Source organism: Tenrec ecaudatus, chromosome 3, assembly GCF_050624435.1.
Source record: "Tenrec ecaudatus isolate mTenEca1 chromosome 3, mTenEca1.hap1, whole genome shotgun sequence".
In the NCBI taxonomy this organism is placed as follows: domain Eukaryota; kingdom Metazoa; phylum Chordata; class Mammalia; order Afrosoricida; family Tenrecidae; genus Tenrec; species Tenrec ecaudatus.
Window position 1 is genome coordinate 70164083 of NC_134532.1, and position 144179 is coordinate 70308261.

At 42.9% G+C, this 144179-nt stretch overlaps 1 protein-coding gene across 3 annotated transcripts; it reads right to left on the reverse strand.

The window, feature by feature from the left end:
* Positions 1 to 3882: 3882 nt before the first annotated feature.
* Positions 3883 to 62260, reverse strand: SMAD1 (SMAD family member 1). Of its 3 annotated transcripts, none has more exons than XM_075543733.1 (7): positions 62157 to 62260; positions 32101 to 32673; positions 23694 to 23951; positions 20352 to 20468; positions 11612 to 11833; positions 9043 to 9299; positions 3883 to 5280 (listed from the first exon to the last, which is right to left on the reverse strand). In XM_075543733.1, the coding sequence occupies exons 2-7, from the start codon at positions 32498 to 32500 to the stop codon at positions 5137 to 5139; spliced, it is 1398 nt and encodes a 465-aa protein (XP_075399848.1). In that variant the 5' UTR covers positions 32501 to 32673; positions 62157 to 62260; the 3' UTR covers positions 3883 to 5136. The 3 variants fall into 3 exon arrangements, with proteins under 3 accessions (XP_075399848.1, XP_075399847.1, XP_075399849.1); XM_075543732.1 differs by lacking the exon at positions 62157 to 62260 and adding an exon at positions 61904 to 62051; XM_075543734.1 differs by lacking the exon at positions 62157 to 62260 and adding an exon at positions 61025 to 61152.
* Positions 62261 to 144179: the final 81919 nt, after the last annotated feature.

Sequence of the window (144179 nt, forward strand, 5' to 3'; positions counted from 1 at the left end):
GAATCAGCTGACAGAGTTTTAACTGTTCACGTCAGTTTTCTCCCTTCGGTCTTCTATCCTCATCCCTCTAATCCAGTTTAGTACCCACTTTTCTCCCACCACTCAACTGTGCAGAGATAACAGGCAGCTTATTTCCTCTGTAGTTCCCATAAATGTATCTCGGGCTCCCACTGTCATCCATAGCCTTCTGCAAACTGGGTTCTCACAATTTAGACTCTGATACTGATCCCTCCTCTGACTTTGGACTATCTGATTTACAACCTTTCGGTGGCTGATGGTGTGCTGCTTTTCTTGTTAGCTTCAAGGAGCCCTGGTGGCATAGTGGGCTGCTACACATTGGGCTGCTAATCACAAGGGCAGCATTTTGAACCCACAGATTTACAGCCTGTGGTAGTTACATCATCTGGTGTCAACTTGAGACTATTAAGAGTAAAGGGGTGGGGTTTAGCCTGCCAAGAAGGTCACAGTTTGATGACCTTATTTGGAGGTGCTATGGAGATAAATGACTCACTGTTGGCAAGACACAAAAGACTCTCTACTTCGTCTTCCTGTTGACAAGACACATGGAGCTACACTGATGGAGTCAGAGCCCTGGAGCTGGAGGAGCCATGTGGAGACCCCTGCCAGCGCTGAGATGCTTCCACTGCCACTGAATTCACAAGACTTTGCACCCACTCGCCTGTAATCTTCCTACACTCAGCATCATCGTATGGTTGCATGAATCTGAAGAGGAATTAATAGACTGGTATTGGACGTACGGGCTAATATTGGACTTATGGTCTTGGTCTGGACTGGGCTGTTTTCTCAATATATAATTACTCTTTGATATAAATTTCTCTTATACACATATAAGTCTCCCTAGATTTGTTTCTCTAGTCTACTCGGACTAACACACAGCCTCTAAAACCCACAGGGGCAATCCTACCTTATTCATAGAGTTGTTATTAGCTGGGAATTGACTTGATGCCAGAAAGCTTGGAAGTTCTTTTTTAAAAAAAAGTATTAAAATCGATTTTTAAAAATTATTCTTGGACTTTAAATGTACCATCAAACACTTTGGACATAAAACTTAAACAACCATAATTGTTTTTTGGCAAAATGAAGATATAAAATCCTATGCATGATTATTAGGTTGTGAGCCTTTTTTTCCTAATCATTTTATTGGGGGCTTGTACAGCTCTTATCACAATCCATACAAACACACATCCATTGTGTCAAGCGTATTTGTACATGTTACCATCATCATTTTCAAAATATTTTCTAAGAGCCCTTGGTATCAGCTCATTTTTGCCCTTCCCCATGCCCCTCCCTCATGAACCCTTGATAATTTATACTTTTCCCCCATATCTTACACTGACCTGTGTCCCTTCACCCATTTTTATTTTATCCATCCCCCTAGGAGGGGGTTATATATGGAAGTTAAGTTCTTATTAGCGTCTAATGTGAATGCTTCACCAAAGTTTCCTCTCCTGGACTCTGGCTATTTGACCAGAGTGATCAAACATTTTCAGAACAAAACTGCCAGGGGAAGAGCCCACTCCTTAATGTGGCACACCCAAGATCCTAAATGACTTGACCCCTTCCTTCCTCTCCATTCTACCTACAGCTTCCCAATTGGTCTGTACTCCACCTATCCTGAATGATTGGCTGGTCCCTAGTGTGCTGGGAACCCATCCTTTATGGACTTGGCTGCCTCTGCTGAGAAGACAGTTCCTCCTATCTTCCCTTGCTCACAGTTTCTAGTTAGCACATCAAGGCTTGCATAGGCACTCTCCCTTCTAAGATTTCTCCTCTTACTCTTCAGCCTGGGGATATACATGTCTCTTGTGCGCTTTCCCGTTTGGTTGCCTGCCTTTTCCACTTGAGTGAAGGGTCCAAGATTTATTCACTTTGCTCACCGACCACAGTGATTGCCACAGGATGGGTACCCGGTAATTGCTTAACAAAGGGAAGATTCGGTTAGAATTGAAGTCCCTAAAGCATGGACCCTGTCTCATGACAACAGTGTGAGCCATAGTTTCACTGGCTGGTTTTTTAAGAAGTAAATCAACAGATCTTCCTTCCTAGTCCATCTTAGTCTGGAAGCTCCACTGAATTATATTTTCCATCATGGCAACACATACATACTCCGTTGATGGACAGGCAGTGGTGGGCGGATGCGCTTGAAGCGCATTGGGTCTAGAACAGTAGTTTTCAACCTGTGTGGGTTATGACCCCTTTGGAGGTTGAATGACCCTTTCACAGGGGCTGCCCGATTCATAACAGTAGCAGAATTACAGTGATGAAATAGCAATGAAAATAATTTTATGGTTGGGAGGTCACATGAGGAACTGTATTAAAGGGTTGCGGCATTAAGAAGATTGAGAACCACTGGTCTAGAACCTTAGTCTCCTGCATGGAAGGCAAGGATTCCACCACCGAGCCACCACTGCCTCCTGGTTCTATGCTATGGCTGTGTACCACCTGGTCAATTCCAACTCATCTCAGCCCTACAAGATAGTCGAACTTCCCTATAGGGCATCCTAGGTAGCCATCTTAATTTGTGAGACAGCTGCTGAGATATAACTGCGACCTTTCAGCTAAAAGCCCACTGAGTGTAGATGTCATGACCAGTAAGTCAAGGGTAAACTAAATGACTTAGCAGGGATTTTCAGGGTTTTGTTTTTATCTCATACCTAGTAGTAGGATGCAGTCAGTTCCCACCAGTTCAGCAGAACGGATACCGATACTTTTTTATTGAGTTTAGTGAACTGGTTGTTAACATAGGACTTGTTAAGTTGGGCGGCTGGCCACCCAATATGGAAATCACAATGTTATATTTCTTACTCTTTAACGTCCATCTGACAACAGCATATTTTAAGGACCCATAGTAATGTTCATTCCATCCATACATATAAAAAATTAGAGCTATGCTTGTACTAGTTATTTAATAAAACTCATTATTAAATACTACATTTTTAACAAACATATAACAGGAGGAAACAAAAAGTGCCAAACCACCAGGGTGGCACGCTGTCATTTCCTTCAGCTTTGTTATGCAACAAGTTCCCAGGGTGCATTATGCAATTCTTAAACGTGTTCATAGAGACCAAAATACTGTCAGAGCAGTTGCTGTAACTTGAGCAGAAGCAGAAAGGGCTATCTCAAATATGAACATTGTATGTTCAGATAGGTCAATGGTTTCTAATTCATCCAGCACAATGACTATTGGCTAATTGGCCTACCTCTATAGGTGAGATCCGACTCCTACAGTGAAAGATAGTTAAGGATAAATCACACAGCCCACGATGCTCATATAACAGAGAAGGAGATCGCAAGTGAGGAAGCCAATCGAGAAGCAATTCGAAATTTATCTTCAATAACAGTTTTGTTGTTTTTTGGGGGTCAGGTATAGAATGTTTTTTTCATTAATATTTTAAAACTTTTATATCAATCTACTTTGTGTATCTCTCTTACTGTTCTTATTTAAGTATCAACTGTATGAAATAAGTGACCTTTTGATATATCTTTTCTGTACTTACAATGGTCATTAGGGCATCGAGCGGGTTAAATTACTTGAATCCCATCCCTGCTCATAAATACTCAATTTCCTTTCATGAACATGGGATTATTTTGAGTAAAAGGACAAGGTTTCTCCCTTTATTAAGCTAATGGCCTCATCTATTGACCTCTCAATGTATTGGACACACATACTACCGGAATTATTAGAATTCACAAGGAATTGCCATTAGAATTAGTACCCTCTTACAATGTAGTATGTATGAATCTAGCTTGCTGTATGCGGGGTGGCAAAGAATATTGGGGAAAAATAACTCTAAAAAAAATAACAAATCTTACTAATGCTAAAATCTAACATTATGTCAAGAAAGGAAACAACAGAGTTTTAATCAAAGTATGCAATACGGTCCGGTTTATTTAAAATTTCCAGTAGAGAAAACCCATGAGTTTTGGAATAAAAGTACTCAGTGTTCGAGAGCATGAGTGAATATAAAAGATTAGCAGAAGAAAAAGAAAACCAAACATAGTACAAAAAATGTTTAAGTCTAATGGGTTTAAACAGGGATGTTCTTTAAAATCTCACAAAGATTTAAGAATAACTAGGTTTGGCAAATAATTCACTTGAAAATTAATAAACCGCATAAAACTGCTTATTAAATTTAGACACTCCATATAATTGGTATTGAAACAGATAGGAAATCCACTTGAGAATAGCACAGAAATTACCCATTTGATCTCACAGTTATATGAACTAATCAGCTGCGTAACTGCTTTTGAGGAGATGGAATAGAAGACAGCAGGGACGAAAATGAAAAGGTACGATAGAAACTCCAATAAACAAACACAGCAAAATTCAGGCATCAGTTTGTTTCTTTAAAGCAACAAACTGAAATTTACAGTATATTTTACATTTTCAGTTGCCGCTTTCCCTCTCCCCCAACCCCCAGATACTCCTAGGTCCTCTACCGCTAATCAACTCGTAACTTCCAAGCACTCTGTGCATACATACTGAGCAAAGAGCATATGCCTAACAGTATTTTGACAGCAGTATGATCAGCATACAATTTTAGAAAGTTTACTACATAGATCAAGATTAACCTTTAAAAAAATCAACAAATTAACAAATAATCAAAAACCAATACTAAACAAATGCTTTAAAAATATTACGAAAACCCATGGCAAAAGACTCAACATGGGCTCCGCACCTGATAAAAACACACTTCAGAAAGTCTGACTGCGATATGAACCCTAACCTCTGCCACACGATGGCCTCATCGTGCCGAACACCAAAGAATCTCTTAGGATAGTTTTTCCAATAGACAGATTTGTCTCTGGCTTAGCCATCTTTCTAAACTATACACAAAGTCCTGCTAAAAGTCGGTATTTTAATTGATTTTACAATAGAATGTTATAATGTAAACTAAACAGGTTCTTGATATCAACAGTATGCTACCAAGAGGTTTTTTTCTGTTTTTTTTTTCATTTTAAAAAATCTCTTGAATTTTGGAATCCAACAGTTGGTCGTGAGGTCAAGTATAATCAAGGTTCCTTCGATAGTTCTTAATCATGTCTGACTCATCCATCCTTCAAGTACATGCAAGGCTCAAAAGTCTTCAAGAGGCAGAAGCCTGGGGCCATTTAAGACACAGAAGAGATGGGATTATGAGGCGAACCCATCTGAGTAAGAACTTTATCCAGCCACTGTAGGGGTCCGTGGAGGTGTATCTCAATCCAGCAGGGGGTGCTAGTGACATCCTGACGGTGGTATTCTGCTCCCCAGCCCTAGAAGGAACACAGCGAAGGTCACTTAACAGTGTTGTTTAACAGCGGTTAACCTGAAGTAAAAATAATTCACACGTGAGGCTGATTAAGGTTATGCTCCCATTACTCAAGAAAACTTGCAGGTGCGTGCTGACGTACACACGCATGGCGTAGTGGGCACATTTAAGCGGTGAGTGCTCATCGAAGTCCTACTATGGATTCCAGACTACAAACTCCGGGATCTTGCGCAAACAAAGTTGCAAAATACATTATAAGGTTGTTTTAATAAGGAAACTTTGAACTTTCATTTTCACTGTCCATCCTATTAAATATGATAGCGACTATTCCACTGAATTGATAACATCTTTACTTCATAACCCAAAGGTGTGCAAATCATGTATTCTACCTTTCTGAGTCTGGATGTTATAAGATAATTCACTGTGATGTTATTTATTTTTCCCAAAAGGTTATTACTAAATTCTCATTTTATCATTGAGAAAACAAGGGGAAAATTCGGTTCCTTCCCTAAGGAAGGTCCTAGAAATGCAGAGCTCTTGATCTACAAATCTCTAAGCAAAATTGGCAGCACATTAAATATCCACAAAGCTACTATGGATCTATAACCATTGCCTAGAATCAGTGGACCACATAATTCATTTCCTCAAAGGGGTATTTTGCCAGGCATCTTGAGAATACTGAAGTAGGACATGAACGTTGCACAGAAGAAAATCATTATGAACCAGAGAGAAGTGATTTCGTTACTGCAAAGGATCAACCACTCACTGCCATGGAAGACATGGAATGTGAAGCTAACAAGCCTTTCTTTGGGAGGCACATCAGAAAAGATTGGGTTTGACAGATTCCCGATACCTACCTACTCTAATGCAAAGGTATTCAACTATGTGGATCATAACACACTATGGCTAGCCTTCGGAAGAATGGGCATTCTGTGCTCCTGCAGAACTTCTACATTGATCAAGAGGGAGTTGTGCTAACAGAACAGGGAAAGAATGCTAAATGGTTTAACATCAGGAAAGGTGTGCATCAGGGGTGTACCTTCCCACCAGGCTTATTTAATTTGTATGCTGAGCAAAGAATTATAGAAGCTGGATTATATAAAGAAGAATGTGACATCAAGATGGGAGGAAGACTTATTAAAAACCTAAAAGATATATTTGACTGAATCTTGCTTGCTGAAAGGAAGATGACTTGAAGCATTTGCTGATGAAGAACAAGGATTGCAGGCTTCATTGTGGATAAGTCAATGCAAAGAAAACAAACATCCTCACAACTGGACCAATCGGTAACACCACGATAAATGGAGAACAGACTGAAGTTGTAGAGGATTTCATCTTGCTTCAATCCACAATCAATGCTCAGGGAAGCAGCAGTCAAGAGAGTGAACAGACACAATGCAGTAGGTAACTCTGCGGCACAACACAACACCTCTTTTAATAGTGTTTAGTGTTGAAAAGCAAGGATATTACTGTGAGGACCAACATATGCCTTACCCAAGTCATGGTCTTTTCAATTGCCTCATATGCATGTGAAAGTTGGACAGTAAGTAATTAAATTAAATAAGGAAGACTGAAGAAAATCGATGCATTTGAACTATTGTGTTGAAGTCCAAATATCATGGACTGCCAAAAAAGCAAAGAGCTCTGTTTCGGAAGAAGTACAGTCACATGCTCCCTGGAGACAAACATGGTGACACTTGGTCTCATGTGCTGTAGATATGTTATCTGTCGAGACCAATCCAGGGAGAAGGACATCATGCTTGGTAAAGTGGAGGGGCAGCAAAAAAAATAAGATGTTCAATGAGATGAATTAACACAGGACTGCAACAATGGGCTCATGTACATAACACAAGTGTGAGGAAGGGCCAGGACTGGAAGGGGGTTCGTTCTGTTGTGCATAAGGTTGTCACAGTCAGGACCAACTCAACGGTGCCTAGTACTACCACCACTTGAACAGCTTCACAAAATATTTCTAAATATCAGAACTTCCAGGGGAAAGCTGTGATATAGGAACAATGCATGGACATATATATAAATCAGAAGGCTGATTTAATTGAAAGGCTTGTTTATGTCCATTTTCCTCTGCTAGACAGTCAATTCTCTGGGGGCAGTGATCAGATCTATTTGTCTGTGAGCTCCAGTGGTTATACGTTGGGCTACTAACCACAAGGTTAGCAGTTTGAAACCACCAGCCACTCCTCGGGAGAAAGATGAGGCTTTCTACTCCCGTAGAGTTATCAATCTTGGAAACCCCACAGGGGCAGTTCTACTCTGTCCTTATAGGGTCACTATGAGTTGGCATCGACTCAATAGCAGCGACACTCAGGACAGTGGTTGGCACCAATACTTGTTCAGATGCACTGATGTGGATTTCTCATATATGCGAGAACCAATTGTCAGGTGTAAATAATTCACAAAAATCATCAGTCCAAAAATTTTCACCCTAACAACAGAGCCAGATTGGATCCTCACTCACTCACTGCCATGGAGTTGATGTTCCAGGCAAGTCACTGCCTTTATTTAAACATTCATTTTAGCCAAATGTTTAGTCAAATATTAAGTTTGAATATTTGAATAATGAGTGAAAAGGGTCTGTATAGTCTTATAGGGACACAGTGTGCGAGTCAACCTCTTCAAAGGGTTGCCTTTAATACTCAACAATCACAGCAAAGCAAAAAAGGAATCCACCACCAACAGTCAATTCTGACTCATAGCGACCCGTAGAAAGAACAAGAGCGCTGCTCCCAGGCTTTCTGAGACTATGCACCCTTACAGGCGCAAACTGCCTCATCTTTCTCCTGCCGAGACTGGTGGGTTTGAACCACTGACCTTAAAGGTAGTAGCGCAACAATTAATCTATGATACCACCAGAGCTCTTTATGATTCAAAGAAACATGGAGGAAGTCATCTTCAGGGCAGGATACCTTTAACTTGAAGGATGATGAACAAAGTAAGGTTCCAAAATTACCTTGAGTAATACACACATCATAAAACAGGTTTAAAACAAGTTAGGTGAGCTTCTAGAGCGAACATAAAAGCCGACTGCCTCGCCTACACATATAATTAAATTTGTCTCTCAAAGTAACAGAGAATGAATACCTTATTTTTGAGCATTCAGAGAGAAATCAGTCAGTTTAATACTAGAATAAGTAACTTATTCATCCTATCTTTTCAGATATTTAAACATTTATTTTATATTCCAGTGACTTGTAAAATATTTTATTTCTTAGAGGTAGATGAGGCAGCAAAAAGATCAATTATTATGGTCAATGTCTTTAACCTTTTCCTTTTCCAAATAGTACAATATAATTTTTGGGCAAGGGCTTTATTAACTTTTGGGTTTTAATAAAATCATGAGGTTTACAGGAAGAGCTTAAAAAGAACCTGGCCAATCAAAAACAATTTCCTGAATGATGGGCTTGCATTTTTACATAAAAGCCACTTGCTTGTTCTTGAAACAAAAACAACCAGAAACGAGAAGTGTGTCGACTGAACTGATCTCAGGAGACAAGTGTGTGTTTAAAGGGTGAATGTTCAGTACGTAACAGATTACAGCACTGCCCAATAGCTAAGCTCGCACTAACAAAACAAGAAGAGGCTACTGAAGGCTGCTTCTCCCGATGGTTAACAACGATCGTTTCCATATAATTGCCATTTTCGTTATGAGTTTAAAAACAGTTCTATGACACAGTCAAGAGAACCCCTGTTTAACTACGGGGGCGGAGCTGACGCACGCCGAAGCGCAGCTGGAGGCCAGAGCCCCTACCTTCACAAAGCTCATGCGGATCGTGCACATCTTGGTGAGCTCGTAGACGGTCTCAAAGCCATGGTTCACCGACTGTGCCAGGAGCTGGGCAAATTCCTGGTTGTTGAAAATCTTCAGACTGCACCCGCTAGGGATCTTGCACACGGTAGTGGGATGGAATCCATGGTGGTAGTTGCAGTTCCGACTTTGCACAAAGATGCTACTGTCACTGAGGCACTCGGCGTACACCTCTCCACCGACGTAATACAGGTGGACGCCTGGGGGAAGAGAGAGCACACGGCGGAGTCAGTGGCAGCTCGAGGAAAAGCACCTGCGCGTTTCCGTACAGAGATAGACCTTCCCACGGATTTCAACTTTCGTAGTTAGGTAAGTAGACACTCTCTACATCCTGCACGCCTTAGAAACCTCAGCTGCATTTGTATTAGCTCATAGGATGTCTCAACACCAATGTGCATGCTTAGCAGGTCTCCAGGAAATCACTTCACAAAAGCCCCTTAATAATGAATAACGAAGTCCGGCAGCTTCATTCTGATGAGAGGTTAATGCTCTCGTTTGCCACGAACTGAAATCGCTCCCATTTCATAGAGGGGAGGAGGAAAAAGGCACAATGCAACCAGGGACATAATTATGGCATCCTTAGGGAGTCGTCACTCAAGCTCTGCTGCTTTTGTTCTGCAGTTTAGGAGTTTGAGAAAGCTGAGTTCGGGGAGAGTGGGAGGATGGAGCGACGCAGACACACTAGAGAGCCACAGGTGGAGGAAGGACTGCTGAGAGCTGTAAGAAACCAAGTCTGATTTAAAAAAAGAAACCAGAAAAATAATTCGTAGTGTGAAACCTGATCTCACTGAACTACCACCTGCTCCAAACTTCTTCCTGTGAGATCTAGAATACTAGAAGTGTAGGAAATTGATCTGATCCAGTCTTTAAAAACAGGAAAGAAGGGGGAACAACAAGAACAACAACCGACCCAGCATCTTCCCAAAGCCCACACCAGTAAGGGGATTATTTTACAGAGGCCATCCAGTACAGCCACGTCCCTTGCGGCTTTAGTGACCCACCTCACAAGTAAAAGTAACTCTAGCATCGTTCGGTCAATTCCGAAACGACTGTCTTTATACAAAGCGCGGTGGGCTACGTTGACATGTGTGTGGGATGCCGAGACTTCAGTGACACCACTAGCGAGCACAAAGTGGTACAAGTCCATTTTTCTGTCTGCTGGAGAGAAACCAGGCCTTCCCTCCCTCATTATAAAGAAATGACGCATGTTCACGTTGAAAAATCCGAGCAAGTAAAACCATATACAAAGAAACAGAACTTAGTCTCACTCCTTGCACAACCTAGAGGCAATAATTGTTAACAGCTTGACACCCTGTATTCAGTCTTACGTATCATTAAAACTTCCCTGCACGTTATTAAACTGTCTGCTTGGCTGTACCAACGTCTTGATTTATTTAAGGATTCTCCCGCTACCGAGCTATTTCTGCTATTATACCAATGCCACGGTAAAGTCTTTGGCCACTTTTTGCTACCTCCCTGAGGAGATATTCCTGCAAATTAAATGATTGGATGGAAGGCTTTTGATACGCTTTTCACCAAATGGCTTTGCAGAAAGCGTGAATCCGTTTCCACCCTCCCTGGCAACAGCAGATGACTCGGTGGCCTTCTCACTTCCCCTGTGACAGTACTGAGGATGAACAAAAACAAAAGCTTCTAATTTATAGGTAACAAAACAGTATCATGGTTTTGCCTTTCCATTTTCATGGTTACTCATGAGGCTGCATATGCTCGTATGTAAATTAGCCATCTGTATTTCTCTTGTAAAGCCGCCGTTCCACATTCCTCTCCCACTTTTCCCACTAAAACCAGTTGCTGTCAGGCTGCTTCTGATTCACGATAACCTCTACAGGCAAGGTGACTGAAAATACCCTGACCTGGGCCATGGGGGACCATGCTCCTCCAAGTGACATCTTTGCTATTATCTCTGTAGAAGAGGTGTTGTGCAGCAGATCTGCCCAGTGCAATGCATCCTATCGTTTGACTGCTGCTTCCAAGAGTACGGATTGTGAATCCAAGGAAAATGAGTAATCAGACCAGCTAAAAGGAGTTCAGGAGAGTTGTTTGTGAACCCAAACTCCTCCCACCACTCCCAGCCCCATTAACTTACACTTAGAGATTACATTCTGAAGTCATTTTGCATTCATTCTTGTTTTTCTTTATACTGAGTTATGCCCCTCACTTGAAACAGAATTTGATGTCTTTGTTGTAGCTTTCTCTCAAGTGTTCTAGAACATCCTTTAACAGGTATTTCAGTCTAGCACAAAATACATAATAGTAGCCTAGCCCCTTCTGAAAAGCAAATCACTATTTCAGCAAGTTTCTCTCAGTATTATGAGAGCTAGTAGAAAAACCACACAAATCATTAACTGGAACATGAAGAACTTCCTGATCATAAAACTGGAAAAAGAATATTTATAAACTGTAGCAACTGAACAGAGGAATAATTAAGTCTAATCACATGGGGAAGGGACTCAGCAAATTCAAATTAAAAAAGCTCCAAGGGAAAGCTCACCTTTTCCAATATGCCGCCTCGTGTTTTCAATAGTGGAATTCCGGTTAACATTGGATAGCAGCCCAAGACAGAAACGGTTCTTGTTGTTGGAAGGATCAGTGAATCCGTCCACCAGCACGCTTGTGGAGGAGGCATGGAACGCTTCACCCACACGGTTGTTGAGCTCATAGTAGACAATGGAGCACCAGTGTTTGGGTTCCTCATAAGCAACTGCCTGAACATCTGTCAAGAAAGAGAGAGAGAAAGAAAGAAAGGGGGCGGAAAGCTCAATCTGCTGAAAAGCTGGCTCAGGATCATGGATGTAATGAAGATATGAAAAATCAATTGCTAATATAATATATAAAATTTACATATGATGTCTGCAGCAGGTGCTCATTAACAAAGTATGGCATTCCCCTGTAGCTGGACGTTATTCTGATTACTGTTAGATAACTACAGTAGCTGAGCCAACCGGCCAACAGTACTTGGTGAACATTCAGTGTTAAGGGGCTTGCTCTGTAACAGTCGAAAATGAAAGTTATCCTCCCACAGATCCTGACGCACTATTTAGAGAGCCGCAACAAGTGGCAAGTGAAAAAACGAAGGGGACGAGGACTAGAGAGGATAACAAATATCTGAAATGTGCTGGCATAAAAAGGCCTGCTGCGTTGTTAAGTGCTGGCAAGTCCACTCCAGCTTACAGACTCTCAGTGTAGGAAAGTGAAACGAGGATCCGTCCTGTGCCACCCTCCCAGCTGCTGCTGTGTTGGAGCCGACTGCTGCAGCCACTGTGCCGATCCATCTTGTTGAGGGCCTTCCTGTCTTGTGGACTCTCTATCAAGCATACTGTACCACTTCTCCAGGGACTACTGCCTGCTGATGACTTGTCCAACGTATGAGACAGTCTCCCCATCCTCACGAGTAAGTAGCTGTACTTCTTCCAACCCACACTGGTTTGTCTGGCTGGTGGTTCACAGTATAGTCACATTCTTCACCAACATAATGAAGACGCATCCGTTCTTTTGGGTCTTCCTTATTCTTGTACAAATTTTGCATGCATATGCTACAGATAAGAATATGATGGCGTGGGTCAAGTGCACATTAGTCCTCAAGGCGACAGCTGTGCTGCTAAGCACTTTCAAGAGGTCTTTTGCAGCAGAACTGCCGTGATCATGGGATCACGAGTTGATGCCATTTGACTTGAGTGATTTGCTTCCACAGCAGTGTGGATCCAAGTAAAATGGAATCTTTAACAACTTCGATCTTCTCTCTGTTGATCCGGATGTTATATATTGGACCAGCTGTCAAGATTTTTGTTTGTTTTATATTGAGTTGTAATCCATACCAAAGGTCTTTGATGTTCATCAGTACGCGCTTCGAGTCCTTTTGGCTTTCAGCGAGCAAGGTTGTGCCATCTGATTATTGCAGATACTTAATGTGCCTTTCTCCAATCTCGATATTGTATCTTCATGTGGTCCAGCTTCTTGGATTACTGGCTTAGCATACAGGCTGGAAAAGTATGGTGAAAGGATACCAACAACCTTGACTCACATCCTTCCTGGTTTTAAACCACGCAGATTCATCAATCATTTCTGCATTCTGCCGATGGGCACAAGGATGGATCTCTTCCAGTTGGCTGGCTGGGTAGTTGTTTTCCAAAATGTCTACATGACTGCTTCCAGTGGTATGCTTGTTGAATTATCTCAATTGGTATTTCATCAATTCATGGACACTAGTTTTTCGTGAATGCCTTCAGTAGAGCATGATGGTCAACCCCACCTCCCATCCCACCTTTTTCTTTTTTGTTTTGTACAGCGACTCTGTATTTCTTCCATTTTCGTCTGATGCTTCTTGCATCTTCCTCCCCCCACCCCCACCCTCAGAATCCTTTAACAGTAGTCATCTAAGTGAGGTGTAGGCTAAGTCCACATGGAAAAAGCACACCAGCCTGTTTGACCAAGGATTGTAAATAATAAAAACCCTAATCCAAAGGGGGGAATGGTATCACAGCTTAAATGGTGAACACCCAGTTTGTATAAGGCTATGGATGACCGTGGAAGCCCAAAATCCACCTGCAGATCCCCCCGGGGATTGAGTCCAGTGAATTCCCTTTGATGCCAGTCCAGGGATGTGAACAGCCTTGTTATCAGAGGGAGTACTGTAAAGTCAATTATGGAGAAGCAGGTAAGTTGAAATGCAATATCCTATCATTTGATCTCCCTTTTGACCCATTTTAAAGTTGCTTCAATTTTTAATATTTTCTGTCTTATCTTTAAGGCTTTTGCTGTGTTTTGTCTAGTTCTTGTACAATTTTATGAGATTGTGTTGGGCTTTGTCTGATTTTCTGTATATGAAATACAGAATAGGAATATCATACCATAGAGACAGTAACTGGATTGATCATTGCCTAGAGACACAGCAGGGGAGGACGGGGGGAAATGGGGGAGCTAATGAGTATGAAAAGATAATGTTCTGAAATTGATTCTGGTAATGACTGCAAGAGTTTTAATTTGACTGAAAAATTAAATAGTACGATATGTGACACATATGTCAAACTACCGTATATACTCGTGTACAAGCCGAGTTTTTCAGCACAATTTTTATGCCGTTTTGTGGTTAAAATTAGGTGCCTTGGATGATATCCGCGTTGGCTTATACTCGAGTAGATATGGTATTTTTTTAAACACCCACTCTGACAGAGTGGACATCTCTTTCTACACACACACATAGACACCATAACTATTGCTGCTTGGGGGGTTGAATTTTGTAATTGTTTTTAGCTAGAAAAAGTATTGAGTATGTTTTCCCCTTTTGTTATAATACCTTTCATTATAATACTCTTGTCTTTTGGAGCTCTGTGGCAGTTACATACTCTCCTGTCAACTTGAGTGAAGGGGTGGGGTCTAGCCTGTCAATCAGGTAATAGCCAATGAGGCCTCTGTGTGGGCATGTCCTTCTCCTGAGGATTCTGGGAACTTGGGTCTTCCTCCCTGTAGGCAGGACACACTCTCTGCTTCACATTCCTGTTGACAAGCCACATGGAGACACACTGATGGAGCCAGAGCCCTGGAGCTGGAGGAGCCACATGGAGGTCCACGCCAACACTGAGATGCTTCCACCACCACTGGATCTACAAGATTTTCCACCCACTGGCCTGTGATCTTCCTGCATTCGGCATTATTGCATGGTTGTGTGAATCTAAAGAGGAATTTATGGGCTAGGATCAGACATGTGGGGTAATATCAGACTTATGGACTTGATGTGGACTGGGTGGGGATAGTTTCAATATACTCTTTGATATAAAGTTATTTCCTCTACATATGTGACTCTCCCTGGATTTGATTCTCTAGTCTACCAGGACTACTACAAGCTCCCTTTGAAACACACTGTGCAGCTCTTGTACTGCACCATGCCTCTGCTCACTTCAGCTACTGAACTTCCAGAGCCAGCGTTGGCGTCTTCTAACATACACTTTTCTTACTTTCCTATCTTTTTAATGACTTTTCCCTTTCTTCATGTGTGATGCCCTTGATGAGAACATGTCTGGTCTTAGGTCATTAGTGTCCAATGTTCCAGATATATTCATGAGAAAGTCTCTAAATTCAGGTGTGATACACTGAAGGCCATATATATATATATATATATATATATATATATATATATATATATTTATTTATTTATTTATTTACTTTAGAGGACCTGATGCAAGGGGCTTAAGTGGAGAGCAAATGCCTTGAGAATGATTGGGGCAGGGAATGTATGGATGTGCTTTATACAATTGATGTATGTATATGTATGGATGGTGATAAGAGTTGTATGAGTCCCTAATAAAATATAAAAAAAGAAAAGAGGAGAAAAAAATGATTAGGGCAAAGACTGTACAGATGTGCTTTATACAATTGATGTATGTATATGTATGAACCCCAATAAATTGTTAAAAAAAAAAGAACTGTAAAAGCCCCAATAAAATGATTTGTTAAAAAAAATATTTACTTTAAAAAATCATTTTATTTGGGGGCTCTTACAACAATCCATACATCCATTGTGTCAAACACATGTATATATATGTTGCCATCATCCTTTTCAAAATATTTTCTTTTTATTTGAGCCCTTGGTATCAGCTCCTCATTGTTTTCTCTCCTTCCCTCCCGAACCTTTGATCAATTAGAAATGATCATTTTCATCTCTTACACTATCCGCTGTCTCCCTTCATCCACGTACATCTGTTATCTGTCACCCTGGGGGAGAGGGTGGTTTATATCTTGATCATTTCGATAGGTCCCCCTTTCTCCCCCACCTTCCCCCTACCCTCAGGGTATCACTACTCCCATTGTTCCTGAGGGGTTTATCTGTCCTGGATTCCATGTGTCCAGACCTCTTCTGTACTAGAGTACGTGCTCTGGTCTAGCCAGATTTGTAGGCTAGAACTGGGTTCATGACAGTGGGGGGAGAACGGGGAGAGAAGCATTAAAGACCTAGAGGAATGTTATATGTTTCATCAGTGCTACTCACCCACACACGAGTACCCGGCGTGAAGACTGTCACCCATGCTACCCATGCTTCAAGACAACATTTCATTGATTTGCAATTAGAAACAAATTATTTCACAATATATAATATTTCAGAGGGAAGGGGGAGCAGGGAGGGAGGGGGATAAATGAGGAGCTGGCATTAAGGGCTCAAGTAGAAAGCAAATGTTTTGAGAATGAGGATGGCAACAAATGTACAAATGTGCTTGACACAATGTATGGATTGTGATAAGAGTTGTATGAGCCCCCAATAAAATGTTTTAAGAAAAAATGTACCAATTATGAAAAATAAATAAAACTTTAAAAATATTTCACAACATATAATTACATACTGGTTTTTTGATTAATCACTATGCTTTCATTATGTTCAATTTGTAACAATGAAAATCCATCCTGCATATCCTGTCACTTAATCAGTGTTGTCCTGCTATTCATTTGGCCTTCACTAGCCAATTACTACAGAAGTAGACTGCCAGGTCTTCCCCCGCCTGCGTCTGTAAGCTCTGCGGAAACCTGTCCACCACAGGTGACCCTGATGATAAGGGAACTACCTACCAGTGGCCCAGTTTCCTGCAGCACAGCACCATGTAAACCACCAGTTTGGCAAGCTGACAGATTTGAGGTAAAGTATCAGTATGGTTATGCTTGTTCAAAGAAATGAGAATCAGTTTCTAATTATTGATAAGAAATGACTTTGCTTCACATCTCGTTGCCAATAACGAGCACAGCTACAGCTCTGCTCCGGTGCTGAACCTCCGGAAGAAATCCTGCCAGCTGGCCATTTTTACAGAATGAATCATATCTCTCTCATCCAGATTTCATGCTAACTTCCTTATATTTGCTTTAAGTCATGCAGAGCAGGTGTGTTTTGTCTCTCTATTCCCAGAATGGGCCAACAATGGAAATTACCCAACTTTACTGACAGGATGCAGCTTGTTAAGTCAAATCTCTTAAGACCAACAAATCTCCAAACAGAACATGCTTCTAAACATTTGCAAACTAAAAGGTTTTAAAGATAAGTTCCTTCTGTACTAAAACTTCTTAGACCAGTGCTTTAGATTCCAGGAATACAGCCTATTGTATACTCATTATGCCAATATGTAACGTGCTGAGGTTTATAAAGTCTTAGGTGCATTATCATAAACATTTGTTAGAAAATGAAAGGAAATCCACATCAGAAGCATGGATTGAAACTGTAAAAGGACAATTTCCACTACGTTCTGGAACCAACTCTACAAATATTAAAAAGCACTTAGCTTTTAAATTCAGTAAATAAAATAAGTAAAATGATCATTTAAAAAATACACATCCATTAGTTGATCTATACAAATGAGCTGAAAACACATACAATTTCTGTTTCTTAAACACCGCTCTCATCCAAAAGTATATTTTAAAGAACAAAATTTTGGTGATTTACAGCTCCCCAATCTTGAAGAACCCTACAACATTAATAATAAAACATTCTTAATAAATATCAAAAAAGTTCTGGTGGTACTGTGAGGTAAGTGTAGGACTGCTCATTTTAAAGGTTCAAACTCATCATTTACTCCTTGGGAGAAAGATGAGGCTGTCTGGTCCCATAAATGTTCACAAAGCCCTGGAAACACTATAAAGCATCACTGGGAGTTGGAATCAACATAATAGCAATGGGTTTTAATCAACCACCAGAATTGTTCAAAACAGTATTCAGTTAGGACAGGGCTGATGCAACCGTGCAGGTGTGGGCATGCGTGAGAAAGACCAGAATTACTTCGTGGGCCATAAGGTCTCCACTGTAATTATTCAACTCTGCTCCTGTAACAGGAAAGCAGATATAGATAATATATAAATAAATAAACATGCCTGCGTTCCATTAGCACTTTACTTCCAGAAAAAGGCAGCAGGTTGTTTGATTAGTGAGCTGCAGTTTGCTGAATGCTATCTGGGAAAATCACCAAAGGTTTAAAACAAAAATAAGGTTCATGCTATGCCCTCTTTTGTTACACTCATCCCCAAATGCAAATTCCAAAGATGTGTGAGATAGAGATTATTTTCCTCAACCAAAATCTTATTTCTTTTATTGCTGACCCTTAAGTATAAGTTTGAGAGGATGTTCTAGAAATGATCAGGAAAAAAAGTATAAAGCCAATTTAAAAAAAAGAAAAAATACCGCCTTTACTATGTAGTGATTGATCAAGTATTAAAGATATGGCCTGGGTATGAGATATAGCTCATTCCCTGAAAGAGAAAATAGAAGGAGAGAAATCCCCCAGACCACACCAGTGTAGGTTGTGGAAGATATTTTACAGGTAAAAAAGGTGTGCAATCTATTTTACTTCATTGCTAACCTAATAAAGGTTCGTTGAGTTCATGAGCAAATTTTAAGTACTGAAAATATGCAAGCAGCTAGTCTCTGAGTGACCCCAACTCATCAAAGTCAAAGTCACTGCCCATGAGTTGCGTGTGACTGACGGTGACCCTAGAGGGCAGCGAAAAACTGCCCCTGTGGGTTTGTAAGACTGACCGTGAGATCAGCCATCAGGGCTCCTTTGGGCAAGAGAAAAATCTATGGAGTCAATTCTGACTCACAATGACCCATTAGTGGGGCAGGGTATACCTGCCCCGACGAGTTTCCGAGACTTTAACTCTTTATGAAGCAGAAAGCGCCCCATCTTTCTCCCTCGGACCTGGCTGGTAGTTTTGAACTGCTGACTATGCAATTGCAGCCCAATGCATAACCACGTTGCCACCAAGGGCTCCTTCCCACTGGTAGCATTCCTATATAGGGTTTTCCGGGCTGTAGATAGCCTCACATCTTTCTCCTGTGAATAGGCTGGTGGGTTTGAACTGCCAAACTTGGGGTTAGCAATCCAACCTGACAGTATCACCAGGGCTCCGTACAAGCAACTACAGCAAAAAATAAAGTCTCTTTTACAAGGTAGGTGTCAAAACGTTCATGGAAAATTGGAATGAAAAGTAATGGAATTTTTTCCATGAACTTTTTGAAGCCTGTGTTCTTTAATTAAAATATGCTAAGAATGAAATAAGATACGCCTAGGAGTCTCTGGTTGGCCAAAACCATTGTTAACACTCAGTCACTGTCCGAATGGCTGGTCGTCTGGGAGCACCTAAACACGTCTTAGAAAAGTCTGATGATGATCTACTGCTGGTAAGTCACAGCCATTGAAACCCTGTGAAGCTCAGTTCTACTCTGACCCATCGGGGTGGCCAGGGTCTCAGAATGACTCCTCCATGGCCACTCGTCTACTGGTTTAAGTAATCAAATCACAGTTTAACTTCAGTTTCCAAACACTGCATACAAACTGAATGGTGCAGGCCACACATAAAGCACATCACACTGAAGTCTTTTCCTCATGGGAGGTTAATTTGGTCAGGGCACCATACAGATGCTCAGGGGTCTCCCAGACGTGTTTATCTTATTATCTGTTCACTTAAACCTACCCGACTCTCCACTGCAGCCTGGAAAGAATGTCCGCCCTTCAGTCATGTCCAAGGAAACTGTGACGCGGGGAACAAAGACCCACCACCATCGGACGTGGAAAGGCGCGTGCAGCCCTGCTTACACACTCTCTAAGAACAGAAACACCGCGTGCTTCAAATCCTTTCTGGCACCAAGACTGTAGTTATATGCCACGGAGTTGATTCTGACTACTAGCAACCCTCTTTGATCAAATACAACGGTCAAATAGGGTCTCCTCGGCTGTACTCTTTATGGCAGCAGGTCCTGAGGTCTTTTCCCTCGTGGAGCCACTGGTGAATTTGAACCACGGACCTTTGAGTTGGCAGCTGAGGGCTTAAGCCATTGTGCAACAAAGTTAGAAAGAAATACAGCACGGAAGAAACCAGTATCATTAGTTGGTTCTAGCTGCAGATAGACAAGTCAAGAAATAAATTAGATTTCTAAAAATCTGAAAAAGAATCCCTTGAGAAAACCCAATTCTGGAAATCACAAGTAAAAACTCAACTTCAGTATTACGATGCTCATTATGTCTCAGCATCAATTTAAAATTGCCAGGTAGCAATGATCTACACAGATAACTGTGCAACCCCTACTAAGTCCATTTTGTGTTCCTTAAAAAAAAAAAGACTTATTTGATGTCCAAAAATAATTCTATTGAGATTTTATCACTGTGCTATACCTTTCTCAAACAGCTACTTTTACAAAGCTTAATAAAAATCTGTGGGAGAAACCGCATTTGGCCTGCAAACCTTTAGATAAGTGGCAATTTTACCTCCTCTGTTGATTTCTGAGGGCAGCGAAGGTGCCATCATATTTGTGTCCATCGGCTGTGAGCCATCCTGGGCCATGGGGTCTTCAGGAGGTAGGTAAGCAGGTGGGGGTGTATCAGCTATAAAGTTTAAAAAGAACATGATTCCTTAGTTTGTGGTTCAAATACATGCATAAATATATTCTTTCTGTGCTGAAATTCTTGGGAGATAAATCTAGTTATGATTTCAACCTCCCTGTCAGAAGATTAAAAGCACCCTAGTGGGGTACTGAATTATGCATTGGGCTGCTGACCTCAAAGTCAGCAGTTCTTACTCAGCAGCCCCTCTGTGGAGAGAGATGAAGCTGCCGGCTCCCATAAAGGTGTACAGGCTCAGAAACCCCATGTGGGGTAGCTATGAGTCGGAAGTGACTCCGAAACAATGAGGGTTTAAGTGTTGAGTGAGGTAGTGGGTGATGTGCTGGGCTGTTAACCTCAATGTTGGCAGATCGTACCCCAGTCACTCTGTGAGACAAAGATGAAGCTGCCCGCTCCCTGAGATGTACAGTCTCAGAAACCTTAACCAGCTGATACACTCTGCTTACATACAGGTGTGCTGTCAGTTGAAATTGACTCAATGATACTGGGTTTAGGTCAGAAAATCAAGAAGCCCTGGGGATGCAGTGTGTGTGGTTAAGTGTCCGGCTGCTAACCAAAAGATCTGAAGTTCAAAGCGAACAGCTGGTCCACAGGAGGACGAGGCAGTGCGCTTCCTTAGAGATTTACAGCCTGAGACAATGGGGCAGTTCTACTCTGTCTTATGTAGCCATTTCATGTTGGACTCCAAGCAACAGCAGTGAGTTTGGCTTTGGTTGGTCAGGAAACTGGTTACTACAGATATTCGACTTAACACACAATTTCTGAAAATAACTACTATCCCAAAATCTTAGACTATTTTTAGTGAAAATTCAGTGGGAGGAAAAGTACTGCATGCCAGTTTCAGAAGTTGTCTGCCTATCAAATTGTGTTTATTTGAAAATCCGAACTGCATATAAAAACAATTACATGCACAAATGTGCTTGACACAATGGATGGATGTATGGATTGTGATAAGAGCTATATGAGCCTCAACAAAATGATTTTAAAAAATTACATGCATTCCACTTTAGATAACCTGTGAATTTTACAGACGTCTTCAGAGAAGAAGTCTTGCATTAAACTTTGGCTCTTAGGACTCTAGCCCGTTTTAGTATCGCCTAGTCATTTTCCATGAATCAAGCAACCTGTTTCAAATACCTTTCTTCTCATCTACTTTATCACTAGTATTAGAACTCTTTGTAACAGAACAATAAGGAAATACAGCAGTTTATCATAAACATCTATTTTCAGACCCCCCCCCCCAACCCCCCGCACAGCACATCGTCAAACTGGCAAGTGACAGCACATCTAGCATTTACGACCAAGGCTTAGGAACAACTCTTTACCTCAGGGAATCATGAGCAACTGGGATAAGTACTCTAGACAAAGTGTGCTCCTGAAGTACAGTTGAAAATGAAACGAAAACGATCATAGTTTCATTTAATAGTACTGAAAATGTTCCTCGTTGGTAAAAATATATGTATGACTCTTGAATAACTTTTAAATTGTTGTGTGGGGCAGAATGAGCTCTTCTATTTTGAAAGTTTGCCGAGCCCTGCACTAGACTATGCAGAGTCACTGCTGGATGCACATAACTGAGTGCTGCCTCTGCTCTCCTCTGGGATTCCCTGACTCTCGGCTGCATCATCACCCAGTAACTCCCACCAGCCAGCTGCCAACAAAGGCCCTGCTAACAAGCAATGACTCAAAGCACTGTGCCTGGACTCGAGGGGCCTGATCTGGATGCCTTTTTCACCCTTTCCCCAGCTGCTTTGAACTCCGCTCCTTCCCTGCAGCTGAATGCTGACTCTGATTTCCCTCCAGCCAGGAAAGAAGACAAAGAGCCTCCTCTGAGACCACATCGAATGGACTTCTGCAAAACAGCTGGTGGAAGTGTCATAGGCAATTGTATAAGCACCACTGCGAGGGAGCGGTAATTATGGGCCCCAGTCTACACTTCCCCTGAGAGGCTCCTCCGACTCCTCACAACTTTCTCCTTTCCATACTTCCTATACTTAGCCTCCAACTTAATCACTGACAGCTAGGAACACCAAGTATAAATTCAAGTGATACAATTTCCCTTTCTGCGAGCCCCCACCCCTACCCCACTGTTGGGACCACCCTGGTAGGTTCATCAGAACTAAACTTCTCACCACTAGCCTACCCATCAGGTCTCCAGTAGGTCTGGGAGACAGTGGCGTAAGTAGAAAATATCTACAGGTAGGATGGCATTAAACTATTATCAGTCTCGTCCTAAAGAGTGCTGTATTGAAAAATATATAATACATTGCAGAATAAACAGGCTCAAAGTAAAAGGAAGGAGTGAATCAATCAATACATACGAGCAAGTAAGATCAAGCCTGGACCACTTGTCAAGTTCTCCAGACACATCAGCACCAGGGCTCAATTCTAATTTACTTAAAGCATTTCAAGTGGCCCAACAGATATGCTGACCCAATCTTTTTCCCTTGAAGTACTAACAGAGATGAAGCCTCTATCGTTGTTCACAGTAACCTTCTTGAGGTTTCCTGTCAAGCAATTTGGCACTAATTTTTCCTTCCTTTCTGAGTTGCTTGTTACCCTATAACATGAGAAATCCAATGTTCTAAATTAATCATTTATTTTGCTAAACACTGTACCATCAGTTAAATCTTTTTAAGACAGAGGAACACTGTTTTTGTCTTTGCTAAATTAAACAAGCAAATGGTTTCCAGTGCCTGCCTCTGTTACAACTGCTTTGATGTTGAAGTATATGCTTCTTGGGATTACGTCACCAGTTAAATGAATTTAAGTATGGGGAGTGTGATCCCTCAGGAAGTTAGTTTTCTGAGGTTGCACTCACAACCTGTTTTCTTCTGTGTATGAAAAAGGTGCTCATTAAAGTAGTGTATCTCAGAAGCACAAAGGTGAGCAGCAGCATGCTACTTCTGTCTTCGGCGCTTTTATCAAAAGCAGAAACCCATTCTGTCATCCCCAGAAGGATGGCAGCTGCTTCCAAGCCTTTAAAATCCAGGGAAAACAGCTTATTCAAGCAACTGTGCCTGACAAATAAAACATGACGTCTGCCTACTTGGCTACAGTCTTCTTTGCTCAAATGACACAGTGTGGGAGCACTAGCGCCTGGGTCACACTCAGGAGCCAGGAAGATCTGTACATTCCAGGTGGCCCCCACACCCCCAACTTCCAGAGCAGATCTAATCACAGCACTCTGCCCAACATTCCACCCACCTGGCATCTGGAAAGGGCTTCCGGGGTCTGAGCTGGTGGGCGAGTGGGGGTAAGTGCTATTACTGCTCCCAGGAGAGTTGGGGTAACTGCTGTTGGGCGAGTGAGGAAACGGATGGCTGTTAGGCTGCTGGAAAGAATCCGGAAAAGTGGCATTGAGTGGCATGTGAGGCTCATTTTGTCCTATGTTTCGGAACTGAGCCAAGAGGCTGTGCTGAGGGTTATATTCACTGTGTCTTGGAACCAGCACTGGAGGGAGAACTGGAAGACAGAAGAAAAAAAACAGAGAAAAATATGAGAATGATAAGTCTTTAATTATGTACAATTAAGGTGAAACAATCTGTGACAACAATTTGTCTGCCTTACTTAGAATTCAAAAGCAGCATTTTACCCTCTGTAGCAAATACTCTCTCTTTAGAATTATCAATGACATAGGCCTGTGATATGCCACTTTGATAAACTGCCTCAGGAAAAGCTTACAAAACACATGCTTTTTGGTTAAAAATATTAACATGCCCCCTGTTCTTAATTTTTTTTCATTCACTAAGAATAAACTAAAGTTCATGATATAAATCACCCACTGATGATTCCAGCTTGCAGCTCTGGCCAATATGAGCTAATGATACTGACTGGCTAGTCTAAGAAGAAATCAAAGTGAGTGCTCCTTGGAAGTAAGGATGGAGCCACCAGCTTGCTTACTTTGGTCCAGACAGACCAGTCACCGGAGAAGGACATCATGTTTGGTAAAGCAAAGGGTCAGCAACAAGGAAGGAAGCCCTCCAGGAGAAGTGACATCATCGCCACAACAGCAGCCCCCACACATCACAGACCATGGTGCCGGCGCAGATCCGGCGCCCTTTCCTTGTGCTGTGATAAGGCTCCAGGAGTCGGAGCCGACGTGACAGCACCTAGCGACAGCACCTAGCGACAGCATTTACTGAATGACATGAATTATTCACCACCATACGTTTTAAATGGACACATTAACACTTTAGAACAAAGGAAAATGCAGTTAATAAAGCTGAGGAGGTAAATGCAGCAAGCAGCATAAGATTCAAATGCCAATGAGGAAAGTTCATCAGACAAGACAGGGTGTTCTGTAGGACACAATTTATGGTGTGTCCTAGTGGTCATGCTTTCTGAAAACGTTTTCTCTCTTTTTTTGTTGAAACCCTTTCTCTATGGATTGTAATGTTTATTACTTCTCACAACCTGCTGGGCCAAAGACAAAACTGGTCTCAAAGAGTCCGATGAGATCTCAGGCTTTCTTAGCAATCTGTTGAGCTAGGACACAAACACTCATAAGGTGTTGCTAAGAACTCTCTGCCTTAGGAACCTAAGGCGTTAATGGTCGCTATGGCATCCGTCTCCAGAAAACCTGACCAGAGAGATAATGCTCGCAGAAGGCAGCCCCACCCAGGGCTCCAGCTTGAGCATCTATCTCACTGGGTTTACCGGAATGACCTTCCCAGTGACCCGGGTCCTTGGAACCCCACTCCTTAAACGGCATGAGGGGGAAGGAGGGTGGAGAGGGCGAGGAAGAGTTAAACTCTGGTATTGTTTGTTGACAGAATGTTTTCCCAAATACATAATACTTAGTGGTACTCAGAATTAAGTAGAATTTTGAGAGGTTTTCAGGGAATCTATCCGTAATTTATACCATTTCTATGGGAAAATGTGTTCCTAACACTTACTTTAGATTATCACTTATCCATGAGGTGAGAACTGCTTTTCTTTCTTTAAAAGTTTGTTCGGAGGACAGTACACATTTCTATATGCTCTTTCTTAAATTTCTAATCCTCTGTCAATAAGATCTGTTGGTTTCCCTGCCAGTTGGTCCTTTAGAAAGAAACCTTTTTAGTATAGTTAGTGTATTTTTTTTTTTAGCACAGTGATGGCATCTAGCCAAACCAACTCAAGGTATAATTTCTCCTACTTTTCAGTAGTCATCCGCGGTGCAATCTTACTCTATTTGTTGAAGAAAAAACCGTCACAAAACATTTCCCCTCCTCCGATAAAACTCTACATTCCAAAATACACACATGCTATGAAATAGTCCAAACCCCTTTAATGTCTTATCTAATGATTTTCTTTTCTTTTAGCTGCTACAGCTTTAGTGACCACTTCCCACCGGCCATTGCGAGGGCGAAAGGCGAGGTGTCTAGTCCTGCGATGATGAGTTAGCCTCAGAAACTTCCAGTCCCACCCTGTCCTACTAGGGTTGCTGTGAGTTGGCATTGGCTTGATAGCAGTGAGTTTGCATTTTTGTTCCCAGCGGTGGCCTTTAATAGTCATCTAGACACAGCCTCAATTCTCATTATTATCCTTTAAGGAAGACAAATGCCTCACCTTAAGCACTGTCCCACAAAAGCAGCAATTTTTTCCAAGCGATCTCCCACATCTCCTTAAACCTTCTGCAGGATCCCCGCCCCCATATGCACAGAATCTACGACTAGAGCTGCTGGTTGGTTGGTTTTAACAGCTCCTGCTTCCAATGCCCCGACTTAAGAGCGGCCCTGTAAGACAGTGCAGAACTGCCCCACGGGGTGGGCTTCCCAGGCTGTCATCTTTATGGGAGAAGATTGCCACGTCTTTCTCCAGTGGCGCAGCTGATGGGCTTGAATCACAGACCTCTCAGTGCGCAGGTGAGCAGCTACCCACTGAGCTACCGGGTCTTTTCCTCCAAAGACCACACCTGGCGAATAACCACAAGAAAGGAGGGGAGCATGTTGCAAGCAATCACACCAATTCCCTGATTCAACCGACCATGGGTTTGTAATGAGGCATCAGCCATGAGAGGATGGTGGAAGCTATCCGTAAATGAAATTAAGTACTAAGTGGCTTTTACTAGGCAAACACAGCGTGTTCCATGTGTGGGACTCAATTGGACCTGATGGGCAGACACAGCAGCTGTGAAGGGAATCCTAGGACTCTCACGACTGCGTGAGATCTTAGCTTTTAAGGCAAGCTGCGTGCAGGGCAGAGAAACATGCTAAATCTGAGATGGTGGAGAGGGTAAGTAATCTCTTCAAGGTTAATGGCATGCCAGCTGGTGAATCCTCATGATTTGTCATGCAACCCTTACACTGAAGAAGAGTCTCAGAACCTTCCTCACAGTATTTTAAATGGCAGTAGACTATAGCTGAATCCATGAGCGGTGGCATTTGACCTCTGCTTGCGTGCTTTACTGGTGGTGCAGGGTTGACAGGGAGGAGGGTGTGAGATAAAATTAATGAACATCGATGGAATATTGCATTAGACACTGACCACAAGGCAGGCACCAGGCCAGGCACTGCAGGCAGATTAGTGGACAGGACATTGTCCCTGCCCATGTAGAGGGTACCAACCTTTCACAACAAGAATCTGCCTTAGAGCTGAGGAGAGCCTCAGCAGTCAGATAGTGCATGCAACCTCACACAGCTGCTGCTAGGCTGGAGGGATGGGATTACAGCAGGATCTAATTAAACGGAACTTGATTCATTCTGCTGCATCCAGTGTCTGGCTTATGATAGGCTCTTAGTGTTTGGGGGGTTTTTTTCTTTCAAATAATGTATGTTTTTGAATTGCATTATTATTCCTGAACTGTTTTTAATATATGTGCACTGATGTAGCCACTTGCTTTCCAAGTGCAGTCCTCAGATTCCCTGTGTCTGAATAAGAGAGGTGTTTAAAAAGGCAGACTTTTGTATTTCCTCTTAGACATAAGAAAGCAGGAACAAGGCCAGGAAATCTGTTTAAGAAAGCTCCCCAGGTAATTCTTCTGTGTCTGTAAGTTTGAAAACTACTGATGTAACATATAGAGATGCAAGGAGTCACCCAAAACCAGGACACAAAGGGCAGCTTGAATTGTCCAGAAACCAAAGCCTAAGATTCTGAGTGAGTGCAGGCTCAGAGAAGGAAGACATCAGAAACCAAGCCAAACCCACTGCCGTGGAGTGGATATTCCAACACACAGTGATCCCACTGGACCAAGGAGTCCAGGTCTTCTGACCCTAGATTCTCCACCATGTTTCGATCTTGCTACTGGTCTACTGGATTAGTAACATTTTCCTACTCTACTGTAAGTCTTCTTACCAAGTGATTTAAACCCTTTCTATAAACGTACACATACAGATACATGTACGGGTAATCCCCAGGTTACAAACGTCCCATGTACAGACAACTACTTGCCCTTTAATCAGGACTTCAAATTAATCTGAACTGGTTATGCCATGGATGATGTGGCAAAACAGGAACAGATCTGAATTTTTAAAGTTTGAGTGATTCACCAAGATAAACAGAGGAGGGAAATTCAGGTTGAAGCCCTAGAAATGGAAGACATGGAAAAGGCAGGATGACATCGCCCTTTCAAGAGCCTCTGTGTGAGGCTGGATTGTTGGCAAGACCAAACAGAACCACACACACTTAAAAGCAGAATGACTGTCTGCCATCTTTGAGTAGGGCAGCTCTGTTTGGGCTCAGAATTTTCTATCTAAATTTGTCTTCACTGTGAAATGATTGGACCAGTGCCTACTCACAACTTACTCATCACAATCACCATCCTTGATTCCCACCATGCCCCGCCCCCACTTCTTTACATCACCGAAAATGCGTCACGACTATTCTTGCACAGACCAAGACCAACCCCACTGTCATCAGGAGATCTGGACTCACTGCAACTCTCTAAATCAGAGCAGAACAGGTTCTTCAGTTTCTGGGACTGTCAGTCTTTATGGGATCCTCGTTTTTCTCCAGGGGAGCAGCTCATGGTTAGAACCATTGATCCCTGCAGTTCTCGGCCCAATGTTTACTCTTTGAGCCACCAGGGCTAGGGTTCCTTCATGAACGAAAATTAAAGCAAAGGCTCCTGTTTCAACTGACCCACAGATTTTGAAAGACGTAAGAATGGTTCTCATTTGTAACCCAGTATGTGTATATATGTACAAATACACAAAGGTCAATAAAAAGTTCTGCTATAAGAGTTTCAGTTCCTATGTGCACTGGCTGATTTTTCACGGAACATGGCTTTTCAATTGAGGGAAACCAGATTCACATGCAGCTTGAAGAATATGACAGAACCCCTCTTTACCCCCTTGACCCAGCTTCCCAGAGGGTAACATCTCGCACAACTTTAGTGAAACGTCACAACACTGACCAAGGTACAATCAGGTTGCAAAGCATTTCCGTCACAAGGATTTTTGGTGTTGCGTTGCCAAGTCTCTTCTGCCCTCATTCCTTGCGGACCCCTGGAAACCACTATTCTGATCTCCATTGCTAGAATTCCAAGACTTTCTTTTTAAGGTAAATTTTATTTCCCAAGCCATGAATGACACGGTGACAGAGGCAGCCCCGTTGTCACGCTCACAATGCAGACAACAGGTGACGAGGATCTGGGGCACATTTTAATCTTAGACAGCTGGCAGCCATTATGCTGACAATGGAAGCACCTGGAAATGGGCTCCAGGTTGTCACTTTACAGATCAAAATGGAAATCTCAGAGTTTCAAGATCAGGTTTAATAGGGCCTTTCAAGTTGATTAAGTTCAAAGTGACGAAGATAATTGTCAAGAACCATGTGAAAAAGAAAATAAATACGACCAGATGGCAGGCAGTCTCTATCCAGGCACTTTAATCGCAGCAGATAGCAGCTGAATGAGTGGTCGCTTCCATACCACCCTTAGAGGACTTGCAGCACCAAAGTCAGCATTTGCTCTTGCAAAGAAGTAAGAGCCTACGTTTAATTCAGCCACGAATAAGTAGCCTTGGCTATGAAGACCAATGAGAGTCCAAGCAAACAGTCCACCTGTGACATCATCGGCAGGGTCATAGTCTTCGGGAGCTACATGAACTTTGTCTCTCTTGCCTGTAGCTGTCTAGACATTTGCATTAAAAGAAATTACTGACAGCATTTCCTCCTCTCCCAAGATGCACTTCTCAGGACTGGTCAAGGTAGCACCTTTCCAGATACAGGAAGTTCCTTCACTCACACATACACCACACTGATGGGTAACTATAAAGAAAATAAGTTGCTGCGATAGGTTCCTATAACTTTGCGGTTTTCTCGACTGACACTTTTAGACACTGTAGCACAATAAATGGCATAGGGTAAGGAAAAATTACAGTTCTTAGACCCAGAAAAAACTATTTGTTATCAAAGAAACACAAAAAGGTGGTAAACAAAATATTACAGAACTTGCAGTAGACCAAATAACCAAGCATTCCTTTCTCCCCACTGTGTTCCCATTCCCTTAAAGGCCTTATCAAATTTTATGGGAGTACTGATCTGACTGAACAGCAGCAGAAACAGAAATTCCAGGATGCGCAGGTCATTTTGCATGTATCAGAACTTGCAAAATTGAAAGTGCTGAATTATTTAAAACATTAATTTGTTGTTAAACATCTCCTTCCTTTCAGTAAGACTTCAATTAGTCAGTGGGACTTGATAAGACTTTAGACTAAAGCTGTTATTCTCAAACTGTAGCTAGCTAGTCTGGAACCACCTGGAGGGCTTGTAAGAGCAGATTCCTGGGCTCCACTCCCAGTTGTAAATTCAGGAGCTGGGTAAAAAGGATTCTCGAATCTGCACTTCTGAGCGTTCCAAGGTGATATCAAGTGACTACACTTTGAAAAAATACTATTTTCTGTCCCTCAAGGCTACTCCTAATTCTTGCTAATTTTTTCTCCAAAGATGTTGCAACTTCAGCAGCAAAGAACAATTTTGGTAGATGTTGTTTTTAATTAATGATTGCTGAATTGCTCTTTGAAATGCTAGATCTGAGGTAGATAGTAACGTGGTGGGGTGCCAATAAAAGCCCAGGAGAGGTTACTCCCCAGCGTTTGACAAATAATTCTGAAATGTGTAAACTAGAAATCTCAAAACACTAATGTTAAAGGAAAATAGAAATGCTAAGTTGTTAGATGTATACTCTAATACCATGACATAACATTTACAAATATAAAAACAGTATCACATTATGTCAGAGAAACATCAAATTCAGAGCACTGGTTACTGACAGCAAGGCCTTCAAAGAGGCATAAATCAGGTTTCAGCTTTATGTTTTCCGTTTCAATCTTGTACTTATTGTGTCATTCCTGGCTTTAACTTTTTTTTTCTTATTCTACAAAAAGGGGGAATGTGTTTTATTTGCAGACCACACTATTACATGACCTAGTTCATTAGCTCCCACCCACCAATCCAATAGCTGTATCAGCACCCACCTGAAATACTTGCTGAATATACAAATTACCAGTTTCTATTACGAACTTATAATTTCTGAGAGGTATCCATGTGATACAAACACCGACCCAAAAAGCTACCTGGGTCTCAAAGCAAAGCAAACTCACTGCCTCTGAGTCGATGCTGGCTCATAGCAACCCTGTAAGACAGTAGAAGTAACTGTCAATGGGAGTAGAAAGTCCCATCTTTTTTCTGAAGAGCAGCTCGTGGTTTTGAACTGCCGACTATGCAGATCACAGCCCAATGTGTGACCACTGTGCCACCAGGGCTGCATATATCTAGGTAACCTACTATTAATAGCCATTAACTTATTGACAGAATTGGTCCCAATCTGATATTGGCATATTTAAATGCTTAATGTCAGATGGCCTGATCACTGCCCCACTGATCAACGGTCCGGAATTTGGGTTCTAATTCGAGGGCAAATCATAAGATGTCAAAATATGCCCTTTACTCTCATCCCCTCAAAAAGGGTCATGAATGTGAAAATGAGGAATATTTTATAAAGTAACAGTATCCATTAATTCTATAGAAATGATTCCTACATATCCTCCACAAGGATTATGTCACAGTAAATTCTCCTGGAGATGGGAAAGGATGCTGCTTGTCAGGATCTAGTGGGATAAGCCACTGACAGCTGTCCTCACAATGTACCCCCTGCTTCTTCGTTTCCCACTCTTTACCTGTTTCTGGCGACTGCTGTCTTCAGAATGGAGACAATCTCTTAAAAGTTGCGTGGTAATGGCAATGTTCATAGCTTTGCTCCCAGGTAATGACACCAAGTTGAGCTGTTACCACGTGTAAATCATTGAAGGGCACCTGACGAACATGACTACAACTCCTAATATTTTAAAAAGGAGCCCTGCTGGTTTAGTGGGTAGGCTACCCAATGAACTTCTCACCGCAAGGTCAGCAGTTCGAACCCATTAGTCACTCTGTGGGAGAGATGAGGATTTCTACTCCTGTAAAGATTTAAAATCCCAGAAACCAAAAGGGGCCATTCTACTCTGTCTTGTGGGGCTGCTATCATGCAGAATCAACTCGTTGGCAATGTGTTGGTGCGTCCGTGTGTCCGTGTGTGTATGTGTATGTGTGTTAGTTTTTACAACTAACATCCTAAAAAGGGGATTATGTAGTATTTTTAAACACAGGAACCTGGCACACCCACACCATCTGCTATTCAAGATTCACTTACCAGGGCTTTCCACTCTCTTGTAGTGGTAGGGGTTGATGCAGACTTCCTTCTGCTTGGAACCAAAAGGAAACTCACAGCATTCCAGCGGCTTCAGTTCGTGATGGCTCTGAAGGTCGGGCCAGCGCCACACTCGGCAGTATATGACATGGGGCAGTCCCTTCCGGTGGGACACCTGCAGCCTGCCATCCAGAGAGCGCGGAATGGTGACACAGTTACTTGGTTGTCCCGGGCAGCTCAAGGCCTTTTCCAGCTCCTCCATGGCCCCTTTCTTTTTCTTCAGCTTCTTCACCAGAGCATCCACAGCTTTCTCTGCCCATTTTTCTTCTTCGTCACCCTGTTTCCACCCCAGGAGCCTCTTCACAGCTGGACTTGTGAAGGAAAACAAACTTGTCACATTCATGACTGCTCTTTTTGTACGCTCCTCAGAGGTGGCAAACAAAGGCGCTCCCAGTGCAAAAAAACACAACAAAACAGAAGAGGCTTCACTCTAGTCGGGGATTTTTTGTGAGTTTAGAGGTCCTGAAAAGTGGAAATTTCCAATCCAAATGTCTCAAAATAACCCAGAGACAGAACCTAGAAGAGAAAAGAAAAAAAATGTTTTTTAAAAAAATCATCTGTACCACATACCTCTATTTATTCAGCAATTACTACATACCAGGCATTATTTTAAGTGCTTTTTCATATCCTGGCAAATCTGTTGCAAAAGACTTCTTTAAAGTGGACAAAAGCAAGTATTTCACTTTGGGGACAAAAGTGTACCCAACTCAAGCCATGGTATTTTCAATTACCTCATATGCATGTGAAAGTCTGACATTGAATAAAACAGACTGAAGAAGAACCGATGCATTTGAACTATGGTGTTGGGGAAGAACACTGAAAGTCCTGTGGCCTTCCAGCGAAACCAACAGCTCTGTCTCTGAAGAAGTCCAGTCAGCGTGCTCCTGGACGAGAGCATCATGCTTGGGGACGCAGGGTAGTGACACAGGAAGGCCTTCACCAGAATACACCATGGCTGCAGCAACGGGGTCGCAAAGAACAACTGCAAACACGGCACAAGAGCAGGTAGTGTTTGTTCTGTTGTTCATAGTCGCTGTCGGTTTGCAACTGACTGGACAACAATAGTCACAATTCAGTGAGGAAATATATTTCTACTTATATGCTCATATGTCATTTTTTCTACTCTGAAATGGCTTCCACACATTTTATACAATGATTTTCAAGGGTTAGCGTCTATAACGATCACTTGTGCTGTTTTAAGCTCTACCACTGAAGTTTGTTAAATAAGGCGTGTATGTGAGGGTGAGGAAAAGATCCACTATTCCAGACCTCTGTGTTTAATGTTTACAACTGACATTCACCCAACAAAGCTGTGCTGCGTGCCCACAAAGAACCTGGCACACTGCAAGACACAGGATACAGAATCAGCACGTTGGAGGGACTACAATCTGATAGAAGAACAAATAAGTGACTTGCTTTAAGCAAACTGGCTTCCCTGCCTTCAAACTCGGGAGGACTGTCTTGAAGTGTCCTGCACCATCTCTAGGAGAAGAAATGCTAAGGCTGTACCAATGTTGACCACGAGCCTCTAGAGCAGTTCTCAACCTTCCTAATGCTGCAGCCCTTTATGGTGAACCCCAACCATAAAATTATTTTCGTTGCTACTTCGTAACTCTAATTTTGCTACTCTTATGAAATCGAGGGACCCCTGTGAAAGGGTTGTTAACCCCCAAAAGGGCCGCAACCCACAGGTTGAGAACTGCTGCTCTAGAGGAATAAGAGGAGACTTAGGCACTGAGCATTTGCTCACGATTACCTGTGATATAAGCCATCAGTAGGTTTAAGCAATAGGATATAGAAGCAGCAAATAAAGCAAATCGATTCTAGGAGTTTGGGAGTTCTCCCACAACTTTAAAGGATGAGCAGTCTTTTGTGAAACAGCAAAGGTAACATTTTGAGTGTCCATTACATGATAAGCACTGTTCTAAGCACTTCCAGAGTCCTCCTGATTGAAGGGAGTCCACTTGACAACAAGTATACAGATAAGGACAATTAGTAAGAAAGGTTATATAACCTGTCCAAGATTACATACACAGCTAAAGTGGCACAGCTAGGACTTGAATCCAGGCTGTCTGGCTCTAGATCCTGTACTTTTTTTACTTTGCTAATGAGCTAGTTCTAATACACATAGAGAAGTGGGATAGTTACATAATCTGTTGTCAGTTTGAGACTTAAGAGTGAAGGTGTGGAGTTTTGCTGTCAACCAGGTTGCAGCTTGATGACCTCATTTGGAGGTGCTAAAGAGATGAACAGGTTGTTGGAGGAAGGACGCACTCACTCACTGCAAGACACTCCTGAGAAGACACAGGAGCTACGCTAGAAACCTGGTGCTGAAGGAGCCACGTGGAGACCCCTGCCAGCACTGAGATGCTTAACATGCCACTGGATCCACAAGACTTTTTACTCACTGGTCTGTGATATTCCTGCATTTGGCATCATTGCATGTGTTGCATGAGTCTGAAGAGGAATTTATAGATTGGCATTGGACATATGGGCTATTATCGGACTTATAGACTTGATCTGGACTGGGCTGGGCTGTTTTCTCAATATTCAATTGCTCTTGTATATAAAGCTCTTTCTCATACACATATAAGTCTCCCTAGATTTGCTTCTCTGGCCTAACACAAGTAGGGATGCTAGGATTCAAATTGGTTAGAGACAATGCTGTTAATTACTGTCTAAACAATTCCCAGTCATAGCTAGTACACTTGTGCAGAGTAGAAGTACTCTGCAGTTTTCAAGGCCATGACTTTTTGGAAACTGTCTGACTGGTCTTGAGGGGCCTCGGGGCGGGCAGGCTCCAACTGCCAATACAAGGCTGAGACGAAGGGCAGGGCAAGGCTGTGCAGGGCCAACGATGCATCCTACCATGGATAGCTGGAAGTCTTAAATCAGAGCATCTACGTGATCTAATCCGTGTTTCAGAAAGGCAACACGGTAGTACTCTCAATAAAACACAGGAAGAAGTCTCCTTAAAGGAAGCAAAAAACAACAACTGGTTCTAAACACTGCAGGAGCCAGTGGGGTGGTGGATGGTGTCTTCACATCCTTCTGGAAACTAGAGCAGCAAGATGACAAACCCAGTACCACACACACAGATAAACTAAAATGCCAGCTAACAACTGCATTATACCTACCCCCTTTACAAAAACAAGTCAAGTCAAATAAGTAGCCTAGCTCACATCAGGAGCACAATCGGGCGCAAATGAGCCCATGATACCATGGCCTTGGCAAGGCAACCATTTTTTTCCTGCCCCTTTTTTGTACTTCCTGCCTTAGTTTATGTCCAAAGTTAAGTGTCCTTTATCAGTTTAAAGTGCAAAATAAAAACATGAGTCAGCAAACAGAGATTTCCTTCCCACGTCTCCAAATACAAACATTTCACACTAACAAAGGGGCGGGGGGAATGTTTTCTCATCTAGAAATTTACTCTAACGAAATATTCTGAACTGAAAAGTGAGAAAAGGTTATGCACAAGACTTTTCATTAGAGCATTATTTAAGGGGAAAAAATCATCTAACCATAGAAAAATGTGTAAGTAATCTGTATCACTCAGGAAGTATTATTGAGAGCTTATAAACCATATTCATAGACCATGTAATAACTTGGTAAAAAATCTTAACAACAAAATTGCACATATAACATGAGTAACTGTACAGGAAGTGTAGCAAAGTGGTAATGGTGGCTGGGAAGGCTGAGGAGCTATCTCCTTTTACTTTCAAATCTCATTTAATAAAAAACTACTAACTCTTCATTTTATATCTTTTAAAGTCTCTGTCTGTGGTAGAATCCTCACCACCCATGCCAGAGCCCCCCTGCTGTTCAATTCCTGAACACTGTGTCTCATGTGTACCCACTGTCTCTCTGCCAATGAAGTCTGGCCTATTGATATACTGACAGGCTTCAGGGGAACTTCCAGACCAAGACAGATTAGAAGGAAGGTCTGAAGATCTATGTCAGAAACATCAGTCAATGAGAATCCCGTGGCTCACCACGGGAGACAGGGAAGGTGCAGGATTGGCCGTGGTTCAGGCATGTGTGCATGGAGTCATCATGCAGCTAACAACAACAAGCAGATATTTGCTGTTAAGATTACTAATGTCGCATCAACTCATGAACAAAAGTCACAGAGAAACGAACTCCACATTAGTGTCAGGATGGTCTTAGAGTGTGATCCATTTTTGGAAGTATTAAAAATGTAGTTTCAAAGTTCCAAATTGAGACCATTTCCAGATTTTCATCCACAGGAAAGATTTTTATTAGAGCTATTGTTATTGTCATTAAACAAACAAAAACTCATTGTCGTAGTCAATTCTGACTCATAGCAACCTTAGGGACCAGGGCTATCGGACAGGGTAGAACTGCCCCTGTGGGTTTCTGAGACTGTAACTCTTTATGGGAGTAGAAAGCCTCATCTTTCTCCTGAGGCTCAGTTGGTGGTTGTGATTTTGAAGTGCTGACAAAGTGTAACCATCATGCCACCAGGTGCCATTAAGTTGATTCAAGTCTGCTCTGACACATAGGATTCTATGTGCGCAGAATGAAATACTGCCTAATTTGCACCATCTTCATAATTGCTGTACTTGAGCCCACCGTTGCAGCTATTGTTCTATCCATCTGGTTGAGTTCTTCCACTTTTTTGCTGCCCTTCTACTTTACCAAGCATGATACCCTTTTCCAGGGACCAATCTCTCCTGGTAATATGTCCATAATACTAAGAAAATGTCTCACCATCCTTGATTCTAAGGGCATTCTGATTATCCTCCCTTCAAGACAGATTGGTTTGTTCTGCCAGTGTGTGGTGCTCTCCATATGCTTTGCCCTCATCTAGTGTAGACCCATGTAATTATCCAACCCTGTGAATAAACTATGACATTCACTATCTTACAGACTCTAGATTCCCCCGGGAACTTAAAAAATAATTATATATGAAGATACAACTAAAAAAGGGGGGATGGGGAGGTGATGTCGAATGTCACAAATCAAGTACCTATATTGAAAAAGTGAGAGGAGGGTAAACAATAGCCCAAAGCCTTGTATACCAGTTTTAGACTAGAGGCAGTTTTCTGATTCTTTCTCACTGCCATCAAACTCAGTGGACTAGATAAAATAAATAATCTCATTAAATGCTGAAGGAATAATTATTCAATGAAATACACATACAACCTTAAGAGGGAAGGGGGAAAAAAAGACTCAGTACCTTAAAAACAAACAAAAACTGATGGGAGATATTCTATTTTTGAACAAACAACCCAATTTCCCCACTTCTTGTTCTTATGCGCATTACTCTGAATTAACTCCAACAGTAACAAATCAATGCATAAAAATCCAAAGAATTAAGAAACAAAGCATAAGTATTGATTAACTTCACTTTTAAACTGTTTAACAGCTGGCTCAGTTATTCAAGATAAAAGAGGCAGCTTCACAAAAATTACCTTTCTAAAAGTTTGATCATTTTGTAGAATCAAGTATTTCTGAACAAATAAATTAACTTTGCAGATACTTCCTGATTTACACTACCCACCAGCTTTCTTTCATAAAACCAGTGGACTGATCCCACCTTACTATTAACATGTCCATTGGGGCTTCGGTGAGATCACAGGTAAACCATAGTTTCCACACTGCTGTATTTTTAAGTACATAAAAATCATTTCATCATATTTCTTGTGAGCTAATGCCATGGAGAAAGAAATCATCTCAGAAAAATGTATTAAATCATCTCTGACAATGCTAATTAATTAGTATTATGAAAAGAAAGATGTTTATCCTGCCAACCTATTTTAGAAAGGATTCAAAACCTATTGAGATCAATTCTTGCATCCTCTAAATGCTTTGCTAATTTATACTATAAGAACAATGTTTAAATGAAAATGCCAAGGAACCCCTGCCATATAATTCCCATTACTCCCCAATGGGTCTTTTAAAAGCCTGTTTGATTTCACGGAGGCACTCAAACCAACTGTGAACCTAACAGAGATAATAACTGTTGAAACAGATCATGACTAAGAGGTAAAATGGACATCCTAAAAACCCTGGACATCCATAGGAACCATAGAAATATAGACTAGACACTTGGCTTTCAAAAGTGCTTACTAATGCTTTACAAAGGCGAAGGTCACGGAGAAAATTATTACAAGCATTTAATATGCCAGTAAATGCTTCAAAACATGAAGAGCAGTTCATCATGGAGCCAAGAACTGCAATGAGCTTTGTTGGTTAGAATTAGATGGAGAAAATTCACACACTTCCCCAGCTAAGTTTTAGTAATAATCAGCAGGCCTCCATAAAATTATAGACTACCCAATGAACCAAATGCTTCTAAGAAATGAATTGCAAATTTCATGATAAAAAGCTAAAAGGCCTGTGGAGCAGCAGGGGACCAGCAAACAATCTACACGAGAGACTGGGTGGACAGGAGGCTGAAGGAAAGGTGCTCCACATGCACATGTCCACAGAGAAGCAACCGGTGGCACAGCAGCCATGGAAAAGAGAACTGAAGACAGGTAGAGGCAGTATTCTGGAACAACTGGGACACAACTAGAAGTGGTACCAACTCTCAAGAGTTCCTAATAAAAAATATAAAGATTATATAGGATAGCTCCTAAAGGAAAATGGTAAATCCTTTTACTTTTACAGGTAGACAGGGGAAAAGACAAGTTAAAATTTCCTGTACAAGTACAATGAACATAAAAACAGAGATGAACTTTCTCTATTTCAGTCTCAGAAAATACTCTGAAGTACCAATCTGCGATTTCATTTCAACAAATAATCCACCCAAAAGCTTCCTTTGGCCTAACCTCTTAGTTTGGCTTTGTGATCATTAGTTAGTCTCAGTTTTCAACATCTCAATCTTAAATGGGTCAAATATAACTAAGTGAAACTCGACATTCACCGAAATGAGAAGGAAAAAAAAAACCCTCAAACACTCTTTAGAACATGGGTTCCCAAACTTACTTGGCCTGCTTACTGCTCCTTTTTCAGGAAAAATCCAAAAAATTACTCATTGTTCCCTTGGCAATGAAACATCTTTGTACTGTGGCGCATAATCTAAGATAAAGTATCAGTATCTGGTTTGGTAGCCCCATTTGGGGAGGGGGCTGTTTATGGCCCAGTTTGGGAAACACTGTTCTAAAACAAAAAAAAAAAACAAAATAAAGAGAAGCGGATTAAAATCTCTCCCTTTCCATCTCTTTTACAAAACCTAAAGTATTTTTAAAACTACTTAATCCACTAGAAAACTGAGCTAAAATGGATTCAATTGAAACTTCAGGGGAAAAAAATGTACTTAAACAAAATTCCTATCCTAGAAAGCCATTTGCAGATCCATGGGGGCCCACAGAGGAATTCTGCAGGCCTTAGTTCAGAACAGCAGGGAAGCCCTACTGTCACAAACACCTAGAAGTCAGAGTTACCTAACTGAGCCTCCCTCACTCATCCCGGTCTTCCTTACTGTTAAACATCTCCCAACTTTCGAAATATGCAACTGACTATGCATAAAAGCAAAGCACCAAAATTAAAGAGTAAATAGACAATAGCAAGCTAGTCGTTGTTTCATTAAAATCATTTTTTTACCAGCTTAATTTTCCAAATCTGGAGTAATTGAGGGGTGGAGATGGGAGAAAGGTCAAGCTCTCCAAAGCCTATTTGTAGTGCACTAGTGCATGGCCTGCCTTTGAAGCACAGGCACAACCAGCCCATCTTTCACTTCTCAGGTGTGACTTCAGAGACGTGCCAGCAGGAGTCTGTGTGGTCTGCCAGGAGTGTTAAATGAGCAGGAACCCCAGGACTCAGAGAAAAGGAATGATGATAGGGACTTGGTTTTCCAGCTTACCATTTAGTACTTACACATTCACTACAAGCTATGACATGCCAGCCAAACAGTTTCAAAAGTAGCATCCCTTTGAGAAGAAGCTAGGAATTGATAGAGGTCTCCATTACTGAAGTATCTACAGATGTAACTATGCTTTATGTATTTTAAAACACAAAACAATTTACTGCGATCTAGGCAATTCTGTCTCATAGTGACCCTATGGGGTTCTAAGACTATAAGTCTTTATGGGAGTAGAAATCCTCCTGTTTCTCCCAAGGAATGACTGGCTGGTGGTTTCAAACTGTTGACCTTGTGGATAGCAGCCCAATGAGTAACCACTATGCCACAACACTTTTATGCTGCTCAAATCTTCACTGCTAAAGAAAACTCGCAAAGACATGCATCCATTCTTGTTCTGCTCCACATACACAAGTCTTCCCATCATGACCAACGGTTACAGGGCAATGTGTTCTTAAGTCATTGAGATTCCCAATACAACAGCAGCTTTCACTTCTATTTCTGCCTCATTAAATGATGGATCATTTAGTTAAGTAGAATGAAGACATTTAAAAGCCATCTCATTCTCTCTCCAACTTTAACAAATGGGTTTATTTCTTCATCTCCCCATCATTCCCTCTAAGTCTCACAACATTCCTTAATCTCACTGACTCCTGGTTCTTACAATTCAGGTTTGTGATGGGGAAATATGACAGCCTTTGAAGATGGCAAGCGGGTACTAATCAGCTCAGGATTATAAAGTCCATCTGCGTTCACCTCAACGCAAAATGTGTGCTGCAGCTCAAACACAGGAAAGACTGAAGACCAGAGGAATTGAACTTTATTGGTTTGAAGAGGACAGAGTATTCAGTAGCTGTGTCAGAGGGAAAGGGTTTTAAAAAGGAGCATGTTCTGAGTCATTTTATCCTAGAACAGTCTTTTTTCTACAGATTGCAAGAAATGAGAACTCTGGTAAATTTCCCAGGGGCCATTTATGAATGGCTCAGCCTTAACAAATGAGAACAGCTCTAAATTGACCTAGCACTATGCTGTTTTGTATAAACGTGGTTTCATTGACTCCTCTTGGTAATCCTTTAAGATAATATCAGCTCAGTTTTATTAAGAAACTTGAATCTAAAAAAAGGAAAAAAAGAAAGCAACATGAATCTCAGGGGTTAAATATATTTTGAGGCTATACTCTAGTAAGTAGTACATTCACATCCGCGTCCAGTATAGACATGCTAAGTCCATTAACTAGCTGGAAAGAATAATTCAAACATAAAATTCACCATTGAAAATGGAATAGGTTTCACAGGAGGAAACTATCCCTTTATTTGAAAACCCCAAAACAAACAACCCTGTGGTAGTTCATTTTGAGGAACATACTGCCGCTCTTCTCCCCCATCTCACAGGTGCTGTTTCTGGCAACAAACACGCACATCTGTACGGGTAAGATGACATACACAAAGGCAGGACCAGGACCGCCGCCCTAGCCCTCTCTCTATATTTAGATCCTTCAGAGCACCTCTTAATTGCATAATTTAATCAGGACCCTCTAGAAGGGAAACACATCCATATTCATCACAGGCATCAAAGGAAACATCTTTACAAGTTATATCCTTTTACAAACCAACATATGGTCTCACGCCACTCTCCCAATTGTTGAACTCCTCCTCTGGGAAGAGCATGGAATTTTATTTCTTTTTATCACTTAAAAAAATCACTTCCCTCCTAATTCAGTAAAACTGGGTGGAGGCCACTTCCTCCACAGGTGAGAGAAATAAAACTTGTTGATTTGTCATTGTCAGGAATTTTAAAGTTAACCATTTATTTCATGTATTTCCAAAATGGGAACACTAAACCCCAACTGAGAAAGCAGGGCACATTTTCCAGATTTTTCAAATAAAATCTCTTTTTTTTTCCTTAGGGGGGGAGGGCAGGAGGGTTTAAAAAAGAGAGGGAGGAGCCATTTTAAGATATTCAAGAACCTTTACCTTGATATAAAAGACAGGTGGATGTGCGCCACTTAGCAGCTGTACACTTTTAACACAATCACCTCTCTGAGCCTCGATTTGATCTTCGAAAACAATTCAGACCACTACCTATGGCCCGAGTTTTTATTAGGATTCTATGTGAACATGCAAAACTGATTTAAAAAACTGTAAAATGCTACAAAAAAACAAGATGTTACTAGCAATGCAACATCACTAATTAGAAAAGCAATTGTAATACTTTGTGTGCACACACAACAAAGAAATTTAACTTCTAACGACTTCAATCGAGACAAAAGAAAAGCTGAAAACCTCTGCAGTCATTCAATTCATCCAACAAAGACATATAAGGTGTCAAGACACTATTGTAAGCACCTGGGATACAGCATTAAACAAAAAGTTAAACAACACCCAGACCCTTTGTCTCTCTGAGCCCCCGTTCTCATTGTCAGGGAAAGCCTCACTGAAGAAGGCCCGGAACCCTGGGGGTGTCTGAGGTAGTACATCCCAAGCAGAGGGAACAGCAAGTACAGAGGCTGTGAGGCAAGACTGCACCTGGAATGTCCAAGGAGCAGCAGAGTCCAATGTATCTGGAATGGACTGAGCGATGGCCAAGTGAGGTCAGGGCAGTGGTGGGTCAGACATTTAGGGAGTGCAGTTCTTAAGCTAAACTGAGATAGGCATCACTGGGCAGTCTGAGCAGCTTGGAGTGTAGTAGGACTACTGGGACACTGGCTTGAGCCTACACAGAAAGGGTCTAATGATGGGGGCAGGGGTGGGGAGAGGGCAGAAGAGCGAGGGATGGATGGCACTGTTGTGGCATGAGATGATAAAGGTTTGGGTCAGGTGGCAGGAGTAGTCAGATTCTGCATATATCCAGAAGATACAGCCATGTGCAAATGCTGTAAAATTTTATTGCATATGCAAGTTAAGAAAATAATTAACTAGCCATAAAGTTAGATACTCTGTTTCGTTTTTGAAAGTGCCCTATCATGGGCCTGTGGGATTGAATACCATTGTTTCAAAATTTTTAAACAAGGTGGTGGTGGGGGGGGTTGGCAAAACAGTCAGTACCTCAAAATTAACTGAGATGTCTTGAACACCTATAACAGTTATCACAGTGCCTAGGGATGCTGGCTTTAAAAAAAAACAAAAACCACTATACTTACGTACATACAACAAACTTACAGTATGCCATAGGTCATTTTTCCTGAAGAAATCCATTCATTAAGTATTTTACTTTGTGTCAGGCCAATAGTTATGAATCCTGTTATACACTCAATTTACTGTGGCACTTTATTAAAAACTCTATGTCACAACTATTGAGCAAGATCCCCCCAGGGCAGGGTGCAGGAATTAGTGCTCGTTGTTAGACGTATGATTTTGTACTGGACACTGGGAACACAAGGCATACAGAAACTGTCCATACCTCAAGTGACTCAGTAGAAAGAATTAAAAAGATAGCTGTCGTAAGAGCTATTAAACAGAAGCTAGACTAAACAAGCAGGTTTGTATTGTTCCTCAAAGTTCTAAGATCCTCAGTGAAAGTCCTACATTTATGACTCTTTATCCCAACGTTATCAAGTTGTATGAGATATACTATTAGTATAATGACAGACATTCCAAAAAGTGGTGAAAGAATAAACAAAAGTAGAATTAGGCAGGACCTAATTTCCAAATCCCTTTATTTAAAAAGAAACTGGTATTAGGAACAGTGTCTTGTTATTTTGTGCTCAGGGGTCCTGGTGGTGCAGAGGTTAAGGAAGTCAATTGCTAACTCAAAGGCTGGTAGTTCAAACCCACCAATTGCTTCATGAGAGAGTAAGTAGTCTGGGAAACCCCATGGGGAGGTTACAATCTGTACTATAGAGTCACTATGGGTAAGAAATCAACTCCAAGGCAAGGAATTTGGTTTGAGGATAGTGTGTCCGTACTAATTATATTACTTCAGCGCAAAAAAAAAGCCTGACCTGCACAATTCTCCACTCCACCAACAGTGCTGGGCACACAGTAGGAACACACAAGACACTTGCAGAATCATTACACAAAAGGCCTCCTTTTCTCAGAGGCCTCCTTGAATACATCTCAACATTTCAGTAATACAATTTAACAAGACAAAATTTTCAGTGTTTAAAGCAAATAAGTGCTGTAAACAGTTATTATGCCAACCATTTGAATGGTAATCAAGTTAATTTTGTTTATATTTAACAAACATTTAAAACCAATCAAACATTCACTCAAGCTTGAGCAAGCTAGGGAGAAGTCCTGAGTACATAAACATGAACACAGGGAAAATAAAGAGGTTGTTATTAATTATGCCAGACTGCAAAGCCAGCAACGGGCAAAAAAAGCAAAACAGGAAGCTGTAAGAAATGAGATGGCAAGCTACGTGCGCCCCTGAGCTTTTGTACAAAATAAGGGCATAATTTCCAAAGCACCACCTATAGCATCATTAACATTCGCGTTCATAAAAAGCGACTGTCTTTGGTAAAATGAAGACTGATTTTCTCATCACCCATTTTCCCCTCTCAAACGAGGATTTAAACATTTGAGGAGTGGGTCTAACCACTGCCTCGCCTTGGGGAAAGCCTTATGGAGAGAGACGCAGAGATGGGGATCCACTGCTGCTGAGTCGATTCTGGTTCACAGCCACCTTATACAGCAGTGGTTCTCAACCTTCCTCATGCCGTGACTCTTTGATACAGTTCCTCATGTCGTGACGACCCCCAAACATAAAATTATTTTCATTGTTACTTCATAAATGTAATTTTGCTACTGTTATGAATCATAATGTAAATATCCGATATGCAGGATGTATTTTCATTAGTACAAATTGAACACAATGAAAGCATCGTGATTAACCACAAAACTATATGTAATTATATAGTGAAATATTTATTTCTAATTAGAAAAAAATGAAATTTTGTCTTGAAGCATGGTGTAGCATGGGTAACAGTCTCACGCAGGGTACTCGTATGTGGGCATATCTGCATGTGGGCAGACCTGCCTGGAGACGGATAGAGGAGCGATGTTTTAGTTCCTACGGCCCTCAGAAAAGTGTTTTCTGATGGTCTTAGGCGATCCCTGTGAAAGGGTCATTGGACCTGGACCGCACAGGTTGAGAACCGCTGTTCTACAAGGTTTGGGAGACTGTAGATCTTCACAAGAGCACATGGTATGGGTTTGCGCTGGCAGCCCAACACATAACCCACAGTACCACCGGGCTTCGTGAAGATGAGGAGGGATGGTCAAAGGCCCACAGAGGAGGTTTGAAAGTCTTGGGTTAGTGTTTTGTTTGTTTTGCCAAAACTAAAACATCTGCATATCATTTAAAAGGAAATAGTGAAGAGATGCTGACAAATCCTGATCCTGTCTAGTGGCAAGGCAAGGTCCCACTTAATACTGAGGTATGGCTGAAGGTAATTCAGTTCTACAAGATGCTGCCAATAAGGAAGTCTGTATGTGAGGCCTATGAAAAACCTTTACCAAACGATGATGATTAACTCTTATCCTTAAAAGAAAATCTGGATGTCTAAATGCTGGTGTCCAACTTATTAGTGTTTGGTTTATTTTACCTTTCTAAGAGTCAAGTTTTATGTCGATAATCAAAACCATCTTCCAAGACCAGAACTATATCTCTTATAAACTGTTGGCTGCCACCAAGCAGGCTCTAACTCTTAGTGGCTTTATGAAAGACAGAACGAAATGTGGCCTGGTCCTGAAGTCTCTTTATGATGACTGCTATGTCTGAGTTTATTGTTGTTGCCATTAGGAATACAGTAGATTAATGTCACTATAAAATCTAATACTGTAACTCAGGAGAGAAAGGCCCTTTTTAATGAGCTTTGGGTGGTGCTGTCAAGGAAACATCAGGCAAGTTCAAACCCATTAGCCGCTGTGGAAGAAAGCTGAAGCTCTCCACTCCTGTAAAGGTTTAGTCTCAGAAACTCTAAAAAGAGTTGCTGCGAATCAGAATCCTGTTGCTGGCTATGGGTTACTGTTTTCTCCTTAGAATACTGGAATCTTCAATAACAATGGTGTCAATCGATATTTACCAAGCATGGCCGCTTGGTCAGAAATTGTACAGCCAAGCCCTTCAAGGGCAATGAACATCTCACATTCACTCAAAAATTACATCAGAGGGCTAGATTGGGTAAAATCATGAAAATAGGAGAAAGAAGGTTGCCTCTCATAACTCCAGTTTATCTGAGGGGTATATTAAGCTGTTTCTCTAGAGAAGCAAAACCAGTGAGGCATATAGACAGGAGAAATGTGTATCAAGAAAATGATTCATACAGTTGTGATGGTGGGCAAGCCCTGAAAAGTCCCAATCTCCTGATGCGTACAGCTTTGGAAACCGACAAACCCAAGACTGGTAGGACAATCACGGGCTGATGACTGGGAAGGTAGATGAATCCAAAGTGGACAGGCTGATGACAGGTGAGGTGACAAGCCGCTGATGGCTCCTGGGATCGGCAGGTGAATATAGCGAGCTGCGACTCAAGTCCAGAGAACCAGAGATCAATGAACCAGATGCAAGATCCAGAGTTGCAAGACAGAAAGAAGCTCTCTCTGCAGCGCCTACTTAGTAGGACATAGGCCACACCCCAAGGAGCCATCATCAGGGCCTCGACCTGAGGAAGATGGTAGCATTCCAGCCCAATGTTTACAACCATTTGCCTGCTCACAGCAGATCCTATAATGGAGTTGGTTGCATTGTTGGGTCACATCAAACCAAACCAAACCAAACACACTGCCATCTAGTCAATTTCAACTCATCGTAATCCTACAGGGCAGAATAGAACTGCGCCCATGGGTTTTCAAGACTGTTTATCTTAATGGGAGCAAACACCTCATTTTCTCCTGTGGATCAGCTGGTGGGTTCAAACTGCTGACCTGGTGGTTAGCAGCCCAATGTGTAACTAACTCACTACTCTACCAGAGATCCTTTCATGGGAGATTACCAGGCCTTAACTGCCAAACCAGAGGATCCTGTCAAGCCAAGCTGACACAAAACCTAGCACAAGGGGGCTTCAAAAAGACCAGGGGAAAGTTGAATTAAATGATAATCAATATTTCCCTCAAATTTTTGAATCTCCCTCTTTATAACTCAATATAATTTTATAACTACCTCAATATAACTCTAGCTTCTTTTATGGGGCTGGGAAGTTTTCATCTCCCTTTCCTTCTATGAGAAAAGCCATTTTCCCCGAGTAAACAATCCACACCAAGTAGCACAGGAAGTGAAAGAGAAGGCACTATACCACTCTAGCAGAGTGTGTCGTGCAGAACACAGCATCTCACTGAGCCTAGCACACTAAGCAAGACAATGGTTCTCTAGTTGCCTCTGACTCCTAAAGACACTAGAGGGCAGGTAGAAGAAACACACACAGGCTTTCTGTCTGTGAAACAGCCTGCCAGTTTTCATTATTCATACAGCCTTGCACTCTTACCAGATAAGTTCTTTAAAATGCCTACAATGGAATTGCAAGTCCAAAGATGCTTTTTCTGTGCCATGGAGGAAAGCAATTTTGAAGTCAGGACTAATCGCCATTTTTAAACAGTGCTCGTGTGGACACAACTCCACGTCGGTAGAGCTTTGCAGAGTTTCCAGGACAAACGCCCCATGTGAAACAGTTGTTAGAAGGACCAAGTGTTTAAAGGAAGGCCAGGAAGACCTCAAAGATGAGCAAAGGGACGGAAAACAGCCCCCCTGGAGGAATGAAGAGACTGTGGCCGAAATGCAGAAACTGCTGACACGCCGGGCATTTGCCGTGGGTGTGAGGCTAGTGACGCTGAGATCATGCTGGGTCTTTTCCATTGTAAGTGCACTTCTGGGCTTTGGAAGCTCCTGACTTGATGGGTGCCAGCACAACTGCACAAAGATCAGCTGCCTGAGCTGCTATCTCTACCATCAGCAAGACTGACCCAAACGATACTGTGGAACGATTCATCACTGAGGGTGCATCTTGGATTTATCAACGACTCAGAAAGCAACATTCAAATGACTATAACCCTGGCTTCTGAGGGGATCTCCTGGGCCCTTAACTTTAAGGCAAAGAAGTCATCTCGCACGGTTGTGGGGACAGGTTTTCTGTTTTGTTTTGGATGCCAAAAGGCCATCCAGATAGGTTTTCTTAAAGGACACAGGACGATCCTAAAGGCTTAATCAGAAAAATGGAAATTGCCATAGTAAAAAAAAAAAAAAGGCCCAAGAATGTCATGTCAAGGACTCCCCGGTCCATCACCCCCATTCCCACAGTGTACCTGCTCACTCTTCAAGGATAGCATGAGACATCTGTCAGGAAACCTTAACCCATCCACCCTGCAGACCTTATCTTGCTCAATTAGGAATCTTTTTGTTCCTAAACCTCAAAGGAAAAATTTTAACAAACAAGATATGAATGTCTAGAGGCTGCCCCAAAGGCCAGGAATGTTGCACCAAGGAATCTTTTCCCAATCACAATGTACCTGCTCATTTTTCAAGAGTTGCAAGGTCTGTCTGTTCCATGAAGACTACAATTGGGAAACCTTACCCCATCCACCCTACACCCCTAATACTGCTCCATCAGAAATCTTTTTGATCAAAACACTCAAAGAATATTTAGAAAGCACAAGATTTGCGTCTCTCGAGGCTGTCCTGACTGCAACTTTGATGTGGTATAAATCAAAGCGTGCAGAATGTCATGGGGAAGGGATCGAGAGATGGAACCACCACCTTCAGAAGTATATAGATAGACCTACACGGGGGACATATCAAGAAACAATAGCTTCACATTTTGTCATATTTAGTTACAAATAATTTTGATGATGTGTTTTAATCCTTTGTTTTCCTCTTACTTTTGTACCAGCAGTGTCACCCAATTCACTCACTGCTATTGAGTTGGTTCCAACTCTTAGCAACCCTAATGAACAGAGTAGAACCATCCTTGTGAGTTTCCAAGACTGTAACTCTTCACAGGACGGGATTAGAAAGTCTCATCTTTCTCCGGCAAAGAAACTGGTGGTTTTGAACTGCTGACCATGCGGTTAGCAACCCAACAAATAAACCACTACATCACCAGGGCTCATAACAGCAGTGTACATGTGCTTTCCAAACTCTTACTAATAAATCACTATGTGTTACCATTTAATCTGAACGTGGAAAGGGAAAAAAAGGGTGTCAACCTTAGGTTTACATTTCTAGATTACTAATGAAGCAGAACATTTACTGTGTGTTAGTAGCCTGAGTTTCAGTTGTTTGGGAATTGTCAGTTTGGGTCCTTTTGTCTATTTTTCTATGGCGTGGTGGCCCTTATTGATTTTTTTCTTGCGTAGAACAAAAACTTGTTACAAATCTGTCATCTATCTCTCAAATTGGGTTGTGAGTGTTGGGTTACAGAATGCACAAAGTCAATTCTATTATATTGTCCTTGATGTAATTCATTAAAGCCATGTGCAGAAAAGTTCTGTGATCGGGCTGTGTACAGCACCATCTCTTGAAATAGCATAAACCAATCTTCCACTTCCTTTACAACACTGTGTCAATTATCTACACCACAGTCTTTCTCCTCTGACAAATACAATGAAAGTCAAAAGGCACTGTTACCATGGTTCCAGTTCACACATGTCACACAAGTTTACAAAATGTGTCTATGCATATCTCTGTGATCAGTGGACGGCTGCAGAGAAATTCTCTCGATAATATACTTGTCTTAGTCTCATTAAAGTGCATTCAAATAAATACAGTTCGGTGAAAAAAAACCAAAAACAAACAAACAGTGGCTCTCAGAGGGATCTGCTAGGCCAGTTAAATTCCAGGCAGAGATGTCAGCTCAGATGAGAGCAACTGTTCCATGGGACTCCAAAGGGATGATGTTGGTGGGTTTTCGGAAGGACACAGGGTAAGCACAATGGCTTACCAGCACTAAGTTTTAAAAATTGAAAACTGCACTGATGAGAAAAAGACCAGGAAAGTAGCATCAAGGAATCTGTCTGTCTCCAGGATGTCAAAACTGCCATTTTTAAGTGGTGTGACTCCAAGAACACCAGATCCTTCAGGGACGGTTAGAGATGCAAACACCGTCCTCAGGTGAGAAACAACATCTTGTTGTGCAGAGTTGCTGAGTCTGAACCAAATGGAGGGCACCTACCAAGGTGAGTTTGTAGCAAACTTGTTGACTTACCTTTCCATTACTTTAACTACCCCAACAAATAAACAAAAACACTTTTTAAAACACTGATGTATGCTACTGCACTAGAGAATAAATCTAGTTTATTTTTAAAAGCTCTTGGGAATTTAAGTAATTGTTTAAACTCTTACCGGACATGCTTTTCTTAGTTCAATTACTATACTTTTATGAAAAAATCTTTATCTAGAATTACAAGGAAGGGCTCATCTACCAATTCTTAAACTTGATACTTCAGTATTCTTAATATTGATACCAGTATTCTTATTAACTCTTCTCAGTTCATTTCGTTCACTGGGTTCCTTGTAACCTGTGACTCTGTATCTAAATAGAATTAACATTTTTACTCTAAAACTACATTGATTTTGTGGAATAGCTAGCAATTTCCAAATCCTTGTGATGTGTCAAGTCCTACGCTAAGCCCTTTATAGAGTCCACATTGCACTGAATACAAGATATACTATTCCCTTCTCCCCTTGAATTTTAACACCTCTGAAATAAGGAAGTCTTACAATCAATAGTGTCCGTTTTGAATTTTTTTCATGTAATAACATGTTAAGTTAAAGCATTTTATATTAGATGAAATAACAAAAGTATAATTCCTTTCTGATTATATTATCAGGGTGGTTTTTTTTTAATTAAACCAAACTCACTGCCATCAAGTCAATGCTGACTCATAGCAACCCCTAGGGGTTTATGAGACTGCAACTGTTTACCAGAGTAGAAAACCACCAGCTGCTCCATGGGAGGCAGGCGGGGGGCTTTCTGTTCCCCCAAACATTAAACTCAGTGGGGCAATGCTCCCTTGTCCTACAGGGTTGCTGAGTTGGAATCCACTCAGTGGCAATGAGTTGTTGAAGACTGACACTATTTACCAGGAATTGAGTAGACAGCAGTGAGTAAGTATTTTACAGAAGAGAATTTTGAGATACAAAGTTAGTTTTCCCAAGTTATAAAGGGAGTTAAGTATAGGGACAAGTCTGAGCCTAAGTTGCTTAGCCCATTTGCTATCAATAGGCCAGAATCAACCATTCCCTCCAAGCTTACAACTAGGCCACAAAATTACACTGCTTTTGTTATTACCTGATGTAGAGTTGGCTGGACTCATAGCAGCCCAATGGACAACAGAACAAAACCCTGCTCAGCCCTCTGCCATCCTTACAATTGTTCTACCTGAACCTAACCGCAAGGTCACAGTTTAAATCTATCAGCTGCTGAGCGCTCCCCAAAAATCTCGCAAACCCAAAAGGGCAGGTCTAATCTGCCCTTTACAAGGTGCTATGATTTGGAATCAACTTGAAGGCAGTGAGTTTGGTTTGGAGTTCATTGTTGCAGCCACTGCCCTAATTGCAGGGGTTCTCCTTTATTACTTTCTACTTTACCAAGCACAATGTTCTTCTCCAGGGACTGGTCTCTTCTGATAATATGTCCAAAGCACTTAAGACAAAGGCTCAACGTTCCCAATTCTAAATAGCGTTCTGGCTATATTTTCTCTGAGAGTAACAAGTACCTAATAATTTCATATAGCACACTTCACCTCCGGGTTGTTAACATCTATAAACCAAACTCACTGCCACAGAGTCTACTCTAATTCATAGTAACCCCATGGGACAGAGTACAACTGCCCCTGTGGGTTTCTGACACTCTAACTTTTTATGGGAGTAGAAAGCCTCAGGTTTCTCCCAAAAGGCTGGTGGTTTTGAACTGCTGACCTTGTGGCTTAGTAGCTCAACCCATAACCTACTATTCCACCAGTGCCACAATTCCTTTGAATTCTACAGATGCTCCCTGGCATACAATCTACAGTGGTTCCCCCAAATTTCTCCATCATTCTTAAGCTTCTAAGACCACTCACTGATGATCTTATCCCATCTCACCACTCCCCGCACAACCCAGTGAAGGTACCTGCCTGCTAAGATTACTGGGGAAATCAGCATAAGCTACTAGTAGCTCTGCCACCTACTTTCCTCTCTACCTTTGACCCCATTCAGCTTCCCTGTCAGACAATGCTCCCTCGGTATTATGGTTAATATTTTGTCACCTGTACTGCAGGTCAATAACTCGATTATCTTTAATTGTGCCCTCTCCAGTATCTTGTTTTCCTCAACCTTGAAATATGAAGGTCTCACCTCTCCTGAAAGATAAGGGAGTGTAGAGTCTACTTCTCATTGCTTTAGATGTGCTTCATTCCATAAAGAGTCAAAGGCTTGTTTTCATATTTTTTAAAAAATATTCTATTTGACGAAGAGCTAAATATACGGTACCTTTCAGCTGGACTTAATAAACTGTCTCTTCACTGCAATGCAATTCTTATTTTTTAGGAATGGCATTATTAATCTTCTACCCAGGCTTTAAAAACAATGAATAAGCTCCAAATTCTCTCTCTTGTTACCCTCTAGTCAAATAATCACTAAGTCTTCAGTTTCTCTTTCTTTCGGATGGGTACAAACCACCAAACTGTCAGTGACCCAGTGTTTACACCCTTCCCTGCCCCCACTCCAGGGACTCTTGCTTATTTAAAAACCCCAAAACTTACTGCCCTTGAGTGGATTCAGGTTCAGGTTCATATTAACCCTACAGGAGAGTGAAGCCTTGCCCCAGAGTTTCCAAGGTAATATATAAATCTTTGCAGAAGCAGACCGATACCTCTCTCTCTGAGAGCAGTTGGTGGGTTCGAACTGCTGACCTCTGGGTAAACAGCTGGATGCTTAACCACTGCCATCTCCAGGGCTCCTTGCTTATTGTTAATACTACACCAAAATTATTCAGTAAGGGCACATTTAATATCCATTAAAGGACATGTTTTCTTTCAGTCCAAACAAAAGGTCCTGCATCTACCAAACTAAATAATGACTTAGTCTGCTCCTATATAGATTTACACACAGCCTTGGCCACACGAGGGGCAGTTCTACTCTGCCCTGTAGGGTCACTCTGAGTTTGAGTTGACTCAATGACAGTGCATTTGGGTTTTGAAACAGAAGAGGGGGAAAGCTATAAAGATATGAAATACTTTCACTTTCACAAGTATACCACAAAGAAACCACAAAAGATAGGCAGGGAGAGTAAAATAATGACTTAACTATACCCTAACAATCTGAGATTATAAAGGGAAAAAAAATCTAAAATACCAGAAAAAACCCTCCCAGCCAGCCACATTACCAACTAAGTGGACAGCACCACCCTCCCCGCAAGAAGAATTCGCTTCAGAGGACAGCACTGACCTGACGCTACAGCTCAAGAAGAGGGGAAGAGGGGCTGGTCTGGTCAGAGCACACAGGAGCCAATGAGGCAGAATGGGGGGGGAGGGGCGAGGGGGCGAGTGAAGCACATCCTGGCTCAAAAAGTCCTGAGGACAATGTTCCTGCTCAGAACAGTAATGCACAGAGATGACCACAAGGTCGGCTCCACCACAGGATACAGCGTTCCTCGTTGACCCATAGCACCATTGGGGGCAGCACTAGAGACACACAGTGGGAACTGTGCCCGCCATGAGCTCACCACGCCGAAGCCAGCCCCTGAAGCATGCAGCAGAGTGGCGGGGGAAGCAGAGAGTGGCGGGGGAAGCAGAGCAATGATGTCCCCAGGGATAGAGGAGGTGCCAGGGTATGGCACCGCATCAGACTTGACTGGAAAGCACCTGTGAAGGAAAACAAACAGACCCTGAACTATTCGTATGTTTATGTGTGTGTGTGTGTGTGTGTGTGTTGTTGTAGCTATTGTTTTACTTTCTCTTGGTGCTTCGTGGTACTCGATCTTGTGATGGTACATAGCGTGTCTACCTGGAAGGGATAGGCGGAGTAAGCAGGCCAGAAGAGAGAACAGCGGGATGACAGTTCCGGGGGCACATAGGGGTAGGGGTGGTGGTGGGTGGGGGAAAGAGGATGTTAACAAGCCCAGGGAATAACAAGTGATCCAAAATCAGTCTCAAGGAGAGTGTGGGAGGTCTGGCAGAGCTGAATCAAGGGCAATATAACCAAGAGAAATTCCTAAAACCCTAATGAAGGCAGAACATGATAGTGGGACAAGAGGAAGGTACAAAGAAACAGAGGAAAGAACCAGGAGGCAAAGCATAGTCATAGAGATTTAAATACAGACATAGAAAGATGTAAATATATTTATATATGACAAGGGGGGAAGAGATATCTATGTACATATATTTATAGGTTTAGTATTAAGGAAACAGATGGACAGTGGGCCCCTGCTCAAGTACTCCCTCAACACAAGAACACTTTGTTCTAACAATTTGGCAGTCTGAAATGCTCGCCTGCCCGGCACGATCGCTGATGACAATGGGTGCACAGGCAAATGTGGTGAAGAAAGCTGATGGTGCCCAGCTACCAAAAGATATAGCACCTGAAGTCACTAAAAATAATGGGTGAATAAGCAAATGTGGTGAAGAAAGCTGATAGTGCCCAGCTACCAAAAGACATAGCACCTTAAGTCTTAAAGACCTGAAGATAAACAAGCAGCCATCTAGCTGAGAGACAACGAAACCCACATAAAAGAAGCACACTGGCCTGTCCCGACTATATCACTGAGTACAATGTGGGTGCATAAGCAAAAGTTGTGAACAAAGCTGATGGTGCCCGGCTATCAAATGATACAGCATCAGGGGTCTTTAGGCTTGAAGACAATCAGGCGGCCATCTAACTAAGAAACAACAAAGCCCACAAGGAAGAAGCATACCAGACTACCCTGTTGCGAATGCTGAAGACAAAGCGGGTGCAAGGGCAAGTGCGGTGAATAAAGCTGATGGTGCCCAGTTGTCAAAATATAGAGAATCTGGGGTCCCATAGGCTGGAAGATAAACAAGGGGCCATCTAACTGAAAAACAACAAAGCCCACATGGAAAATGCACACCAGCCTGTGAGATGACAAGGCATCGAAGGGATCAGGTATCAGGCATCAAAGACAAAGAAAAAAATCGCACTGTGAATGAGGGGGAGTGCAGAGTGGGGACCCAGGCCCCATCTGGGGGAAATTGGACATCCCCTTACAGAAGGGTTGTGGGGAGGTGATGAACCAGTCAGTGTAGTGTAGCAACGATAAGGCATACAAATTTCCTCTAGTTCATGAATGGTTCCTCCCCCCCACTATCATGATCCCAATTCTACCTTACATAACTGGCTGGACCGGGAGATGTACACTGACACGGATAGGAACTGGAAATATGGGGAATCCAGGACAGATGAGCCCCTCAGGAACAGTGGTGAGAGTGTCGATATCGGGAAGGTGGAAGGAGGGTGAGGAAGAAACGGGAAACAGATGACAAGGTCTACATGTAACCTCCTCCCTGGAGGAGGGACAGCGGAGAACTGGCTGAGGAAGACGTCGGATGGTGTAAGGTATAATGAAATAATAATTATTTATAAATTATCAAGGGTTCAGGGGGAGGGGAAGCAGGGAGGGAGGAGAAAATGAGGAGCTGATGCCAGGGGCTCAGGTGGAGAGTGGGTGTTTTGAGAATGATGATGGCAGCACATGTACAAATGTGCTAGACACAAATGAAGTATGTCCGGGTTGTAAAAAGAGTTGTATGAGCCCCTAATAAAATGATTTTTAAAAAACCCAACCCTCCCTATCATCAAGTCAATCATGACTCTGTAGGACAGGGTAGAACTATCCCACTTGGGTTTCTGAGACTGTTAACTCTTTATGGGAGTAGAAAGCCCCAAGAAACACCTGGTGCTTTCAAACTGCCTCTTTCACCCAAGAAGGACCTGATGCTTTCAAACTGCTGACCTTGCAGTTAGCAGCCAATCTGCCACCATACAGGCACCCTAAAATGGAAAACTACAAATAAGCCTTTAAAACTAATGTTTATAAATGTAGTTTTTAAGATCAACCATGACATAAACCTCAAAAAAACAAACTCACTGCCATTGAGTAGATTCTGACTCAGTGCTACCCTCTAGCACAAGGTAGAACTGTCCCTGTGGATTCTTCCAACAGGGTTCCAACCATGACACAGTGAATATTGACTTACATCATGAGTTAAAAACACACATATGCACAGTAAACCTCTTTGGAGTTCATGTTTAAGCCTGGCTTGTTTCTTCAAAAAATTAGTTAAGAATCAGCAAGTAAAGGCTGTCTCCAACCTTAAAGGGCTTGAAGATTTTCAAAAGGGAGTCTTCTCTAAAGTGATTTTTAAAAATACTCCCCGTGGGGGAGGGTGGGGAAAAAAGAGGAGCTGATACCAAGGGCTTGGAGAAATAAAATGTTTTGGAACTGTTGATAGCAACATATGTACAAGTGTGCTTAATACAATTGAATGATGGACTGTTAAGAAGATTTGTAAGAGCCCTCCAATAAAATGATTAATAAAAATAATCTTCCCTAATGATTTCAGTTTTCAAGAAAAACTGCAAAAATGTTACTCTGTTCACCCACTGTATTTGCCAATCCAAAACCAAATTCCCTGCCAGGGAGCTGATGCGTGCTTATCGAGAGCCTGTAAGACAGAGTAGAGCTGCTCCTGTGGGTTTCTGAGTTGCGTGAGTAACAATTTACTCAAGTAGAAAGCCTCATCTTTCCCCCTCGGTAGTTTCGAACGGCTGACTTTGTGGTTAGCAGGCCAACATGTGACCAACTACCCTGCAGTTGCCATTATCTTCCTAAAATTCAGATGTATTCACTAAAGTACAACTGTTCATGAAAGTCTGGCTCTTCTCTTCTGAAAGTGAGTTTCTTTTACACACACACACACACACACACGTCCCACATAACCTGTAGGTCAGGCAGCAGTGGCTGAAAAGATACTCTATCTTACTGATGTCCACCAAGAGGAAGTTTCCATTTAAAATGTTAAGTACAGGCAGTGGTTAGGTTAAGAATGAGATCCAGTCCTAACCTTGTCTTCAAGAATGTGTGGGTCAGTCAGAACAGATCGGTAGTGTATTTAGCTTGACTTTCATGGAAGGAAAGGCTCGGTGCCTTTTGGCATTGGTTGAAAGCCGCATGCAAAGCAAGTGAAGATGAGATGAGCGCAGTGAAAACTTTGTTGCAAGCGAGGCTGTTTCTTTTCTCTCTCTCTCAAAAGGAAACAAACAAGTCTCAATATGACTCTGAAAAGAAAAATATGAGAGGTCTTCAAAAAGCTCAAAGAAAAATGGAATTTAGAGATCATGGACATTTACCATCAACTTTTGAAGCCACCTCATTATCTTTTTGCAGTTGTTAGACTTGTTACTAAACTCACACAACATATGGTAGAAAATGTCACTATCATGACGAAATATTCTTATCTCCTCCTTTCCCCAAATTATACTGCTCTGCTCAGACGAAAGCCTCAGGAATAGAGCCTAGACTGTAGGAAAAAACAAAACACATGAGCATTTTAGCACAGTAAGAGGGATCCTAGTTCTAGCTTTACTTCTTCTGATCACATCATGGACAACCTTGGGCCAGTTGGTTATCCTCTCTGGGCCTCAGGTTCATCTCATCCCATCTTCCTATGCACCAACTAGGTTGGAGAATCTCTAAAGCAGCATTTAGCGCTGTATGTCCATATTCTTGTAAAGGAAACTCCGAATCTTAATGTTTATGAAATCACTTGATATGTCCGTCCCTGAGAAAGAACGCTTCACCTGAAATACCATGCAATTTGGATATCATGTGCATACACACTCGGGTCACCGGGGCCAAGAAACATTTTGGAATAAAAAGACAGGAATGAAAAGAAGACGGAGGAGTCCCAGTGTCATCCGATTCTTAAACAGCCCCAACTTTAAAAAAACAACTTCTTTTAAAAACGATATTAAAGTACAGACATTCTTTTTTAAACCCTCAGAGAATTTACAATGAGCTATTCCTACATCTCAAGGTGTAGTGTTTAACTGCTCTGGCAAGTCGAATTTCAAAGAGATAAAATACACTGTTGAGGAAAGCACTAGTTAAACTAGCAGCTCAAGTCCTAACTACTACACCACCAGGACTCCAAAGAGAAGCACGAACAGAGGACAAATCTGTCCAAAAGTGTAAAAAGTAAAAGCAAAGTCATGTCTGTCACAATATAGTACAGCAGCCAAACACTGACTATTTGGTTATTGTAGACACAATCACTTAAAAAATACTGTTAAGAGGGAGGCTCTAGAGCCACACTGGCTTGCTTCTTTCCCAACGGGGATTATAGAGCCTCTTTACTCACTAGCTATGTAGCATGAGACAAGGCGCTGAATTGCTCTGGACTTAGTTTGCTCACCTGTAAAATGTGACAATATGGTCATTAGGGAAATTATGAGACATCTTGCATATCAAAAGCAATGTCTTACACACAGTAGACACCCAAAACTTAGCTCATTGTTTTTTCCTACTCAAAGCTCTAATCAAATTAGGACCCAAGAGACCAATGATATGTAACAGCCACAGAAATGTCAACCTCATCTGATCCATTAGCTTCAACTGTCACTTCTAAATGACTTTTAAAAATTATTTCAACAAAAGCAACTAATGATACAATTCACTGACTTGCCTTTCTCTTTGAGCCCACAAATTCATTAATAGAGCTAACAAGCAGAGAAGTAGATGACCGAGGAGTAGAAAGGGAGGGAGGGGGGCAACGGGCCTACACTGCAGCACTGCCCCAGAGAACCTTCTGCTGTGGTGGACATTTCTGCGTATATACACATATATACATACACATATATACACACCCCAACACACATACCCAGGCCGCTCCATATGGTAGCCACCAGTCCTATGTGGCTACTGAGCAAATAAAATGTGTCTAATACTGCTACTGCAAAAACCAAATGTTTATCTAGTATCAAATAATTTAAGTAGACACAAGCTAATGGCTACCTTATGGAGCAGTAGTCCTAAAAGATCCATAAAAACCAACTAATTGCCAAAAATTCAGGCAAAAAAGCAAGAGCTGCCTTTTCCCAAATTGTTCATGTTTAATTCCAACATCTTTGTTCTATGTGGAGACCAACTACTATTATTTGAAAAAGATAACATGTCAGCCGGTATGTCAAATTCAGTGAGAACTTGATGCTAATGAAAGGGCCATCGATAAGAAATACGCGAAATTTCAGGATTTTAGGAAGTCAGTGCGGCCAAGTTAAATTCAAGCTCACAGTTCAGAGTGGCCCCAATCCTTCCCTATCAGCACCCTCAAAGCATCTGTTTCTCGATCACCTAATAGAAAGACACTTAAACAGCGCAGACTGAACCGCTCTCTGCATTTACTCAGCCCCCACTCCTCAGAGACGCACAGTTCCATAAGCCTCCGCCTCTTTCAGCCTCACCAGTGTTCTTGGCCATGTAAGCCTTTCTACTACAAACAAAATTCACGTACCATCCATATCTGAAGGATAACGCCAGACTCCTGCTTAGCTGCCCCTGTAATATGGTTTAATTATGATGACTGAACTAATAGGCTGACATCATAGACTTTTACAGGCTGACCCCATGTCATCCTGATGTATCATTTTGCACCAGTTCAGTGCTGTAAATCAATTTAAGATCTCAAGCAGGTTGAAAAGGCTGGTAATGATGCTTTCTCTGCTGTCTCTTGAGACTCTACACTACACACAAGTTACATTATTTATAAAGCCTCGGCGATGCCTCCATTAGCCCTGAAAGACTACACAGATGAGATCTTTCATACACACACAACTTGGCCTTGATGACGTCGGCTGCTGCTGAAATACGCTCATCTAATCTGAATCAAGTTTATTCTCTCTCCAAACGACCAGATTATTCATTTTATCTTTAACCCCGAATTATCAGAGAGCATGATTACCAGCTGAAATTTCGTTTTTAACTAAGAAATATGTTTAGCAAAGTGAGTCTTGAATGTGGTGAGAAAAACATATTTTTCTTTTTAACTTCAATTCCAAAAGGTGCAAGACACTTAATAACATTTTTAGCTGTTTAAACTTGGCCATTTCTCATCAGCTTTCCAAGGGTATAAAACCGAAAGGTACCACAGAAGGAAAAACGGATTTGGTTACACACCCATGGTTGGAAGGGTCAAAACAGAACCAAGGGCAAACCCCTACCCTCAGAAACCTGACCCTGACTGGCTCCTCTGCAGCCCGAGCATCCTCCATCTCCAGAAAATCGCCTCTCAAACGTCTGGTTATAGTTTCCTAAGAATTACAGTATTACACAAATGGCATACCACCTGCACAGAAATATCACAGAGCTGCAAACGGGGAAGATAAAGAGGGTGGACCAACACATCCATCAAAACAGCATTATATAGGCCTTGATTCTTCATCAGAATAACTCAACACTGAAGCAAAAGGATGTGTACCAATGGAAAATTCTGGGCAGTGAACACCGGTTCTGCCTCAATTCTTCTTAAGTAGTGGTTCCAATACAGCTCACCAACCTCCAATAAAAGTTAAGAGTGGTAATTAAAAAGCACGACGAAGGGGGGAAAGAAAAAAAAAAAACAAACAGAGGCCGAGAACAGTTTTCTCATTGTGTTTCTGAAAGTGTGGGCATGTTACCCGAGAGAGACAATTAGAGCGAGAGATGTTCTAAATAGAGGCATTCTTTGAGTGAGGCGCGAAGCGTCTCAGCAAACGGGGAGGCATACAAATAAAAAATAATGAAGAATCACGCAACTTCTGTCTCATTGCTGAAACTTCAGATACAAGGGAATTAAACCACCACCTAAGTGAAACGGGGGAGGGGGGGGCGGTTGTCATAGCACTCAGGTAGCCGCTGCTGTCCCCCGAGATGGCTCTAGGAAAGCCCCTCACAGGGGGTAGTTAAACATTGCCGCTGCCTCCCAGGAAACAATTGGCAGGCATTTGTTCCTCCTCCCTTCGGAGAAGTCAGCAGGGCAGCGCTCTCCGGGCCCGGCCGGCCTTCGGACGAGCCTGTCTATTCAGCAAGCAGAACAACAAGCCCCCGTCTGTCTCGCTCGCCCCCACCGCCCCCACCTTGCAAGCAGCAACCACCCCGAGAACCACTGACAAAGGCAGGGAGCGGGGTGAAAGCGCAGTTGTTCCTCCTTGGACTCCCAGATGCACGCGCAGTGAGGCAATCCAATGCAGTCCGGGGAAAGGAATGAGGCGACGCTGGAGACAAGAGGAGGTGTGGGCGGAAGGGGGGCGCAGGGCGAGGGGGGGCGTCGACGCGCCGCCAAGCCTTCGGATGTAGGGGGGGGGCGAACTTTCCTTGACCCCGACCCCGAAGAGGCGCCCAGCGCAGCGGCGGCCACGACAACCCGCCGGGGATGCCGAGGGGCAGGGGCCCGTGCCCTCCGGCCGGCAGCCCGTGAAGGGCAGGCAGCGCCTGGCTCCGTCTCGCACCTCCCGCCCGGGGTGGGGTGGCCCGCCGCCCGCGGACACAATGGGCCGGCGGGCTGCTCGGCCGGGCCTCTGCCCGCTGCAGAAAGGGAAAGAGAAACGGGGCGCGGGCGGCGCGGAGGTCCCGGCGCGCGCAGGGCCCGGGGCGCGAGGCTCCGGAGGCCGAGGATCCCCCCCGCCTGCTCCGCTGCAGCCCCGACAAAGACGCCCCGGGAGCCGCGGCCCAGCCCGGCCCGGCCGTGTGGGCGCGAAAGGCCGGCGGCGGAGGTGGCAGGTTCGCTCCTGCGAGCGGCCGGGGGAGGCGCCATCATGGGGGCGAGGGGCCGCTTCCCGGTCCGCCCGCTCGGAGGCCGGCCGCCGCCGAGCCGCCCGCCCAGGCGACCCCCGCAGACCCGCGGGCCCTCGCCGCCCACCGGAGGCGGCGGCGCTGCTGCCGGGAAGCAGGGGCGCTGAGGAGAGCGTGGGCAGGCGGCCACCGGGGAAGTTGGGTTCGGCGCTGGTTCGTTTTACCGGGTTGGCGGCGCGCCCGTCCGCGCGGGGTCCTGCGGCCCCGGCCCGGGCGCCGCGCTCCGCTCGCGAGGTCCCTCCCCGCGGCTCTGGGCTTCTCCTTCCCCAGCCGCCCGCCGCCCGCCCGCCCGCTCGCTCCCGGAGCCTGGATTGATCTGGTCGCGCTGGCGTCAGGCAGTCGGAGCCGCCCAGCCTCCACTGCGAGGCTGCCAATACCCGGCGCACTCGCCCGCCCGCCCGCCGTTCACACACGCACCGCGCGCGGCCCGCCAGGGATCCTCTCCAAATTCCCGGTCTGCGGGCGGGAGCGCAGCGCCGCCCCGGCCGAGGACCCTGCGGGGGAGCGGCCTGAGGGACCGCCCCCCGGCCCCACGCCCCATGGATCCCAGAAGAAACCGCCACCCCGAGCGCTGCCTTTCCCAACTCGCCGCCCCGGATCCCGGTGGCGCAGCCCTGAGTGCATGGTCCCCGCGTGTGAATTTCGGCGTGCAGCGTATTTATTTCCCGAAATACTCGTATCACATCCATCGGATCTGGGTTAGGAACGTGATAAGGGTGTTCAGAACGTCGTCGTTGCGTGCTAAACAGAGTGTGTGTGTGTGTGTGTGTGTGTGTGTTGTGTGTGTGTGTTGGGTTGGGTTTTTTTTTGGCAGTGGTCTCTAGAGATCCCGTGGAATGTCGTTTTCATGGCCCCTCACTCTCCCCAGTGACTTGCAAGCCCCACTGAAGTGGTGTGTAACTAGAATTGGCCAGCCGAGTCTACTGTCGCATGTGCTCATAAATCAAAATCAAACCAAAGCCATTGCCAGGGACGCATAGCGACCCTATAGGACCGAGGAGAACTGCCCCACGGGGTTTGTAAGGCTGTGTGGTCTTGACAGAAGCAGACCGCCACATTCTCTGCCCTGGCTCATAAAACAGCCCTGGATCAGAAGATGTGTTTTGTACCACTTGGGGCCCCAACGATTTCCATAGGTAACCTTCGTGCTCCAAATGATGCCCAATGGCTCAAAGGAGTTTAGAATTCTGGTTGGCTCAATTTCTACTACCTCCCATTAACGCATCACCCAACCCCACCCCCAACAAACAAACAAAACTAACTGCCTTCTACCTGATCTGCAAATACCTTTATGGAAGGGTCAATTTTGCCCTTGGCCAACTCTCTGGAAACTGCCATCACATCTTGGATAATTACCCTAATGTTGAGTTATGCATACAGAAGAATAATTATTCTGAGGAATTAGCTTCACACACACATATATATAGAGAGAGAGTAAAATAAATAATATATATTGTATCTTTATTATATTGAAGAAAATGCCAAAGACTTACATAAATTGATGATATTGTCTAATTGTTCATGTACCTTTCGGTCAAAGTCTGGCATTCCACATTAAACTCTTCTTAATCATTAGTTCTTATTTCTGCATTCCACTTTTAATTATTCAAGGGAAATGCAATGCATCCCATAAAACTCATAAAATGGCCTTTATAAATTAAATGACGGACTACTCTTTGCTAATCACATTCCTATCTTCATTAAACTATTTTTCTTTAAACTATTTTTATTAAACTTCATTAAACTATTTGAGCATTCACTGATCATTTCTAGGGCCTCATCTTATTTTCCCTATCTGCAGCATTAACATAGTTGAACATTCTGTTTCCTGGGAAGGTGGCCTGAGTAAGTGGAGGTAGTGCCAGTCAGGTCAGGTGACTCCTCTGTTCAAATTCTTTCCTTGACAAACAAAATGTGTTATATCCATGCAAAGGAACATTATTCAGCCATAAAACGAACAAAGCAGTGCCACATGCTGCATTGTGGAGGAGACTTGGGAACATCATGCTAAGTAAAAGCAGCCAGTCACTAAGAAAACATTGCTTGATTTCAGATTTCATTGATTAAAATTGCCCCCAACAGGTAAATCCAGAGAGACAGGAAATAGACTAATGGTTGCTGGGCCGAGAGGGTGAGTTGGGGGCTGCTAGTTAAAGGGCACAGTTTCTTTTGAGGTGCATGTTGTATGACTATAGTAGAAGCCATTGAATGGTGGGCTAAATTGGTGATTGTAATTCAACAGCATTTTTTTTAAAAGGCCACCTACAGCTTTGAAAAATTACAATATCATAGCACATCCTACGTGGTTGGTTGCTGAAATGAGAAAAATTGTAAAATTATATTGTAAGGTTCCACAGTGGCGAACATGGTTTGCACTGACTACTCAGGTTGGTGATCCGAGCCTACAGCAGGTCTGACAATCGACTTGTAAAGGTGACAGCCTCCGAATCCTAGTTAGTTGTTCTGTTGTCATTGGGTGCCGTCAAGTGAGTTCAGAGACATGCCTCTGTGCACAACAGTAGTAAACACTGCTTCTGCCTGTCGAGCCTCACAATTGTTCTTAAGTTTGGGTCCATTGTTGCAGCCTGTGTGTCAATCCATCTTAACAAGGACTTCCACTGTTTCCTGGTCCCTCCACTTTACCAAGCATGCTGTCCTTCTCCAGGGTCTGGTCTCACCTACTAACATGTCCAAAGTACATGAGATGAGGTCTCACCTCTAAGGAACACTCTTGACTGTACTTCTTCCAAGACAGATTTGCTTGTTCTTTTGGCAGTCCACAGTTATTTCAATATTCTTTGCTAACACCATAGTTCAAGTGCATCGATTTTTCTTCGGTCTTCCCTATTCAATATCCAACTCTCACATACATAGGAGGTGATCGAAAATACCATTGCCTGACCCCAGGGTCAGGTGCCCCTTACACCTAAAAGTTATATCACGTGAAAGAGGTCTTGTACAGCAGATTAATCTCTTAACTGCTGCCTTTGTGAGCATGGATTGTGGATCCCAGCAAGATGAATCTTTGACAACTTCGATCATTTCTCCATTTATCAGGATGGGACCTATTGGTCCAGATGTGAAAATTTTTTCTCTTCTTTACATGGAGTTGTAATCCATACTGAAGATTGCAGTCTTTGAACATCAGCAAGTGCTTCAAGTCCTCCTCACTTTTGCTTATTGAAAGTTGTTAATCAGCCTTCCTCCAATCCGGATGCCACATTATTCTTCCTAGAAACCTGCTTCTCTGATTATTTCCTCCATATGCAGATTGAAAAGGTATGGTGAGAGGATACACCTCTGACGCACACCTTTCCTGATTTGAAACCCTGAAGTATTCACTTGTTCTTTTAGCACAACTGCCTCTTTGTCTAGGTACAGTTCACACATGAGCACAACTAACTGTTCTGGAATGCCCATCCTTCTCAAGGTTGTCCATAGTTTGTTATGATCCACACAGTAGAATGCCATTGCATAGTCAACGAAACCCAAGGAAACATCTTTCTCGTATCTTCTGCATGCAGCCGAGATCCAGCTGACACCTGCAATGACATCCCTCGTTCACCTCTTCTGAATCCGGCCTGAACTTTTGAACTTCCTGTCAATGCACTGCTGCAGCCACTGTTGGAAGATCTTCAACACAATTTTGCTTACATATGATATCAATGATATTGTTCTGTAGTTTGATCATTCTATTGGGTCACCTTTCTTTGGAATCGGTATACATATTGATCTCATCGAGTCAGTTGACCAAGTAGATGTCATCCAGATTTTTCGGCATAGACAAGTGAGTGCTTCCAGGGCTTCCTCATCCTGATGAGACATTTCAGCTGGTATTCCATCAATTCCTGGAGCTTTGTTTTTGAGTGCAGCCCTCAGAGTAGGTTGAACTTGTTCCTGTTCATCTGCTACTTCCTGCGATGCCCAAGGGATTGAAACACTGTCAGTCACGCACCTTTGCCATGAACAGATGAGAGTTGGATGCATGTGACCCATGACTGATTTGGGGATGTAGATCACCAGGCCTTTCTTCCTCGTCTGTTTTAGTCTGGAAGTGCTGCTGAAATCTGTTCTGCATCATGGCAACACTCACCAACAGTTTCTACTGACAGATGGGTGGTGTCTGTGCATGAGGTACACAGGCCAGAAATCAAAACCAGGTTCCCCCCAAGAAGGGAGAATTCTACCAGGGATCTACCAATGTCCTTGACTCTGGATAAGGGGTTTAGAAGGAAGAAAGGGACCGTGTCACACCATTTTGGTGAGAGTTTCCAAGAAGAGGTTAAGAGCATATGGAAAGACACTCAAGTCGAGTGCACCTGTTGAAGAAGGAACAGGTCAGTCATGTAGGGAAGGCAGGCTGTGTGGGCGCACGTGGGCTGATGGTGGGGGGCCCGGGACACAGGAAGTGCTCTTCCCCCTGCTTCTCTCAGCTCGGTGAAATAGCTCAAGCCCGAGCTTCCTGAGAATGGAGAGGGGGCAAGATATTAGAGGTAGGAAGAGAAAGGAGCAGGTATAAAACAGTTATTGTCTGGGAGAGTGTGAGAGCGAATGAACTACGGAAATGTGGTGGGATTGCCAGGCAGCGCTGTTAAGTGCCCATTTGAGGTTAGTGGTCATGAATTTAAAGTGAGATCAGTCAGCATGACTGTGGATCTTGCTGCAGTCTCTGTCAGCCTAATGGGGATAGAGCTGAGTTTAACTAGGGCTGGGGTTTTACAAGTGAGTCTAATGGGAGAAAAGATGGTCCGAGAGTGGAGGGTGTAGGCAGGAGAGTAACGGATAAGCAGGGAGATGAGGGTGTGAGGTGGTGGGAGAGTGATAGGATCTCAGTAGTCTGAGGGCCTCATTGCAGTCCAAGAATTTCTGGACTTCATGTATCAGCAGGGTTGGCTGGAAAGCCAGGGAATTGTTTGAGAAAGCAATGAGCTGGGAAGGTTTTGAGTAATGTCTAAATCAGTGGTTCTCAACCTCCCTAATGCCACAACCCTTTAATACAGTTCCTCATGTTGTGGTGCCCCCCCACAACCATAAAATTGTTTTTGTTGCTACTTCATCACTGTAATTTTGCTACTGTTATGACTTGGGCGACCCCTGTGAAAGGGTCGTTTGACCCCCAAAGGGGTTGTGACCTACAGGTTGAGAACCGCTGGTCTAGATCAAGGGGTTGAATTTCTTTATCCCACAAAACAATATATTGAAGTCCTAACTCCAATACCTGTGAATGAGTCTCTCTTTTCCAAATAACATCTTTATAGCAGGGTGGGTTAAAATCCTACATGACTGGTGGTGCAAGACCCCTAGAGAACAGAGGAAAAAATGCCTGGAACCTCCCCCAAACTAGGAGAAAGGCATGAACAGATTCCCTCGAAGTCTCAGAAGAGATCAACATCACTCTGATCTCTGGCCTCCAGGATGCTGAGAGAAAAAAGTTCTCTTCTTATAAGAAGGGCTTACAACTGGATGAAAGCAATTCAATATTTGCTGGCATAAACAAGGACTGAGGATAGGTTGCATAGCAACCAATTCTGTTGCCCTCGGCATCTTGATCAAGTAGGCAATACACAATTGTGCTTAGTCAAAGATGGCGGCCAGGTTGCTCTTAATGTGCCGCTTTTCAGAGTGCTTCCAAGGATGTAGCTTTCCAAAAATTCTACCAGTCCTTCCTCGTGAAAGTCTCAGGGGGCTGATCGGGAGATTAGACTGCTGGTCCCATCCTGGAGAGCAACATACACTCAAAACGGATAGGTAAGCTGCCATCTTTGAGTGGGGCATAGGTCATTGTTTCCTAAACCCAATCCAGATCCACTGCCACTGAAGGGATTCTTACTGACTGGACAGTGGTCCTCCATCGGGTCCCTTCAACTGTGCATCATGGGCGCAGACAGCCCTGTGTTACAAGCTGTGGATACTAGACCACACCCAAACACTGAACCATTTGAACCAGTTCAAAGCACTGCTTACAAACCGCCCAGTTTGTGGTGATTTGTTTGTTTGTGTTAGTTTTAGGGGAAGCTTGGGAAACTATATGAGGGGGTACCCCCTCCAAAAATAAACCCCTGAATTTTTCCCCCAAAGCTATGTATTTAATTTTTTTACAACAATCTTTTCACCTTCAAAGTGCTCTCCATTGCACTTAATGCATTTATCAAATTTGTGCTTGCATTCTTCAAACATCTTTCACACTCGCTTGTTTGGAATGCTGACAGCACTTCCCTCGTTTTTTGTCTTCGCCTCTTCTACTTTGTCAAATTGCTGTCCTTTCATGTCCCTCTTCATTTGTAGAAACAAAAAGAAGTTGCATGGAGCAAGGTCAGGTAAGTAATGGGTGTGGGGCAAGAGAGGCATGCTCGTTTTGCCAAAAACTTCTTCACTACGATGGCTGTGTGAGCAGGTGCATTGTCGTGGTGGCAAAACCAATGCCCGATCTGCCACAAATCGGCCTTTTTTGTTGCACACTGTCATGCAATCTTTTCAGAACCTCTAAATAGAAAGCTTGATTAACAGTCTGACCTGGTGGAACAATCTTCAAATGCACTACGAATTAACATTTTCATCCGTTCAGGAAGTTGACAGTTGTCTATAATGAGGTTTGTCATCGGTTGACATTTCACCTATTTTGAAATGAGAAAACCACTCATACACTTGAGTTTTTCCCATAGCGCTGTCCTTGAAAGCTGTGTTCAACATCACAACAGTTTCTGCTGCATTTTTCCCAAGGAAGAAAAAAACTTCACAGCCGCATGTTGTTCTCTTAAATCAGCCATCACAAAAATACGAGGTTTGAGCAACACTGTAACCAGAGAGAACCTTCCCAGGCAACACCACTTGGTGCACTAACTCAGAGTGAGTTGCTTGGTGCTCACCTAGCAGGAAAAATGTGTACTTCAAAAACTCCGCCCAAGGGACCCTTTCTGGTTTGGGGGGGTGGCCCCTCATATAAAGTGTGAGTAGAGAAAGTGAATGGCTGAAGTTAGGAGGAACTTAAGGAAAAGCAATATGCTGGTATGATGGTGGTGGTGGTTCGTGACTGAGCTGGTATGGACTCATAGTGGCCCTATATACGACAGAACAAAACACTGCCCAGTCCTGTGCTATACTTACTATTGTATATATAACTATATGTCTATGTCTATATGTATATATAACTACTAATAATTTACAATAAGATGAGTCCTCAAATTTGGTTGCAAATTTTATATATGCAAAACGGAACTGAAAACCCTAATTTAAGGGATGATTCAAGTCATTAGAAAAATAAATCTAAACTAGGATTCATTTAAGCATCAACTTCCTTGACAATTTTAAGTGAACCATTTTCCCTGGAATACATCTCCCAAGGGGTAGCATCCCCCACCTTGAAAGGAATGCTTCGGTGATCACTGTAATTGGGGAAAAGATTCAAATTATTTATCTTTTTGTTGATTCCTTTATTCTCTCATCACGTATTTATTCCAAAAAATGAATCATAGAATTGCCATATAATGCAGCAATTCCACTGCTAAATACATACTCTTCAATGTGGGATACAGAAGGATTTCTCCCAAGCTGTCTCCCCCAAATATATGCCAGACAGCTGCTTGGGAATGACTACACTTGGAGGTCATCAGAAGTAGATCAGGGGTTATTCCCCCTGACACCTATCAGCCATCTAGAGCAAGTAGTCACCACTGTTTATCCCACAACAAATAGGGCCCACTCCCTTCTGATAAGGATAGTAGTTGTCTGTTTCCTTGTAGGAGACCCCAGAGAGGGCAAACCCACCCAAGGATGACCAAGGTTAGGCCGCCATCTTGAATCTAGGGTCCGCCCATCTTGTCACATGTATAACCCCAATCCTTCCCCTTCCTATTGTGTGTATATCCCTAGACCACCCCCCTCTCATTTACTGTATTACCCATAGGACAGCCCCTTCCAGTAACATATGTCCTCACCTGTAATTGGGGGGCTTGCACATCCCCAGAGAATATAAAAGGCCTGGGCTAGCATTAAATCGTGCTCTCTCCCTCCACGTGGACCATCAGCAGGGCTGAGGTGAGCATGCTACCATGAAAAGTGTCTGACTCCATTTATTTCAATATTTCTATCTCTCATGATCTCAATAACTTTACTATGATCTTTACATATTATCACTGTAGAATTGTGCCTACCAGACCCGTAATGATGTGTTAGGGGCTGGCTTCCCCTGACACTTCAAAACTGCAAGCAGAGACTTGAACAAGCACATGCACACATGTATTCATAACATCACGAGTCACAATAGCCCAAAAGCAGAAACCACCCACATGTCCAGCCACAGACAAATGGATAAACAGTTAATATCCATGCAAAAGAATATCAGACATAAAAAGGAATAAAGTATTGCTCATGTTACAACATGGGAGGAAAAGGTCATATTGTGTGGATTCATTTATATGAAATAGCCCCAAATAGGTAAAACTGTAAAGACAGAATACAGGTTGGTGGTTGTTAGATTGGCTTGGGGGGTGGGAGGTAGAGAGGGGAGTGAGGAGTAACAACTGCACTTCCTTTTGGAGTGATAAAAACCTTTTGGAATATACTAAATTGCGCTGAAGTATTCGCTTTGGGATGACTAATTTTCTGTTTTATAACTTTCACCTCAGCAATTTCTTTTTTTTTTTTAGATGAGCCCTGGTGTTGTCGGTTACCCTCAGTCCGTGATCTGAAGGGTCAACGGTTTGAAGCCATCAGTGGTTTCTTGGGGGAAAGAGCTGGGTCTCTTCTCCCATAAACAGTTGCAGTCTCCGACACCCACTGGGTGGGCCACTATGAGTCAGCCTTGCTCAATGGTAGTGAGTGCTAAGTGTGCTCTAGAATATTCCGTGGGAAGACACTACCAGCCTTTAAGTAATATAAGGGTGACAGTTAGATCTAGTGTGTTCCCCACTACATGCCCACAGTTAGCACATGCCCATCATAGTAGACAGGCAAATGTTGACTGAAGGAATCAATGTCTCAGACAAGATGCAACTATTGTGAAAATTCCAATCGATATTTTCTTCCTTAAAGGTGGTGTGGGGGGGGGCATATTTCACAGTAATGGTTCTCCTGATTGCTCTCAATATCAAGTCAGAATTTCAGATCTGACGGTTCATTCTAGGACTTTGCGAAAATAAAATGCTGGACCCTTTTTTTAAAAAACATTTTATTAGGGACTCATACAACTCTTATCACAATCCATACATATACATACATCAATTGTATAAAGCACATCTGTACATTCTTTGCCCTAATCATTTTCTTTCTTTTTTTACATTTTATTAGGGACTCATACAACTCTTATCACAATCCACACATATACATACATCAATTGTATAAAGCACATCCGTACATTCTTTGCCCTAATCACTCTCAAAGCATTTGCTCTCCACTTAAGTCCTCCGCATCAGGTCCTCTTTTTTTCCCCCTCCCTCCCCGCTCCCCTCTCCCTCATGAGCCCTTGATAATCCACAGATTATTATTTTGTCATATCTTGCCCTATCCGGAGTCTCCCTTCCCCCCCTTCTCTGCCAGCTGGACCTTTCTCTAAGAGTCTTATAGCAGCATGTAGCTACAAGTTCAGTGTAAATATTATGCAAGTATAGTGGTAAAAGTGGAATTTTATTTTAATTCCCATAGTCTCAGAAAATTGTAGGGCCTTTTATAATTTTCACGGAATGGAACTATTTCCAGAACCACTTTTCAAGATAAGCGGTGTTTTGTAGAATCTAGACAGAGTCTCTCAAGCATAATGTATTCCTCCATTTGCCGGCCACACAGAACTTCACTGTTCTCCCCTCAAACCTTCAGTGAATATTAATGCTATTGAATTCCTGATGTAATATGCTGACAGCAATCTTTTTTCTTCTTGGGCCTCTTTTAGTTAAACAATGACAGTAAGACCTGTGAAAGCTGGGATGCCAAATGATGGCCTTGTCTTTCCCAGTCTCCCGTGTCTTCTGCCTTTGATAGGATGCAGTCTTGCCACTTTTCTATCATTTAACTTGTTTTAAAATTTTCTACTACTTGCCTTGTTTTAGTCAAACATTTTGAGTTCCCTTCACTGCCAGGCTTTCGCCTTACACAATTTACAGCTTTTGAAGATTTTCGTTTTGCTATCTTAGCCAATCTATCACTTACTTAGTTGCATTAGTTTACTACCTATTGTTCAAAGTTGTCTCCAAACTCACCTAATACATGTGTAGAGAGCTGTAGCTTGTACCAGGCCCAAGCCTGGGTTTAACTAGCGGCCTCTTACATCTATTCCTCACCAGTTCAGTTACACAGAAAAGAGTTCGCATTGGTTCATTCCGACAAGACACATGTACATTGACAAACTCTCTGTGTCCTTCTATTTCCATGCATCCAGATACTGTGATCCCATGTCCACACCACTCGGAGGGCTCCCAACAGTCTCCTTTGCCCAGTGTCCACGATATTTGAATTGCTGACATAGTCTTTCTAAGAGTATGATTTAATCATGTCCCTTGCCTCCAATACCTCCCGATAAACTTTTAACCCCACAGCCTGGGACCAATTTAACCTTCGCCTACCTTTCTCCTTGGTGTTCTTTACAATTTTATATAATCACTGACAATTTTGCAATTGATATTGTGACAAGTCACTTTAATGCTCTATTCTTTGTTCACACTTGGTATATAACCCCCACATCTACATTTTTCAAAATTCTATCTATTCTTTAAGATACAGTATTTTTCCTAGATATGAACCAAGCAGGCAAGTAAAGTTGGTATGGAAGAGTCTGATGAGCAGCACACAATCCTTACTTAATAAAAAGAAGAAAATGAGATATAGAAAAATTAAATAACTTGTGCAAATACAAAAGCAAATGAATTGCAAAGTCAGGTTCAATTCCAGGTTCCTAATTGAGGGTTCGGAGCCTTGGTGACACAATAGTTAAGGGCTCACTCAGCTGCTAACCAAAGTTTTGGTGGCTTGAACGCATCCAGCAACTCTGTGAGGAGAATGACGTGGTATCCACTACCATAGAGATGGTTGGTGCCAATGAGTCAATTCAGACTCATAATAACCCTGTAGGGCAGAGCAGAACTGTCCCATTGGGCCTCTGAGACTAATTTCTTTCAGCCAGCTTCTGGTGAGTTCAAGTTGGTGACCCTTCAGTTAGAACCCAAACCATAAATCATTGTACCATAACCATTACTGCTTGCCATAAAGGCGACCCAGACCAAACCCTTTACCATTGAGGCTCAGAGTTACCTTTAAGGAAGGAGTAGAACTACCCATCAGTTTCGAAGGCTGATGGTGAGAAACACCAGCTAGACACCTGACTGCAGAAGAATGCCAAACATCTGTCTTGGACAAAAGATAGCCCAAGTTCCATAGAAGCTCTTTAGAGAGACTTCATCTTTCACATAGTGTGTCAGCAGGAGGGGCCAGGCCAGAAAGAAGGACAGCAAAGCTTGGTAACGTGGGGTGGGTCAGTGAAAACGAGGAAGATCCACCGTGAGATGGATTGACACAGGGGCTTCGACAAGGGCTAACGCACGGCAGTGATTGTGAGGATGGTGCGGGACCAACAGACCATGTTTGGCTCTGTTATACGAGGGGTCATTCTGTGCTTGAACAGGCTCAATGGCACCGACCAACAGCAATTCTTGGTGAAAGCAGACGTCACATTGTGCTCCCATAGAGTGGTGGGTGCGTTCGAACCACCAACCTTTTGGTTGGCAGCCAAATGCCTTAACCATTTCACCGCCAGTACTCCTTCCATAAAAGTACAGCCTACATATGTTCTCCAAGGCAGAATTATTCTTTCTTCTGAAAACCACCCCCCCCCAAAAAAAAAACCCTAAACTATACTGCCATCAAGTCAATGCTAACTCCTAGTGACCCCCTGTTGGTTTCCAAGACTGTAACTGTTACAGGCATAGACCTCAAGGTGAGGTCTTTGCTTTTCAACATTTTTAAGAGATTAGTTTGCAGCACATTGGTCCGGTGGATATATGATTGGATTTCTTGAGTGCTGTTTTGATGATGTTATGAGCCCCATTAAAGTACAATCATTGACAACACCAATAGTTCCGCATACTTATCCTGATAAGTCTCAAAGACAGAATCTTAAGCAGGTTTATACTAGTAGAATTACATATTGGTATATTCATTCATTTTTTAAAAAAAACTATTGATGATTACATGATTTCCTGAGCTAATTGGTTAAATTTTATTTTCAGTAGAAGTTTCTCTTCACCAGACTTATAGCCATTGGGGTGTTTTCTCCACTTGAAGAATTCGTTTTGACTGCAGGTAATACAAAATCTGAAGAACAGTGTCTTTAGCAAGAATGAAATTTACTTTCTCTCTGGTAATAGGACCAGAAATAGAAATTTGAGGGCTGATGAGGACACTGAAGGCATCAGGCTTTCAAATAATTCCAGTCTTTATGATTCCCTTGGCCTCTCACTGCTGATTATAAAATGATTGCTGTAGCTCCAGTCACCATCTCTGCATTCCAGGCATGAATAAAGGGAAAGCACAGGACTGAAGAATGAATGGAGTCTGATGCCCTTTCAAGGAACTTTCTGGGCTCATCTCTCCCTCACCCCCACCCCGCCCATATATAGGATGCATCTTCTCTATCTCAAGATCTTCCTAGATCTTACTGTTGAGAACATTACCTGGCCTCTCCTGTTTGTAAGGAAGTGTCAGGTTTTCTGAGTTGTGCATATCCCATGGATTCTGGGCTCCCACTTAACTCTAGCCCTAATCCAAGAACAGTGAGTTCTGGTCACATGGTCCTGCTGGATACTTGCCTTCATGAAACAATCACTGAAGATAAGCGTGCTATCAAAAAGTGTGGTAAGAAAGCAGATGGTGCCCAGCTATGCATTGGATGGTGTCTGGGGTCTTAAAGGTCTGTATTCAAACAAGCTGCCATCTAAGTGAGGAGTCAACAAAGTCCACAGGGAAGAAGCACATGAGCTTGTGTGACCCAAAAATGATAACAAAATTCAAATATGACGAAGGGAACCATATCACAGCTTAAATTCTGAACACCCAATTTGTGGAGGACAGTGGGAGCCCCAAACTCATCTGCAGAGTATCTAGTCAGATTAAACCTCTGGCACAGCCCCTCTAGCCACAGGCAAGGGTCTTGAACAGCTGTACTATTAGATAGAGATCATTGTAAACTTGGCTATGCTACATGGAACTTGATACTTGGTCAGTTGACCTCCCCTTGACCCAACCTGAATTTGTTCTAGCTGCAAGTATTTCTTCCTTGTTCCATGACAAAAGTTTCTTCCCTGGCTTTTTAAATACTGATGATGCTCTCTTATTTCTTACTCATCATTTGTATTTTTAATCTTTATATTTTTAGTGGTATTATTTCATCCTTACCACTTTATTTTGGTTTTGTTTTTTTAATTGTTTCTGCTGAGTTTTGCGGTTTGTGAAGCACAGAAGAAGTAGATGCATAGAGATAATGACTGATGCAAGGGCTAATAGGGAATGAAGAGGTTGGGAGGAGGGGGAGAGATAGGGAGGGTGAGTAGATTTGGGGAGCAAACAATGAATGCAGGATGTGGGAGGGAGCACTAGAATTGATTGTGATTACACAACTCATTTTTAAATTGATTTAACCATGGGGGGGGGGAAATATGTTCTAAAATTGATTGTGGTCATGATTGTACAATTCTTCTTGATATGATCAAACTATTGAATTGTATATGTGGATTATGTGCCAATCAAACTTTGCGGGGGGGGGGAGGAGAAGTATCCGGTTTTGTTTTTAATGGGTATATGCTACCCCCACAAATGTTATGCATTGGGGGTTGTTCTCAAATCACTGCCCTACTATGAGTGTCTCAGTAAAGCTTTCCCACTCTTGTGATGCTTTAAAATGCCTATGTGTAAGTCACTTGCAATGTGAACTTAGCAATGAAGACTACCTGAACTTAGAGTCATGCATAATTCTATAATACTTCCACCATGAAGTCTATCATCAGAAAGTTGTCCTCATCTTGGAAACAGATAGTGAAAGTATGTGAAGTGTGCCTCCAACATCTTCCCTAAATTGGGCTATGCACCTGAACTTTGTGATAATGGAATATAACATTAATTAAACCTATAAATTAATAAAATATAAACGTCACTATATTCTCCCCAATGTTTCCTTTCTTTTTTAAAAACATTTTATTAGGGACTCATATAACTCTTATCACAATCCATACATACATCAATTGTGTAAAGCACATCTGTACATTCTTTGCTCTCATCATTTTCAAAGCATTTTCTCTCCACTTAAGCCCTTTGCATCAGGTCCTCTACTTTTTCCCCTCCCTCCCCGCTCCCCCACCTCATGAGCCCTTGATAATTTATAAATTATTATTTTGTCATATCTTGCCCTGTCCGACATCTCCCTTCACCCCCTTTTCTATTGTCCGTCCCCCAGGGAGGAGGTCACATGTAGATCCTGGTAATCGGTTCCCCTTCCCATCGTTTGCATTAACTTGGCTTTGAAATAGATGCAGTAAACAAGAGCACAGGCATGCCATGCAGTCTTTCCTTAATTGGCAATAATTCAAATTTCTATGGCACTGTCAGGTCAGCTTTAGACTGCTAACAGCCATAGCCTGCAGTTCAAACCCAGCAGCCACTCCTCAGGAGAAAGGCAAGGCTGACTACTCCGGTAAAGTTTTACAGCCTCAGAAACCCTATGTAGGTGGCTATCAGTTGGAATCAACTCAATGGCATGGGCTTGGTTTGGGTTTTATAAATGAGCAAAACATAAATGTTATACAAGTCCCTAATTGGCAATAAAACAGACAAATCATATATGAGGACAGCACAGATGGTATATAAGCCTGTGGATTTCTGCTCCTTTTTGGAGGAGACAGGAGTGAAAGGTCCTTCTTGCTCTTTGTCTAAAGACTGAGCACTACCGACATGTTTCTACCTAACCCTCGGTGAACCACACCATGGACTAAGCACCAAGGTGACCTTGGACACTCACCGTGCAGACAGCATGGCATCCCCCGGGGGCTACACCAGAAGGATTCAACACAGAGGCCTGACTGAATGAACTGAGCCCTATCTCAAAGCTGCCTGTACCCTTGGACTGAGGACTGGGGTACTCTGGTGGGAAAGGAAGCAGAGAGTGGCTGCCCAGGATTGTGGACGTGGAGGTCATTGGACATTGGGAGGAACCCCTTGTTTGGTGGGTGTTCAATGGAAAGGAACCCAGAACCAGAAGTTTCCCCCTCGCACCAATCTGCATGCTCAGGGTAAACAGAGCTCAACCAACTGGAAGATCGATCTGTGTGGGGCAGCAACTCATGGGATGCAGCGTGCAGTGGAACTGTCCTCACATAGACTTCTCACACCGATAGTGTTTGGAGTTCTGCGTCAGTGGAAAATTGTGGGTATTATCAATGCAATCACCTTACCCCAGGGTATAACAATCTTTTACCCCAGATTGACCATGTTTTCCTTTTTGTTTCTTTAGGTTTGGGTTTTTTTTGCCTTCTTTGTTTGTTCATTTGTTTGCTAGTTGGTTTGGTGGTGGTGTTGGTCTTCTGGGGCTTTGTTTTTGTCATAATATGACAGCCAAAATAAACCAGAGTCGTGTGTGTATAACTCGTAGATGGATTTGGGAATCCCACTTAACTCTAGCCCCAATCCAAGAACAGTGAGTTCTGATAACATGGCCCAGCTGCATACTCACCTTCATGAAATGATCACTGAAGAGAAGAGTGCTACAGCAAAATGTGGTAAAGAAAGCAGATGGTGCCTGGCTATCAATCAGAATAGTATCTGGGATCTTAAAGGTTTATATTTAAACAAGCGGCCATCTAAGTGAGGGGTCGATGAAGTCCACATGGAAGAAAGAAGCACACCAGCCTGTGTGATCCAAAGATGACAATAACAAAATCCCAATATGATGGAGGGAAAAGTATCAGAGCTTAAATGTGTGAACACCCAATTTGTAGAAGGCTATGGAAGACAGTGGGTCCCCCAAACCATCTGCAGGTTAAGCCTCTGGCAGATCCACTCTAGCCATGGGCAAGGGACTCAAACAGCTCTAGTATAGATAGAGATCATTGTAAATTTGATTATGCTAGATAGAACTTGATACTTGTTCAGTTGACCTGTCCCTTTATCCAACCTGAATTTGTTCTAGATGCAAGTATTTCTTCCTTGTTCCCTGCCAAAAATTTCTTTCCTGGCTTTTAAAATATTGATGGTGGTCTTTTCTTTCATACTCATAACTGAGGCAATGGCTTATTGGGGATGTGTGGTGTGTGGGGAAGGCAAGGGGGTTTGAGGAACAATGAATGTGGGAGGGAGAAGGGAGCACCAGAACTGTTTGAGTTTATGTATATACAACTCATTTTAAAAGCGGTTTTCCATATAAGTGTATGATATGTGAATGCCATATCAAGGAAAACATGAAAAAAAGAAAGAAACCAAACTTGACCAATGGTTACTAAAGCTGAAAGGGAAAGAGTTGTAGTGTGGGGGCACAGAGTTTATGTCAATGATGGTAGAATCATTTGGAAAAGGATATCAATAATGGTTGTACACCACAGAGAGTATTATCAATGAGACTGAATTAATTATACAAATAGAAGTTGTGGAATTGGAGAATTGTGTATATTTTTTGCCACAATTAGAAAAATTTACATGAATAACAACTACAAGGAAGAAGAAAATATTCTAGAATTGAAGATGGTAACAATTGTACAACTCCTCTTGATATGACTGAAATATTGAATTGTATGACATGTGATGAAATGCTAATAAAACTTAAAAAAAAAAAAAAAAGAAGATGAAAGACTGAGCACTGAGGTACTGCTCAGAACAGTCAGCCTCAGACCCCAGCTTTGGGAGACCTCCTCTGAGTTCCTGGGGTAGTTGCATTTCTTCCCTAAGACGATTTGTTAAAGATTAAAGCCTGCAAGTCTATAGACTTGGACGTTAGCATTTAAGCTAGCACTGTAATTATGGACCTGATTTTCAATCCTAAATGAAGGGCTGTGGTCTTACCTGGCTGCCTTACTGTGCCACCTTGCAATAAATGAAATGAGTTTGTGTTTGACAATCCTGAGCATTCCTTTACTCATTGCTAAGATAAAATCCTCCATGACAACAACAAATGACATTTTTACCAGGGGAAGAAAGTGGGGTGGGATGCATAGTGAATGCGTTGGGGTGCTAGGAATGCTTCACACTGAGAGCAGGGGCTCAATTGTTTGCCTATTTTTGAGGGCCAGTTGTTAAAACACTTTTGTAACCTAAAAGGAGGCTCTGCAGGATTATTTACACCACACACACCCCCCCACACACAAATGACAAACACGAAAAATTAAGGCTATTTCTTTTCTGTTGTTTGTTTTGTTTTTAGCATACCACCAAATGATAGAAAACTAGGAGGTCCTGTCACAGAAGGCTGCTCATCTTGCCTTTACATCCATCAATCATCTGACTATAATGGTCAGAGGCTCGTTAGCACCTAGGTAGGTAATTTCCTAAAATACCAGGTGTATTTTTATTTTATTTTTATTCCAGAAGTGTTCAAGGTATCCACCTCCATGAGTTTTAGTCTTTCTCCAAAGAATGGACACATTGTTCTTTGGTAGTATGCTAAAACTCACTGCCAATTAGTAACGATTCATAGGGATCCTGCGTACAACAGAACAAAACACTGCCACGTCTTGAGCCTGCCACGTCTTGAGCCAGCTTCACAATTTTTCTGTTTAAGTCCACAGTTACAGCCACCATTATCAATCAGTCCTATTGAAGATCTTCCTCTTGGTGGCTGACTATTTGATTGATCACGATGCCCTTTTGTAGGGCCTTATCTCTATGTATGTGAGACAAAATCTTAGCATCCTCACTTCGATAAAGCATTCTGGCTATACTTCTTTAGTATTTTAGGGAGGTATAAAAATTTATATTAAAGAAATATACAAACAAACAGAAAAAACCCAGAGTCATCAAGTCAATTCTGACTCAGAGACATCCGTATGGAATTTCCAAGACTGTAAATCTTTACAGGAGCAGACAGCCTCATCTTTCTCGCAAAGTGCAGGTGGTGGGTTTGAATTGCTGACTTTGAGGTTACTCAGGGTAGATGGGAGGAAGAAAGGGCAAATTTTTCTTTGGGGGAAATCAGGTTTAAATTAATGATGGGATGTGTTTGTTGAGGATGTTTTGTTGATGAGAATAATGACAATACAGCATGAAAAATGTAATCAATGTCCCCAGATTGTATATATAGTATGCATTTTAGTAGGCATGCTTTCAAAACAGTAATAAAGATACATTAAAGCAATTTCTTCTTGGAAAATATATCCCAGGGGAGGGGAGAAAGAACATAGAATATTATTTCTCCCTGATTATAGGGAATGGTTAATTATTTTTCTATTCTCAAAGATGAGACCTACTAGGTAAGGGTCATTCCCAACCCACCTCAAAAACAAACAAACAAAACCCAAATTTGTTGAGCATCCGGAAGAGGAAAGGGGAGCGCTTAGCTGCTAACTGCAAAATAAGACAGTCCTAAGCCGCCCAGAGTTCCCACAGATGAAAGAAGACATGCTGTAAAGATGGCAGCCCAGGGAACGCCATCTGTCACACAGGATCACTCCACCCAAGTTGAAAAGCAGCACTGACAGGAGCGGGGAAAGGAGAGAGGCATGGCTGGCTGCATGGACAAGGAGGGCAATTGCGAAAGCTGGCTCCCCCAGCCCGGCCACCAAGAAGAAAACCTCCAGGGCTCCTGACCAGGAATAGACCTCAGGAATTTTGCCCCTGAGATAGGATGTGTTGTTGCTGCTTACCCTTTAGCCAGCTTCAGCTCATGGCTACCCAATGTATAAAAGAACTAAACATTGCCGGGTCCTGGGCCATGGCCATGGTATGTTTGAGTACACAGTTAGGGTCTTTCCAAATGAGCAATGGAAACAACCAAAACACTCAATTCACTGCCATCGAGTCAATGCCAATCCATCGCCATAGGAGAGGACAGGTAAAATTCCTCTTGTGAGTTCCCAAGACCTGAACTCTGTATGGAAAGAGAACACTCCATCTTTCTTCTCTAGAGCAGCTGGTGGGTTCAAACCACTGACCTTGTATTTAGCAGCCCAATGAATAACCATCAGGCCACCAGGGTTCCAAGCAGAAACAAAGGTGCCTATAAATTCGAGTGGCAAATTGTGCTTTGAATGTTTTGTGATCGTTAGGGTTTGTGTCATCAGGGCCTGGCCAGGATTTTCTGTGGTTTGGCAGTAAGACATCCCCCATAAGGTGCAGATCCGTGCTTGATGATATCTTCTTGAGACCGTGGTCTATTTATCAGAGACTCTAGGCCTAGGGAGAATTGAGCTGCCTCTTGCCCCTCTTCGCCTTGCTCGCCTGGAGCCTGCATTTGACTTTTGAGACGAGAAGCCCAGATGACCTGAAAATTGTCAGTGCCCTGACATCTTCCTACCAACCTTGGTTCCATGCACCACTACATCCACCCCCCTGTAATCTCCCAACTTCCTGCTTCGCCTTTTTGCTTCATTGGTTGACAGTCATAGGTCTGGAAGGGCCTCCAGCTACCATCTGACCTATAGAAGTGAGCTGGACAGGGGTTCGCGTCTCTGCAGCTCTGTTTCTGGATACAAATTCCTTTCCTTAGAGAAAGTTCTTTCTTACACACAGAAGAGTGTCACTGGCTTTGTTTCTCCAGAAAACCCAGTCTAATACATGTTTCTTTTTTAAAATCTTGTTTTTCAGAACATCCTTTAGTGAATACTATTGAACTATAGCAGTTATGATGGAGAGTCCTGTTTGAAAACTGAAACTGTGGGAAATTCAGAAGGATCTATCTCTAAGGCTTGGGTATCCAACGGAATCACACATCTCCAAGCACTATCTGTCAAGGCTCAATAAATCACACTTGCTTCCGCCACTGAGGGTAGAGTCAAGTAAGAGTCAAAACTAGAAGTCCAATCAGATGCCAGTCAAAATCTGATCTTCATTATCTATAAAGGAAACTGGCAGATTTGAGCTTAAAACTAGGGCCAAAACCTTCCAAAGAGAACAGGAAGGCAGCCATCAGCCATGGGCTATTTACTCGTAGATACAGATGGAAAGGGTCACTCTCCCACAGCGAATGCCCTTCTTACTGGCTTCCTAAAGGATCCTTCCACTGTGCATCAGCATTTCCCCCAGTTAGCTCATCTTTCCAAAGAAAGGCTCCGGTTTCACTTTTCCATGCGAGGCAAGGTGATCAGCTGCGTTCTGTTCTCCGGTAACTCAGGGGTGGGCTGAAGTTTGCGTTTTGTTTTTAAGGTGCTCGAAGGTCAGTTTGTTCTTTTCAACATTGCTGCAGTTGTACTGACATTAAATGCCAGGGCTGCTATACTGACATTCTTTGTTGAGAACCGCGGGAAATGAAAGGACGGGTGAAAAAATGGAGAGTTTACTATGGGACATGCTGGTAAAGGTAAAAACAAAGCAATAGCAGTCAATGTTTATTGAGTGCTGACTATGTGCTTGAAAAGGAGCCCTGTGGCCCTGCTTACTAAGGGCTGGACTGCATGGGAACCGAGACAGAGTGAAATGCATTGGGGGGGGGGGGGGGAAACCCCTTTAAATTACTTTATAGTAATGCATGAAAGCATTTCTTTTTTCTTTATTTTGGTCACCTTTTAAAGATGCTAGGGAACCAAATTTCTTTTTTTTTTTGAATCATTTTATTGGGGGCTCATACAACTCTTATCACAATCCATACATACATCCATTGTGTAAAGCACATCTGTACATTCATTGCCCTCATTTTCAAAACATTTGCTCTCCACTTAAACCTCTGCATCAGCTCCTCACTTTTCCCCCTCTCTCCCTGTTCCCCCCTCCCTCATGAACCCTTGATCATTTATAACTTATTATTTTGTCATATCTTGCACTGTCCGACATCTCCCTTCACCCAATTTTCTGTTGTCCATCCCCCAGGGAGGAGGTTATATGTAGATCCTTGAAATGGGTTCCCCCTCTCCAACCCACCCTCTCTTCACTCTCCCAGTATCTCCACTCACACCATTGGTCCTGAAGGGATCATCCGCCCTGGATTCCCTGTTTCCAGTTCCTATCTGTACCAGTGTACATCCTCTGGTCTAGCCAAATTTCTATATTGACTATGGTAAAGAGTCAAATCTTTCTTTTTACTTTGTGTGGGAACCAGATGCAAGTTGAGGAGTTCACAGACACTTGCTTGTACTCCAGACCAGCTGGCCCTTTGCACTCTTATCCCTAGCCCCCATGGACTACGACCGTCCCCATAGGCTCAGAAGTTCCTACAACTCTCTGGGCCAAGTCAATGAGTGACAAAACACATGCCCAAATTCAGCCTCTCTCTCCATTGCTGCAACTTCACCACTTCCACCCAAGTGGGCTCCAGTGATTACATTACCATAATGAGCATACCAGTCTGTCTGCTTGCTGGCTCCCTAACTTTCAGTTCTAGAAAGGGACTTTCTCTGATGGGCACAGAAGTTTCTTGCATCAATGCATCCAACAGCAAACTGCTCGCCCAATAATTTAAGATGCTGGTCTTCATCCTGCCCACAGACTTTTCTTCAAATGTAAATCTCCTGTTTTCTTAGATGTTCTGGCTGGGACTGAGGTTTCCACTTAAGTCTTCAACTCTCTATAGGCTTAAAACAAAAGTGTGTTCTTCCTGGGGAATTCCTAACTTGCCTTGTAACATATCCACTCAATCAGAGGCTTACAAGCTCTCTGTAATCATAATAATCATATTGATTTCCCATCTCAGAGTAGGCCTATTTGACAATACCAGGTAAGAAGGAGAAACATTTAATATCCACATGCAACCCAATAATCATATAACATATCAATTCTTTTTGAAAATCCAAGTTTAATTATCTCCACCTTGGACTGTCTCCATTTATGTGAATATGGCCATGGACCTTTGGCAGGGGGACACCCTGTAGACCCAGTCAATCATTCACTGCTTAGACCTGCTGTGTTTGTCCAGGTACACTAGAGAAACAAATCCGTAGAAACTCATGTGTATAAGAAAGAGTTTTATATAAAGGGTAATTGTACATTAAGAAAGCACCCCAACCCAGTCCAGTCCAAGCTCATAAGTCTGATATTAGCCCATATGTCTGGTACTAATCTATAAAGTGCTCTTCAGACTCACGAAACACATGTAATGATGCCAAATACAACATGATCACTGGCCAGTGGGTAGAAAGTCTTTGGATCCAGTGGCGTTGTAAGCATCTCAGTGCTGGCAGGGGTCTCCACATGACTTCTATGGTTCCAGAGGCCTGATTGCATCAGGATAGGTCCATGTGGCCTCTCCAGCTCCGGGCACTAGCATAGTTCCAGGTGTCTTGTCAGCTGCTATGTCTTCTGGGGAGTGAGGGGAGAGAGAGAGATGTCTCCCCCCTCCAAAGAGGAAATACAAGATTTCCCAGAATTCTCAGGAGAAGGCCATTCCCAAACAGACATCTCATTGGTTGTATCTTGATTGACAAGCCAGACTCCACCCCTTCACTCAAAATCCTCTCAAATTGACACCAGATTATGTAGCTACCACACCTGGCTGGTGCCCTAAATCATTCCAGAAGCAGCTTCTCAACTCTCAGCAGCAGCATGTCATACATTTCTTTCAGCTATTATAGGAAGCAATAGGCAAAACAAAAACCTAAGAATCAAAAGTAAAAAAAAAAAAAAAGCAAAAAGTGTACAACCTATTCCCCTCATTCTTTCTCTTACAAAGGTCTGCTTCCATGAGCTCGGTGGCATTGCAGAGTCCCCATTTCAGGTGCCAACTGTAGAAAGTAATGACTTGAGAGACAGCACCTGACCTCCTCAACTTCACAGGGGAAAGGAAAATTACCACCCTCAGCATCAGCTGTCCAAGTCCTGCAAGGCTAAGGTCGCCCATGCCCCAGCGTTCCTTACCAATTCTGACACCAGTCTTCTCTCCTTCCCAGCTGGATTTGATCATTCGGCGCAATGGCTACATCTCGCTCTCGCTCTCGCTCTCGCTCTCGCTCTCGCTCTCGCTCTCGCTCTCGCTCTCGCTCTCGCTCTCGCTCTCGCTCTCGCTCTCGCTCTCGCTCTCGCTCTCGCTCTCGCTCTCGCTCTCGCTCTCGCTCTCGCTCTCGCTCTCGCTCTCGCTCTCGCTCTCGCTCTCGCTCTCGCTCTCGCTCTCGCTCTCGCTCTCGCTCTCGCTCTCGCTCTCGCTCTCGCTCTCGCTCTCGCTCTCGCTCTCGCTCTCGCACAAACCCACACCCAAGCTCTCGCTCTCGCTCTCGCACAAACCCACACCCACGTTCTCTCTCTCGCTCTCGCACAAACCCACACCCACGTTCTCTCTCTCGCTCTCGCACAAACCCACACCCACGTTCTCTCTCTCGCTCTCGCACAAACCCACACCCACGCTCTCGCTCTCGCACAAACCCACATCCACGCTCTCGCTCTCGCTCTCGCACAAACCCACACCAACGCTCTCGCTCTCGCTCTTGCACTAACCCACACCCACGCTCTCGCTCTCGCACAAACCCACACCCACGCTCTCGCTCTCGCACAAACCCACATCCACGCTCTCGCTCTCGCTCTCACACAAACCCACACCAACGCTCTCGCTCTCGCTCTTGCACTAACCCACACCCACGCTCTCGCTCTCGCACAAACCCACACCCTCGCTCTCGCTCTCGCACAAACCCCCACCCACGCTCTCGCTCTCGCACAAACCCACACCCACGCTCTCGCTCCTGCTCTCCCTCTCGCACAAACCCACACCCACACCCACACCCACACTAAGCCTCAGACTTTCTCTGTGGCCCCTTGTGTGTAACCCACAACCGGTTCCAGATGGGGTGGCAAATGCTGCCCTCAGAATCAGAAGTTTACAATCGGGATTCCTCTGGGGCTTCTTGACTTCACTCCTGTCACTGGTCAGTTGGACTCCCCTCTTGGTTTGGCCCCATGTGGGCGAGCCAGACCAGCTGCTCTTCCTCAGCTGTAGAAGTACATCTTCCTGGCTGTCCTCTGCAGCGCTGGCCCCTAGCTCTACTTCTATTCTCACAGAACTCACTATTGAGAGGAAGGCTACTCTCTCCCGAGGCTTCCCCCACTTACCCGACTTGGGCAAGAATATTTGGTCCTTAGTTTCCATGAGAGTGGTCCTGTCCCAGCAAGCCAGGAGGAGAGAAAGCCCGAAGTGCATCCAGTCAGCAACAGGGTGGCATGAGACGAGTGACGTGAAGTTGAGGGTGGATCCTGTACATTCCAGTATCCGGACATTGGCTCAAAATTGTGGCAGTGTCCTTATTTATTCAGTTCCGCGCATCATCCCAGCTCTGAGACCACGTCTCTGTATATCATAGTCATACACTCGGCCCTTTGTCCCCCATGCTTGGTACTCTGCCGAGTGGGCCAAGGCCAGAGGAAAACCCAGCCCGAGCCTACTGTTATGCTCAATCCATTCTTCTCATTGTGTTGGCTTCCTAGGGCTGCCAAAACAAAGTACCATAAACTTAATGGCTTAAAAACAACAGAAACCCATCATCTTACCATTCTGGAGGGGAAAGACTGCATTCAAGGTGTTAGCAGTCTCCTTCTGAAGAGTCTAGGAGAGCATACTTTCTTAACTCTTCCAGCTTCAGATAATCCTTGATATTCCTTGGCTCATAGATTCACAACGTCGCTTTCGTCACTCTCTCAGTTTCATGGTCTGCCCCCACCCCAGTGTGCAGCTGCATCTCTCTGCTTTTTCCTCTCTTGTAAGGACACCAATTGACTTCGGGGGACTTGGGAACCACCCACAGCATGGTTAGCAGCCCAGCACTGATCCCATCTCACCACCAGAGCTCTTTGGCAGGGGTCCTAAGCCCTCCTGTCTAGATCCCTTCTATGGTGCTGGTTTGGCACTTCCCCCCAGCCACTGGAATACCTGGGCACATGCAAGGGATCTCCTGAAAGACAGATGTTGCTAAACAATAAATACATGCCCACTTATGCATACATTCCATATGAACATACCCCACATGCTCACACCTACATATATAACTACTTGGTTATACAAAATGTTCACAGATGAAGATTGCCTGTTTGCCTTAAATTTTCATAGCTTGGAGGATCTTTTCAATGATTCTCTACAACCGAAGCAATATCTTTCAAGGAGACTGTGTTGGTTCTACAGAAATAGGGATGGCATCTCATTACAATACGAACATTTTATAAGGAAGTTATGCTTTCAGAACTATGGCTATTGAGTGAGGGCAAGCAATCATGATTCTGTACCTTATTATTCATGGGGTAAAGATTAGTTCAACTATTGACCCCATTTGATTTCCTAGTTTAACTGAGCATTAGCATTTTAATAACTGAGAAAAACATTGAAAGAAAATGTTCATGTGTCATTTGTGTGACTTTCTATTGATAAGACCTACTTATGTTCTGAATTTTGTTCAAGCCATTTCTTTAACATCTTCCCTCTTTGGATTGGACCACACAATTTAGGATTTGGCATAATTTGATATATATTGCTATCTACCCTTAAATAGTTTGTTTTCCAATTAGCATTAGGAAGCAGACAGTCTCTCAGTCATTTTCTCATCTCTGATCCATGGTTACTATAGGGTTTGGAATTGACTCGATGATTGTAGGTGTGGGTTTTATATTCAGGTATTGTGTTCTCAAAAAGTGTCTATTGATGAAGAATTCCTATACTAATGTTAATGTACCTTTAGCATAAGGACTTGGGAATAGACTGTAAATATTCATGTGATTCGTAAAACCTTAGGGGCACTATATTTATACACAACATAAAAAATCCAACAAACCCTTTACTGTTGAGTTGATTCCAACTCATAGTGATCTTAGAGGACAGAGTAGAAGTGCCCCATAGTGCTTCCCAGACAGGATTCCTTCAGAAAATAGACAGCCCACCTCTCTACCACTTAGCCATTGGTGGTTTCAAACTGCTAACCTCTAAATGCTTTAAACCAAGTGCTTCACCATGAGCTACTACAATGACCATACGTGTGGCACTCTGCTAAATGCTTTATACATAACATCTTAGTTAATTCTTAAGAAACTTCAGAGGACAACTACTATAGTTGTCCCTACAGTATCCCTACAGTCCGTTCCAGCCAATGTTTCTCAGGCACAGCTACGATAAGTCTCTTCGTGGAAGCTTAAATGCTGCTATGATACTAAACACTTTTCCGTGGAGCTTCCAGATGAAGACGGGCTAGGAAGAAAGGTTCAATAATCTGGTTCTGAAAACCATCCAGTGAAAACCACAACGGTTTGAGAACCACAATAGTTTTTACCTGCAACTGATCATAGACATGGTACAGGTCCAGACAGGGTTTAGTTCTGCTCACCCAAGGTTGCCATGAATGTGTGTGTGTATGTGTGTGTGTGTGTGTATGTGTGTGTCGGGGAGAGTGAAGTCTTGAAATCATCTAACAAAAAGAGTGAGGTCTAACAGTAAGCATCTAACAAAGGCAGTGCTCAGTATTCAGGTCAAAATTTATAGCAATAAGTGCATACATCAAATAAAGAAGAAAGAATTAAAAACAACATCTTAATCCAATATCTACAGCAATTAGAACAAACACAGCAAAACAAACCCTTAGCCACTAGAAAAGAAATAATAAAGATTGCATTAGCAATAAATTAATCAGGTAATAGAAAAACAATAGAAAAATCAAAAGATTTGATTCTCTGAAAGCATTAAAAAAACTGGTAAACCATGGGAAAATATTTAAAACAATCTTATTGGCATGTGCAATTTAATAGTTCAAGCATATCAAGAGTCATACAATCATTACCACAATCCATTTTAGAACATTTTCTTCTTTATTGTACTCATTGTTATTAACTCCCCATTTCTTCCCAAGCTCCCCTTCTATATCTCCAAGAAACCATTAATCTAGTTACTGTCTCTGTAGATTTACCAGTCCTGGATCTCACGTACAAAAAAACAAACAAGCACAAAAACAAACTAAGTCATAGACTAACAACAAAGTAAAACAGAGGAATAACCTTAATAAAAAAGAAGGTAGAAAATATTGAAAATGAACACATTTAAAATGGGTCAATATTGAGACCAAAATGGGTCAATATTAAGAACAAAAGTTAAATTTTAACCTAACTGCTGGGGGGCTTGCCCCAATCTCAACTACTAAATGGACACTTTCCCCTCCCCACAAAAGGATTTATTTCAAAGGATGGCATTGAATCTGCAGCTCCGGGAGAGAGACATATCTGATCAGAGCACACAGGAGCAGATGAAGGGGGAGTAAGAGAGAGTGGAGCACATCCTGGTCCACCAGGCCTTGAGGATAATGTTCCCAATTAGAACAGCCAGTCCACAGAGAGGACCACATGGCCGGCCCCGCTATGAGACATGATGCCCCTCACTGACCCATAGCCTACAGGGTACAACACCAGAGACACAATGTGGGAATTTCATCCGATCTGATCCTGCCACACTGAGACAAAACACTAACAGGTGCAACAGAACAGCAAGGGAATGAAGCTACGTGGTCCCCTAGGGAATGCTGAAGGTGGAAGTTGGGGTCAGGGCATGGTGCCTCAACAGACTGGACTGGAAAACACTCCTAAAGGCCAACAAACAATCCTTAACTAACTACAAGCTTTCCTTTCTTATTGTGTTTTGCTTTAGTTTTTTTTGTCATTGGTTTGTTGTACATTGTTACTTGATTTTGCTCTGCCTTGTTTTGTGCATGTTATTATCCCTGCAGGTGTGTCTAAATAAGATAGGCTGGATAAACAATCTGGAGGAGAAAACAACAACACCAACAGTTCTGGGGGTACATGGGAGAGGAGCAGGTGGGGGGAAAGGTAGTGGTGTTAACAAACCCAAGGACAAGGGAACAACAGGTGATCCAAATTGGTGGTGAGGAGGATTTGGGAGGCCTTATAGGGCATGATCAAGGGTAATGTAACTGAGAGTAATTGCTGAAACCCTGGTGGGGACTGAGAATGATAGTGGGACAGGAGGAAAGTCAAAGGAAATAGAGGAAAGAGCTGGGACACATGCACATATGCAAATATATTTATATATTAGGATGGGGAAATAGAGCTATGTGCTTATATTTATAGGTTTGGTGTTAAGTTAGCAGAAGGACATTGGGCCTCCACTCAAGTACTCCCTCAATGCAAGAATACTTTCTTCTATTAAATTGGCATTCTATAATGCTCACCTTCCGGACACAACCACTGAAGACCAAGTGGCTGAATAAGCAAATGTGGTGAAGAAAGCTGATGGTACCCGGCTATCAAAAGATATAGCATCTGGGGGTCTTGCAGGCTTGAAGGTGAACAAGCGGCCATCTAGCTCAGAAGCAACAGAGCCCACATGGAAGAACACACCAGCTTGTGCGATCACGAGGTGTCGAAGGGATCAGGTATAAGGCATCATCAGAACAAAAAAAATCTTACCATAGTGAATAAAGGAGGAAGTGCAGCGTGGAGACTCAAAGCCCATTTGTCGGCCACTGGAGATCCCCTTGCAGAGGGGTCTAGGGGAGGAGATGAGTCAGTCAGGGTGCGATGTAGCACCGATGAAGAATACAGCTTTCCTCTAGTTCCTAAATGCTTCCACCACCACCATCCCCATTGTCATAATCCCAATTCTACCTTGCAAGCCTAGCTAGACCAGAGGATGTACACTGGTACAGATAGGAGCTGGAGGCACAGGAAATCCAGGGCAGATGATCCCTTCAGGGCTAGTGGTGTGAGTGGTGATACTGGGAGAGTAGAGGGAAGGTGGGTTGAAAAGGGGGAACCAATTACAACGATCTACATGTGACCTCCTCCCTGGGGGACGGACAACAGAAAAGTGGGTGAAGGGAGATGTCAGACAGGGCAAGATAAGACAAAATAATAATTTATAAATTATCAAGGGTTCCTGAGGGAGGAGGGAGTGGGGAGGGACGGGAAAAATGAGGAACTGATGCCAGGGGCTTAAGTGGAGAGCAAATGGTTTGAAAATGATGTGCAATGAATGTACAAATGTGCTTCACACGATTAATGTATGTATGGATTGTGAGAAGAGTTGTAGGAGCCCCTAATAAAATGATTTAAGTAAATAAATAAAATTGTAACCTGACTGCATCTGCACGAGTCCACTTTCCTCTTCTATGATCAAAGGATTCACTAGAGGCTTAATGCATGCACATTTCTCCTTCACCTCCTTTATTTTTAAACTGAAACAACTTTTAAATGGGCCAAAAGGGAGGTCAAACAATAAGAGATTGCATTTTGGCCTAATTCTATCTGCCATAATTGACTTTCCAATGCTCTCTGACTGATAACAAGGCTATTAACATCCATCAACCATGGTCAGAGGAGATTCGCCTGAGACTTAATCAATGTGTGGACCCTGAAAATGGATTTTGGGCTTCCAATGCTTTCTGTAGTTCTCTGAACATCAGATGCTGACAATTTAAGCTCTAAGGCTATTCATATTATTTGTAATCCTTAGATTACTCCAATTTGTGTAGTTCTTCATGTGGACTTAGCAAGTATGTTGAATAAGAAATGGGTGGCATCACAACAGAATCAACAGAAAGAAAAAATATAATTACATAATATTATGAGGGACTGTATACTAACAAATTTGAAAACACAGAAGAAACGGACAAATTTATAGAAGCACATTACCTACCTAAATTGACAGACTGATATTGAAAACCTTAACAGACCTAGAATATAAGAAGAAATGTAATGCCTCAGGCCATTAAAAAAACTCCCAATAATAAAAAGTCCAGGACCAAATAGTTTTACTAGGAATTCTACCAAGCATTCAAAGAAGAGTTAACAGTAATTCTACACAAACTCTTCCAGAATATAGAAAAAGACAACACATTACCAAACTCATTTTATGAAGCAAGTATAAACCTGATACCAAAATCAGGCAGGGCATTACCAGAATAGGAAACTATAGACCATCGCTTCTCGGCCTTTTGACTAAGATCAAGTGTAGAAAACTATAAACCAATATCCCTATGGATGTAAATGCAAAAATTACAATAAAATCCAAGTTAACACAATTTAATGGAATATTCTAAAAAATAATACATCATGTGAAGAACACAGCTTTCCCCCAGATCCCGGATGCTTCCTCCCCCCAACTACCATGATCCAAATTCTACCTTGCAGGCCTGGATGGGACAGAGGCTGTACACTGGTACATATGAGGGCTGGAGGTACAGGGAATCCAGGGTGGATGATACCTTCAGGACCAAGGGTGTGAGGGACGATGCTGGGAGAGTGGAGAGTGAGTGGGTTGGAAAGGGGGAACTGATTACAGGGATCCACGTGTGACCTCTTCCCTGGGAGAGGGACAGCAGAGAAGGGGGGAAGGGAGACTCCGGATAGGGCAAGATATGACAAAATAACGATGTATAGATTACCAAGGGCACATGAGGGAGGGGGGAAAGGGGAGGGAGGGGAAAAAAAAAGAGGACCTGATGCAAGGGGCTTAAGTGGAGAGCAAATACCTTGAGAATGATTGGGGCAGGGAATGTATGGATGTGCTTTATACAATTGATGTATGTATATGTATGGATGGTGATAGGAGTTGTATGAGTCCCTAATAAAATGTAAAAACAGAAAAGAGGAGAAAAAAATGATTAGGGCAAAGACTGTACAGATGTGCTTTATACAATTGATGTATGTATATGTATGAACTGTGATAAGAATTGTATGAGCCCCAATAAATTGTTAAAAAAAGAGTTGTATGAGCCCCAATAAAATGATTTATTAAAAAAAATAATACATCATGATCAAGTAGGATCTATACTAGGTATGTAAGGATGGCTCAATCTTAGAAAAACAATCAATGTAACCCACCAAATAAGTAAAACAAAAGAATCATACGACTGTTATCCATAGATGCATAAAAGGCATTGGACAAAATCCAACATCGATTTTTTAATTTAAAGCACTCAATAAATAGGGACAGAAGGGAAATTTTCAACATAATAAGGGCCATATAATCAAAACTAACTGCTGGGAGGAAAGGGGCATTTATAGAGGTCTAGATAAAGACATGTACATATGCAAATATATATAGGATGATGGGGAAATAGATCTATGTGCCTATATTTATAGGTTTAGTATTAAGGTGGCAGAAGGACATTGGACCTCCACTCAAGTACTCCCTCAATGCAAGAATACTTTCTTCTATTAAATTGGCATTCTGTGATGCTCACTTTCCCAACACAACCACTGAAGATAAAGCAGGTGAATAAGAAAATGTGGTGAAGAAAGCTGATGGTGCCTGGCTATCAAAGGTTATAGCGCCTGGGGTCTTAAAGGCTTGAAGGTAAACAAGCGGCCATCTTGCTCAGAAGCAACAAAGCCCACGTGGAAGAACACATGAGCCTGTGTGATCACGAGGTGCTGAAGGGATCAGTTATCAAGCATCAAAGAACAAAAAAATTATATCATTGGGTGCACACCTCCATGATATGATAGCTGGGGACAAACGAGTGCATAAGCAAATGTGGTGAAGAAAGCTGATGGTGCCCAGCTATCAGAAGGTATAGCATCTGGGGTCTTAAAGACTTGAAGGAGAACAAGGGGCCATCTAGCTCAGAAGCAACAAAGCCCACATGGAAGAAGCACACCAGCCTGTGTGATCACGAGGTGTCGAAGGGATCAGGTATAAGGCATCATCAGAACAAAAAAAATCTTACCATAGTGAATGAAGGAGGAAGTGCAGACTGGAGGCCCAAAGCCCATTTGTCGGTCACTGGAGATCCCCTTGCAGAGGGGTTTAGGGGAAGAGATGAGTCAGTCAGGGTGCGATGTAGCACCAAAGAAGAATACAGCTTTCCTCTAATTCCTGAATGCTTCCCCCTCCCTCCCACTATCATTATCCGAATTTTACCTTGCAAGTCTGGCTAGACCAGAGGATGTACACTGGTACAGTTAGGAGTTGAAAGCACAGGGAATCCAGGGCGGATGATCCCTTCAGGACCAGTGGTGTGAGTGGCGATACTGGGATGGTAGCGGGAGAGTGGGTTGGAAAGAGGGAACCGATTACAAGAATCTACATGTGATCTCCTCCCTGGGGGACAGACAACAGAAAAGTGGGTGAAGGGAGACATCAGACAGGGCAAGATATGACAGGATAATAAGTTATAAGTTATCAAGGTTTCATGAGGGAGGGGGGAGCAGGGAGGGAGGGGAGAAATGAGGAACTGATGCCAGGGGCTTAAGTGGAGAGCAAATGCTTTGAAAATGATGAGGGCAACGAATATACAGGTGTGCTTTACACAATTAATGTATGTATGGATTGTGATAAGAGTTGTATGAGCCCCTAATAAAACGTTTAAAAAAACATCACGTTACACGCTTAAAAAAATGATGGCAACATATGTACAAATATGCTTGATACAATTGATGTATGGATTATTATAAGAGATGTAAGAGCCCCCAATAAAATGATCTTTAAATAAAAAACAATTAAAAAATCAAACTAACCACCACCATTTCACTCATTGTAAAGAAACTGAAAGCACCCACCCCATCCAAACTGGAACTAAACAGGGATGCTGTTTATATTACTTAATATGGTCTGGGAAATCTTTGAGCTATTCAAAAATCAAATTAATTGCTAACCAATCAATTATGAATCACAGTGTCCCTATAGGACAGCGTGGAACTTCCCCTTTGGGTTTTCCAAGACTGTAAATCTTCACAGGAGTAGAACGCCTCATCTTTCTCCAGCAGAATGTCTGGTGTGTTCAAATTGCTAACCTCGAGGTTAACAATCTAATGCAAAACCCACTACGCCCCTAGGGTTTCTCACCATAGGTATTAGATATCAAAAGAAAACAAATGCATCCAAATTGGCAAAAAAAAAAAAAAAACCAAGAAGAAGAAGAAGCAAAATTTCAGGCTTATATGGCTTTGTTTGGTTTGGTTTTTTAAAAATCATTTTATTGGAGGCTCATACAACTCTTATTACAATCCATACAAACATCTATTGTGTCAAGCACATTTGTATATTTGTTGCCATCATCATTCTCAAAACATTTTCTTTCTACTTGAGCCCTTGGTTTCAGCTCCTCCACGAACCCTTGATAATTTAACAATTATTATTATTTTTGTCATGCCTTACAATGTCTGATGTCTCCCTTCACCCAGTTTTCTATTGTCCATCCCCTAGGGCGGGGGGTTATTTGTAGATCTTGGTGATCAGTTTCCCCTTTATATCCCACCTTCCCTCCACCTTCCCAGTATTACCACTGGTCCTGAGGGGTTCATCTGTCCTGTATTCAGCTTATATAGTTTTATATATAGAACACTCCAAGGATTCCATAAGAAAATTACTTGAAAAAAAAGAAAATTACTGGAACTAATTGGAAAATTTTGCAACATGGCAGGCTATAAGATCAACATACAACAATCAATAGGATTCCTATATATTAAGGAAGAGAACTCTGAAGAAGAGAAAATAAAACATTTAAAATAACCACTGAAACATGAAATATTTAGGAATAAACCTAACCCAAGAAATAGAAGACCTGTATAAGCCCCCAATAAAACGATTTTAAAAAAAGAAAGAAATAGAAGACATATGCAAAGAAAACTCCAAAACACCACTACAAGGAACCAAAAGAGACTTATATAACTGGAAGCACTATGCCATGATGTGATATCTGCATTATCTCCCAATAAATTGGCTTTGGAAAAAAGAAAGAAGACTTAAATATAAACCCTGGACCCATAATTAGCATCAGTGAAAAATGAAGGAACAAACTTAAGGGCCCAACAAAAGGCATACACATACTACCAAACATAATGGGAAACACCCACACTACAGAAGACAACAGAGCACTAGGATCTCCTAAAAAACGCAACATCAATGTATATCAAAAGATTTCATCAATAGAGTAAAAAGAACCCATCGAATGAGAAAATTAATTCATAATGATATATGGGTTAAAGGACTAATCTTGAAAATCTATGGAGAACTGCAACATCTAATAAGAAACACATGAATAATCCAATTTAAAGATGGTCAGAAGGTATCAAATACAATTCATCAAAGATGATGTCCAGGTGGCAACAAGCATATGAAGAAATGGTCACATTCACTAACTGTAGAGGAAATGTGAAATAAAACAATGAGATACCATCTCATTTTGGCACTGATATCAAATTTTAAAAAATGCTGGAGAGGATTTGGAGAGTTGGGATTTCTCACACACTGTTAGTGGGATTGTAGAATTGTCCAGCCACCATGGAAAACACTGTGATGCTTTGTTAAACAAATGCAAGTAGAAATACCACGTGGCTCAGTGATCGCTCTACTCCTCTACTAGGTATATTCCCCAAAGAAATAAAGAACAAAACACAAAGAGATACATGCACACCTATGTTTATCACAGCACTATCTACAATAACAAAAAGTTAGAAACAACCAAAATGCCTCTCTGTGGAATAAAGAATAAATAAGCTTCAGACCCACGTACAAAGGAATACTATGCATTCCTAAAAAATCATGATGAAATTGACAGACACCTCATAACATGGATTAATTCGGAGCACATTATTCTCAGCAAAGTTAGTCAATCTCTGAAAGACAAATACCGTATAAGACACTATTATTTTGAAACATCAAGAAAAATTACTTTTACACCACAAGAAGCAGACTTTGAATGTTATTAGGAGGCCTGGGGAGAGGGGAGGAAGGAAAATGGAAAATAGGAGTGGAGGAAATCAATCAAATAATTAGTTAATTTAAAAAATAAATTCTAAAGTGTATCTCTATAGTGTAAGAAGGAAAAGATACCTGTTTCCATTTTTACATTTTGCTCCCCAGAAATAGTTGAAAATAATGATTTTTTTATTATAAAAGAAATACAGACTCATGATGAAAGAAATGGAAACGTTTCCAGCTACCGTAGAATGGATACTAAACCCATCTCATACTTCAGCGGGAACTGCTCTCAATCATTTTGCTATTGTAAAATTCCCAGAAGTTTTCTATGCATACCACTTATTGGGGGGCAGAAATAGAATCCGAGCATGCCCTGTGAACCTCACGAGCCTCTGGTTGGGCACTGCCACCCAGGCTTTCCTTCCGGCTCCCTCGTCACCACCCCTCACATTTCAGCCAGTGCCACTTTTTCAACACTAACCAATCCTCCCCCCTCCTTTTTTTTCCCAAGCAGCCTCTTCTGACTGCACATAATGAGTGTAGCTGGCATCTCTGTTCTTTGTGTGAACAGCTTCATCCTCAGAGCGGTCCGTTCTTCTTGAGAAGAGTGCTGTATTCCCTCGCTCTGTTTTCTTGTAACCATGCCTTCTTTTAGATCTTCTCAACCCCACTTACTCCTAACTCTATTGCAACCTTGCTCACAGTCACTACTCAAAAAGGATATATGAACATTTCTGAGGAATTGCTTGGTCACAGAAATTCTCTTAGCTTCTAGCCAATGGCCTTCTCTGTCCCACTAACAACCCTTCAGTCAAAAGACTCTTCTCCTCCTGAGATATTGGTCATCCTAGTTTCTCCCCTACTTTGGAAGGGCACCGCTTCTGCCATACTGCTGCCCTACAAGGGTGTTCTTGCTTCTCTTCCCAGTATCTTCTTGGGGAATTTCTTCACCTCCCACAAACTCAAACATCACTGCATTTCACATATTCAGTACTAGCTCACTTCCTTCAAATGCCAAGTCCACATTTTCTTTCTTTTTTTAATAAATCATTTTATTGGGGCTCATACAACTCTTATCACAACCCATACATACATCAATTGAGTACAGCACCCTTATACATTCGTTGCCCTCGTCATTCTCAAAATTCACTTCCACTTGGGTTCTAGCAAGTCCATATTTTCAATTCTCTGCTCGTGTTCATGATTTTACTTCAGGTTAACACATCAAACCTAAAAATTATCCCACCTAAAAACATATCTTCCTCCTTGAAATTCCTTGTTATTGGTCACTAGGATCACTGTTGTAAACAGGGATATCATTGCTGATGTCACATGTGCTTGGCTGAAAGCGGAGAGTGCCAGAAAGATGTCTGCTTGCGGTTCATTGACCCGGCCACGGCATTAGATTGTGTTAAACTATGAATAAGCTTGAGAAGAGTCAGAATTTAGACATTCCATTGTGCTCATGTGGAACTGATACATGGATCAAGAGGCGGCTTTGCAAACTGGTCAAGGGAATACTGTGTTTTAAAATCAGAAAAGATGTGCATAAGATTTGTATCATTCAATCCATACATTGAACAAATTATCAGAGAAGCTGGCTTATAGGAAGAACATGGCATAAGGATTGAGGGAAGGCTTCAATGTGATATGCTGATGATACAACTTTGCTTCCTGAAAGTAAGGAGGACTAAGCACTTACTGAAAAAGGTCAAGAATTGCAGCTTGCAGTATGGATTGCAATTCATTGTAAAGAAAACAAAATCCTCCCAACTGGATCAATAGGTAACATCATGATAAATGGAGCAGAGGTTGATGTTGTCTAAGGATTTCATCTTGCTTGGATCTCCAGTCAATGCTCATGGAAGCAGCAGTCAAGACATCAAAGGACACGTTGCATTGAGTAAATCCGCTGCACAGACCTCTTTAAAGTGATGGAAAATAAGGGTGTTCCTTTGAGGACTTAGGTGTGCCTGATCCAAGCCATATTTTTAATGGCTTCCTTTGCATGAACATTGAGTAAGGAGGATCAGAGAGAACTTGATGCATTTGAACTCTGGTGGTGGTGAAGAGCATTGAAAGTACGAAGACCTGCCAAACAACAAACAAGTCTGTCTTGAAAGAAGTGCAGCCAGGGTGTTCCTTAGGGACAAAGAGAGTGACACTGTGTCTCATGTACTTTGGACATGCTACCAGAGAGAACAGGACCTGGAGGGGGACATCGACGGCACAGGATTGGGCAGGGTCTCGTTCAGCTGTGGACAGGGTCAACAACAACCGGGTCACCGCTCTTTTTTATCAACGAGGTGGTAATTATCCTTCCATACGTTCTACACAGCCATCTTCTTTTTGTCTTTTTCTTGAGCCCTGGTGGTTCAACGGTTCAGCTAACGGAGAAGCTGCCAATAGAAAGGTGGAGATTTAAAGCCACCAGCTGCTCCACTGCAGAAATGACATAGCAGTCTGCGCCCATTAGGAGTTCAATCGAGGAAGAAAAAAAAAAGAGTTCAATCTAGGAATCTCTATAAGGGAGTTCTACTCTGTTCTCCAGGTTGGCTAGAATTAGCATCAACTCAGTGACACACAACAGCAATAATCTCAACAACAACAATGATTTTTAAGGGGGTAGCAGCAGGTTGCTTAACTGAATCAGCAGCTTCTTTATTAAAAATAAATCATTGTTATTTATTTTTAAATGGTTTTTAAAGTTTTACTTCTTTTTTTCCATCCAAATCATTTTACGAGGCGTTAAATCCAGACATCATGCTATCCATAGTTCTATCACATCAAGCAGTATTGTGCAATTGCTACCAAAATCGGTATCAAAACATTTTCTTCCTTTTTGAACACCTTGGTATCAGTTCTCTTTTACCCCCACCTCCCACACCATATCTCCTAGGAACCTTTATTCCAGCTGTTGTCTCTACAGGTTCATCAATCCCGAGTTTCATATATTGAAAAACATAAAAACAAAACCAAACACATAACAAAGATTCAAGAAGGCTAACCACAATGACAAAATACAAGAGATAAACCCCAATATAATCTATGTGTAACCTCCTCTCTGAGAGATGGGCAATGGTAAGGTGGGTGAGGGGAGACGCTGGGCAGTGTAAGATAAGATAAAATAATTATTTATAAACTATTAAGGGCTCAGGGGGAAGGAGGGAGCGGGGAGGGAGGGGGAGGGGTAAAAAGAAAAAAGAGCTGATTCCAAGAACCCAAGTAGAAGGAGAATTTTGAGAATGACAAGGGCAACGAATGTATAAGGGTGCTTTACTCAATTGGTGTATGTATGGATTGTGATAAGAGTTGTATGAACTCCAATAAAAAGATTTATTAAATTAAAAAAAACAATATAAAAAAGGCACAGAAAATATTAAAAACCAGATCAAGTCCAAAGTATATCAGAAGGGAGATCAAGTGAGAAGATTTTAACTGCTCAAGTCAGATTTATCATTTTAATCTACTATAGTCATCTCTCCAAATCTCTCCATCTGATAACCAGTTTATTCCCATCCCTCAATTACGGTTAGAGGGAAATCACTGGAGGCTTATTCCCGGGGTAGATCATGCAAATGTACTTTAGACTTCCACTGCCATCCATCCCTTCTGCACACCAGAACCTCACAATTTAAGCTCTGATACTATTCCTTCCTCTGTGTGTTGGTCTGGGGAGAAATAGAGAAACAAATCCACAGAATTATAGATATAAAAGAGAGTTTTATATAAAGGATAAGTGTACATTCAGAAAGCATCCCAACCCTTTCCAGTCCAAGCCCATAAGTCCGACAGCCCATATGTCCGACACCGATCTACAAAGTCCACCTGAAAAACTCACGAAACACACACGATAACACTAAATGCAGGAGGATCACAGGCCAGGGAGCAGAAAGTACTTGAATTCAGTGGCGGTGTAAGCATCTCAGCGCTGGCAGGGTTCTCCATGGGGCTGCTCCAGCACCCAGGGCTGCATCGGGGTAGGTCCATGTGGCTTTTCTTTAGGGATGTCTCGCAGTAAGTGAGCCTTGCTAGCTGAGGCAGAGAGCTAGCTGGGACAACTGCAAACCGGTCTGACCATCAGACAGCAAGAGATCAGAGAACTAGAAAGGCGAGGCTCACCGAGCCATTTCTCTCTCCACTCTTCAATTAATCCCACATGTGTTTACCGGCCAGGTTGGCACAATAAACCTTAACTCTCTCACTCTGGATTTGGATTATGTAATTTACAATCCTTGGATCACAGATGTTCTTGTGCTGCTTCCGTGTGGACTTAGCCGACATCTCACTTAGATGACTGCTTGGTTGAAAACAGCCTTTAAGACCCAGACATTATTCTATCTGATAGCCAGGCACCATCTAATTTCTTCACCAAACTTTTGCTATCATAGCATCCACATCTTCTGTGTTTCCTTATGAGGATGTGTATCAAGTACTGAGGGTTATGTCATCAGAACTAACTGTTCTTAAATCAGAGGTAGAATTGAGTGGGAGTCTAAACATTCCTGAATCTATGTGTTTTATCTGCCTCTGGCTCTTCTTAGAGGCATCCGTGTTAATTTATGGTAGAGAATATTATAAATCATCTCCCTGGAGAAGGAGTCCTCAAACTTTTTAAACAGGGGCTAGTTCACTCTCTCTCAGACCCATTGGAGGGCTGGATTATAGTTTAAAAAAAACATGCAAACTATGAACCAATTTCTTTGCACACTGCACATATCTTATTTTGAAGTAAAAAAAACAAACAGGGAAAGAACACATGTGACTCTCGGGCTATAGTTTGAGGATGCCTGCCCTGAAGCATCAGAAACTTTTGTTTATAGTGTTATTGATTAACCCATGGTACTAATTCTTAAAACACGATTGAGAGCGAGAGATTCAACAACTCACTACATATTACAATACCTGGATTATTTACTTGTACAGAATAAATCCTTATATGATTAAACACTGTCTGCACAAACAGTGGGACTTGGGGGTCAGGCAAAACTTACAATATTCACTGACAATGTCAATTAGAGGCCTGCCATAATAATAAGTATCTTAATACAACATGTAGGACATTGAAGTAGTAAGTGAAAGTTGGTCCCCTTGCCTACAGTTCAATACTCTTGGTATGGCTGTCTTCTGCTTCTTCACACATCCTGTAATTTCAGTCTTAAGTCCTCAGGTTACAGGTGTGTTTGAGATAGAGTCTAATTCACCTCGTGGGGTTTCCGCATTGGCGCCCTCTGGTATGGCCTTTAGAGCATGCTGTACACTTGAAGATCCAAGATTGAATGCCTTAGTGTACTATGGCACGTGGTCTGGGTCCCCAGGGGCTGTACAGAAACGCAGGCCAGCGTGGTTTAGTAGGTGTATATTACCTGGCAGACTTGGACTTGGGATCCTTCTCACTAGGCAATTCATCCTCTCCTTTTGCCTACCAACCTCCACGCACTTGTCTTCTCCTAGATGTGTGTGCTCCCTCTCCCCCTCCTAACTCGGTTTTCCCATCAGTATCCCTCATCACTGATACGAATGTCTGCCAGTCAGGGGGAACCTTGTCATATCGTTGCGTGACAGACACTAAGCTATCATTCTCCCTTCCCTCTCTCTTGGAAATCGGATCCCAGCGGATGTGAGGACACCTCCACCAATGAGACCTTCAAGAGACACACAAAGAGAGGAGGTGCGTGGTTCACCTGCACAGGCGGGCTTTCTATCCAGCTCGTGGCCACCCTGGCCAGCAGATTCGATAACCTGGAAGCCAGAGCCTGCACAGCAGTGCTCCTGGATGAGCCCATCACATGTCACTATACTTACTACAATAAAAATATTATTTTTAACAAAGCATAGTGAAGAGAGTGACATTGTTTTATATATTAATTTATTTTTGGAACTCCATCTAATGACTGATTGAATAGAAGACAGCTGCATTCTCTTAACTGCTTCTGCATTATATCTGTTATGATATCACACATCCTTAATATATAGGAATCCTATTGATTGTTGTATGTTGATCTTATAGCCTGCCATGTTGCAAAATTTTCCAATTAGTTTCAGTAATTTTCTTTTTTTTTTCCAGTAATTTTCTTATGGAATCCTTGGAGTGTTCTATATATAAAACTATATAAGCTGAATACAGGACAGATGAACCCCTCAGGACCAGTGGTAATACTGGGAAGGTGGAGGGAAGGTGGGATAGAAAGGGGAAACTGATCACAAAGATCTATAAATAACCCCCTCCCTAGGGGCTGGACAACAGAAAAGTGGATGAAGGGAGACATCAGATATTGTAAGGCATGACCTTGTTAAATTATCAAGGGTTCGTGGAGGAGCTGATACCTAGGGCTCAAGTAGAAAGAAAATGTTTTGAGAATTATGATGGCAGCAATTGTACAAATGTGCTTGACACAATGGATGCATGTATGGATTGTAATAAGAGTTGTACGAGCCTCCAATAAAATGATTTTTAAAAAACAAAATCATATAAGCCTGAAATTTTGCTTCTTTTTCTTGGTTTTTTTTTTTTTTGTCAATTTGGATGCATTTGATTTCTTTTGATATCTAATACCTATGGTGAGAAACTCTAGGGGCGTAGTGGGTTTTGCATTAGACTGTTAACCTCTAGGTTAGCAGTTTGAACACACCAGACATTCTGCTGGAGAAAGATGAGGCTTTCTACTCCTGTGAAGATTTACAGTCTTGGAAAACCCAAAGGGGAAGTTCCATGCTGTCCTATAGGGACACTGTGACTCATAATTGATTTGTTAGCAATTAATTTGATTTTTGAATAGCTCAAAGATTTCCCAGACCATATTAAGTAAGATAAACAGCCTTTAGTTCCAGTTTGGATGGGGTGGGTGCTTTCAGTTTCTTTACAATGAGTGAAACGGTGGTTGTTAGTTTGATTTTTTTTATTATGTTTTTTATTTAAAGATCATTTTATTGGGGGCTCTTACATCTCTTATAACAATCCATACACCAATTGTATCAAGCATATCTGTACATATGTTGCCATCATTTTTTAAAGCATGTAATGTGATTTTTTAAACATTTTATTTAGGGGCTTATAAAACTCTTATCACAATCCATACAGACATCAATTGTGTAAAGCACACCTGTACATTCTTTGCCCTCATCATTTTCAAAGCATTTGCTCTCCACTTAAGCCCTTTGTATCAAATCCTCGTTTTATTCCCCTCCCTCCCCGCTCCCCCCTCCCTCATGTGCCCTTGATAATTTATAAATTATTATTTTGTCATATCTTACACTGTCTGACGTCTCCCTTCACCCCCTTTTCTGTTGTCCATCCCCCAGGGAGGAGGTCACATGTAGATCCTTGTAATCGGTTCCTCTTTCCAACCCACTCACCTTCTACCCTCCCAGTATCGCCACTCACACCCCTGGTCCTGAAGGGATCATCCACCCTGGATTCCCTGTGCCTCCAGCTCCTATCTGCACCAGTGTACAACCTCTGCTCTATCCAGACTTGTGAGGTAGGATTCGGATCATGGTAGTTGGGGGTGGGGGGGAAGCATTTAGGAACTGGAGGAAAGCTGTATTCTTCATCGGTGCTACATCGCACCCTGACTGACTCATCTCCTCCCCTAGACCCCTCTGCAAGGGGATCTCCAGTGGCCTACAAATGGGCTTTGGGTCTCCATTCTGCACTCCCCCCCCTCATTCACTCTGGTAAGATTTTTTTTTGTTCTGGTGATGCCTTATACCTGATCCCTTCGGCATTTCGTTTCTTGAAAGAAAGACCAAAGTCAGCATTAATGCTTAAAATAGTCCATCTTTGGACAAACTTTGTGAACTATTGGGGAGATTAAATGACTGCTACTTATGTGCATATATGTTAGGTTTTAATATTTTAAAGTCATGCTTGCACCCCTTCTTCACCCCCCCTTTTTTCACTTTCACAACAGCCGTGTTTCATAAGATGGACATGACTCCGTTATTCAAGGATAGCTTGTGCTCAAAGTTCATTTTATTAAATAAAGAAACAAGGTTTCTGTTGGCAAAAGAGTTAAAAATAGTTCCTAGTTTTTCCATCATATCTGTGTCACACAGTAATTGCCATCTGACTAGTATTTGCTGCGTCTGGTGTGGAATCTCCAAGAATGAAACACTGTTGTCGGGCTAATTTTTTAATTTGCCATTTTATTTTATACATCTGTATAAAATTGCTTTTATTAATTCTTCATGAGCTGTTTTGGATAAATCAGTTACATTTAGTTTTTTTTATTATTTTGTCATTTCCTCATGTCCATGTAAATAAAATAGAATAAAATTCAGCCTTTTGTCCAGTGAAAGCTGTAAAACTTCTACTGTTTGAAGTCTATCATTTTCTCAAAAAGGCCAATACCTTTCACTTAAAATTAAATGACTACAGCTACTCCTTTTCCTTCAAACCATGTGGCCTGGGCTTTCTTAGCTTGCTGTTCATCGTCCAGTGGAGCTTTAATGGCATTGTAGGAAATGCAGGGCATTTCTTTTGTTCCGAGAAATCCAGGTGGCTTTTGAGGGTTCTCCGTGTAATTCTCAGTCTGAAAATCTGTCTCATGCGAGCGGTGCCCATTGTCTGTAAAATAATGTACGAATAAGACAACATATAGAACTTCTACTTTGGGAGCAGGCTTGGCCAGGAGCTCATGACAGTTTGAACAGTTGTAAAGCTGTTGTGAGATTTTTGTTTCAGAAGCACCCCTTTGGTTTATTGTAGGTTCTATTTGACTATCTTTGAATGTTACTAGTATCTTTACTTTTTATTTACAAAGCTGACTTCGTTAATCAACAGTGAACTGTTGTCCTAATGAAAATCCATGGCTTTTGCCAAGGTAGTGATTTAATCAAAATAAAGCCGCTGCTAGCTTTTGTCTTTGCCCTGTGGCCTGAACATTTTAAAGTTGTTTTTCTATTATTTTTATCTCTGCCTGTATTTTGTTTCCTTTAGGAATACCTGGGTTTTTAAAGTCATTTTACATGTTTTGCTGTTATTTTAATTATCTGTATTTTCTTGGCTTTTGTGATCCTCTTCTTCCCCGTCTTGATTCTGGCTACAACTTTTTAGTCTTGTTATGGTATTATGAGAGTGGTTCGCATATTTGAAACGTTTCTTGGTCTTCTGTTCTCGTTTTTTACATTGTTTTCACTACGGTACTCCCTGGAGCATTTGACGTTTTGTATGACTGATAAGCCTAAAAGTACATAAATGATCAGGAGTTGAGGCATGTCCAAGGACATTTCAAAAGCATTCTGTAGTTTCTACTATACTATGTTGAGCTACATACTTTGTAATCAAATTTTTTTAACCAGAACCCCAAACCAAATTCACTGCCATCAAATTGATGTCAACCCACAGCGACCCTCCAGGACAGTGGAGGACTGCCCCTGTGAGTGTCCAAGACGGTCACTCCTCACTGGAGTAGAAAGCCCTTTCTTTCTCTCACGGAGTGGCTGGTAGTTTCAAACTGCTGACCTTGCAGATTGCAGCCCAAAGCGCAACCACTTGACTTATGAATGTCGCAGATGCTTTGTCATTAGAATGCTCATGCCATCAGATCATTTCACCACGTGGTACCTTAAGACGTGGAACTGTCGTACTGTGTCAGAATCAGCTATGTTGGGGAAACTAAGAGACAATCCACATGGGATGCATACACTGTGCAGCAATGCATGGATTTTATTCCAGTGTGTTTGTTAGAGCATCTAAGAAACAGATGCCAAGATGAGGTTAGACCTGAAAAAGATTTATTGACAGAGAGAGAGAGACGAGTTGAGGAGAGCCTTCGGTTGTCACGGAGAAGTGACATGTGTGGAACCAGAGAAGGAAGAGAGAGAATCTCAGACAACAGTGCTGTCGCAAGGAAGGCTCAGTCACTCATTAAACCAAAGTAGCTCCTTGGACGAGCTCCCTATCTCCCTGGAAGGAGCCTGCCTTAGTATCCCTGCCATGCTTACTAATTGGTTGGCACCAGGCTGCAAAAAGCGTGACCTTGGCTTGAATGTAGTGGTGGATTCAGTAGAACAGCAGTTGGGACTGTCAGTCAATTACGCTTCCTACAGCTGGTGATCTGAGTGGTGCATTTTTGTGGCCACAGACGTGGTATTTCCATCAAAAAGGAAAAAAAGATACATTTTAAATGGTATAACTGTAGTTAATTAAGAATATTACTAATGAGAGAGCATCTCAGTTTTGATTAGGCCTTGTTAGCATCAACTCTACTTCATCAAGTCACCAAACTCATTGTGTTTGAGATCAATTCCGACTTATAGCGAGAACTACCCCATACTGTGTCCAAGGCTGTCAGTCGGTTTGGATTTTGGTTTTTGGAGGGGGTGGTTGAATTTAGATTTATTTATTTGTTTTATTTTTTTAAATTTAAGATCATTTTATTGGGAGCTCTTACATCTCTTATCACAATTCATACATACATCCATTGTGTCAAGCACATTTGTACTTATGTTACCATCATTTTCAAAACATTTTCTTTCTACTTGAATCCTTGATATCAACTCATTTCCCCCTCTCCCACAAACACTTGATCATTTATAAAGTTTCTTTTTCCCCCATGTCTTAAACCGACCATTGTCTCCCTTCACCCACCTTTCTCCACCCACCTCTCCCTTACCCTCATGGTATCTCTATTCTCATTATTAGTTCTGAGGGGTTGATCTATCCTGATTACCTGTGTTTTGAGCTCTTATCTGTAGCAGATTTATCTAGTCTAGTCAGATTTGTAAGGTAGAATTGAGGTCATGATAGTGGGGGGTGGGAAGGAAGTATTAAAGAACTAGAGGAAAGCTGTATGTTTGTTGGTGCTATACTGCACTCTGACTGGCTCATCTCTTCTTTGTGACCCTTCTTTAAGGGTTGTCCAGTTGTCTACAGATGAGCTTTGGGTCTCCACTCCACACACACCCACCTCATTCGCATTGATATGATTTTTGTTCTGGGTCTTTGATGCTTGATATCTGATCCCACGGACACCTCGTGATCAAACAGGCTGGTGTGCTTCTTCCATGTGGGCTTTGTTGCTTCCCAGGTAGATGGCACCTTATTTATCTTCAAACCTTTAAGACCCTGGACGCTATATCTTTTGATAGCCGGGTACCGTCGGCTTTCTTCACCACATTTGTTTATGCACCCATTTTGTTTTCAGTGATTGTGTCAGGAAGGTGAGCATCACGGAATTCCAGGTTACTAGAACAGTGTTCTTGTATTGAGGGAGTATTTAAGTTGAGGCCCAAGGTCCAACTGCTACCTTAGTACTTAACATATGTACATATATCTATTTCCCTATCATCATGTATGTTTACATATGTACATGCCTGTATTTAGACATCTATAAATGTCCTTTGCCTCCTAGTTCTTTCTTTATTTCCCTTTGCTTTCCTCTTGTCCCACTCTCATGTTCGGCCTTCATTTGGGTTTCAGTGATTCCTCTTGGATACATTGCTCTTGATTAAGCCCCACCAGGCATCCTACACCCTTCTCTCCATCTATTTTAGATCACTTGTTGTTCCCTTGTCTCTGGGTTGGTTGACATACCCCTTTCCTTTCTCCTGCCTCCCCCTGTGTCATGTCCCCCTGAACCATGGGTCCTGTTGTTTTCACCTCCGAATTGTTTATCCCACCTATCTATCTAGATAGACCTTCAGAGACAATAATAAGCACAAAAACAAGACAAAGCCAAATAAAACAACAAAGGAAGACAAAACAACAATAAAAATAACAAGAACAACCACACCCACAACCACCACCACCACAAAAAACCAATGATAAAAAAAAGAAAAGCTTATAAATAGTTCCAGGTTTGTTTTTTGACCGTTAGGAGTGTTTTCTAGTTGAATATGACCATGCTCTGGTCCCAAAGTCTATTTTTAGTATTCCCCAGGGACTTCATTGCTTTGTTCCCCTTGCTGCTCTGTTGCATGCCCTTAGTGTTTCGCTCCCATGTGATGGGGTCAGACCAGGCATAATTCCCGTACTGTCTCCAGCGTTGTCACCTATAACGCTATGGGTCAGTGAGGGACGTCATGACTTGTGGTGGGGTCAGCCCTATGGTCCTCTCTGTGCACTGTGTGCTCTGAGCAGGAATATCATTCCCGGGACTTGGTAGGCCAGGATGTGTTCCACTCTCTCTCATTCCCTCTTTGTTTGCTCCTGTGTCCTCTGATCAGATGTGCCCCTCTCCCTGAGCTGTAGCTTCAGTACCGTCCTCTGAAGTGTATTCTTCTGGGGGGAGGTCCACTATTTGGGATTGGGGCCTGCCTAGTACACCTCTCTATTGGTTCCCTGCTACATGCTAGTAAGTTGTATTTACGTCTTGGCACACCGGGTTGAAGTCTGGTTTCTCTCTTCCTCTCCTATGGAGATGTAAGCAATATACCCTGCCCCTGGGTGGGTTGGTGCCCTGCTCTGTCCCTGCCCATGTCTTTTCTTCCTCTTTCTTTTGGCTGCCAGTTTTTAAAGAAGAAGAATGTCACATGTTTCTCTCATAATTGATTGCTTACAAGTATTTAAAAGTTTAATTACATATAACATACCTACAGAAAAATGTACATACCTAAAATATACAATTTACTAAATTACCAACATGACTGCTCCCTATTTACAATTTTATATCCCTGGGAGTCCTAGTGGCTTTGTGGTGCAATCCACAAGGTCAACAGTTTGAAACCACCAGAAGGTCCGTGAGAGAAAGATGGGGCTCTCTATTCCTGTAAACAGTTACATGTGGTATGAGTTGGGGGAGCCAGCCCCCTACCACTAATCATGGGTTCAGTAAGCACAATTGTACGGTTGAAATATGTATATATTATATTAAAGTCATCGAGTGCACGAGAGATAGAAGTAATGGAGTCAGACACATTCCATGGTAGCATCGCTCACCTCAGCCCCCACTTGGTGGTCCACATGGAGAGAGGGGGAAGGGAAGGAGGACAAGGGGAAAGGGAAACAGGGGAGAGGGAGAGGGAAGGGGGAGAGAGACCAGCAATAGAGAGCCTCTATTACTAACCCAGGCTTATATACCTTTTGGGGGCGTGCAAGCCTACTAATTGCAGGTAAAGACATACAGGGAGGGGTTCCACTATAGTTTATAAGCAATGGGAGGGGTGGTCTAGGGACATACACACAATAGGAAGAGGAGGGATTGGGGGTATACAAGTGACAAGATTGGCGGATCCTAGGTTTAGGATGGCAGTTTAACTTTGACCTGTTCTCTGGGTCTCCATAGGAACCATTATCAGTAGGGTGTAAACCCCACCTACAGGAACCAAATAGATGACAGCAGGCCTGTCCATTGTCCTCCATGGCAGGAAGCAGGGCCCTCTGCAGTCTGGCAACTGACCGCCCTCAGGAAGGATGCCTGTGAGCATCTGACCTCCCCCCACAGTTACAGTCTCAGAAACTCACCCAGGCCATTCTATAGGGTTGCTATGAGTTGGAATCAACTCAAGGACAGTGAGTTTTGTTTTTTGTTTTGGGGTGATAAGAAAACTTTTCCATAGACTAGTTTCTTCCTTCATGCTTTTCAAATCTTGTTTTTATTTAGTTATGATCCTGAGTGCCAAAGGATTGATTCATACAGTAAGGCAATCTCTACCTGCACTGGTTCTCAGTGATTGAACCAGCAGCAAGCAGTAGGTGTATGCTCAGATATCATTCTCACACTGGAGTGACTAGCAATAACTAGCCATACATGAAAGTGACAGTAAACCATACACTATCTCTTACACAAACCAAACTGAATGTGTCACTGGACTGTCTACATACATGTACATACACATGAATTACACTCTCAATCCCACGCAATCATGAGACTTCTTGTATTGGGATTCAACTATCTGATCGCATGGGTTATACACACAAGGCATTTAAACAGTGTTAGCCATTGAAAACTTTTATTATTGTTTGCAGAAAGCAAAGAGTAAACATTAGAAACAGAATTGAGGAGAACTATTTCCCCCCATCCCTACAAGTACCCCACATAGTAATGGAGGAGACGAACCCTCTTATGGCTAAAAGAAGACCAACTTGCCCTACCCAAATTGGACATGCTCATTTCGGTGTCACTCGGCAGGTGTGCTGTGGATCAGGTATCAGCAGGTATGTCATTAGCTCAGGTCATGTGTGGCGTGGCGGTGCTCATTCTCTCCCTCTCTCTCTGTCTCTGAGGCTTTTCTTGGTCACATCTGGCTCCTTGTGCTTGCTGGTACAGCCATCAAGCAGAAGGGGCAGCTCTAGGCCAATGCCAGGATTAGGCCTACATCATTACAGCTCTCAAGGCCAAACTTTCACGGGCAGTCCCAGTATGGAGTATACCCAAGTCTGCGCTCCGTGAGTGACCTTCTGCTAGGAGGCCCATGGACAGACTGTCTACCACTGCCAGCCCTATTGTTTTTGCCACTGCCACTGTTTTACAGTCACAATGAGCTCTGCTGAGCTCCTTGCCCTGTCTCTCCATCTTTCGTATCATTAGCTCAGAAAGTGTTTGTTACTGGCTCAATGTTACAACCCTGACACTTGAGTTTAGGAGGTTTTCAGCACAGGGACCTCTGCATTCTTAGAATTTAATTCATCAGTGGGTGAGCCCCTAAGCTAATCCTGGGTCCTTCGGTCAATCTGGGGGAAGACCAGGCTTAGTGTGTCTCCTTAGCCAATCCCAGTAAAGGTAGATTGTAAACAAACTGACCTCTTACAAGCTGCTTATGTGGATAGCAAACTGCTTATATGAATAGTAACCAACTAATTTTTTAGCAAGTCATTATGTGGATGGAAAACAGGTCAATTCTTCAGCAGCTTGTTGTTAGCCAATCATTTGGGGAGAATCACAAACCGTGCACCAGGAATGAAACATAAAAGAGAACCTATTACACCTCAGACAGCTCTCTCTGGTGATGTAGAGGAAGTTGAAGTAGACAGTAAGAATTGTCTGAGTTGATTATGAATATAGAATAGTAGTTTACACTTGAAAAAAGTTTCAGAAAGTATATGCCTATGAGAACATATTGCCCTTCCCATAGAAAAGGGTCCCTGACAGTGATGCTCCCTAAAGTTGGAGCTTTCAGTAGCTTCTTGATAAATCCACCTCCCAGAAGCTAGGAGTCCTGGTGGGACACTGGTTACACATTGGGCTGCAACCCAGGATTTGTATTTTTAGGAAGAAGCAGAAACAAATCCATATCCTGGTGCATTCCCACCCCTTCATCTAGACTCCAGAGCTACACCCAGTTACCATAGGTGCCAATTTTACTTAACGATGTACCTTGATATAAAGAGGCTCACTGGCTCTCCAGACAGCAACGTCTGTGTTCTCACCACCTGCAGCCTGCCCGCCAACTCAAGGCAACAGATGGCAGCTTTGCGTCTGGATGGCACCGTACTCCAGGTAACAATTTCGACTAGGAGGACAGGCTAAGCTGCTGTACCCAGCAACACCGCAATCATGTTATAATGAACACAGAAATTCATTTCTCTTCCTACAGGAGAGATGAATCCACGAGCATCCCTCCTGCATCGCCACGCTCAGGTGAACAGGTAGAACTTGTGAACACCTTTGCTCCGGGCGATTCTTCAGAGGCTGATAGTGGCAGTGCCATCTTCCACAGGGTGGGGTGAGGGTGGGGGTGGGGTCCTCGCCATTGTCCTTCCAGAGAGTGCAAAGGAGATTGGCGTTTTCCGATAAGAAACTGAAGCGGAAGGTGTCCACAGCACTGCCATCCAATTTGCCCACAGCTCTGCAGGATGGCCATTCCTCGCTGAAAGGGGCTAAGTAAAGTCGTTTAGCTGTTTGTCCAGGAAGAGAAGATAGAATACATTTCAATAGGATAGCTCACTGTTTTCTGCCACAGGACCTACATTGGTGGTCGTTTTCCTTCAGGGAGTTAGTTGTTCAGCCTTCCCACCTCCCCACCTCATGCGGCCATAGGACCCAGGCTCTAGGGCCTATACTGTTGGTGTGGGGTCCTGGTGTACGACTGCCAGCACCAGCGCCATGACAGGCTGTATAAAACCAAAGTCTGGGGCAGGCTTAAGCTCTAATTTCAGATTCATGGACACTGAGATAATTCTGTCAGAGAAGGCATCACCTGTCCCAGACTGACCAGTAGGGTACAGCGACACCCCCCGCCCCCGCCGATTGACCAGAAAAGAAAACACACGCGAAACTGCTTGCCAACCACCACTGGACAATGCTGATGCCAGAAGTTTTCTCCAATAAATTTAAAGAACAGCAACACTGGACTGCCCCCGGTCCCTGGCCCCATAAAAGCCCAGGGAGCAATGAACTCGGGGCTGATTCCCTTTTGGACGCTGGGTCCCCACTGCGCTGGGCAGTGGAGGGAGGGAAGCCCTAGCTCGAGCTAGCAAATAAACTCCTTTTGCCGCTTTTGCATCTCAACTGGTCGTAATTCTTCCTTGCGCCCAAGGTGAGCTCGCGTTCCCTTCCCCAATCTAACATTGGCAACATCTGCCGTCAGGGCCTGTCAGCCTCTCCCCAGCAACTTCTCCCTGCCAGTCTGCCTCAGTGCGTTTCTTTGTGAGGGTGGACTCTAGAAGCCTGCCCTACTGCCTCTGACATCAGTGATGCCTCCGAGAATGTGTCCCCTGCAGGACGGAGGTTCTGCAGTAGGAGGTTTCTTCAGAGCTCCTGCCAAAAGCAAAGCCCCGCTAATCTTCCTCCACCGTCCTGGCTTCTGGCCTTGCCACCCCACCCAGACTGCTCGTACAAAGCTCCCCAATGACCTTCACTGTGCTGAGACTCCATAGCAGAAACCTCTTTGTCCTCCTTTTCCTTCACATTTCAATGGCATTCCAAACACTGGAGCAAGCTTTCTTAAAAATGCCCTTCTAAAAAGAAAAAAAAAAGCCCTTCTTTGCAGGTTTTCTTTCTTTGACATGATCCCTGCGGCACAAAGAAGTGCTAGGCTACTAGCCCCAGGGCATGGAGCTTGGCCAAGTAGAGGGGCAGCCCCAGAGAGGAAGCCCCTCAGCCGATGGACTGATGCAGTGGCTGCCGGGACTCAGAAGGAAGAACAATTGTGAGAGCCAACTTGATGGCACCTGACGACTGGCAACTAGCCTAGAAGCTGGCAGTTAGAACTTACCCAGAGGTGTGTTGGAACACAGGCCTGAAGACCTGCTTCCAAAGGGCACAGACTTGAACAGCCAGTTTGTGGGCTTTAAACTTTACTCCTGGGTTTCTGAATAGTTCAGCATCTCTCCTCAGTCTAGCCTTTCCATTGCATTCCCCACTCCAATTTATGTGGAATCCCTCATTTCACACTGCCTCCTCCAGACAATGCTACACCCATCAAATAAGGCTCAGTGGACTCTTTCCTAAGGCGACTACATAGGAGCCCTGGTGGCATAGAGGGTTATGTGGTGTGGTTAGCAGTTCAAAGCTCTGAGAGAGAAAGATGTAAGGGGTTACAGTCTTGGCAGCCCCTAGGGATCATTCTGCCCTATCCTACAGGGTCATTTTGTTTAGAATCAACTTGATGGCCGTGAGGGACTTTACAAGATGCTAACATTTTCTTCTTCTAACTCGTGGCACTCAACCTCCCTAATGCCACCACCCTTTCATACAGTTCCTCATGTGGTGGTGATCCCTAAACCATAAAATTATTTTTGTTGTTACTTCCTAACTGTAACTTTGCTACTGTTATGAATCGGGTGACCCCTGTGAAAGGGTCATGTGACCCGCAGGTTGAGAACGGCTGTCTCTGCGTGTTACCCATAACACCAAGAACATTAGTAGGACATTCTAACAATGGAGTGAGGCTTTCCCCCCTTATTCCAGGTCTCCATTCCCTGATTGCCCTGATAGCCTTTCTCTAAACTGTCTCTATGCCTTCGTTCTATATTTTTTCTGGATACGTTGGTCACAATTATTGGAGAAAAAACTGGACCTCGCTTCCTTTGTGCCCCTCTCCCTCATTGCGTGTTGCACCCTTTATTAGCGACTCTTAGCATGCCTTTCAATAATAGCTTTGGAGAGCGCTTAATACAAGTGGGTACGGCAGCTTTGTCTTCTGCTTAGATTTTAGAACACTTGTTCTCGGGCTTTTCTGATCAGAAATCTTCAGGAGGATGCTTGCTAAGGTGCAGCTTCTTGGGATCGCTCCAGACTTTCTGATATTCTCGAGGGAAGAAGACTAGAGCATATTTATCTATTGTTCTCGCCTCCCATGAGCATAAAGTCAAATTAATCGTATGTCTGTACCTGGCCCTGCTCTTATGTAATTTCTTTTTTTTCTCCCTCATACCTCACTTCCATTCCCCTCGTGCCCTCTGTGTTTGTGACGTGTTACAATTCCGATGTTTATTTGTACACGGTCCTACAAGGGAGGCATTATTATCATGGATGCATGTATTTTACATTTTATGTAAATGTTATTGTGCTGTCTCTACTTCTACTGCCAACTCTAGCCACTAAACATTATGTGGCTAAGGTCCATTCATGTTGCTGTGTACATTCAAACCATTGTTTCTAACCACTGCATAATAGCTCTTGGCACACGCTCACCAACCCATAATAGATCCTGAGTTACTTCCAACTCCCTAGTACTACAGCAGAGAACAACCGGATTCCTTTTCTGAGAGCCTAGATGGTCGGTCTTCTTAATTTGGTGAGATTATTATTTATTTATTGAAGGTTGAGTAGGCTGAGCGAGTGCAGATGAAAGAGGTGCAAATCCCTTGTTTCCAAATAGCTATTGGGCACTAACCCTGAAAGAGGGCTATCAATCCAAGTATTTTCTAAGAAAGGATAATAACAATATTTATTTTAGTGCACTGGGTAGTAGCAACAAATCCCAGGGAATTTATAGCAAGGCTCACCAAAACGCTGAAGGTTCTTACCATTAAGCCTCCCTTTATGTGGCGTCAATTATGGGAACACCCCAGTCCCATACCCTTGAGGCAGCCTGGATTCAAAAGAAAGTTTTGCAAACAATGGTGATCTTCCAAAGCCCTCGAGAGGAGAGTCCAGCCTCAATCTCAAGCAAGCCTAGTTTGGTGTCATCAAATGCAATTACGAGGAAGCAGGTTGTCCCGTAGTGTGTGTAGTGCAGGTGTTTGTAAAAGCTGAGTGCTGCAGAGGCGCTCCCAGCAAAACCAGCTGGCCTCAACTGGTTGCCTGGAGCTCTCCTGCAGAACCTCTGATGTACTGCCAGAGGGGTCACTGGAGGATTGTGTATTTGCTCAAAGGTAGTCTAACCCTCTTGTCTTTGCTCATAAGTCATCGCACTGCGATGCATGTATTGGCAACCACGGCTCCAGCTGCCCAGGGCTTCTTACGACAAGTCCTTCAGATCTCTTGCCATCGTGTCTACCAACATGGAGAGGGAAAGAGAGATGTCCATATTTTCTGCAATAATACAGAAAACATCGGGACCGGGGAACTAGAAGGCAATCCAAAGGGCTAATAAGTCATAGCAATAATTGGAGGCAACAGACTCCCTCCTCTATGAGAGCACTCTCTTTTCACCTGGCTTAAAGAATTGGTTAGGTTTGAAAATGCAAGGAACAAGGAATGAGACCAGACGGAAGATTCCTCATGAACAAACAGGGTCGAAGGTAGTGCAGCTTCAGCCAGGCAGGAGTAGGAGTCTCTGCTTAGCCCAGGGCTTGGTTGACTGGCTAAGGAGGGGCACATTTTTCTAAGTAGTCTTTTCAGAGAGAGGGGATATTTTCCAATTGGTCAGCCAAAAGTGGACACATTTTTTTTCTTTAAAGACCAACTCAGAGGAATTTGAGTGAGCTCTCCCAGTTAAAAAGCACTTTCTGTCCTAGAAGTGACCAGGACATTGCACCCATCATACTTGAAACCTCAGGGTCAAGTACAGTGCGTAATCACGTGATGGTAATAAAATAAGTTTGTTGCGCTGAATGTTTGTCAACCTGGGATTTGTGACTTTACAATCCCAACATCTGTCTCTAACGATAGGCTCAGACCAAAAACTAACCTAATACATTCAGGTGAACCATTTTTTCCTTCCTCCTCGGCCTGACCATAACCTTGTGTGGAGCGTGAGCATCACATGTCCACTTCCGTTCTGATCCTGCACTCGGCAAGTATAGTGTAAAGGCAAGGTAGGTATTGAGTAAACACCAGTGAATGGCTCATCAAAATGCAACTGGGTGTTTGTTTAGCCTATATCATAAGGTCTATGTTAGCCCATCACTCTGAGACTCTCTCCTTTATTGCAACTTTTGACCCAGAACTTTTAAAATTCTTAGAGGCAAGTGTTTAATTTATACAAGAGTTCCAAAGCTACCACCCTGAGGGTAGACAGGTGTTTCTGAACACAGGTGAGTCAAGCCTGACAACTGGAACAAAATAGTTTCTGAGTTTCTTAAAGAGACAGTCTTTTTTACCATAGGCAAAGAGGTGCCGTTGTTAGGTTCCAACGTTAGGACACATAGCGACCTTTGTACAACGGAACAAAGCACTGCAGTCTCACACCATCCTCACCAAAACAGCAAACCCACGGCCATGGAGCCAATGCTGACTCATAGTGACCCCTGGTAGCGTCCTGAGTAAAAAGCCTTGTCTGTCTCTGGCAGAGCTACTGGTGGTTTCAAAATGCCACCCTTGCAGATCTCAGCCTCATGAATAGCCACTACACCACCAGGACTTTTTACAATTATTCTTATGCCTGAACCGATTGTGGGAGCCACAGTGTGAACCCATGTCCTAGATGCTCTTCCTCTTTTCCACTGTTCTTTCCTTTTACCAAGTACGATGTCCTTCCCCACGAACTGGTCTCTCCTGACAACATGTCCAAAGTGTGTAAGACCAAGTCTTGCCATCCTTGCTTCCTTTTTTTTTTTTAATGCTTCCTCCCCCCCACCCTCCAACTATCATGATCCCAATTCTACCTTAAAATCCTGCTAGACCAGGGCATGTACACTGGTACAAATAAGAGCTGGAAACAGGGAATCCAGGACAGACAAACCCCTCAGGACCAATAACGAGAGTAGGGACACCAGGAGGGTAAGGGAAAAGTGGAGGGAGAAAGGGGAAACCAATGACAATGATCTACATATAATCCCCTCCCTGGGTAACGGACAACAGAACAGTGGGTGAAGGGAGACATTGGGCAGTGTAAGACATGAAATAATAATAATAATAATTTATAAATTATCATGAGTTTGTGAGGAAGGGAGGGTGAGGAGGGATGGGAAAAAATGAGGAGCTGATAACAAGGGCTCAAGTAGAAAGAAAATACTTTGAGAATGATGATGGCAGCAAATGTACAAATGGGCTTGGCATAGAGGATATATATATGGATTGTGATAAGAGTTGTACAAGCCCCCAATAAAATGATTTTTTTAAAAAGAAAAAGAAAATGTGCAGTCTTTCTAGAGTTGATCAACAGAAGCCATTTTACCCTGAGTTTTACTTCACAGCCCACTTCTAAATCAGAAATGCAGAGCAATAAATGTTTGACTGTAATGCAGGCATTTGTTAATTACAGTTTAAAAATGTTTTCAAATTAAGATCAGGAAAGATATGCATCAGAATTGTAAATACTTACCATACCCATTCAATTGTGTGTTGGGTAGATAATATGAGAAGCTGAATCATGTGACAAAGAAGTTTGGAGAAAGGCTTATTTACAACCTACGATATACAGATGATACAACCTTGTTTGTTGAAACTGATTAGTACTTAAAGCATTTGCTGACAAGATCAAGGATTGAAGCCTTCAATGTTGATTACACCTCATTGTAAAGAAAACCCAAATCTCCACAACTAGACCAACAAGTAGCATCGTGATAAACATTGAAATTATCAAGCTATCATTTTGAGTACTAAGATGTGACTGACCCAAGTCATGATGTTTTCAATTGCCCCATATGTATGTGAATAGTGGACAATGAAAAAGGACAACCCGGGAAGAGTTGATGCCTTTGAATTACAGTGTTCGTGAAGAATACTGAAAATAACATGATCAGAAGAACAAATAAATGTTACGGAGATACAACCATTAGGATGCTCCCTAGAAGCAAGGATGTGGAGACTTGGTCTCGTGTATTTTGGATATATGATCAAGAGAAACCAGTCCCTGACAAAAGGCATTATGCTTGGTAATGCAGAGATTCCATGAAAAAGAGGAAGCCCCTCAATCTATCCTGGCTTCTAAGGAGCACTCTGGCCCTGGGTTCTTGCAACACAGATTGGTTGCCCTTTAGCAGTCCATGGTACTTTCAACATTTCAATATTTCATGGGACTTTCAGTATTCGTCACCAGCAAAGAGGTAGAATTATTTCTCTCTCCACCCAGTGCTTAACTAAACACGAATTCATCCTGCTTACAGGCAAATTATTATATTCTAATTGGTTCCGAGAGGAGTCATAACGTCATGCATTGGACTGCTAACTGCAGGATTGGCAGTTCAAAACCACCAGCTGCTCCACGGGCAAAAGAAGGGGCTTTCTACTCCTGTAAAGGGTTAGAGTCTCAGAAACTCACAGAGGCAGTTCTATCCTATCCCTATAGGGCCTTGGTGAATCAGCATAGAAAAACCATACCTGTACAAAGAGTAACAGAGAACTCAAAAGCAACATCGAAATGCAATGTCCCTCTAATAACTCTGCTTTTTATTTCACTCAAGATTAATTTTTGAAATACATATTAAATACCCACTATGTGCTCCAGGCAGGGAGTCCTGATGGTGTGGGGGTTATGCATTGAGCTGCTAACCACAAAGTCAGCAGTTCGAAGCCACAGCTGCTCTGTAGGAGAAAGACAAGGCTTTCTGCTCTGATAAAGAATTAGTAATCTCAGAAACCCACGGGGCAGTTCTACCCTACCCTATAGAAATTGACTTGATGGCAGTGAGTTTGGTTTTTATGTGGTAGAGTACTGGTTCTCAACCCTTTCATCCAGTTCCTCATGTGGTGGTGACCCTCCAACCTAAAATTATTTTCATTGCTACTTCATAACTGAAATTTTGCTACTATTATGAATCTGGCGATCCCTGTGAAAGGGTCATTCGACCCCCCCCAAATGGGTCGTGGCCCACAAGTTGAGAATGTTGTGCTATAGGCTAGGACTGTGATAGATGCTAAGGTGAATAAGACATAATTTGGGGGCTTTACATATGTGTTGTAGGTTCCTCTTTGTTATGTTAGAATAATAAAGTTGTGTTCATGTTTTAGCACCACAAATAGCAGTCTTTTAAAACACAATAAAGTCAGACTTCTGCTCTCAGTCAGTATGGCAAAAAGACACAAGTGACCTCATATTTGAAACAAATATACAACAAAAGATGACCTATATAAAATAATGATTTTTAAAACATTCAAGAGACACTTAGACATGATAGACTTGACAGTATGCATTTCTGTGACGCAACATTCACTCACCAACAGAACCTGAAAGACTGATGGCGGTCCTTATTGCACTTGAAGAATGAACAGATGCACTGTATTGGGTGGCAGGGGTCGGGTTGGGTGGATTTCCTTGGAGAAACATTCCTGGCCTTTATCTCCTCAGCGCAGTTTTCAATTTTCTTAAAACAATTTTTGTGTCCTTATAGAAAATCGAAGGAGATGTCCTCTTTGGCATACCCTCCCTCCCCCACCCCAAAACAGTCCTTGTAACCTCTTTGCCTTGAATTTAGCTGGTTCATGAAAATCCCTGAGAAGGTGTGTTTTTTATCATCATTTTATTAGGGGCTCATACAACTCTTATCACAATCCATACATCCATCCATTGTGTAAAGCACATTCATTGCCCTCATCATTCTCAAAACATTTGCCCTCCACTTAAGCCCCTGGCATCAGCTCCTCATTTTGCCCCTCCCTCCCCGCTCCCTCCTCCTCAGGAACCCTTGATAATTTATAAATGATTATTTTGTCATATCTTACACTGTCAGACGTCTCTCTTCACCCAATTTTCTGTTGTCCATCCCCCAGGGAGGAGGTTATATGAAGATCCTTGTAATCAGTTCCCCCTTTCCAACCCACTCTCCCTCCATCCTCCTGGTATCGTCACTCCCACCACTGGTCCTGAAGGGAGCATCCGCCCTGGATTCCCTGTGTTTCCAGTTTCTATCTGTACCAGTGTACATCCCATGGTCTAGCCAGATTTGTAAGGTAAAATTGGGATCATGATAGTTGGGGGGGGGGGAGGGAAGGAAGCATTTAAGAACTACAGGAAAGTTGTTCTCCTGGCTCTTTCCTCTATTTCCTTTGACTTTCCTCTTGTCCCGCTATCATGCTCAGTCCCCACCAGGATTTCAGCAATTCCTCTTGGTTATGTTACCCTTGATCATGCCCTACTAGGTCTCCTAAACCCTCCTCACCACCTATTTGGATCACTAGCTGTGCCCTTGTCCCTGAGTTTGTTAACACCACTACCTTTCCCCCACTTCTCCCTCTCCCATGTCCCCCCGGAACTGTCAGTCCCATTGTTTTCTCCTCCATATTCTTTATCCAGCCTATCTTATTTAGACAGACCTGCAGAGATAACAACATGCACAAAAACAAGACAGAGCAAACCCAAGCAACAAAAGAAAAGAAAACAACAACAAGCCAATGAGAACAAAACAAAACACAACAACAAGAAAGCCCCCAGAATAATTTATTTCAAAGGATGGCATTGAATCTGCAGCTCCGGGAGAGGGACATATCTAATTGGAGAACATGGGAGCAGATGAAGCAGGAGGAGGAGAGAGTGGAGCACAACCTGGCCCACCAGGCTGTGAGGACAATGTTCCCAATTAGAGCAGCCAGTCCACAGAGAGGACCACATGACCGGCCCCACTATGCGACATGACGCCCCTCACTGACCCATAGCCCTACAGGGGACGACACCAGAGACACAGTGTGGGAATTGCACCTGATCTGATCCCGCCACACCGAGGCAAAACACTAAGGGGGTTCAACAGAACAGCAAGGGAATGGAGCGGCGAGGTTCCAAGGGAATGCTGATGGTGGTCTTTGGGGCCAGGGCATGGTGCCCCAACAGACTGGACTGGAAAACACTCCTAAAGGCCAACAAACAATCCTTGAACTAACTGCAAGCTTTTCTTTCTTGCTGTGTTTTGTTTTGTCATGGGTATGTTGTTGCTGCTGCTTTGTTGTATATTGTTGCTTGGTTTTGCTCTGTCTTGTTTTTTGTGTGTGTTATTATCTCCACAGGTCTGTCTAAATAAGATAGGCTGGATAAAAAATCTGGAGGAGAAAACAACAGTTCCGGGGGGACTTGGGCAAGGGGGGGTGTGGGGAAAGGTAGTGGTGTTAACAAACCAAGGGACAAGGGACCAACAAGTGATCCAAATTGGTGGTGAGAAGGGTGTGGGAGGCCTGGTAGGGCATGATCAAGGGTAATGTAACCAAGGGGAATTGCTGAAGCCCTGGTGGGGATTGAGTATGATAGTGGGACAGGAGGAAAGTCAAGAGAAATAGAGGAAATAGCTGGGAGGCAAAGAGCATTTATAGAGGTCTAGATAAAGACATGTACGTATGCAAATATATTTATATATTAGGATGGGGAAATAGATCTATGTGCCTATATTTATAGGTTTAGGGTTAAGTTAGCAGAAGGACATTGGGCCTCCACTCAAGTACTCCCTCAATGCAAGAACACTTTCTTCTATTAAATTGGCATTCTATGACGCTTACCTTCCGGGCACAACCACTGAAGACAAAGAGGGTGAATAAGCAAATGTGGTGAAGAAAGCTGATGGTGCCCAACTACAAAAGATATAGCATCTGGGGGTCTCAAAGGCTTGAAGGTAAATAAGCGGCCATCTAGCTCAGAAGCAACAAAGCCCACATGGAAGAAGCACACCAGCCTGTGCGATCATGAGGTGTTGAAGGGATAAGGTTATCAGGCATCATCAGAATAAAAAATATCTTAACATAGTGAATGAGGGGGTTTGTGGAGTGGAGACCCAAAGGCCATTTGTAAGTCCCTGGTGATACCCTTGCAGAGGGGTCTCGAGCCAGTCAGGGTGTGATGTTGCAATGATGAAACATACAACTTTCCTCTAGTTCCTAAATGCTTCCCTCCCCCACTATCATGATCCCTATTCTACCTTGCAAGTCTGGCTAGACCAGAGGATGTGCACTGGTACAGATAGGAACTGGAAACACAGGGAATTCAGGACAGATGATCCCTTCAGAACCAGTGGTGTGAGCGGCGATGCTGGGAGGGTAGAGGGAGGGTAGGTTGGAATGGGGGAACCTATTACAAGGATATACATGTGACCTCCTCCCTGGGGGACGGACAACAGAAAAGTGGGTGAAGGGAGATATCGGACAGGTCAAGATATGACAAAATAATAATTTATAAATTATCAAGGGTTCATGAGGGAGGGGGAATCAGGGAGGGAGGGGGAAGAATGAGGACCTGATGCAGGGGCTTAGGTGGAAAACATATATTTTGAAAATGGTGAGGGCAATGAATGTACAAATGTACTTTCCACAATTGCTGTATGTATGTATGAGCCCCTAAAAATGATTAAAAAAAAAAAAAAAGAAGAGCTTGTAGTTAGTTCAAGGACTGTTTGTTGGCCGTTAGGAGTGTTTTCCAGTTGAGTCTGTTGGGGCTCCAAGCCCTGGCCCCAAAGTCTATTTTTGGTATTCCCTGGAGACTTCGTTGCTGTTTCACTTGCTGTTCTGTTCCACCCCCTTAGTGTTTTGCCTCCGTGTGGTGGGATCAGATGAGGCGGAATTCCCACACTGTGTCTCCAGTGTTGTCCCCTGTAGGGCTATGGGTCAGTGAGGGCCGGACATGTGGTCTTCTCTGTGGACTGGCTGCTCTGTGGAAGTATCATCCTCAAGTCTTGGTGGGCCAGGGTGTGCCCCACTCTCTCTTCCTCCCCCTTCATTTGCTCCCATCAGATATGTCCCTCTTCCGGAGCTACAGATTCAATGTTGTCCTCTGAAATAAATTCTTCCCGGGGGAGGGGCAGGTGTCCATGTGTAGTTGGGATTGGGGCTGGCCGCTCAGACCTCTCTACTGGTTCCCTACTCCACACCGTCATGTTGCATTCACATCTTGGAGCACTGGGTTGAAGTCTGGTCCCTCTTTCCCTTGGAGATATAAACACTATCCTCTCCTTGGATGGGTTAGTGCCTGTGCTCCCACTACCTATTTCTTTAAAAAATTTTTTCCTTTCCTCACTTCCTTTTTAGTTGGCTACCATATGTATCCCTGGATTTGATCTGGCCCCTGACACACTACCTGGTCCTCACCCCAGGAATATTTGTACACAGTAGGTTTTTTCCCTATGCCCCTTTTGTATTTTTTTTTTAAAGCTTACCTCAGCGGACTCATGTTGTACTTCTCCGTTTGTGGAGGAGCCATGTTTTGATGGAATGTACTTCCTGGATCATCTTGGTGGATCCATGACTCAACCTCAATTATGAATTGTTCCACAAAATCAGCTGCCTTGGCTTCAGGATTGCTGAAAATGCTGATCTTTGTGCAATGGTGCTGGCACTCATCAAGCCCAAAGCTACCAAGGTCCAGATGTGCGCTTAAAATGGAAAAGGCCTGACCCAGCGTGATCTCAGCATCACTAGCCTCACACCCACGGCAAATACCCGGCGTGTCAGCAGTTTCTGCATTTCGGCCACAGTCTCGTCATTCCTCCAGGGGGACTGTTTTCTGTCCCTGCTCATCTTTGAGGTCTGCCTGGCCTTCCTTTAATCCTTCTGAAAACCGATCAGGTGGGGCATCCTCCCGCTGAGCTCGTTGTGAAGATCTGATGATTTGAGATTTCCACTTGAGTTTTATTAGAAACCTGTTGTTAACCCAGATCTCAAATTGTGTTTCTTCATGGCACAAACAAGCATCTTAAAAAAATAAAAGGTTGTCTAAGGAGACAAGTTCTGAGAGAACTTCTCTGCAGATATCTAATGGCAGAGACCTGTATAAACACTTTCTGTTTAATCATAAACACATCCATCTATGAACAGAGACCCCAGGATATATGTCATATATACTCAAGTATAAGCTGACCCGAATATCAGCCGAGGCACCTCATTTTACCACAAAAACTGCTTGGCACATATATATACACAAACACATACATACATATATTTATTTATTTACCTTGTATTTGCCCAAAGCAGACAGATTCTGGTGTAGATTATTGGTATGGTGTGATAAGAACAGTGGAAGATTGGCTTATGCTATCACAAGAGAGGGTGTTGCTCACGCCTTGGCCCAGAGCTCTTCTCTGAGTGCCTCTAAAGGTGAGCATTCAGGACTAGAGACAGACATGACCTCATGCATTTCTGTGACCCTCGCTCACCCAAGCAACCTAAAAGACAGATGCTACATTTGTATGCCTTCACTGTTCTTTGCAAGAAAAAAATCAACAAGGATCACCATCCCAGAGAAAGCTGGCTGGAGGACCTGAACTAGCAATTCACAAACAAATAAAATTCAAGCTACTAATACACATATAATGTTCTGCATCATCAGTCATTTAGAAATGTAAACTAAACTAATAAAAAAAAGAAATGTAAACTAAAGGATGATACTTCTTTTTTTTAACCGATCAGTTAAGAAAAGGTAATATATAGTAGTCTATTTGTAAAAATTTAGAAATTGAGCACTTGCATGCTGTTGGTAGAAAAAAATAATCCATAAAATATTACTACAAAATATAGAAATTTTTATTATACAACGATAACAAAATGTGAAGCTATCCCTTCTTGACATATCCTCCATCTAGGTCTATGCACTTTTGAAGTTGGTGCTTCTAGTTCCATAACCTTTCGCAGAAGCATTGTGTTCGCTGCGGTTTATACTGTGTCCAAGCAGCAGTCTGGGCATCCTTAGAGGACTCCGATTGTGTTCCTTTGAAACGTTCTCTGAGTTTTGCAAATCTGAAAGGGCAAGTTCAAGACTTGGAGGATGAACAGGGTAGGGGTTCCCAGGGAAATTCTTATACATAGTCCTACTTCCGTCAAAGAATTACAGACATTATTTTTGTTATGGGGAGTAGGGGGAAGGGGGGAAGATGAAGTATAGCTTTCCCAGTCTTTTTTCCACCAATGTGGTTTTCTTTCTTTCTTTTCTTTCTTTTTATCTTGGGGCTCATATAGTGTTCAATTTTCTTCAAACTTCTTCATAATTAATTCTCGTGGTTGCCCTGTGTCCTTTGAGAAAATCTATCAATATTATCCCTGAGGAATAATAATCATAATAACAATAGCACCCATGACTTTCTGAGCTGATTTTTTTGTCGTGAGCTTAGCTGGTCCAGCAGTTGGGCCTAGAAGTCGATGTTTCGTGTAAAACCCAACAAGACTTAGACAAGTATTTTACTGAGTGGACTTGTCTGCAGCTCTTTGTTAACTGCAGAGACATATTTAAACACGTTTTCTTTAGAATAAGCCCATACATGTATGGACTAGAATCCTAATAGCAATGTTTTGTGGCTTATTTTCATGTACGTATATGTGTGAAGGGGCTCCAAAATGTTTGTAGAAATAGTCCATTGTCTTTTCATTGCATTTTTATCACAATTTTTTTGAAGGCTCCTTGTGTGAGGCTTCACCTAACAACCTCCACCTAACAACAGCATATATATTTACCTACATATGTATGACATTTGTGTAGATAAGCCCAAGCAAACCCACTGCCATTGAGTTAATTCAGCTTCATCTCTTCCACTGCCATCAAGTTGATGCTGACCCATGGCAACACTATGGGGTCTCTGAGGCTGTAAACCTCAAACTGCTCATCTTTCTTCAACGGAGCAGTGGGTCTATTTGAATCACTGAGCTTTTAATTAGCAACCCAATTACACAGTGCCACCAGGGCGCACATATAAATATATACACACTGTGATATGTTTTTGTCAACTTGGCTATGCTTGGATGCTCGTGGCTTGGCAGTTTACACCTAGTACTCCCTCATTACCTGACCTAAAACAAGAAATCAAAGTCACTCAGTTGTTAACCTCCATCATGGGATATGATTAGAGTGGAACACACACCCTCTCTTAGGTTACAGTCCCAAATCCAACTCATTCATTCATCTTGGAAGTATGGGTTGGGGGGATGGGGTGGGATGGGTGGGAGGGCCTGCTTCCTATATAAGTGGATGCTGTGCATGTTTTTCTTTTTCTCTGGGCCTGGATCTTGCATCTGGCTCATAGCTCTCTGGTTCTTTGAACTTGAGCCCAAGCACTACCGTATCACCTGCCTCCCTGGGAGTCATCAGCAGCCTGCCATCCAATCTGTGGACCTTGGATTCATTCAACTCTGCAAGCTCAAGCCTAACCTACTGACCATGGTGGATTCATGCACCTCTGCAGCCACCAGCCTGTGGTTTCCTGCCAATCTTGGGTTCATTAGACCTCACAGTTCTTTGAGTGAGGAGTAGCTGCTGGCTTAAAAATCTGACCTGTGGGCTTGGAACCTGCTTAGACTTGAACTTACCCCTTTCTACACCTGTGTGATTCTTTTGTTGATATAATATCTCCATATATATATATATATATATATATATATATATATATATATACACATAAAAAATCCTTTGTTTTACTCCTCTAGAGAGCCCAGTCTAAGAAATTCACACACACACACACACACACACACACACACACACACAAGGGTTTCAAAACATTTGTGGAAAAATTCCATTATCTTTAAATTCCATTTTTCCACAAATTTTTTTATGGTCCCTCATGTATACAGGGAGAGAGAAGGAGACACACACACACACACACACACACACAGAGCGAGACAGAGGGAGAGTGAAAGAGAAACAGATTTTTGTTTCCAAAATAAAAAGGCAATTTAGTGGAGAAAGAATAGTTTTTCCAACAAATTATGCCAAAAGACTGGGTGTCTCATTACTCCATGTAAGATTCATTTTAGTTTTCTGGATTGATTAGACTAGAACAAAAGAAACAAAAAATGACCATCAATAAGCAATGCCTATTCTTGATGTCTTTGGAAAACAGCCACACTAAACACACACATGGAAAAACAATTAGCTGAACATCTGCTATGTGCTTTCAGCTGTGGGCCTGGTGAAAAGGACACAGGGTACACAGCAAAGGCAAGCTGCTAAGAAGCAAAGCTCAGCAAACATTTTAAATGTCGTAAAAATATTTATTGCTTCTTCCATCACAAAAACCTAATTGTGAAATGCAGACTCCTAAAATGTAAAGACTCCCGATTATGGGATATAATCTTACCTAAGTGGATCGAATTAACAAAATGTATGAACGTGTTTGCTTAGAAGCAAACCTTAGCTTTAAGGTAATCTGTAATATGGGGAGGAATTCCCACTCGGGAATTCTGTCTCATGCTAGCAACGCCGTCTTCCTAGATTCCACACCCAGACTTTAACAGGCCATTGCAGGTGAGCCTCTAAACAATAGAGCTTAGTTAGTCTTTTTATCATCTCAGAAAGGACTTTATCATTTTTATTATCTTTCAATTTTCTAGATGCTCAACTGAAATTGTGGGAATTACCGGACCCTGTGCTTTGAAAACAAGAACAGAACAGAAGAATGCCGCATCATGTAAAAGCAGGAAAGGCGTGTATCAGGGTTGTTTCCTTTCACCGTACTTATCCAATCTGTATGCCAAACAAATAATCTGAAATATGGGGCGACATGAAGTAATACGTAGGATTAAAGTATTACTTCCTTTGATATGCAGATGACACAATCTTGTTTGCTGAAATTGAGGAGGACTTGAATCACTTGCTGACCAAGATCAAAGACTATACCCTTCAGTATAGATTACAACTCAGTATGAAGAAAACCAAAATCTTCACAACTGGACCAAGAGACAATCTCATAATAAATGAAGTGAAAAATTGCAGTTGTCAAGGATTTCATTTTACTTGGATCCACACTCAATGTTCATAGAAGCAGTCACGAGATCAAATGAGGCATTACATTGGCCTTAAAAGTACTGAAGAACAAGGATGAAACATTGAAGACCCAGGTGTACTTGACCCAATCTATGGTCTTTTCAGTCATGACATTGGCATCTTAAAGTGGGGCAATGAAGAAGGAAGACCAGAGAAGAATGAATATATTTAAGACTGGTCAGCACAGTGACTGTAACAATGGGGGCATCAGTATGTAACAACAATGGTCAAGATGTGCAGGAATAGGCAATGTTTTGTGTTGCTCGTAGGTCCTTCATGAGTCCACAGTATCTAACAATAATACTTGGAAATAATTTGCCAAGTTAGTTAGGCTCTTTCTTGTAATCTTTGAGTTAAAACAGCAAGCTATGCATTTACTTCTACAAGTAGTTGTAGTACTTATTATGTGTTCAATACACTACCTCTGGATAAGGCACACATTTTCTATGAAGAAATTTTGTTCTTTGGAGTGCTGTTGTCTTGGTTCCAACTCATAGCACCCCTGTGCACAACAGAACAAATTGCTACTTGGTCCTGCACCATTCTCACAATTGTTTCTATGATTAAACCCATTGTTGCTGCCACTTTGTCAATCCATCTCCTGGAGAGTCATCTGCTTTCTCACTGGCTCTGCTTTGCCCATGCACGATGCCATGCCCTTTTTTCAAGGACTTCTTTCTCCTGATAACTGTGTTTACTGTATGTCCTACAAGAGAGCTCTGTTTGTTCTTCTGAACGCCCGTAGCACTTTCAATATTCGTTACAACCCCATAGTTCACAGGCATCAATTCTTCTCTGAACTTCCCTGCTCCTTTAGCAGCTGCCACCTGCATATGAGGCGATTGGAAATACCCTGGTTTGGGTCAGGCACACCTTAGCCCTCAAAGCGTCTTTGCTTTCCCACACCTTCAAGAGGTTTGATGCAACAGACTGACCCAATGCAATGTGTTATCTATCTATTGACTGCTCCTTCCATGAGCATTGATTGTGGATCCAAGCAAGGTGAGATACCTGATAACTTCAAACTTTTCTGATTATCATTGTACACTTGTGAAAAATTTAAAATTTCTTTACATGGAGTTGTAAGCCATACCAATAACTGTCGTCCTTTATTTTTTTTTTTTTCACAAGAGAAAAGCTTGTAGTTAGTTCAGGGATCGTTTGCAGGCCCTTAGGAGCGTTTTCCAGTCCAGTCTGTTGGGGCACCATGCCCTGGCCCCAAAGTCCACTTTCAGCATTCCCTGGGGACCTTGCCACTCCATTCCCTTGCTGTTCCGCTGCACTCCCCCAGTGATTTGCCTCGGTGTGGTGGGATCAGGTCAGGTGCAATTCCCACACTGTGTCTCCGGTGCAGTCCTCTGTATCGCCCTTAGTCACTGAGGGGCATCATTTCTCATAGTGGGGCCAGCCATCGTCCTTTATTTTTATCCGGGAGATTCAAGTCCTCCCTTTCGGTAAATCAGAGTTGCACCATCTGCTTATCTCGATGCTGCATTTTTCTTCGTGTAGTGCAGCTTTGGGGATTATTTGCTCGGCGTACAGAGTAAGTAAGTATATGGGGAAAGGATAAAATCATGACTCTAACCTTTCCTGGTCTTGAACCATGCAGTCTTCTTTTGTTCTGTTTGTTCAACTGTGCCATTGTCTATGGAGAGGTTCTGAATGAACACAAGTAAGTGTTCTGAAAGCCCTCTTCTTGGCAATTCTAGCCATGCATATGCGTACACTAAAGAGCCAAGGGACTACAGATGTGTTTAAAGTGAAGGCCTTTAATATAAAGAGACCTCCTGGGCTATCCAGGTAGGTCCCATCTAATCACAAGACTCCTTAAAGCTATGAACTTTCTTCAGCTAAAGCCAGGGGGATGCAGCAGCAGAAATCAAGGAGATTTGAGGGTGAGAAAGGTCGATGCACTAATGTTGCTTCTGAAATAAAGGGGGGCATGTGCAAGTATTGCAGAAAGGTCTCTGGAAACTAAGATTGGTCCCTGGCTCACAGGCAGCAAGGAAACAGGGGGCGAAATCCTACAACCGCAAGGAAGTGAATTCTGCCAACCATCAGTCTATGCAGATTCTTCCCCTGAACCTTCAGTAAGGTCCTCTGTCCTGCCCTGGGATTTTGGCCTTAATTATGAGGCGGTTAGAAGAGGACTTTGTTGAGCCATACTCTACTTGGATTTCAACCCTGTAGAAGAGGGAAATAAACTGGTGTTGCTTGAAGATGCTAAGCTTCAGGTGGCAGGGGTTCAGGATCTAAGACTAACTGACTCTACAGGGACCCAATGGAACTTTATCATGGTCATTTTGTTGTTTACACATCATGGACATTTGTCAAAACTCATCCTAATGTATGTTTAAAAAGATTAAATTTTGTTTTATGTAAATACCTCAATAAAACTGACACACCCACATGGAAAATCCAGGCTCTGCTTGCTTTCTGACTTATCACAGATATGTTCCAGAAAAATTCTTAAAATGCAAAACATGTATAAGCACAGCCATCCAAGGATGATTCCTGAACTGGAATATATTGCTAAAATTATCTCAAAGACACTGGTTATAACAATACAGATGGTTTCTGGATTACAATGTCCTGACAGTCATGCTATAATCGGTGATCATATGCATACACGCAGACACAATGGAACAGACATGGTGCTCTTGTGGTCTGAGCAATCCCCACCCATGGCGACCCTACAGGACAAAGAAGAACTATCCCCTGGGGCTTCCTGGCCTGTACCCTTTATGGCCCCAGGTTGCCAGGTCATTTCTCCCATGGAACAGCTGGTGGGTTTAAGTCATTGATCTTTTGTTTGGTAGCTTGACCGTGGAGCCACCATGGCTTCGTGAAATAGACACTCACAGTCATATCACAGGGAGAAAGACAGGGAGACAGATTTTTTTTTTTATGTATTACAATTTTATTTTGACGATTCGATCTGGTTGAATCTAATTTTGGAAACAATACATAGGAGAAATTAAATAAGTTGACTGTTTCCATTTGCATCTGGACCAACAGATCTGCCATGTTCTGGTTACTATTTGCAAGCATGCTTTTGGAGACAGATTTTTTTCTCCCTCATTATTGTTAAGTCACCTGCTACTGCCATTGACATGTTCCCCTAGGGACATTGGTTTGAGGCTTAGGAACAACATGGATCCACTGAGGGTAAAACTCTCCCTGCTGATCAAACAGATGATGCTGAGGACCCGCAACAGCAGCACGATGAGATGTGTCTTCTTACTGAAAATAAATTATGAGAGGGGTGAAGAAGTTTTAAAAGATTGCTTCAAAATACCATAAAATCATTTTACTCAATGTATCTGGTAGCTTAGGCTACTGTTAGATTGACCCATAACTTTCAACCACTGGTACTCTGGTTTAGCTCTCGAAAGCCCAGGCGAGTCAAGTTGGCACAAGTAAGCATTGTTTCAGGAATGTCTCCTTTTGACCCTCTCCTGGTATCAGGTGGCCCTGGCGGTCTGCACCCTGTATCTAGATAAAGAAACAGAAGACTCCATCTCAAGTGTCTTTCCCAAAGAGAAGGATGACGCACAAGTGCAAGAATGTGTCACATAGTTACAAGGCTGATTTGCTGTTCTGGACGGATCAAATGGGCGAAGGATCATCGTCAACCCTCCCTGGAATGCTGGCAGTGGAAGGAGGTGGATGATGGGCGATCCTCTGTGAACCGAACCAAAATGTTCTAAACTGTGGGAAGCCCAGAGACCGATCAAGGTTGAATGACCCAGGGAAGCAATCAAGTTTGTTTGGATGGACACACTACATTTCCTAGATCTTGGACACGACGATGACGACATGTAGCATGAAAGCATACAGTATTAAGTATCCTGTCTGTAGAGATGTGATAAAGGTCAATTAAAGGTACTTATCACATCTCTGCAGACATGACATTTAATACTGGATACTTTGGTCTTGCATGTCATCATATTCGTGTAAATGATCAAGAAAAAATAGCGGTTACTTCCAAACAAATTCCTGGTTGCCTCCCTGGTGCACAGCCAACGATTTGGGAAGCACTGCTTTTGAGCTTGTCAACAGACAGTGGGAATCTTTCACCAAAAAATGACCTTCTCAATGATGTCCCCCCACCCCTGCACCCTAAATTTATTTTTTTCTTTCATTGGAAAAATGATACAACCAAATCATAAACAATCTGCCCCAATTCCAGAATCTAAGACCTTCCCCCCACCCCATTTAGTAAAGTTTACAATCAAATTATCCAGAAGTGACAGGTTGCTAGATTAGGGAGAAAGGTGGGGTGTCTCCACTGAAGACCTATGCCAAACAAAAATTAGCTGTCCATGCCACAAGACAGGGGTTGGAAAGAAATCAGACACATAATTAGACACATCTGCCCCCCCCCCACATTACTAGGCACCAGTCACATGCCATCACACAGGTGTCCTGAAACTCAGCCAATAAGATCGGACATTACCCGGAGTCACGCCTCCAAAGCCAGTGGGGCTGGGAGGGATGAAAGCGGCCCACAGGCCTTTTTTTTTGTCTTGTTTGGGGCTCTGCATGTAGAGGGTGGGAATCTCTCTCAGGTGTGAGGCATGTAAGCGCCTGCAGGCCCTCTCTCGCCCGCAAGCTCTTGGCCTCTGGGGGTTTCCTGCTCTTGCTTCCGCGTGCTTGGTTCCGGGAACCTGTTCTGGCATTCTTTTCACGTGGTTTTCCTCGCTCTCCTGAGTGGCCATCTTCAGTGGCGAGCTCCCTCGCAGTCCCTGCAAAGCCTTGCACACTACAAAACTCGCATGTGCTTTTTGGAGACTATACTACTTGAGACTCCCCCCCCCCCCCCCCCCCCCCGCCCCATGAAAGTCACTTGGAGAACAGCAGCGCTTCTGTCATGGCTGTCAGCTGCAAGAACCGAGGGAAACCTAATGGAGAAGTGCCTACTGTTTCTTTCTCCTTTAACTCCGCCGCTGCCACTTCTGTGTCCTCTCAACCCCTCCCCCCCCAGCCGGCCCCCCCGCTCCCCATCACGACAGATCATTCCTTGGTTTTGCAATCCCATTTGAAATCCTCAGGCCTCGGCATGATTTCCTTATCCTGTCCATGCTGCCTTAGTTACCCAGCGCTGCGGTAGCAAAAATGAACATAAATGGGGGCATATTTCCCTACAGTTCTGAAGGCTGAGCCCAAATCAGGGTTTTGGCCATCTTGGGGTGCCCTCTTGGGCCACTCCTTGTTTCTGGTGTCTGTTGGGGATCTTTGGCATTCCTCTGCTTGTAGACAAATCCTCACACTGTTTTGGCTTTCTGTGAGTGCACCTGTGTGTGTTCTGCTCTCAGTGAAGAACTCTGGTATGAACTCACTAACACATCAGTAAAATGAAACAAACAAGCTCTATTTCCAAACAGGATCCTGGCCATAGGAACAGAGGCTAACACTTCGGTATATCTATTGGGGGGAATGGGGAGCACAGCACATGAATCCACAGCACACATTCCAAGACTGGAATTAACAAGTTAACACTTCTTTCAGGTAAAATACTTGCAAATTAATATGTTTTATTCTGGAAGCCAGAGCATGATTTCCAAAGTGGAATTCTAGGTCTTTCACAGCTTTGGCGATTGCCCTTGAGTGTCCTTCGGATAATCACACGGGGTACACAGCCATCAATCTCCTCTCAGGATGGTCTGTCCTGCTTCACTCAGGTATCTTAGGCCCTGGGACAGCATGGGTAAGCATGGAATTCCACCCCTCCGATGCCCCTCCAGGACTGACTTGCACCTTCTAATACAAAGGCTTCCATTTCTACTCAGTACTCTTTTCTATCAACATACCCAGGACACTTTGCGTTCTTTGTGAAAATTCATTATCTTGTCCCTTATTTACAAAAGTGGTTCTCAACCTTCCTAATGATGCAGAGTTCCTCATGTCCTGGTGACCCCGCCCCCAAGCATAAAATTATTTTATTTGTTGCTTCATAACTATAATTTTGCTACTGTTATTAATCAGGCAACCCCTGTGAAAGGGTCACGACCCACAGATTGAGAACCTGATTTAGAAATATCCTTTATTTTAATTGGGAACTTATTAAGAGATCTTTCCAGGATTGCACAGCTGTTGATTATTAATACACATGCATGCAATGATTATGTACCACTTAAAATATATTTTACCTAACTTGTTTTTTAACAGTTTTATTGACATGTAATTCCTGTATGATACAATTCAATGGTTTAAATATATTAAAAAGAGTTGTGCATTCATCCCCACAATGAATTTTAGAACGTCGTTTTCATTCTTGTATACATTATCATTTCCCCCCAACCTCCCCGTCATAACTCTAAGAAACTACTAATGTAGTTACTGTCTCTATAGATTTAGTTATCCTGCATTTCATATAAAGAAAATCATCTACCAAGATCCCCACAACAAAATAGAACACATAAAAGCCTCTCTTCAGCTGATACCAAGGGATCAAGCAGAAAGAAAACATTTTGAAAATGATGATGGCAACATGTACTAATGTGCTTCATACGATTGATGTATGAATTTTATAGGAGCTATACGAGCCACCATAAAATGATTTCTAATTTTTTTTCACATTTTGATATTTTTATTTAATACATTTTCTATATTTAACAGGAAAAGAAAGGAATAGCCTCTATCCAAACCAAATCAGGAAAAGAGAGAAAGAAATCAGGAAACAATGAAAAGCAGAACAAGTTAAAAATGTTCGTAGGAAAAAATGTTCGTTGATTACAGTTTATAATTAAGTGTGAATTCAAAACCTATTCCTATATTTGCCATTTATAGAGATCCCTGGCCTACTTCATGGGCAGCATTATCAGTTTCTTGAGAAACAATAGAAATAACCTTCGTGGGACATGTGATAATTCTAATAATAATATCATTAATGTAGCCAATGTCGTAGAATGTAAAGGAAAGCATACATATATAAGAGAGTTTTTTAGACTAAAATACATAAAAGGTTCATGTATACTGTTTAAAAACTTATGTGCCTGAACACTGTTTAAGAAAAATGGAGGGTTAGACACCGGGCAAAAGTTATAATAATGCTCCTTCACTAAGGCCGAACTGTGTCTACAGGACTAAGAGATGTCATGAAAAGGAGAGTCTGAAAATAGCTAATGTCTGAGCATCTGGAGCTGCCAGTTATTGTGCAATCTCAACAGCAACATCTTTGAATCAAAGTCCCATGAGCTATCAATCCGTGACCTTGGGATGGCAACTTTCTGCAGCTTCTCACGTTCGGGCATTTCTGCCTCAAGGCCAAAGGAGTATTTAAAGGAAAGTCTGGATCACTTAGTGGGGTTTCCAAATCAGATCCTTCTGGTGTGATCTATGAAGAACACTATGCACCTCAAATAGACAAAATCTGTAATCTAGGCATTCTATAGCTCTCATCCTGGGTCACCACAGGCTGAATAGAGACTCTACCAGAAATGCTTGGTTAGGAACATGCTACTGGGCAGGTTCTCCCATTGGAGGGCGGGGGGGGGGGGGGGAAGGGGGGGGGGAAATGTCTAAATAAGAAATGCTAAGTAGTTTTGCCAAGTGCAGTCTGACCTTCCTGTTTTACCCACTAAGTTAGTTAGTTTATTGCACCAACCTGACCGATAAACACATGTGGGGTTAATTGAAGGGTGGAGAGCTAAATGGCTCCATGAGCTTTGCCTTTCTAGTTCTTGGGTCCTTGCTTTGTAATGGTCGCACCAGGGTGCAGCTGCCTTAGCCAGTTCCCTGCTTTAGCTGGCAAGGCTCACTTCCTGCAAGACATCCCTGAGGAGGAGCCACATGGACCTACCCCAATGCAGCCCTGGGTGCTGGAGCAGCCGTGTGGAGACCCCCGCCAGTGATGAGATGCTTACACATTCTCTGACTCAGCCTTGCTCCTGCAGAAGGCACCATTGCACGTGTTTTGTGGGATGGAGGAGGACTTTGTGGATTGGTGTTGGACATATGGGTTAATGGGTTAATGTTGGACTTGTGGGCTTGGGCAGCACTGGGCTGGGATATTTTCTTTCTCTTTTTTTGCACTTAACATTTACAGAAAACTCTCTCTTATACATGAGTTTCTGTGGATTTGTTTCTCTAAAGAACCCAGACTAACACACCCACCAGCAGAAGTGAAATCATCTTCTCAAAGACAGACACATCGGTGCCTCACTCTGAACCTGAATTTCCATTGAAATGTACTGAACACCATCGTAGGAGTGTCTACTAACATGGGCACTTTGTCCAACGTTGTTTTGATGATTAAAACGCAAAATGTTCATGCCCACAGATCCTCTAGACCTAAGGCTTATGCTTGCAGATGGAGCCTAAAATTAGTTCCTTCATTAATGTGAATGGTGAAAGCTGGGACCTCCTCTAAGATATTCTTCTTGACTACTTGTCATGAATAGTCTGCTCATAAAGCTCCTTTATCTTTATGATTTTATATGTATTCTAAGAGGTGTCAATAAAACGATGTTGAACTATCTATGATAGCAAACACAGCTGGGAGAAATGAAGTACAAAACTATCTGTGACTGCAATTTAAATTCTGTTTCATTTATGTATTTGAAGATCCATACATAAGCCTCAGGGCCCTCACACCTTACCTTCTCGGAGGCTTGTCACCTTTCCCATATGTTTTTGCTTGGCTTGGCTTTGTTTTATGGTTGGAAGCACATTCACGAGGGGCAGGAGAGGGCCGACCAAGAGGAACTGAAATGGGCCCAAAAGATTTGACTATTTCTTGGCATTTGAGAAAGGATGAAACTTTTTATTATTAAGAATAGTTACGGTCTCACTGTCCCCTGAACACAGCTGCCTTGAGCAGCTGTGTTTCCACGCAGCCCTTTTGTTACCTAGGAAACACGCTAACCCTGTCCTATCACCTTGTCATCACGGAAGCCCGGCTCTCCATGGTTTGCCCACTATCCAACAACAGCGTGTCCCTATGAAAAGTGAAATGATGTGAAGCAACGAAGTTGTTAGCCTTCATTTATATGAGAAAAAAACCTTGAACATTTCAAGATATAAATAAATAACCTGCCAAATGACATCCTCCTGGTAGCACTGACAGTTCCCAGTTAAGGCGGCTGGATGCTCAGTGTAGTTCCTGGGGAAGGCGCTCAGCATTCCCACTGCACCGCCTCCTTAACTGAAGACTCATTTGCCTTGCAGATGTAGAAGTTGAGTTTATCAAGTCAGATATTTGCCCTGTCAAATGCTATAAAATGCAACCTGCAGGGACAGATGGAGCGGAGGAGGATGCAGGGACGGGCTGTGGAAATGAGACTCGGGAAGCAAAGATCCCTGGGAGGTAAACCATACCTAGGCTATAGGCCTGACACTCAGGCAATTGTCTATGTCTGGGGGAGGCACCCCATGCTGTTGGAAAAAAAATCAGAGTAGCTGCCTGATTTTCACCTGTTGTTTGTCAACGTTGAGCCTACCTTGTCAGACATCCCTCAGACTTTGTGACATCACTCTTTCTTGGATCCCTCTTCAGTTCCCAGGGAAGCTCTCAGCCGAACTGGGACAGGGGATGGTGTTCCTTGGGCTGGGTCTCCAGGGAGCATCTCTCTTGCCCTGGAACCGTGTTTTGCAAAGGCTGGGTCAGCCTGGGTGGATGTTTATGAAAAAGCAGAGTCCTAGCCGCACCCAACTGGGCTCTCTCAGCACCTCCAGGAATACGAGGCTGAAACCTGCTATTGGAACCACCTCTGGGGTCATTCTTTTGAATTCTGCAGTCTGGAAATTATTCCACAAAGGAGTGGCCTGAGGAAACTGATGGAAAGCATGCAAACAAGAAAGGTATTCCACAGTTGTAGCGGATTCAGCTGTAAGATGGAGACAATCAAAACTGTCTCACAGGTTTGGGGTGAAGTTTAGGTTAATACATGTAAAATGGTAGCACCTGGCATAATATAAACCTCAATAAAGTATTACCTCTTATTTTCTAGTATTATTAAGGATCCCTGGTGGTGCAGCGGTTAAAGCATTCCGCTGCTAATGGCTGGAACACAGAAGACTGTGGCAGTCAGCTTCCAGAAAAATGAAAAAGCCAAGCCCACTTGCAGAACAATGAAAAACACACATGATTCCAATTCATAGAGCCTCTTGGGAAGGTTTCTGAGGCTGTAAATCTTATGGGAGCAGGTAACCACATTTTTCTTCTGCAGAGCAGCTGGTGGGTTTAAACCACCAACCTTGGGGTTAGCAGTCCAGTGCTCACTCTGCAAGGCTACAGGAGCTCCTATGCATAAGGTTTGGAGCCCCGCAAACACGATGGAGCAGTTCTGCTCTGTCCACCAGGGTTGCTGTAAGCTGGGATAGACTGGCAATGATGGCAATGATTGGAGGGAGCTCTTGCAACGGTTTGGGAGATGCTTTGAAAAAAAATCCAGCTCTTTACAGGAAGGCATGGATGGGTGACACCGATGAAATCAGTTAGTCACATCATGGGAAATTCTTCCATAATTAAATGCATATTTGACTGAGAAAGGTTAGCGCTCAAGTTCTCACTTTCTCTGGTGGATTCTAAGAGGCGCTATCAGGTCGAGCGAGGTGCATATGGCTACACAGAACAAATGACGTAGGAGCTGGCAGGCCTGGTTCATTGTTGCTAGTGGGCCCATTACTCAGGGTGACCCCTGTGCCACAGCGAGGGGGAAATAAAGGCTGCTCTATCCTGCCTCATCTCCATTGTGGGTGACAGATGGGACCATTGTGAGTCACAGAGCCTTCATTGAATGACTTAGGGAATAGATTAACAGGCCTTTCTTCCTACTCACTCTTGGCCCAAAGCTCTGCTGAAACCCGTGTGGCTTCACAGCATCATGCAAACCTCAAGGAGATGCACTGGCTAGGGATGGAGCCTACGTCTCCCCCGTGGAAGGCAAGAGTTCTATTACTGAACACCGCCCCCCTGCAGATAGACTAAGGGGGTTGTATTTTATTGACCAGACACTGCTGGAGACTTAAACAGTGAAGTGACACGGTCATATTTCATTTAAAATGGTCTTTTCAGGCTGCTTGGTGGTGAATGGATTGGAAGAGGAAAGGATAAACCCAGGGCATTGGTGAAGAAGAGGTTTTTAAAGAGGTAAGGTGGTGATGGACCAGAAGGTGAGATGGAGAAGGGATGAGAACACTGCTCTAGGCTCTGTTCTGGAGGGAGAGTTGACAGGCCTTGTGAATGGATTGATGTGCAACGTGAGAGAAAAGCAAACTCGCGGCGAGATATTTGTTGATTGTCTGGGTGCCACAAGTGACTAGGTAGCCAGAAGTGAGGAAAGTCGTAATGAAGAAGCCTCAGGAGAAGAGTAACGAAGAAAGAAAGTAGAAGGGCAGTAACATGCATCACCCTTGATGTGACAGCCCACTCAGTGTACACATCTCAGAGCTCAATTCGAAATGCATATATGTGGCTGGGGAACCACATGCAGGTATTCGAGTCAACTCAATTTATCTAGACCTTGCTGTGAGTTATTTGGTAGATGTGGCTAACATCACCATCAGTGAATGTGAAATCAAAGGAGATTATTTTCAATCATCTGAGCTAGCCTCACACATTCCATTAAAAGAGTAAAATGAAGGATTTCCTGAGAAAGGAAAAGTGGTGCAGATTAGCTTCTGCCCAGGTTTCTAGCCTGCTAGTCTGCTCCCCAAAAGCTGTGCAATCCCAGAAACCTAAGGGAAAGTTCTACTCTGTCCTATAGGCTTGCCAGGAGTTGAAGTCGATTGGACGGCAGTGAGTTTTGGTTTCGGTACAGTTACTTAAGCCACTTCCTTGAAATAAACCTGTGTGTGTGTGTGTGTGTGTGTGTGTGTGTGTAGGATCATATATTTATATAGACAACTTCTTACTGATTCTGCTTCTTTGGAGAACCTTTCAAGAAACTTCTCTTCTCCTTTACTGACACCAGGGAGGTGGAAAGAGTAGCAGTTAGGGAGGGATTCTCGTAAAAGAGAAGATGCCACATCCCAAATGTTCCTGTGCGAGAGGACAACCGTGATGCAAGACAAAGTGAGCTCCCTGCTCCTGTAGGGCAACAATGGTTCTTAGTGCACGGACAAAGACACCCCTGTTATTTCCAACAGAGACGGCCCCTGATGGTGCTACGTTATTCTCCCATTCTGCCCAGCGTTCTAAACCCACCTTCACCTGCATGGAAGTTACATAACCTGGTGTCAATTTGAGACATAGACTTGAGTGAAGGGATGGAGTCTAGCCTGTCAATCAGGTTGCAGCTTGATGACCTCATTTGGAGATGCTAAGGAGATAAATAGCTCTCTCTGGAGGCGGGACACAGGCTCGCTCCCTGCAAGACATTCTGGTTGAAAAGATATATGGAGATACACTAGAGCACTGGAGCTGAAGGAGCCACATGGAAACCCCTGCCAGCACTGAAATGCTTCAACAGCCACTGGATCCACAAGACTTTCCATCCACTGGCCTGTGATCTTCCTGTATTTGTCATCTGTGTTAGTCTGAGTACATTAGAGAAACAAATCCACAGAAACTCATATGTATTAGAAATAGTTTTATATAAAATGTGAGTGCACATCAAGAAAACATCCCAACCCAGTGCTCCCCAAGCCCACAAGTCCAACATTAACCCATATGTTCAACACCAATCCACAAAGTCCTCCTCCATCTCACAAAACACACGCAATGATGCCGACTGTAGGAGGAAAGCTGAATCAGTGAATGTGTAAGCATCTCAGCATTGGCAGGGGTCTCCACACGGCTGCTCCAGCACCCAGGGCTGCATCGGGGTAGGTCCATGTGGCTTCTCCTTGGGGGTGTCTAACAGGAAGTGAGCCTTGCCAGCTGAAGCAGGGAACTGGCTAAAGCAGCTGCACCCTGGTTCGACCTTCAGAAAGCAAGAGACCCGAGAACTACAAAGGCGAGGCTCACCGTGCCATTTATTGCTCCACCCTTCAATTAACCCCACATGTGTTTATCGATCAGTTGGCACAATAAACTTTAACTATATCAGCATCATTGTATATGTTACATGAATCTGAAGAGGAATTTTAGACTGGTATTGGACATATGAGCTAATATCGGACTTATGAACTTGGGATACTTTCTTTTTTTTCTTTTATCATTTTTATTAGGGACTCATACAACTCCTATTACAATCCACACATACATCAATTGTGTAAAGCACATTTGTACATTCGTTGCCTTCATCATTCTCAAAACATTTGCTCTCCACCAAAGCCCCAGCATCACGTCCTCATTTTTTCCCTCCCTCCCCACTCCCTCCAGGATTCTTTCTTATTGTAAAATTGCTCTTTATATAAAACTCTTTCCTATATACACGCGAATCTCCCTGGATTTGTTTCTCTAGTCTACCCGGACTAACACAACCAGCAACCTTCATCTGCAGAACTACTTCAGGGACAATCGAATAAGCAATCCACCGACTACTTACTCAGCAGGCTGAAACTTAACTCTCCAGAACCCCAATAATGTAAACTCTGTCGACTTCATAGCCCAGACACCACTCCCCCACGTTGTTAGTTGCCATCAAGTTGCTCGGAGTCATCGTGAATTCACATCTAACAGACAGACATGCTTCCCAGATTTGTGTCATCTCCATGACCACTGCATGTTTGTGTCCACTACTGTGGCTATTGGGCCCATTCATCTGATTGAGGGTTTGCCTCGTTTCCTCTGACCCTCCACCTTACCAAACATAACATCCTTTTTCAGAGTTTGAAAACCTTATAGGATGGAAAAACTTTCTATGGCAAGGAAAGAGTGCCTGGATAAACAAAGCGCCACTAAAGAAAAAGAACAAAATAGGAGGCCTGTCACTTCCTGACCTCAACGCCTACTAAACCGTGACAGTAGTCAAAAAGGTCTGGTATTGGTACAATGAGAAACACACAGACCAATGGAACAAAATAGGGAACCCAGAAAGAAATCCATCCACACAGAGACAACTGGATTTTAACAGAGGACCCAAAACACATTAAATCAGGAAGAGATGGTCTCTTCAACAAATGGTGTTGGCAAACTTGGACTTCCCTTTGGAGATGAATGAATCAGGACCCATCCCTCATTCCATATACAAAAATGGACTCAAGATGGATGAAACACTTAGACCACCAGGGCTCCTTACCCCTATAGAACAGGGTAGAATGGCCCCAGCTAGGCTTCTGAGAGTTTACATCTTTATGGGAAAGCAACTGGTGGGTTCAAACCACTGACCTTGGGCTTAGCAGCTGAATGTGCAGGCCACCAAAGCTCCTTCTGACACACAACCCCCTACCTAATTCATTATAAAATATTTGGAGGAAAAACGGAAGTCATATGAGAAACCACTCCCGTGTGTGCTCCGAAACGTAACTATCTTTCTTACAAAATGAATTTTCCTGGTGGAAAGTAAAAGGAGGGGGGGGGGGGGAAGGGAGTTGATAATATGTCTTCCCTTTGAAGTTCTTCCTCTCAGCAAATGAACTTCCAGAGCTTTATTTCATTGACCCATTTATAGTACCCTTAGAATCTAAAAATAACTTGTCATTTGTGGTTTCTTTTGCCAGCTGCCCATAACACACACCATTAAAAAAACAACTCACCTTATTAAAAGAGAGTTGGATCTGTTGTCTGGTTGCCCCCCCTGTTATATGTCAGCCCGGAAATGCTGATGCTGTAGAAATACTAGAAGGAAAGAAGCGCCACCAGTCAGCAGTTATTTGCCTAGCCGAGGTAATTCATCTTATCAGAAACCAAGTCTGGTGTCCACTGCACAATGCCAAGCACCTGCTTCAGGAGGTGAGGCCATTCAATGAGTTAGCATTTAAAGGTCCAGCCATTAGAAGATTTGGCAATAACAAAACAAAATAAAATCTGATTTTTTTAAGTCATCCTGGACAGTTTCCAACCTTAAAAAAAATCTTTGAGTATATCACACTGTGACTTTTGATTTCCTGTTGAAATAAGGTCATAACTATTCCTACTTAATAATTTAATATAAAAAATTTAATATCAGGTTTCACACAAGAACACTACAAAAAGATTTGGCACAGACTTGTGGGATTTATCCAGAACATATGATAAAAGATATTTAACAGGTCCCACCACTAACATGTGTCAGAAACAGGATTTGAACCCCTTTCTGACTAGGTTCAAAGTGTATAGGTGCTCTTTTATGTACTCAGTTAACAGTCTTATACATTGCTCACCAATTAGCTGGCACGGTGGTATTTACATCATATAAACTATCTCACTCACAGGAGAAATGCTGGAGGAACTGTGACATAGTTAAAGTTTATTGTGCCTACCTGACCAAGAAACACATGTGGGGTTAATTGAAGGGCGGACAGACAAATGGTTCGGTGAGTCTTGCCTTTCTAGTTCTCGGGTCTCTTGCTTTGTGATGGTCGGACCACAGTGCAGCTACCTTATCCAGTTTCCTGCTTCAGCTGGCAAGGCTCACTTCCTGCAAGACATCCTCAAGGAGAAGCCGCATGGACATAACCCGATGCAGCCCTGGGTGCTGGAGCAGCCATGTGGAGAACCCTGCCAGCGCTGAGATGCTTACAGATTCACTGACTCGGCTTTCCTCCCGCAGTCGGCATCATTGCATGTGTTTTGTGAGATGGGGGAGGATTTTGTGGATTGGTGTCAGACATATGGGTTAATGTTGGACTTGTGGGCTTGGGCGGCACTGGGTTGGGATGTTTTCTTGATGTGCAATTACCCTTTATATAAAACTCTAATACATATGAGCTTCTGTGGATTTGTTTCTCTAAATTACCCAGACTAACACAGGCTGATACCACTACAGAAGCCTCACCAATTTTTTTTAAAGCTCTGTAGCTAGATCTACCTAAAAATAAAAACT

Bases quoted from the DNA above. Each gene is read 5' to 3' on its own strand.
- SMAD1 (XM_075543733.1), bottom strand. From the start codon at position 32,500: ATGAATGTGACAAGTTTGTTTTCCTTCACAAGTCCAGCTGTGAAGAGG. The intron at 20,469-23,693 runs GTGGGTGGAATG...TAAACTTTATAG, and splicing joins AAGCCCTTTCCAGATGCCAG to CTGATACACCCCCACCTGCT. The intron at 9,300-11,611 runs GTGAGCTTTCCC...CTCTTCCCCCAG, and splicing joins GAGGCGGCATATTGGAAAAG to GCGTCCACCTGTATTACGTC.